At 37.5% G+C, this 144,179-nt stretch overlaps 6 protein-coding genes and 1 pseudogene across 10 annotated transcripts in view; 5 read left to right on the top strand and 2 right to left on the bottom strand.

The window, feature by feature from the left end:
- LOC306871566 (tyrosine-protein kinase Fer-like) overlaps positions 1–29,573 on the top strand; it is a 40,188-nt gene extending 10,615 nt beyond the window's left edge. Inside the window, exons 7-20 of one of the 2 annotated variants that reach the window (XM_079419610.1) lie at positions 556–693; positions 906–1,025; positions 1,259–1,381; positions 2,624–2,813; positions 6,541–6,636; positions 6,733–6,936; positions 8,106–8,228; positions 9,836–9,892; positions 10,712–10,827; positions 10,990–11,084; positions 11,228–11,351; positions 17,514–17,668; positions 22,387–22,509; positions 26,424–29,573. In XM_079419610.1, the coding sequence (XP_079275736.1) occupies positions 556–693; positions 906–1,025; positions 1,259–1,381; positions 2,624–2,813; positions 6,541–6,636; positions 6,733–6,936; positions 8,106–8,228; positions 9,836–9,892; positions 10,712–10,827; positions 10,990–11,084; positions 11,228–11,351; positions 17,514–17,668; positions 22,387–22,509; positions 26,424–26,560 (1,801 nt within the window). In that variant the 3' untranslated portion in view covers positions 26,561–29,573. The remainder of the gene's footprint in view (positions 1–555; positions 694–905; positions 1,026–1,258; positions 1,382–2,623; positions 2,814–6,540; positions 6,637–6,732; positions 6,937–8,105; positions 8,229–9,835; positions 9,893–10,711; positions 10,828–10,989; positions 11,085–11,227; positions 11,352–17,513; positions 17,669–22,386; positions 22,510–26,423) is intronic. The other variant, XM_079419611.1, reaches the window with a different exon arrangement.
- LOC306871568 (E3 ubiquitin-protein ligase Praja-2-like) lies at positions 14,986–47,745 on the bottom strand. Of its 3 annotated transcripts, XM_079419614.1 has the most exons (10): positions 47,684–47,745; positions 45,801–45,992; positions 42,423–43,425; positions 40,886–41,065; positions 39,679–39,864; positions 39,326–39,440; positions 37,527–37,641; positions 33,938–34,053; positions 32,249–32,370; positions 14,986–16,982 (listed from the first exon to the last, which is right to left on the bottom strand). In XM_079419614.1, the coding sequence occupies exons 2-9, from the start codon at positions 45,988–45,990 to the stop codon at positions 32,251–32,253; spliced, it is 2,025 nt and encodes a 674-aa protein (XP_079275740.1). In that variant the 5' UTR covers positions 45,991–45,992; positions 47,684–47,745; the 3' UTR covers positions 14,986–16,982; positions 32,249–32,250. The 3 variants fall into 3 exon arrangements, with proteins under 3 accessions (XP_079275740.1, XP_079275739.1, XP_079275741.1); XM_079419613.1 differs by lacking the exon at positions 14,986–16,982 and having other exon boundaries at positions 30,768–32,370; XM_079419615.1 differs by lacking the exon at positions 14,986–16,982 and having other exon boundaries at positions 30,768–32,370; positions 40,886–41,062.
- Positions 47,746–49,203: 1,458 nt separating this feature from the next.
- Positions 49,204–113,449, top strand: LOC306871455 (alpha-mannosidase 2-like). Its single transcript, XM_079419404.1, has 22 exons — positions 49,204–49,626; positions 51,220–51,477; positions 56,814–56,958; positions 65,288–65,459; positions 76,883–77,010; positions 80,996–81,169; positions 84,566–84,752; positions 84,973–85,150; positions 85,262–85,473; positions 88,679–88,864; positions 90,432–90,546; positions 90,641–90,708; positions 90,995–91,160; positions 91,287–91,517; positions 91,611–91,733; positions 92,580–92,694; positions 95,828–95,961; positions 98,508–98,649; positions 100,101–100,234; positions 101,772–101,969; positions 108,522–108,635; positions 111,549–113,449. Exons 1-22 carry the CDS (start codon positions 49,501–49,503, stop codon positions 111,699–111,701), a joined length of 3,459 nt encoding a protein of 1,152 aa, XP_079275530.1. The 5' UTR covers positions 49,204–49,500; the 3' UTR covers positions 111,702–113,449.
- Positions 113,446–121,354, bottom strand: tmem232 (transmembrane protein 232; the record flags this gene model as incomplete). Its single annotated transcript, XM_079418149.1, has 11 exons — positions 113,446–113,645; positions 113,858–113,957; positions 115,376–115,659; positions 116,939–117,108; positions 117,489–117,651; positions 118,473–118,584; positions 118,695–118,843; positions 120,239–120,396; positions 120,626–120,731; positions 120,954–121,065; positions 121,221–121,354. The coding sequence occupies 11 exons, from the start codon at positions 121,352–121,354 to the stop codon at positions 113,511–113,513; spliced, it is 1,623 nt and encodes a 540-aa protein (XP_079274275.1). The 3' UTR covers positions 113,446–113,510.
- Positions 121,355–121,944: 590 nt separating this feature from the next.
- Positions 121,945–130,582, top strand: LOC306870659 (cytotoxic granule associated RNA binding protein TIA1-like). Its single transcript, XM_079418055.1, has 12 exons — positions 121,945–122,195; positions 123,047–123,143; positions 123,478–123,576; positions 124,631–124,685; positions 124,832–124,919; positions 126,286–126,361; positions 126,495–126,603; positions 127,165–127,260; positions 127,380–127,464; positions 127,547–127,685; positions 127,852–128,000; positions 129,061–130,582. The coding sequence occupies exons 1-12, from the start codon at positions 122,167–122,169 to the stop codon at positions 129,197–129,199; spliced, it is 1,161 nt and encodes a 386-aa protein (XP_079274181.1). The 5' UTR covers positions 121,945–122,166; the 3' UTR covers positions 129,200–130,582.
- Positions 130,583–133,559: 2,977 nt separating this feature from the next.
- Positions 133,560–139,556, top strand: LOC306870720 (uncharacterized protein C2orf42-like; annotated as a pseudogene). Its single transcript has 5 exons — positions 133,560–133,565; positions 133,650–133,752; positions 133,872–133,972; positions 134,062–134,227; positions 139,309–139,556. The product of its transcript is annotated as an uncharacterized protein C2orf42-like (transcript).
- Positions 139,557–143,370: 3,814 nt separating this feature from the next.
- Positions 143,371–144,179, top strand: part of LOC306871302 (protein phosphatase 1D-like) — a 12,578-nt gene continuing 11,769 nt past the window's right edge. Inside the window, exon 1 of the mRNA XM_079419117.1 lies at positions 143,371–143,997. Coding sequence (XP_079275243.1) covers positions 143,535–143,997 — 463 coding nt within the window. The 5' untranslated portion in view covers positions 143,371–143,534. The remainder of the gene's footprint in view (positions 143,998–144,179) is intronic.

Below are 144,179 nucleotides of genomic sequence, written 5' to 3'. Positions count from 1 at the left end.
TGTGAATGCTTTGGACCGCTGCGTGTATTAAAACCTTTTCTTGTAGACCTTGCCCAACCAGTGCAGCTACACTGAAAACCTAACTGCATGATGTAGCCCCAATCCAATATCTCATAGCTGTCAGAGGATTAGCGGAGAACAGAAGTCTCTTTGGGGTTTTTCTTTTCTTAAGCTGTTTTTTAATCACAGAGTTTGCGGTAATCTGAAGTGGAGGTTAATCCACACAAAGGAAACATTTGCAAAAGCCTTCTGGGATTGATTTAGAAAGCACCACTGAATTATATATGACCATACATTGTGGGTCAAACAACCATGTAGAAGTCTCTTCAATGACGATGGCATAAAGTCAGGGAAAAGTTATGTATTCATAACCACTGATTAGCTGAACTGTCAGTTCATTTAAAATATTATCGATCATATATTTTTAGTTTACGTAATCAGAAAAATAATAGGTTTGTTCAAAACCATTCCATTAAGTAGATTAACTCATATCAATAGTACATTCATAAATGGATACAACAATGATTTTAATTTTTCTTTTTAATTTAATTCTAGTAAGGGGATTCTGGAGGAGTACAGTGAAATCACCAGCCTGTTAACAGATGAAATAGTGAAGGTCCACAAAGAAATACACACTTCCATCGACCAAATCGATCCACTGTCAGAGTATGACAACTTCATCGAAGTTCATAAGTAAGACACTTCTGAATAAAAAATGCTAATTGCTTATGTTATAGGTGTGATTAATACTATTAAAAATACATTTTTTATTTTTAAATAATCTAAATGGTATATTTTTATTATGAAAAAAATTAATTAAAAAAATATATTTTTAATTTTTTAAAAATTAAATTTTTCAGAAATGTTAAATATCTCTGAGATCTTTTCAATTTATTTTTCAACAGATCACCAGAAGCCAAAGAACCAAATGTAGAATTTGATGCAACGCTATTAGAAGAAACCGAGAATCTTCAAGTAAATGAGATTCTGTGGAATAATTTGACTGCAGACAGTTTACAAGCAATGTGAGTTGTTCATTTCTCAGTCAGTGTCACTTAAGAGCTGGATATTAGATGCAAGATTTGAAAGAATGCTTCAATCCTTATGTTTGGTAATGATGCTTGATAGCGTATTTAATTAGTTTTAGCCTTTAGTCTCCATATTCAGTAAGCAGAGTTAATTTTTATGCTACCAGTCATAAGTAGTAGACCTGATATGGTAGATAACGTAGTAAAGATGTGTGTTTGACTGATCTCAGGCTGAAGTCCACCTCAGAGGAGCTGCTCCTAACCCAGCAGAGTCTGCGCAGCAAAGAGGACCTCATGCTGGACCTGGAGAACAAAATAGAGGAATCTACCAAAACCTATGAGAAGAAATCAGAGTGAGAGAATGAACCTCCTTTAACCACTACACCGAATATATAAAATCAGGGTGTTGTCTCTAAACCAGTGGGTCTCAGCTAAGGAAGCCACAAGATAACAAATTAACAAATTAAAATTAAAATGCAGAAATGGATTAAAAAGCAGGAAAAAAACTTTAAAAATGAACTGAAATCATGTTTCTTTTTTTTCATGCAGTGACTTTTATTGCAAAAACATAGAGAATCAAAATCTTAAATTGTGTTTAGTGTTGATTACAGGAGAAATACCAGCCACTATGTCCGTAATGCTGGTTTACTAATGTTAGTTTACACTAGTTGTCTTTTTAATTCAGGAGTTCTACAATGTCAAGCAGCAAGGCCTTTTTTTCACTGAAACCATTATTTGACTGAATTCCCATTCATGGTCATTCCTGCTTCAGCGTTTCCTCTGTGTTAGCTATAACAATGAATGCAGTAGTGAAGTGAGGAGAACTCAAGTGTTTCCATAGAGATTCATTAGGTTGAGCAGACCGATCCGTGTTGACCTCAGCACCTCTGTGAAGATGAAAGGGTTCGGACTGATGGAGCTCAGTGAACTGTGCTGTTGTGCTGGCATGTTGAGGATTTGTCCAGCTTCAGCACATTCTTTAAGGTCTGCTGGATAATCCAGTACAAGAGATGCTCATATAATCATGGGCGGCAGTGATGCTCAGCTCCACATCTGAACTTCCCCATGCCAATTTAGCCAACTAAACTTTATGCTGATATATGTAGTAAATTATATTTCTCCATACTTTATGGATGTAATCTTTCATATGCCGTTTTTTATATTCACGTTTGTACAAATGTGTCTTGGTCGTGGATGATATTTCATATTTCTTCTAGGATACTTTTAGAAATCAGAATAAAATGGTTTATTACTGAGCCAATTTTCGCTATGCAAAGCAAATTGAAGTCAGGTTGAAAATGTAAATTCAAAGTCATGACATTCTGTTGTAATTCTCTGTGCAGTGTGAAAAGGGCTTTGTCAAAATAAATGGTTAAAAAATGAACTTTGCTAATTAATGCATGCATTTATAAAGACATTTTTGGTATATTTTGTAGTTTCATTGGTTGTTTTTCAGTTTAGAGTAAAATTGATTAAAGAAATAACCTTGCCAGTGCTTCTGCCTCTGACGTAATATTCAGAAAAAAATCCTTAAAAAGAGATTAAAAGGAAGCTTTCATTGTGGATTGAACTGCATGATCTCTCTCTCATTTCAGTATGGTGTTGTTACTCAGTCAGAAGCAGTCTCTGGAGGAGTTGAGACAGACGGTCCAGCTGCTGCGCTGTTCGGAGGCCAAACTAATGGCACAGAGAGAACTACTAGAACAGAAGATGCAAGAGAACGAGGGCAAAGAACCACCGCCTGTCGTCAATTATGAAGAGGATGCCCGCTCAGTCAACTCAATGGTAAGACACTTCTTGGAGCTGCATCCCAAATCGCAAACTATCATTTTTAAAGAGTACCGAGGATTAGAGATTGTGTGTCCCAGATCACAGAATGTTGAAAATAGTATAACCAAAGGTGACCAGATGGTATACCATTTCCGGCGGGTTTTTGACTTAAATGTATACAGTGGCATGCGAACGTTTGGGAACCCCTTGCAGAATCTGTGAAAATGTGGATAATTTTACCAAAATAAGAGAGATCATACAAAATGCATGTTATTTTTTATTTAGTACTGTCCTGAGTAAGATATTTTCCATAAAAGATGTTTACATATAGTCCACAAGACAAAAAAATTGCTGAAATGATTAAAATAACCACATTCAAAAGTTTGGGAACCCTTGGTTCTTAATACTGTGTGTGGTTACCTGGATGAACTACGGCTGTTTTTTTGTTTTGTGATGGTTGTTCATGAGTCCCTTGTTTGTTCTGAACAGTTCAACTGAGCACTGTTCTTCAGAAAAATCCTCCAGGTCCTGCAGAATCTTCAGTTTTCCAGCATCTTTTGCATATTTGAACCCTTTCCAGCAGTAACTGTATGATTTTGAGATCCACCTTTTCACACTGAGGATGATTGAGGGACTCAAACACAACAATTAAAAAAGGTTCAAACATTCACTGATGCTCCTGAAGGAAACACGATGCATTAAGAGCCGGGGGGTGAAAACTTTTGAACAGGATGAAGATGTCCAAATTTTTCTTATTTTGTTGAAATATCATATTTTTCCATTTAGTACTGCCCTTCTGACGCGACAGAAGATACTTGCATGTTTCCTGGAAGACAAATGAAGTACAATTTACCTTGATCTTCAAATTCAAAAAGTTTTCACCCCCGGCTCTTAATGCATCGTGTTTCCTTCAGGAACATCAGTGAATGTTTGAACCTTTTTTAATTGTTGTGTTTGAGTCCCTCAATCATCCTCAGTGTGAAAAGGTGGATCTCAAAATCATACAGTTACTGCTGGAAAGGGTTCAAATATGCAAATGATGCTGGAAAACTGAAGATTCTGCAGGACCTGGAGGATTTTTCTGAAGAACAGTGCTCAGTTTAACTGTTCAGAACAAACAAGTGAAGTGAAGTGAAGTGACATTCAGCCAAGTATGGTGACCCATACTCGGAATTCGTGCTCTGCATTTATCCCATCCAACGTGCACACACACAGCAGTGAACACACACACACCGTGAACATACACCTGGAGCAGTGGACAGCCATTTATGCTGCAGCGCCCGGGGAGCAGTTGGGGTTAGGTGCCTTGCTCAAGGGCACCTCAGTCGTGGTATTGAGGGTGGAGAGGGCGCTGGACATTCACTCCAGTATAAATAATAATAAATAATAAACAAGGGACTCATGAACAACCATCACAAAACAAAAAAACAGTCGTAGATCATCCAGGTAACCACACACAGTAGTAAGAACCAAGGGTTCCCAAACTTCTGAATGTGGTTATTTTAATAATTTCAGCTATTTTTTTGTCTTGTGGACTATATGTAAACATATTTTATGGAAAATATCTTACTCAGGACAGTACTAAATAAAAAATAACATGCATTTTGTATGATCTCTCTTATTTTGGTAAAATGATCCACATTTTCACAGATTCTGCAAGGGGTTCCCAAACTTTCGATCCCCACTGTAAATCTACAATTTAAAGGGGTCATATCATTAGTTGCAGTATAATGACTGGTAATCTTTTTGCTTCTGGCTTTCATAAAGTACTGAGGTCAAAAGTGGGTGTTGCAAAAATGAGAAATATCAGTTGTCAGGCCCGATACTGTGCTTGTGTCTTTGTAGTCATTAAAATGCCCTGGTAGTGAAAACTGCTACCACACACCATATGTACAGTGTTTATGTCCAGACAGAGAAATACTGACAACAGAACAAGCAGAGAACAGAATGAGATAAGTATGTATATGGAGTACATGTACGGAATTAAAAGAATATTTAATAGGGCTGCACAATTGATCACATGCAATTATCATGCGCATCTCATCAGTAAAGCCAGTTCTGTGATTAGTAGTTAATCTCCATCACATGCTTTCAGATGGAGCAGCACAGAGCTGTAGATCGCTGACAAGCTACGCGAAATCGCGTCCCAGAACCGGCTTTACTGATGAGATACGCATGACAATCACATATTTAACATAAATCCAATATTCTGTTGCATGCTCTTGATTTCTAATCGCTTACTCAGCACGTGTCATTTTGATTAAAACTAAATTACATAAAAACATTAGCTGTTATATGATTATGTATATGGTTGTGTGTAATGACTGGTTTCCTACATTATCACAGCAAAATGTCACTTGATTACTGTGCCAACAGAATTAACAGAAGCTTGTACATAATTGTGTAAAAAAACTGAAAGAAACATCTATTTGCTAAACGAATAATGCCAACTAATATTATTCTTTTTCTAATATTTGAATATTTTTCATATTCTACACTGTAGCAAATTTACTCGGAAAGGAAATGTATATAAATAATTACAATTAGAATTATTTATATCAACTGTTAGTAACTGTAGCAGAGTTAATATTATAAAGGGATCTACCACTTGTACTAAACCCCTGTTTCATTTAGTGAAATGAACGATACTTGCATTGCCTTGGCCGTTGAATCAGTCTCAGATGAAAGTCTTGATGGTTCAACGGTTCGGTTGGAGTTGCAAGGAGTTGTTCCAGGTTGAACAGCAGTTTTGAGGAAAAGTTTACGACTCTTTGTCTTCAAGCATGGTGTTTTGCATATGTAACTGGATTGGGTGTTGATCTAAAAACTAGTGAAGATTCTAATACTAGTATTAGATGTCAACATATAATACACAGTATCATTTAGATCATCAGAATATGAATTCATAGGTACCAACAATGGTATAGGTGAGTTACATTAACTTGTGGGTCTATTATAAAGCAGTATTCAATGCAAAAGACATATACAAAACCAGTAATAATACACACAATGTCCCAGAGATAAGCATGTTTATTCATAGAAAGGTTTGCTATGAATTAATGAAAGAAGTCATTTTATCTGGCTAAGGTGTCCTTGCTGCAATGCTGTGTGCATGTGGTTAGTAGTCTGTAAAAAACATAATACTTAATAATTGCCACTCGTACAAGTGAATAATATGCTCTTAAATGTATGTGAAACCAGTGCAGAGAAAATCATTTAGATAAAAGCAAAATGTTCTACTAACAGTAATTTTGATTTATTAAACTGCATCACAGCACAATATTAATATTTGTTGTGTAATATGAAGGTGTAGTTTTATTTGACATGCTGCTGGTGTTGAAGTTTGCTGAAGAGGGCAGTGTGTTCCCAGTTTTTTTGCTGCCTTTTTTGTTTTGTTTTACTAGTACATTGATGCACAGAATAATGCATTATGACTGTTTTAAATGAGTATTTTCACTGCAGGGATTTGTAAATGAGATTGATATTTTTTTGTCTTCTAAAATGTGTCTGCTAAATTCTATTCAAATGTATGCGTCCGAATATACTTGAACACTAAGTGTATGATTTTTCTCTTACAAAACAGTCCTTTGGCACTACCATATTGCACTGATAGAAAATCTGTCGTATTACAATGTCCAAAAATGTTTTGTCACTGTGATGTATGTCTAAAAGATAGGGTAGTATCATTGTACCATGTCCAAAAAACTTTTTCGGATATTTACATTTACCTATTTTATTTCAGGATAAAAGCAAAGACAAGGTATCGAAGTTTGACACCCTTAGACACTCCATCGCTGGAATCATCCGCTCGCCCAAGTCTGTCCTGGGCTCTTCATCAGTAAGTTTTTTCCTGCTTTTTCTATTATCACCTCCTCATTTCTGTCTGTCCTGTCATGTTCTCTGCCTTGACCTCCTTGTGTTTGTTGTTCTTCAGTTTTTTGATGTGATACCCACCAGTGAGAAACCGCTGGGCGAGCAAGAGTGGTATCACGGTGCCATTCCCAGGACAGAGGCCCAGGAGCTGCTAAAGCAGCAGGGAGACTTCCTGGTGCGTGAGAGCCACGGCAAACCTGGAGAATATGTGCTGTCTGTGTTCTCGGATGGACAGCGCAGACATTTCATCATTCAGTTTGCTGATGTGAGTACATGATCAGGAAAGCTGTGCAGCACACTAACTCAAAACAATGTCATTATTCATCCAAATAATATTTTTAGATTCAACAATGACTGAAGAAGGAATCATTAAAAATTATGGCTTATATATATTTGTGTAAAATATTTATACCATGGTCTGTCTAAACACTCGATTCTGATTGGCTGGCAGGTATACATTAAAACAGTTTAATACACAGGTAGTTTCAAGTCAGTTTAATCACTGTTGTGTATTAATGTGTTGATTTAATTGAGACACACACACATATCAGTTGCACACAGAGATCGGTGATTGTGCGGTGCACACAGAAACATTCAGGAGCACAGAAACTTCTTGTCAGTGCTGCCCATGACTTTTGTTAATAAAATAGCTTTGATGCTGAATCGCTACTTTATATATTTTTCAGCAGGGAGAGGGAAGTTACTAAACTCACAGCTTCATTGTTTGTAGAGACAGACGTGCAGACACATGGAATTAGTACACACAACTTTAATCTCTCTTACTCTCAATAATTAATTAAAATAAATGATATAATTAATTCAAATAAATGTGATATTAAGTGAAAGTGACATACGGGCAAGTATGGTGACCCATACTCGGAATTTGTGCTCTGCATTTATCCCATCCAAAGTGCACACACACAGCAGTGAACACACACACACCCGGAGCAGTGGGCAGCCATTGCCTTGCTCAAGGGCACCTCAGTCGTGGTATTGAGGGTGGAGAGAGCGTTGGACATTCACTCCCCCCACCTACAATCCCTGCCGGCCTGAGACTTGAACCCGCAACCTTTGGATATGAGTCTGAATCTCTAACCATTAGGCCACGACTTCCCCAGGTTTACCGCACTACTTCATCTCTGGGCCTGATTTGAATTGGGCAGAATGCTAGACTTAACGAGGCGTAACTGATGACATATAACCGTGCATTATCCCTTATGCACACACATGTATGTAATTTGTTTTATTGCCAAAAAACAATAGCAAAGTATAAATAAAAATGTATACAACAATCCCCAAAATACTGCAAAATTTCTATTTGAACTTTAGAGATTCTTTTTTATTTGTAAGTAATTACTAAGTGTATTTATTTTATTATTTTGTTTTATAAGCTCACTATACTGTCTGATTGAATTTGCCTCTTTTTGTTTGCAGAATCAGTACAGATTTGAAGGCACTGGCTTTCCCACGATCCCACAGCTCATAGAGCATCATTACACAACTAAGCAAGTCATCACCAAGAAATCTGGGGTCGTGCTCCTGAACCCTGTCATAAAGGTGAAGCATTGTCTCTCTTTTCATTTTAACAAGCTGTTCTGCTCTCAGTATAGTCATTTGATATGTCTTCACTTCTAAAGCTATAACTATATTTCCAATATGCGGCCATAAAATTTCTTATTGCAGAAATTTGGACAGTACATTGCTCATTTTCCCTAACGTGTGCAGCTACATTGAACATTAGATTGATGCTGTGCAGTGCAGTTCTAAAATCAACCTGTCTTGCTGATGTAAAGTCCTGTGATTTGATGTGTGTGTGTGTGTGTGTGTTTATTTCTGCTTGGCTACGGAAAACGATTGTAATGGTTTAGAAAATATCAGTTTGAACTCCTTTCTTGATGGTGGTCTACACTGGCTGGATTCCCCCGGGAAGTGTGTGTCTATGTGTGCATCCGTCAGGTCGGATGATTACCTGCCATGCTGTTCCTCTGATGGGTTTTTGATGACAGGGGTAAAGCACCTCATCCGAGCATGTTGACTGAAATCATAATAGTGGTGATGTTTCTGCTGCAGCATGCAGAAAACACTATCAGACAATACAATGTGAATCCGAAGAGAAGTGGGTTCATTTTTAAGACACTGAAAAGGTCTGACTTTGACTTGAAAAAAAAAGAAAACGAGTGTAAAGACCCTTAAAAGTGCAACTGGTAGCAGAGAATGGACAAAATATGATTTGGTTTGGAGCTATTTGTGTTTGGGGTTTTTTGCCTTTGTATCTTTGCAGCAGCATGATAAATGTTTATTTTATAGCCATTAATATGTTTGTTTTGGTCAATTTGGACTGCTTTAGTAGACAGACAAAGTCTGAAATGACAGCATTAGAACTAATGTAAGCTGTCTAAAACTCAGAAAATACAGCAGATACTGCTGCTTGTTTTGTTGTGTTCGGTTTTGGATTACATTGAGTGAAGTGCATTATTGTCCAGGTTAATGTTGACACTGCAGGTCACTCATCTTCAAGATGTTTAGAATAATGGCTCTTTAATTGATGCCATTATCAGTGTTGTAATAAATGTCTATATAGTGCTGCTGTAAATGCATTGAGATTTTCGAAAGGGATTTTTCATCTATATGTGTGTTTTTGTGTGTTTTAATTGTATAAACTTCTTTGAACCCTCAAACTTAGACTACAGTGACATTGATTCGCTATTTGTGCAAGTAAAAGCAGCTAGGGTCAATGTTCAATTTAAACACTATGAAAGAAAATCACTGAAAAGTGCATGCATTTAAAATCTTCCTGCTGCACCTTTAGAAATGAAATTGTGATGGTTTTATTTGCAAAACTGTGTACATATACCTCTTTGTGTATTGCTGTTATCATTATAGTGTACTTGTTTCCAAATACAATTGTGCATAACGTAAATAAAATACAAGAAGATTTTTCACACATACAAAAAAAATATTTTTAGAGCTATTCCAAAAGATCCCAGAATGGCTTTTGGAGAATGAGGTGATAATTGCATCATTATCATTCATCAGAGCAGTAGCACAGTGACTGACCCACAGGATGCTCAGCATCTCTCTTCTGTTTGTCTCTGCACGAGTCATTAGTTCATTAATGAACAAGTGTCAGAAAGATAATTTGCTATTTTTGTTTGTTTGCTCAGGATAAGAAATGGATTCTCAATCACGAGGACGTCATTCTTGGAGAACTCCTTGGGAAAGTAAGTCCATATCAATTGTGCTCGTGTTTAGGAATGTTTAGAATATCCCCTTGTTTTTTGTTGTTGCTGTATTTAAAAATAAAATAAAATAATACTTTTATTCAGCAAGGATGCTTAAAATTAATCAAAAATATCAAAAGTGACACTAAAGACATTTAAAATGTTACAAAAGTTTTCTATTTTAAATAAATGTTGTACTTTTGAACATTATATTCATCGAAAGAATCCTGAAAAAAAAGTATCATGTTTCAACACAAATATTAAAAAACACAACAGTTATCAGCATGGATTAAAACAAGAAATGTTTCTTCAGCAGCAAATCACAATATTAGCATAATTTCTGAATTTCAAAATGCATTTTTGTATTTAAATAGAAAACAGTTTTATTAGTTGTAATATTTCACTATATTACTGTTTTTGCTTTGATGAAATAAATGCAGCCTTAGTGAGTGTAAGAGACTTAATTTAAAAACATAAAACCAAACATTTCAGCACTATGTATACTCTGAATAAATAGCATATTAACTTATCATGGGTCATAATTTGCATGGTAAATGAAAAAAAACCCCTCTGTTGTAGGATCTTGTGCAAAACTACATATTTTCACAAGTGACTAGTGTTTAAATGAGACAACAAAGCACAACAAATAGTTGACTTCTAACTAGTTTTTTGAACAATTAGTTCCTGACCCATTCCCAGTACTACTACTATGGTGTATGTCCAGAAAGCCATGTTAAAGTGTTTCTTTTTGGTGTTTTTGTTATTTAAAATAATAATTAAATGTTGGACAAAAAACATTTTGGACAAATGTTGTTTTAGGGAAATTTTGGTGAGGTTTTTAGAGGAACACTGCGAGATAAAACCCTGGTGGCCGTGAAAACTTGTAAGGAAGATCTACCACAAGACCTCAAGATAAAGTTCCTCTCAGAAGCCAGGTGAACCCACATTCACCGTTTTCTGCTTTACGTCACACTTGCTCTTTATCTCGTTCCTCAAACATCAAGAAATAATGTTCGCCTCATTCATATTCTCCTTAAAATGAGTGATGAAATAATGTGGTCATGTCCATATTCATTTATGCTTAACTCCACCTCTAGGATCCTGAAGCAGTATGATCACCCCAACATTGTGAAGTTAATAGGCGTCTGTACCCAACGGCAGCCCATTTACATAGTAATGGAGCTCGTACCAGGTCAGTAAACTGGATCTTTGCTTCAGCCATTAGCCGCTGAAACCTTTCCTCGTTAAACGTGTCATAAATTTGTTGGGGTATGTTGGTGTCTCTTGTAATTTATTGCATATCTGTAGCTCATTTATTTTTCCATTTTTCAACAGGCGGGGACTTTTTATCATTCTTAAGAAAGAAAAAAGAGGACCTCAAGACAAAACAACTGGTAAAGTTTGCATTAGACGCTGCTGCCGGAATGGCATACCTGGAGCTAAAGAACTGTATACACAGGTGAGAAAAACTTAAATGTTTCAGACGTTGCTTATCATAGCAAAAACGTGTCAGATTAAAGTCAGAAGAAAAACTAAAGTAATATTATATATACAATATTTATCAAAAAAACAGCCTGTTATAGGACACTTTTGGGACATTATTGTTTGTGATATTATTTGTCATGACCATTAGCCACAATTTCCTCCTGTTTCTCTTTACCGTAATCTTGATGTAGTATTTTACATGTTTTTGTAGTCTAAATGTAAATAGACTACCCAATATATACTTTATTGTTTTACTTATATCCGCATAAATTAAATGCTGTACAACAATTGCTACCATGATGTATAAAAAATGTTAAATTGTATATCATTCTTTTTTTGGTCATATTTTATTTATCAGAATGCCCAGAATCTATTACATTAATCTTAAGAAAAGGTGAACGATGTGGAAAAAATGGACTTTAATTATTGATAAAAATAGTCAAAAATAGTAAAATCTAAATTTAAATGGACTATTTTACGCAATATTTGTGAACAATTCACTGCATTACAGTGAAAAATTACTATAATACAATTAGGGATCCACCAATGTATCGGCCAATAATCTGTATTGGCCGATAAAAGCAATTATCGGCCATCGACTGATCGGGGCTGTTCATATCCTGTCAATCAAAAGGCAGCGGAAAAGCATGTCAGACAGCAACTTGTGTGAAGAAAATGTATCTTGTGTTGAATTTAGGGCTGTCCAGGTTAAAGCAACAATAATGCATTACAGCACCATTAACACAGGTTCTATATGACCCTATGAAACACCCGTAGTTTAAGCCCGGGTTGCCAGATCCTCAATTTTCCTTTCACTAAACATTATTTGTAAAGCGCCTCTAATCGTATTATCACAACGAGCTTTGTGCTTTTTGTATGTTACTTCTTATAAGAAACAAAGTCTCAGCTTTCAAATCCTGTACATTTTATCACAAAAATGGCATTTTGCTGCTCTTAAATATGGCGTGACAGACCGCTGTAGCGCTCCTGTGGAGCGTGAGTCTCTTACACCAGGGGTTTTCAACCTTTTAGGACATGCGCCCCCCCTAAGTTTGTCTAATTTCACTCGCGCCCCCCCCCAACCATCATTTTATACCATCATTCACTCAAAAGTTGTTTTAAACCTGAATGAGTTTATTTCTTCTGCTGAACATAAATGCTATTTTGAAGAAGGTGGAAAACCAAACAGTTGCTGGTCCCCATTGACTTCCATAGGATTTTTCTTTCCTACTATCAAATTCAATGTGGACCAGCAATTGTTTGGTTACCCTCATTCTTCAAAATATCTTATTTTGGGTTCAGCACAAGAAATTAATAGAGGTTTGGGAGAACACGTGAGTGAGTAAATAATGACAGAAATTAAAATTTAGGGTGAATTATCCCTTTAATGACAGTCGACAGCACGTTTAGTGTCCTGTCCCTTTAAGAGCTGCACGCATCTAATATACAGGCACGCATCCATTTCTCTCTTAACTATTTACTTTCATTTTAGAGATAACCAACTGAGTCTGTATGTAAACCTTGTGTGTTTTGACAGTATTAGCGCAAAAGATAAGTTAGTTGAGTAATCTGGCGCTCGCGCTGTTAGACAGGCTTTTTAGTGCGCGCGCTTCAGGTGTATGCGCTCAGAAAAAGGGCACCTCAGACCAGCGTGCGAATTAAACATTTAACCAGCAAGGCTTGTGTGCAAATAATGTACTTTTGCGATCGCGAATAAGTGCAGTGTCCTGTCAGAGTAACTCTACTGCTGTATGTCGTGTTGTACAGTATATAGAGACGGAGGCGCCAGAACTGTATTTGACAGAATGTGTGCTGTAGCACGATACTACGATATTTCTTCAAAAGCAGATCGTGGAGACATTTTTATCGTCCACGATCAAAAATCGTCATATCGCACACCCCTATTTTACACCATTCTCACTGTCGCCGAACAGCGGGAGTCAGATTGCCCCCTAGCGGATGGCTGAAGAATTGAAAGCTCGTATTCATAAATCTTCAAGGCAATGGCCGTTTCTCAATATGCGTACTTGTCTGTACTTGTGTTCTTGTGGACTTGTGAAACGTCATCAGTCGCTGCCGAAGTACTGTTCCAATTCAAAGTTCACATCTAGCCAAGTCCAGTTCAAATCCCCGGATGTGTTCTTGATCCGCCCCTTTTACCGAGGATGCATCGAGAGGTGACTTGTGCGGACTTGATACGGGCCATAACCCAGAATTCAGTTCGTCCTCCCGTCCTCGAGAGTTCGTTCTTCCGAGTCGAACTTGGCAAGTCCAAACTCGAAAGGACGGAAGTCCAGACTCTGCGAACTTGGTATTGAGAAACGGCCAATGTCTCTGAATTAATTGATGCTCGCGCCCCCCTTGACAGGTGCTGGCGCCCCCCTGGGGGGGCGCGCCCCACAGGTTGAAAACCCCTGTCTTACACTATAATACAAGAGGATGAAATCAGATCATAGCGAGAAAGATACATCTGTGATAAAGCATTGAACATTTTAAACAACAAGATATCTAGACTTAAAAAAACAAAAAAACAATAACAAAATACAAAGATAGTGTCTCAAAATATATATCCAAATACAGCAGCTAAAAAACACATAATTATGTCTGAAAACACAGTTCTTAATAAGCAGGAATTGCACAACCTTTTTAAATATTTATTAATCAATGGTATTACATTTCATATTTATTCCTTTTCATCCAGTAGCATAATTGTCAACATGTTAGAATAGACAACATATTAGAAAAAGTAAATAAATCCTAAATATTGGGCTGCGGGTGTTTTGAGTTGGTTTGAGGTTATATGAGATTGTGCCGTCTGTATGATTTAGTTCTTCATAGAAACATTTGACAAAACATTATCCTAAAACACACACAAAATTGTGTTTTCATTTTCAGTGAACAGCAACAGATTTAATTATGTCTGGCAACTTGACAAATACGTTTTTAAAATTAATAGGCTATTTTAAACTTAAATTAACATTTAATGATATTTAAGAAGTTGTGAAATAATTATATTTCTATAACTGAAACAAGCTTAATTTTTCTTGCTTCTTTCTGGTGGTGATTTTTAAACTGTGAAATATGCTTTGGTGCATTGTGCTGTTTGAGGCCGGAGCCAGCCGGCTGAATACATGTCGCTCACAATCGAGTCTCAGCTTAGAAATAAGCTCTGGGCGCTTACACTGCCACGGCTCTATCAGCACCCTGCTAAAATCCATTTACTATCAGACGTGATCATGTTAGGGGGCGGCAGCGGTTTGAGCACCTTTCTGTCAGCTCTCCCCTCTCTTCTCCGTTCCCCCCTACTGTCTTTCCCTATCTCATGTCAGCAAAGCAATTTTTGGGATGTGAAAACCTAATATGGTTGTATGGCTGAGGATGTCTGCTCAACATAAATGCCAGCGAGAGGCACAGCGGTGGCTGTAGACTAGAATCTTAAATCACTGGTTGGGGATGGAAGAGGTTAGATAGAATCATCTTCCTTATATGAAAGAGACATTAAGAATATGACGATCGACTTTTGTAGACTTAAAAAAAAATAGTTATGGGACTACTCTTTTAAGATTTGAATTCTGAACCTTGTGATATGAAAACTTTTTTTTATTATTGATGTTCCCAGTCTGCTGCATTTATTTGATCTAATATATAGAAAAAACGGTTATTTTGAAATATTACAATTTAAAATGACTGTACTCCCAGCTAACAGTAACTAGTTACACTACTAGTTTAATTCCTTTTCCATTACACCCTAAAAACCTGGTAATTGCATCATTTTTGCAGCCTCTGAATGCGTGAATGTTAAAGATAAATAAAGAGTACATTTGGCTCAAACTGATTACAAGCCACAATATTTTAAACAACTTCTGTTATTTAATAAAGAGGCAACATTGCAAAATCTGCAACAGGGCTCAAGCAGGTAGAACCAACCAAACATGTTGGGATTCGCAGTAGACAAAGTCTTAGTACCACTACACAATTTACATGTGATATTGATGTTTTTGTCATCCTTTCTCTCTACAAATTTAAAATAATGGCTGTATTTCCAGCTGCTATATGATGTGGCTTTCTCCTCCTTCCAACCAAGCTTGCTTGCTGCATTGGTGATGTCACATGCATACGCGCACAACAACAATTATGAAAATTGATAGAGATGACTGAATTTTTATTTAAATTCAGTTTGCGATTGTGACAAAAAAAAAAGTAACTAGAAACTAGCCATTATTTTGTATGGTAACTAATAGTATTACTTAAAGCTGCAGTCCTTAAGTTTTGCCTCTTTGTCGCCATCTCTGTTTGAAAACCTGGAATTGCAGTTACTTGTGGAATTATCTTGCTTGTGTGGGGTTGTGAGTCCTCATGTTTTGAGGAGTATGTGTGGCAGTCACCGCACAGGTGTGGATGTTTACTGTACTTGGCAATCACAAATTCTAACCTACATCTTGGAATATATGACCCAAATAAGAATTTTCACCGTATTGTGCCATCTGAACAAGTAACGAGTCTGCCACGTTTGTTCTGACCAACTGAGGAAAAAAGCATTAGCATAAATCGCACTACCAATGGTGATTAAATCTAAAGATCGGTTAGCACATATCACATCAAACCGTGCAAATTATTATTCTAAAAATGATTAATGCTAACAACATCAGCATTGCGTGACAATGAGTAGTGTTTATTAGCGTGTAGATTTCAATTTCTGTATAGTCTAATATCTAATTGTCATACCATTTGAATTTCATATTAATAATTTTTTTTAACCCAAAAAGCAAACTATGCTCCCTTCAAACTGGTTTTCTTTAAAATACAAATCTAGTATAATCCCAGGCTATCTGTAATCAGAAGCACATTTAAAACTGGAATATAATTTAATTTCATTCACATGTGTTTCATAAACACATAATCCTTTCTGGATTACAATGCACCATCAAAATTATACATTTAATTATTCCAGCTGCTGTGAGAAAAGGCTAAACGATCTGCAGGATCCTCACATGCAATAGCCCAGTAGCCGGGACGACTTCTTTATGTTTACAGACGTGACGTAATGATGCAGTGCCATGCTCGAATTTCCTGCGAAAACCTACCCGTACCACTCAAATTAGAAAACATTATTATAAGATAACCACTGCGAATCGGGCTAAAGTTAGGTGAGAGTTTTGAACACTGGCTGGTTATGTACTTTCAAATATTGATTTCGGATCATTTTTAACCCAAAAAAGTTACGAACTGGTGCTTTAAATTTTATTAGTAATTAGTTACATTACTAGGTACCAGGGAAAGTAATATTATTACTGTAATGCGTTATAAGTAACTAGTTACTGCCCAACACTGCTTATAACATGCCAATAAATGAAACGAGCGTGAAACTATTGTGCGCTATAGATGTAGATTTTTAGGGGAAAAAAAATAATAATAAAAAAAGAGTCGATATAATGCATGTAGATTGTAACCCAAAAGTAAATCCACTGTGCTGTGGTTTATACTGAAAAAGACATTTTAAAATATTAGTGTTTTTCTTGCATGTACCCACATACCTATCGTTTTTCTTAAGGAAACATTCAGTCATCCATTCGGGTCATATGGAATGCAGTCATGAACTGTTCATCTGAAGAAAGAAGATCATATATTGGGATGACGTGAGAGAAGAATAAATGATTATAACAAATTCCGTTTGGGAGGCATAATTCTTTAAATGAGCTTTTACACTTGGCCAGAAACATCATGGCTTGTCCAAAATCTCATTTGTGATGTAACAATATGTCAACAGGTTCCAAACTGATCCAGTCCCAGAAAGCACATTTTATACTGAGGTTTTGTAGAACAGTTAGACAGGAGAATACTTGGATATTTTTGACAGCAGAAGACAGATGATCCTGTCTTGGCTGCTGCAGGTCTCATTGGGCACTTTTTCCAGAATGGGGGTGTTTATAAGTGTAATCATAGGATAATTGTGGGTCTAGACTGCTTGCTTCAGCCCCTCACAATCATTTTGTTGGCAGAAGTTCATTTTTCTCGCCTTCTGATTGGAAACCAGTTTAGATTTTGTTGGCAGGTGTGAATTGTCGAGATTGTGAGCTGAGAGTGCATGTGTTGCATTGTTTATAAAGTGGTATTATTGTTTCTCAAAATCTTGCAGAGATCTGGCTGCTCGCAACTGCCTTGTGGGAGAGAACAATGTGCTGAAGATCAGTGATTTTGGGATGTCCCGCCAGGAGGACAATGGCATCTACTCCTCATCAGGACTGAAACAGATCCCAATCAAGTGGACTGCACCGGAGGCACTGAACTATGGTAAGGCACTCATGGTGTCTGTGCTGCTCTTAGATCAGTGTTGCCCAGCCTTTTTTGATATTGAAAAAATCTGAATTAGAACGGCTGCTGATTAATCGCATTACATTTTCATCAATTTACAGGTTATAAAATTTGTTGTAGCTATATGGGCGCTCAATTTTTCTTGTTTAATACATTTGGCAAAAATATTATGACATAAAAGATCAACTGCTATGCACAGGATATTTAAAACGTAAACAACTACAATTTACCTAGCCTTATCTCCAAATGACTATGTAGGCAAAGAAAGAAAAGTGTGTTGGTTATTCAGTTGAATGTAGGACCTCTGAGTTGTATTTGTTTGGTTTATGATGGTCAAAGTAAGTAGGCGGTGAAGTAGTGGAATAGTTAGATGTTTTGGAAGGTTTTTTCACTTAGTGCGGAAGAGTTTTAACAAAGCTTGAGAATGTTTGTTTTTATTGTTGTGATTATTAAATTTTTTAATAACTATTTTACTTCCTTTTATGTAAAGCACTTTGAATTACCACTGTGTATGAAATGTGCTATATATATATATATATATATATATATATATATATATATATATATATATATATATATATATATATATATATATATATATATAAACTTGCCTTGCCTTGCTTTACAACTAGACGGCAAATGATAAGACTCTTCTCCACTATTCAAACACAAAAAATTAAGACTGTGTTTCTTGAGTAAAGAAAACGCTGTACTTATTCAAACCAATGGATCCAATGGCATCACAAGCTCTTTTGAATGCTTTTCATTGGTTAAATATTTGTAGAACCCACAAACAGACATAACGATGACCAATAACACTGATTTATAATAATAACAACGAAATATAATAGAGAGAGGAGGTTTTTGATCATTTAAAGCTACTTCAACCACTTAATTAAATGATCCTGTTTACAAATATAATAGGTGTGAACTGATTAAGTTTTTCTAAACCTGCAAAATTTTCTTTCTTGTAATGAACACAAAAGAAGATATTTTAAATAATGTTGGTAACCAAACAGTTTCTGGTCCCCATTCTACAGTATATATATGCACACACACACGGTGGGGGAAAAAATTATCCCCTGCTGATTTTGTACGTTTGCCCACTGACAAAGAAATTATCAGACTATAATTTTAATGGTAGGTTAATCTGAACAGTGAGAGACAGAATAACAACAAAAAAAATCCAGAAAAACGCATTTCAAAAAAGTTATAAATTGATTTGCATTTTAATGAGTCAAATAAGTAAAGATTTCTGGCTCCCAGGTGTCTTTTAATCAGGTAAGGAGCTGAGATTAGGAGCACTCTCTTAAAGGGAGTGCTCCTAATCTCAGTTTGTTACCTGTATAAAAGGCATCTGTCCACAGAAGCACTCAATCAATCAGATTCCAAACTCTCCACCATGGCCAAGACCAAAGAGCTGTCCAAGGATGTCAGGGACAAGATTGTAGACCTACACAAGGCTGGAATGGGCTACGAGACCATCGCCAAGCAGCTTGGTTAGAAGGTGACAACAGTTGGCTGGATTATTCGCAAATGGAAGAAGCACAAAATAACTGTCAATCTCCCTTGGACTGGGGCTCCATGCAAGATCTTGTTTCAGTGATTATGAGAACGGTGAGGAATCATCCCAGGATCTTGTCAATGATCTCAAGGCAGCTGGGACCATAGTCACCAAGAAAACAATTGGTAACACACTACGCCGTGAAGAACTGAAATCCTGCAGCTCCTGCAAGGTCCCCCTGCTCAAGAAAGCACATGTACTGGCCCGTCTGAAGTTTGCCAATGATTGAGAGGAGAACTGGGTGAAAGTGATCAGATGAGACCAAAATCAAGCTCTTTGGCATCAACTCAACTCGCCATGTTTGGAGGAGGAGGAATGCTGCCTATGACCCCCAAGAACACCATCCCCACCGTCAAACATGGAGGTGGAAACCTTATGCTTTGGGGGTGTTTTTCTGCTAAGGGGGACAGGACAACTGTGTATTAGCATTGAAAATGGGTTGTGGATGGGTAATCCAGCACGACAGTGACCCAAAACACATGGCCAAGGCAACAAAGGAGTGGCTCAAGAAGAAGCACATCAAGGTCATGAAGTGGCCTAGCCAGTCTCCAGACCTTAATCCCACAGAAAATCTGTGGAGGGAGCTGAAGGTTCGAGTTGCCAAACGTCAGCCGCGAAACCTTCATGATTTGGAGAGGATCTGCAAAGAGGAGTGGAACAAAATCCCTCCTGAGATGTGTGCTAACCTGGTGGCCAACTACAAGAAACGTCTGACCAAGGTTATTTTCCTAAACGAAAACTGAAACTAAGACTAAAACTATTGGTCAAAAATTTTTTCCGTAAACTGAAATAAAATAAAAATGTCTAAATAAATGAAAAACTAAAACTAAACAAAACTAACAACAGTAACTGAAAAACTAACTAAAATAAAATAATTAGCAAAAATAAATAATCGTGTTCGTGATTTAATAAGCTCTCATTCCGTGTCAGAAAATCGGACCTGTGTGGTTGTTTAGGGAAATAGAGCGCTTCATGCACGTGAGCTGCGTCCTAATTCACAGAGAATGCGTTTTTGTATTTAAAAAAAGAAGGAAAAAAAAAAAAAAAAGACACGGGCTATGAAATGGGAAATAACTATAAAATATGACATGAGAAATAATAATAATGCACATCTTACAGCGCACGAACGTTTAAAAGTGTGCTTGACGTGCGAGAACAACATGAGAGTGAGTTAACGGACACCGAATTAACATTTTTGGATGAGCTGACTTTAATGAATAGTTATTTTGTCCCGCTTTGCGATTGCAATGGTAACGTCTGCCTCGAGTCCATGACACGAGCACCGCCTTGACTGTATAAAACTCATCCAAAATGAGAGAAAGCGATAGCCGTGTTGTGTAAAAGGGGCTTTAGAACGGGGATTGATTGCGTTGCTCATCTGAAGCTCGTGCGCGCTGGAGCGGCTCGTCGAAGTAAAGTGCAAACATCATTTAAAAAAACATATTTTGAGTAGTATGAGGTTTCAACGCATTTTAGATTGTTTCTTCTTATTGTGTACGTTCATAGAGGGAGAGACGGGACATACAGTAGCGTGCACCGGTGGCGCTGTGCAAAAGATCCAACAAATGAATGCATTGAAAACACCGATGGACAAAAATAAAGTTTACATAGTTTCAATGACGATTGCAAAGAACATGCCTGCATCCCAGTGTGCACACTGTCCATGCTAAATTCTATGTGATACTAGTCATTTTTAATACTATTAAGGGCAGATAGGGTGGATAGTATGCACATTGGGATGCAGGGCATGCTTCCTCAAATCCTGCACTGGCCATTGTCCTGAAGAATTTAGCTCCAACCCCGATTAAAAAAAACTCAACTGCCTGATACTGTCTAGTAACTCTGAAAACCTTGATTAGCTTGTTGTTTGTAAAATATTGGCATATTAAACAAGATTACAATATGAATGAATATGAACATGAATATGAATTAATAAATTGTATACATATAAGTTGCATATTTTTGGTTTTTGTTGAATTGTAAAGAATGAATTTATTTTTTATTATTAAGAGGTTTGCACAAGAGTTAACTGTAAACTGCAAACATTCAACTTTACTAAAATTAAATGTCTTGGTTTGGTCTACACTGGAAGTGTGCCATTAACTCTGTTAAACTATAATTACTAAAACTGAAACTAAAATATATAAAAACTAAATAGAAATGTTCACAAAATAAAACTAAACTAACAAAACCATTAATGAAACTAAAACTAAACTAAAATTATAGGAAACTTGAAAACTATATTAAAATAAAAACTCTAATATCCTTGCGTCTGACCTTGCCGACAAGGGTTTTCCACCAAGTCCTAAGTCATATTTTTGTGAAGGGGTCAAATACTTATTTGACTCATTAAAATGCAAGTCAATTTATAACTTTTTTGAAATGCGTTTTTCTGTATTTTTTTGTTGTTATTCTGTCTCTCACTGTTCAGATTAACCTACCATTAAAATTATAGACTGATCATTTCTTTGTCAGTGGGCAAACGTACAAAATCAGCAGGGGATCAAATAATTTTTCCCCCCACTGTATATATACACACTATGGAAGTCAATGGGGACCAGAAACTGTCTTCAAAAACTCACTGAATCAATGATCCGGTCAGAACGAGATTTCATGTCTGACTCAAAATATGCTAAGAACCGGGAGATCCTGGGAGCTTGAGAGTATGTGAACGATGGCATTAAAAGTAGGCTACTAATTCTGACTATTTAATTTGATTGTTGTAACTGATTATCATATTTAGATCATTACTCTTATTGAATGTGGATAGCATTAAAATAACACCAATTAATGGTCATGTATCTTCCCCGTTTCAAATGATAGAAAACTAATAACACATTTTAGCCCATATGATGTCTCTTTTTATATTGTATGTTTATACTATTTGTCACCATACAATTTACACACATTTTCTTTTGTCTTAATTTTTGGTGGTGTATTTTATTTTTTTTTACACTTAAATGATCAGTGACCTAAAAGTTATTTTTACTTTTAACACATAAGTACATTCAAAATAAGTACTTTTGTACTTTTACTCAAGTACTTGATTTGTGCTCGTCATCCATATATTTTCGAGCAGTCAAGTTCTTAAGTTGGATCCAGGCTGATGTTTGACATGTTGTTTAAATCCCAGGGAGATACAGCTCAGAGAGTGATGTGTGGAGTTATGGGATCCTCCTGTGGGAAACCTTCAGTCTAGGAGTGTGTCCTTACCCAGGCATGACCAACCAGCAGGCTCGAGAACAGGTCGAAAAAGGTACAAAACTATGGAAGCAGAATAATGACAATAGTTTTTGAAACGTAAAAAAGATGCATTGCAATTAACAGTGCTTGCATTTTAATGCCTTGTATTTCCAGGACTTGCATTTTTAGGTCCTGCAATTTAACCTAGTTGTTTATTTAAGGTGTGAATATTTCAATTCAAAATATTTCACACACATTTTCATAATTAAAAATTAAATAATTCATATTCACCTTTCAGAATTCACTTCCAAAATATTAAATCTGTTTAAAAATACGATGTATCACATTCTACAGGCAAATTTCTGTAAATTTAATTTTCCAAATTCGCTGCCACAAATTCAGTGGTTAAAATTTAGCAGAAAATTCAGTGTTGAACATCCGGGAACGGTGCTGTAATACTGGGGTTCCCCTCATACGTCACACTCCAGGATTCCCCAACGACGTACCTCAGTGAACTAATACAGTGATATAAGACCTCAGATCTCAGAATACACTTTACTGATGATTATTCGAACTTTATCGACAGTTAAGCAGATGTAGAATATGAACGAACATGCAAGGTTTCACGCTGTTTCCCTCAGAAATCGGTTAAAGAAAACACATTACGCGGCTCAATAGTGCACTAACGCAATGAGAGCTATTAGGCTTGTTTGAGATGCTCCTCGCCTGAAGTGTAGGTGAGAGTAGGCGGCTGCAGTGAGGAGAGGAGTGAAATAAGCGCAGTCAAGACAGACGGCGGATATCGCGTTATTCTCACTCGTGCTGTGCTGCTGATAAGTGTGATAATTTCAGTTCTGTTGCTTTTATATGAATATAAATATGACGAACAAGACACTCAAAGTGCTTGCTATTTAATCCCAGACGAAATGCGTATTTATCATCCATTTCTACTTTAATACAAACATGTATTTTAGATTTTTATAGAAATATGACAACAATCACATATCTCACACAGAGATCACACTCACACACTGTCATAGTGTTTGGGAATATTCAAGCATAATTTAAACACACAATCACATGAAATCAAAAAAAAAAAAAAAAAAAAAAAAAACTTGAGCAGAGAACACAGTTGTCTGAACCAATGAGCATGAAGCTGTGTTTCCCATCATGCTTTTGATCAGCGCAGTCAGTGGAGAGCAACTGAGCGCGACTGCTGAATCCGACACAGCCACCTTGCCGTCGCGAGAGTTTTCTGGCACAGGTCAGCATGACATCAGAACAAGGCGGACATAACTCGGACACTTTTTATTTCTTTATTTCAAAAGATGTTTATGGTAACTATTTATTTGTTTTTCTCTTTATATTTCTTTCGTTATTACTATTATTGAGGTATTTACTGTTTTGTATTCTGGTTGTGTATGTATTTTATTGCTTTGACTGTATCCCCTGTGAATGTTATGTTTAATAAAAATTATAATAATAATAAAAAAAGAAAAATCTCGGACACTTTTCTAACCGGCATGCATCTCATGGTGATCACCAGTGATCGGTTCTGCACAGATTTTGCTCATCTCAAACAAGCCAATTAAAAGGCCAAACTCAGATCTTACTGATGATGCAAACAGATGATGATATGAACGCAACGTTACGGAACTGCTCAAAACTGCACGTTGAACATTTCCCACAAAGAAAACGCTTATCGTGGTTTGTTGCCTCAGTGATAATAAATGATTCAATACAGCATCTAATTAATAAAATATATTACTGTATGTTATGTACATTTTAAGCAGATGAGCCCACAACCAACAAGTTTCACCAAACCATTTTTGTTTCTCCCATGGAAAACCGAGCGCGGTAGTTTTAGGTTTGATATTCCCTGCATATTCGCCTAGGCTGCTTTAGGGACCGTTTGCAAATTTACCTCACAGTACAAAATGAAGTAATAATTTACTAAATTATTAAAATTTAATTAATAAATTCCAAAAAAAAATTCAAATGAATGCTTACAGTAAATGAATAATTTACTCAAACTGACTAAATATATATTGCCAATAACTCGCCCTGACAATAATTTCCCTAAGTATGTACACTACACAAACATTTTTGAGAAGAAAAATTCTTAAACGATTCAAAAAATCCAACCTGTAGTAAGTCAGTTTTGTATCTAGCAACGTACTACAACTGTTGGAACATGAAAAAAACCCTTTCCAGGGATCTCTTATATGTAAATAACTGTGTACCGTATATATATATATATATATATATATATATATATATAAAGGGAGGTATTGGCAAAATCTCATCTGTAGTAAATCACTATGAGCAATACAAATTTTACAATTTGACTCTGTTATATTAAATGTCAAAAGTCATTTTAATTTAAATACATTGGGTTTTAACCCAGTCGGTGGAATTGTCAGACGGTCCCTTGTGTGCGATAGCGCGTCAATGCTTTCTCTGATTTACATTTGCAGCAACAATACACCTAGGAGTTAACCTAGTTTTGAACTCCTTTTTTATGCCAGTATAAAGTAGTTGCTTATGGTTAAAACTAATCGTGGTATTGATATCTTTGTAGGACTGTCGACTCTATAGATCAGTGGTAAGGAAAAGCAATGTAAATGCAATGTAAATGCAGTGTGTTGCGTTCTTCTAACCTCATTTGCTTGCCTGTATATAGTTCGCATAATCATCAGTAAAGTGTATTCTGAGATCTGAGGTCTTCTATCACTGTATTAGTTCACTGAGGTACGTCGTTGGGGAATCCTGGAGTGTGACGTATGAGGGGAACCCCAGTATTACAGCACAGCGTCACACAAGCCATGATACAAAGTTACAGAAACTAAGCAACGAAAGCAATATATGTCTTCCTCAGATGTAATGTTAGTTCTGTACTTCAGAGTTGGGTAAAAGAGCATTATAATCTCCTTTGTGGTAGAGAAAGCTGCTTACATGCAGGCTACGGGAAACAGCAAAGATGTTGAATTAAACATACACACAATCAGCATTTCCATGTTTATACTGGCCCCGATAATCAAAACTTCTACTTAGCGCTTGCTCCATTTCTGCAAATCAGTTTTTGTGAATGAATGACTTGATCCACATATGGCCTTCATCAACAGCCGTTTGCGCCACCTACTGGTGAGCAGCTGACATCAGCTGGAGATCATGCATCGGTGCTCTACTGCTATTCCTGCCATTCCCAGATGTTCAACGCTGTAATTTCTGCCGAATTTTAACCACTGAATTTGTGGCAGCAAATTTGGAAAGTGAAATATAATTACCGAAATGTGCCTGTCGAATATGATACATCGTATTTTTAAACAGATTGAATATTTTGGAAGTGAATTCTGGAAGGTGAATATGAACGATTGAATTTTTAATCATGAAAATGTGTGTGAAATATTTTGAATTGAAATATTCACAGCTAAAATAAACAACTAGGTTAAATTGCAGGACCTAAAAATGCAAGTCCTGGAAATACAAGGCATTAAAATGCAAGCACTGTTAATTGCAATGCATCTTTTTTTCGATTTGTGGAATTCAGCATGCTTTACGTTTCAAAAACTATTGTCATTATTCTGCTTCCATACAAAACCACTCCATTTTTAGTAAATGATCCAGAGACAGATTGATGTGATATTTAATTGAATTAATTGATTTCATTTCATTTTTTATTAGTTATTACATTTATTTAATTAAATTATATTTTAATTAATGAATGGTATAATAAATACATAATTATTAATGAAATTAAATGATATAAAATGGACTGTTTTTATATCTGTAACTGGACATTATTTCACATGTTTTTTCCTTTAAAGTAGGTACTGCACAGTATGTACGACACAGTGTGCAGTGCCCTAGTACTATGTTCTGAACATAACCTGCAATCTCTGTTAGCCTTTTAATAATTCTGTCAACATATATCCACTTGATTTAAAATCAACCCTGACAGAAAGTTTTGTGTTGTGTGTAATGTAGGTTACAGAATGTCCTGCCCGCAGAAGTGTCCAGAGGAGGTGTACGGGATCATGCAGAGATGTTGGGAGTACAAGCCTGAGAATCGACCCACATTTGTCGACATTCAGAAAGAGCTGGCCTCTATCAAGAAAAAATAGCCTTTGAGGAAATGGCTGGAAGGCCAAACTCATACTTCACATTCAGGTGATCCCTAATCTGCAGAGAGAAACACAACGAATGTTTCGCCCTCGAAATTACGTGCTATTATTGTACTAAAGAGTACTCCGTCACATAATCACTGTGTGAACTGCCTATGCACCAGCTGTTTTGAGCCATTAGCATGGAGAGAGGTCTCAGCTTTGCTGATTTCAAAATTATGCAGATTTTCCCCTTTTTTTTTGGTAAGTGAGCAACAGTTAAGCTACGACAGACAGCATGTAAGATGTATTAGGTGTATTCAGAATGCCGTTGAGTACTCCTGTGTACTCACCAGTGATAAAGGGGGGGTTGTTAACCCAAAAATGAAATTCTGTCATCATTTGCTCACTCTTATGTTGTTCCAAATCTGCAGAACTTTTCTTTCTTCTTTGGAACACACAAAGGTTTTAAGTGTTTCTGGTCCAATCAGTTGGGTCTAATGTTGATTTATACTCGATTCACTTTCAGTATATAGACAAAACAGTTGAAACATTCTTCAAAAATATCTTTTGTGTTTTACAGAGGAAAGAAAAGTCATGCTGGTTTGGAAGGAAATGTGGGTGAATAAATGTTCATTTTTGGGGAACTATCCCTTTACAATAAGGAGATGAATGTGTGAAGATGGACTGTTTGTCCACCCAATAACAATATTGCTTTTTCTTTTTTAAGTCCTAAAACCTAATGGTTTGGGGAGTTTTATAGTCAAGCCATTTTATGCCATTGGAGTAATTGGACCTTTTGTGGGGTGTAAACAATTACAGATGTTTGTCAGTCACACAAAATAACGTCACATCCTTAAGACTTTGATTGAGTGACATTCCAGCGTTTCAGTACTCAAGCAATGAGACCAAAGTGCAATTTATAATAACAAAAATGGTATACTACAGTCAAGTGGCCTTAATGTAAAACCCAGCGATTCTGCCAGGCTGCTTGCATGGACACTGCATCAATCTACAGATTACAAGCCTTGAGATTTCTTCAGAAGTCTCCAAATACTTCAACCTCACACCTCTTCATGGTTCATGCCATTTGATGTTTAAAGTGATAGTTCAGAATTAAAAAAAAAAAGAAAAGTCAACTGTCATTATTTGCTCACCTCCATGCCTTTCCGATTGCATTATGATTTGACAGTCCTAGTAACTTTCAATGTATGGAAAAGAGCAGCTTGCCTTTGAAACAAAGAAAATCATACTAGTTTTGACAGATGAAAATGAGTAGATAATGACAGGATTTTCATTTCTTTAGGTTTACTGTGTTACCATGTAGCATATTAGCCGTCACCAAAAGCTCTGTCCAAAACTGTGTTTTGTTATGTTGGGGGATCTGTTTTATTTTCTCCGTAACCAGCAACCAAAGCCAGTCACAAGCATGTTTATTTGTATCTATGCCATTGTCTTGGATTGTGATGTTCTTATTCTTGTGCTATTTTACGATCAGGTTTTCTCAAGCAAACAACCCCTAATAGATGCATTTACCTGAATGAGTATTACAGGTTTGGTTAGACAATGATGTGTTTTGTATTAAGAATATCCCAGGTTGTTTCCTACCATTTTTGTCAAGTGCCATTTTCTTTCCATGCTTATGTACCCAAGCTCCACAGGAGCGTCTTGTGTGGGCCGCCCAGACCAGCAACTTCTTGTTCCCGAGTCACATAAATTTTTCATTCCATTTCCAAAAAAATGGAATAGTGGTTTCTTCAAGGTTTACTCTATCAAATCATTCCTTTTGTATTTTGTAAATACTTCTTTGTAGAATCAGTAATGTAATTTTGTAGGTGTTTGTTTTTTCTGCAAAACTAATGATGTTAGAATGTGGATGTCTGTCAGGAATATGCGTCAACTTTCAGCTATAATAATAGCGATGAAGACCCAGCATCAATACTGCTCTAATATTTGCACATTTGGAATATGTAAAGAGGGTCCCAGAGCATTGACTGTGCTTCTTTCTAGTCTGCAATTTTTTTTTTTCTTCATGTTGTTGCTATCACTATAATGCAGCCAAAAGTCAATGGAGTTTGATATGCAATAAAATGCATGTGCCAATCATGCAGAACTGGTGCCAATTTACACACAAAGCTACTGTATAATACAGTTTGGATTTGTATCCTTGCATGATTCGCCAGTGGGTTCAGATCAAAATGATTATTTGAATTTTTTTGGGTGAAGTTGAGCTTGCATCAATTAAACTACTGGTGAGTGAGCTCTTCTGGTTTTTTTAAACATCAAAGCAATTATCCCTATAGTGTGTTGTTTGAAATACTGTAATATTATTCTAGCATTTTAATCTTTTGCTTTTTTTTGTACCATTCACTATAATACCTACTGTCAGTGTATTAAAGCAAACGCCAGTATTGTGTCTCACATTATATTGAAATGTGTTACTCCGAGACGTTCGATTCTCTTTCCCATGTCTGACTTGCACAGAGTGTTCATCGGAAAAATGGCTTGTTTTATTAGAGCAGCGATTACTCTAATAAAACATTCAGAACTTAAGCTCATTTTCAAAGTACTTTAAGCAAAAGTTTCTGTTGTCATTCAGATCGGCAATTCTTCCTTCCCTGTGCTGGACTATTTATTTTGTGATGGAAACACTTATGTATTGATTGCACTTTTGGCCTTTTTATGCTTTAAAATGATCTCCTATTATAAAACGGCATAAGATTGCTGTTTCAGGAAATGATCAACTCAAAACTGTCTTGAATTGATCCATGAACAAAAGTAGAAAAGCAACACTGGACGTTTAATTTTCAAACTAATGCTTTTAGAGATTTTCACCCCTGCCACCTGAAAGAGGAAATATGAAAAGTGAAATGGTTGACATTTAGGCGGCTTGATTCCTTGTTTTCCATGTAGTTTTCTTTTGTCTGTTTGTCTGTTCTGTTTGCTCATAACACCTCTCTGATGGACATTCAACTATAACAATGTCTGCTCATTGTTTATATTGTACACTTGCAATAAAGTTAGGAGTCTTTGAATTTGCCGCTTGAAATGAATTAAAAGTGAGGGTTTTCGTATGCGTTTTTTCGTATTCATCCTCATTTCCTATCAAAATGCTTGCTACAGATGAGAAAATCGAATCTGATCCAAATTGTTTTTTAGTTTCGGAGGCAGTGTGTAAATGTGATTGACACAACGTGAGGTCGTATTTATTTTGCGAAATAACGTGCGAAAATTGCGGACACTGTGTGCAATGACCTTCACAGTTTAAGTTCAATTCTCGCCATCAACAAACCATTAACTACAACTTTTGCCTCAAACTCCTAATTTGTTGCTTAAGGTAGTTGTTAGGTTTAGGTATTGGGTAGGATTAGGGATGTAGAATATGTTCATGTTCAACAGCTAATATGTTAATAATAGACATGCTAATAAGCAACTAGTTACCGGTGAGAATTGGTCCCAAGCATCGAAAAGCTCAACTGAATGAAGAGGTGTATACAACAGGGGCTTTCAATCAAAAGAATACTGTGTTTAAAGGGAAGCGCTTCACCTTCAGGAGGTCAAACTAAATATTACATAACCTGTCTGTTTAATATAGTTCGCACTTTTTTTTTTAAACCGGTTACTGATATTTGGGGAAATATCTGGAAAATGTTTCTTAAGAAATGTCTTATTTTCTAGCGATAACAACAAACAAAAATATTAAAAGAAATACAAACTTGAAGCTAGTTTGGTTGTATGCTAGAGAGTTGGTTTATAGATGAATTCAAATTAAATGAAAGAAAATACTTTTTCTAGATAAATCCCACAAATTAAAGAAAATTGTACAATTCTTTTTCTTGTGATAAATTTGAGAGAGTTGAATGGTTGAGCTTGGTGAATGCAGACGAAAAAAAGAAAAAATTAAATTAGCTTACTGACATCACCTTAAATGTGACTTAACTATCAAATTCGGCATTATTTATACATACATTTGTGTGTAAAATTGAGTGTTTATGGTGGTAAATATAAATAACTATACAGATTAATGGTCAAACGATTTATCGCTAATCGCATCCCAAAATAAAAGTTGTTCGTTCACATAATGTGTACTGTGTATATTTATTATGTATATATACAGTATATATTTTGAAAATATTTACATTTATATAAACCATAACATTTAATATATAAACGTAACATTTTCTATACATACATATTTATATATACACACAATAAATATACACACATTATGTAAACAAAAACTTTTATTTTGGATGCGATTAATCGCGATGAATCGTTTGCCAGCACTGATACAGATAATATAGATATAGCTTATCCAGTAGTTTCCTCTCTGTAGTACACTGGGTCTCATTCACACAATTTTGAGCATAAAATTTGCGTAAGAATGTTCTCAAATTCACCGATAACTTTTGCATTTACATCTCTTCTAAATGTCTGAAAAATCATTTGAATCTACACATAAACAAACACACACCAAAAATCCCTGAAGCAGACAAATATAAAGCTGTAAAGGAAAGGTTGTTGTGCAGGAAACCCTTATATGGAGAAGGGTTGGCCATGCTTTATACAAATTACTGCACATTACTGTTCATTTCAAATACTCACAAATTGTGAATTATAAAATACATGAATTGGGCAGAATTTTTTCATGAGAAGTTCTCCTGTGCATATAGATATGAATAATCCACATAATTATTTGTGAATAAGACCAATTGTGTTTTGTTAAACTGGGACACCAATTTACACCCTATTTGTGGAAAGTGCCTACAGCTGTTCATCTCACTGATCATTTAGCCAGTGAAATCTATATATAATAAGAGTTAGTCATGTTAACAGTGTCTTTCAAAAATACATAAATAATATGTCTGGTTTCCAAGATTCCAGTAAATAGAGTCCACAATAATGTGTGATTTGGGTGGCCGCACACCTGCGCCTTTCATTGAGTATTATTCTGCGGCGATGCTTTTCTCCACAGATACGAGCTGCCGTCTCTAAATAACACGACGTTGAATACATGCCAATTGCCTTAGCAATAAACAGCACAAATCCATTTCATATTTATAGTCCCCCCACAATCAGATTTTTCAGTTCAGACTGTCAGCCTCTCGCACACAGACGTCTGGAAATGATATTGCTCCCAAAAGTGCTTTTGTGAAAACGACCTATTCGGCGGCCATCATTTGGATGATTTATACAAATGTTTATGAACCAGAGTGAAATATATCGCACAGCTATTATCATTCATATCCAGTTACACGCACTTAAATCTGGAATTACAATGCAACTGAATTAACTCAATGGATATCTGGGGAGAGTTCAGGCTGGAATGCACCTGGAAGCCACTCTGAATTGAGCAAAGAAATGATCACTTGAACCAAATGTGAGCTTTTATTGAGGGATTGCATTGGAGTTTTACTTGACATGACGTGGAAAGTTATAGACATGTAATTACTTTTAGCCTGGATGTACAAAAACATTTTAATTGAAACATGAATAAATATGCTTCCTATGAATATATACGCATTCATATTTTCTTAGAAAATAAGGTTTAGATTGCCACGTTTGGACCATGAATTGCAGCACAAGTCACTAGGTTAAATGGAATCTGAATGCTAGTTCTGTTCGCTGCTTGCCATTTCTTTGCGAGACTGATTATTTATTATTGAAGTGTTTCTTTGTGGGATGTGAGATGAAGGGTGTATGACTGACGTTCAACACGTTCCCCCAGACGCGCTGTGACCGGATGGCGGCGTTTCTTGTTCAGTATTTGAAGATGCAGGTTCGCTCACCGCCGGAGTCAGAACGTGGCGACACACTGGACATGTGCCAGACTGAAAATCATGAAAAAACAGTATTCGGTACATATAATTCTGTCATTATAAAATTCTGGTCTTAAAGGAACAGTTCGCAAAAAAATGCTGTCATTTACTGACACTCCAATGGGTTGTTCCAAAGACTGTCAAAAACACAAATTAAGATTATTGAAATTGTAAAATACACTGAACAAAATTATAAAGGCAATACTTTTGTTTTTGCCCTTATTTTTCATGAGCTGAACTCAAAGATCTAAGACTTTTTCTATGTACACAAAAGGCCTATTTCTCTCAAATATTGTTCACAAATCTGTCTAAAGCCCGATTCGGACAGTAATTGTTTCTCAGGGGGATGCAAGTGATTTTCACCATTACAGGGGGTAGTTGCTGATTTAATTCCCGTCTGAATCCAGGACATCTGTGTTTTTCTCTCACCATCCCAGTGAAAATCCTTGGCCAAATTACCTACTGTTTTTTGAAAAATGGCAGACAGCGTGTATGGCATCGTGTGGGTAAGCTGTTTGCTGATGTCAACGTTGTAGATCGAGTGGCCCATGGTGGCGGTGGGGCTATGGTATGGGCAGGCGTATGTTATGGACAACAAACACAGGTGCATTTTATTGATGGCATTTTGAATGCACAGAGATACCGTGACGAGATCCTGAAGGCCCATTGTTGTGCCATTCATCCACGACCATCACCTCATGTTGCAGCATGATAATGCACGGCTCCATGTTGCAAGGATCTGTACACAATTCCTGGAAGCTGAAAACATCCCAGTTCTTGCATGGCCAGCATACTCACCGGACATGTCACCCATTGAGCATGTTTGGTATGCTCTGGATCGGCATGTACGACAACGTGTTCCAGTTCCTGCCAACTTCGCACAGCCATTGAAGAGGAGTGGAAAACCTGATCAGCTCTATGCAAAGGAGATGTGTTGCACTGCGTGAGGCAAATGGTGGTCACACCAGATACTGACTGGTTTTCAGACCCCGCCCACCTTTTGTGTACATAGAAAAGTCTTTGATCTTTGAGTTCAGCTCATGAAAAATGGGAGCAAAACCAAAAGGGTTGCATTTATAATTTTGTTCAGTGTAGATATATTGAAACCTCAAAGACTACGGTCCATCCATTAAAGTCCATGGGCCAGATTTACTAAAAGCAAATTATCATGAGTGAACAATGCCATAAAAGTGCCAATGGGAGTGAAACGTTTTTTTGGGCGTTAAATTATGGTGCAAACACCAGTTAACACTGACTACCGCAAATCTTAGTAAATCAGCTTACGTGATTAATTTAAATATTCGCCTCCTGACAGGGAAAATCCCACAAAAGCATATGTAATAAGGTCAATCGAAAAAATAACTATGTTCGCCTTTTTATTGCTAATTTTCCCTGCATGTCTTTGATAAATCCTGACAGTAGTTTTTTTTTTTTTTTTAACCCAAAAGAGGGTTAAAAAAGCTTCCAAGCTTACCATATTTAATGAGCTCAATTTATATGTAGATATAAAAATAAGATAGATTTTAATTGTCCATTAAATTGTCTCTTTCACAAGCTCCAAGAAAAAAAACAGCATTACCTTTCTGAGCCAGAGAGTGACACAGAGTTTATGGAACATGTGGCGGCACGGCAGCAGGGTTGCAATCTCATCTTTGACGTATTCACAACAGCAGATGGCACAGCACTGTTCCTGCTCTGCAGAACCAAAGAGAGTGTGCATGTGAAAGCATGCAAAAGACTCAACTCGTGAACCTACAACACCAAACCAAATATTTAAACATGTCTCGATCCAGTCACGCACACATCAAATGATTCATTTCAGTCATTGGGGCTGAAAATGAAGTCATTTTATGCTTTCCAAAGCAGATTTATCACCCCAAATGCACTCAGGCAATAAAGCTGAAGTGGGACATTAGTGTGAGAGTATGATTTTCCCAGCATTCATCCCGTGTGTTGAGTTTTGTGAAAAACATTTCTCATCTGGGGTTCGTATTGCACTAAAAAGGAGTACACAAAGTATTTCAAGATGATGAGCTTGGGTTTCGGTGTCTGTCAGTGTATCTCATACACACTACAATTTCCATCTGCATAACCCTTTGCATGGGCAGCAGTGAGAAACAGGAAGGCAAATTATAAATACAGTACAGTCACGTAAACACACACCCGGTTTGTAACACTCCTATAAAGTTTGTAATATTACACAAGTTAACGTTTGACCATTAAGTTTGTAATATTGTGTGTTACACAGTGTACAACTGCTGTATTCCGAACTGCATCAGCATTCAGATTGAAGCGTCAGCGCTGCGTATCATTTCATAAAGTAATGCTGTTGTTATAGCTGTTAAAAGACTTTTAAAATAATTTGAGATTAAAAGTCACTTTCAAACAGCAGCGAGTGTTTGAAATAACTGTTTGAGATCTGATGTGGATTATGATCACATTATACAAGGCAGAAATAAGTGATGCAAAAGACTATGCACGCTAGCCATTATCATGATAAACATGGTTAAAAACGACTGCTTGAAGAGATAAGAGCTTCTCAGTCAACTTCTCCATCAGGCTATCACAATCGTATATTTATTTAGTAACAGTTTATCTGTCATAGGTGTCAGAGACTTTAGCTCCGCGTATGTCATAAAAATTGTATAATGGTTTTTGTTCGGGAGCTCCCTCTTCTACAGGTCGTATTTTTGATGAAAAAAAAAAAAATATATATATATATATAGAAATGATTCTAAATGTGATGTATTCTGTGACTACAAATAAACAGAAACAGACTCGACTGAAAATAGGGTATGTGTCCTCTTTCTTTTGTGAAATAACGGTTCATACCGCTTTATTTCTATGTGACTAATTTTCAATCCTGATTAATTCATTATGATCAATGTATCACTTATTATTGTATAACATCGACGCTTTTGGATTAAAATCTTTAACAAAATATGCAAACAAACGGCCGCTTTTATCATGTTCGTTTTGTGATTGTGCTAATTCCAGTGACTTATTTCTTATTAGTCTTCTGATAACTTCTCTTTGTTGGTGAAATGAGGGGTTGTGACGCCGTTCCATAGAGGCATGAAAAGGGCTGATTTTAGTGAAGCGCTGTGGAGCTTCTGGCCCGACAGTGGAAACGCATCGTGATTTTGGGCTCAGTGCTACAGGTCCGAGGCTATTAGCCCCGCCCAGCACCTTTAAAGCACTGGCTCGATGGTGGAAAAGCGGCTAATGTGCTTCTTCCTGAGCCACTCCTTTGTTGCCTTGGCCGTGTGTTTTGGGTCACTGTCGTGCTGGAATACCCATCCACGACCCATTTTCAATGCCCTGGTTGGCTTCAATGCCCTGCCCCTGCCGGTACATGGCCCCGTCCATCGTCCCTTTGATGCGGTGCAGTTGTCCTGTCCCCTTAGCAGAAAAACACCCCCAAAGCAAAATGTTTCCACCTCCATGTTTGACGGTGGGGATGGTGTTCTTGGGGGTCATAGGCAGCATTCCTCCTCCTCCAAACACAGCGAGTTGAGTTGATGCCAAAGAGCTTAATTTTGTTCTCCCCGTCTAAATACTGTAAAGCTGATATAAAGCCACCCAGCTTTATATCAAGCTGATGTAAAGCTGCTTTGACACAATTTGCATTGTTAAAAGCGCTATAAAAATAATAGTGACTTGACTTGTTCTCATCTGTGAAAGTGTCATCTGGCCACAACACTTTCACCGAGTTCTGCTCTGAATCATTGGCAAACTTCAGACGGGCCAGTACATGTGCTTTCTTGAGCAGGGGGACCTTGCAGGCGCTGCAGGATTAGTCCTTCACGGCGTAATGTGTTACCAATTGTTTTCTTGGTGACTATGGTCCCAGCTGCCTTGAGATCACTGACAAGATCCTCCCGTGTACGTAGTTCTGGGCTGATTCCTCACCGTTCTCATGATCATTGAAACTCCACGAGGTGAGATATTGCATGGAGCCCCAGTCCGAGGGAGATTGACAGTTATTTTGTGTTTCTGTTGTCACCTTCTAACCAAGCTGCTTGGCGATGGTCTTGTAGGCCATTCCAGCCTTGTGTAGGTCTACAATCTTGTCCCTGACATCCTTGGACAGCTCTTTTAGAGAGTGCTCCTAATCTCAGCCCTTTAAGAGAGTGCTCCTAATCTCAGCTCCTTACCTGCATAAAAGACACCTGGGAGCCAGAAATCTTGCTGATTGATGGGGGATCAAATACTTATTTGACTCATTAAAATTCAAATCAATTTATAACTTTTTTGAAATGCATTTTTTTGTTATTCTGTCTCTCACTGTTCAGATTAACCTACCATTAAAATTATAGGCTGATCATTTCTTTGTCAGTGGATCAAAACAGTATTTATTGTTTGAATTTCTAAAAAAAAAAAGAAGAAAATTTGAAAGCTGAGACTTTGTTTCATACTACAAGTAACCTGTCTTGTCTGTCGGCGTGTTGTCAGTTTCCTGTTTGCTCTGCGATATATTTTTCACTGTGTGAGAACACGATGTGGACATAGCAAAGATAACTAAAGGCTGCCCCCTTAGTTATCTTTGCCATGTCTGTACATCACTTTGCGAAGGGTCAATTAAGAGCCACTCATGTCCTCAAACAAGATTGACCATTTGACAATGCTCATAACGCCAAAATGGATCATGCAATATTTTTGACAATCACTACATAAAGATGCTTTTGAATATGCTTTTTTTACTGTAACATATCAAACATATTGTAACAAATCAATTTGTCAGTTTTCAATTTGTGAATTTATAAATTTTTTCTTTTTACAAATTTGACAATTTGAACCGTTTGTTTGAAATAAAAATTCTATCTACTTTACAAATGCATGTTTATTGTTATTATAGTAATCAATATATCTATGCATTTTTAAAGCTTGATTTCTTTTAAATGCAATTTCTTTTAAAAATGTCAATCACAACCAACATCTCTCTGGTGACGCATGCCAGACTTATCCAATAATGCTTTAACCCCATAAATAATGCTTCATAAAATAACATTTGTTTTTACTGAATTTCTACTAAACACTGAGTCCGTCCAAATTCGCATATTGTTTAAACAGACTGATTAAAAACCTTACACTAGACTAAGACACTTGCTGACTGCAGCATTGTATTTTGTGCATGTTATTGTAGCTACAAGTAAAGGAAGTAGTACCAATGTTTTCGGCATTGATGGTGATCTGCGGTAGGCAGTCGATAATTTGTTCAGTGGCGGGGGGATGAGCCTGCTCCACATCTATAGCCAAAGACTCCAGATGAGCCAGTGCTGCCTGCAACACAACACAAGACATTAGCATATTTCATTTCCTCTGGATAAAGATAGAAGCAAGTTAATTATACATTAATCGTTACATTGCTAGTGTGCTCTCTCATTGGCTGAAATCAATGAAGTTTGCTGGGGTTTAACCACATCAGCCCAATTTCTTAACGTTTTTTGATTGAATTAAGATGGATCATTTATTTGTATAACTTAGCTGCTCATACAAACACAATATTTATACGTTAATGAAGCAGCAGCATACATTATGCAAGACTACTCTGCTTTCATCTCATTAAGACATGAACAATAATCAAACTAAATGCATCTTGAGATTCCATTTAAATTTGACCATTAATTAAAATGGGTCCAGTTGATGTATAAAAGAAGCTACTCTTTATTAAAAAAAAAAACTCATCTGACTTTTAAAGACCCTTGGTTATATCAAAACCTAATATAGTTAGACTGCACAGTGATTCAAACAGCAATATGGTATATAATACTAGGGAAGCAATACAGACTCCCTTCAGTTTGGTAAACATTTTAATATGCGCTTAATGCTAGAGCTGCACAACCTATCAAAATAAAAATAAATCGTAATATGGTTTAGCATAATTATCAAATGCCAAAGGCTGCATTTCACTTAAATAAATATATATGCACTGCGTGTTTCAGAGTAAAGTGTGGCACTGTGTTCTCCATCACTGCATCTGCTTTGAGTTTAGATCACTTATAACATGCATTCAGGAACGCAACATGCACCATCCATCTTCCCACATTTGTAATGAGAAGCACTTACAAGCAAAAGACAAGGTTTAAGGGCTCCTTAAAATTGAAAATAAAGATGTAATGTCATTTTAAATATAAATATTTTTTAACGCTACAGTGAAATACTACAATTTTAATATTTCTTGATTGTTTAGGATTTTTATATTTTATTTAGTAATAATAATTATAATAGCAATAATAATATATTTTTTTAATTAGTAAAATATTACACCATCTTGGTGTGTGTGTGTGTATATATACACACACTATATTGCCAAAAGTATTGGTTCAACCAAACACCAATGACTTGTATAGACACTATAAGGACAAAAGTGTTGGGACACCCCCTTCTTTAGAACAGAAAAAGGCACTAACAAGACTGTTGCAACACAGATGGGTAATACAATTTTTAAATACATGAATTATGTTTCCATCTTTGTTGCCACAGTTTTGTTAGTGCCTTTTTCTGTTCTAAAGAAGGGGGTGTCCCAACACTTTTGTCCTTATAGTGTCTATACAAGTCATTGGTGTTTGGTGATGAGTTTTTGGCTCAAGGTCTGCATTTAAAGTCACACCAGAGGTGTTCAGCTGGGATCAGGACTTGGCTTTCTGCAGACCAGTCAAGTTCTTCCACACCGACTGAATCAATCATGTCTTTTTGAACCGTGTCTTATTCACAGAGGCACTGTCATGTTAGAATAGAAAAGGGTTCTGTCCAAACTGTTGCTATAAAATTAGAAGCACACAATTCTCTAGAATATCATTATATGCTTAAACATTAAGATTTGTACTCATAGAAATTACTAAAGTAGTCAAACATGTTCATTAGAAGGGGGTGACCCAATACTTTTGGCAATAGTGTACATAAGATAGATTCCTAAACTCAATTTAAATTGTGATCAAAAAAGAAAACCATACAATTCCCTCACCTCCATAGCCTGAGCAAGACGCTCCTCTAACGCCATGTAAGTAAGGAGCTGGGAATGATCCACGTAAGAGATTGCTTGAGCCATCCCAAAACCATCGCCAAATTCATCCAGAAACCTGAAAAACAAGGGACTTTTAAACACAACTTTTCTCTCATTTTGGTATTTCAGCATGTTGCAACGGACACAATCAATAGTTCTTTTTGTAATATATTATAGTATACTCCCTTCAGTTTGGTAAACAATTTAATGTTTTAATGTTCTTGACATGTTTCATGAGATTTCCCCTGTAAGAGTTAAAGGAAGACACGACATTACATTGTTGTTGTTTTTTTTTATCTATAAGGTTTATTGACCTCCATTCTGTGTCCAGGTCTTCACTCATGCTGGAATCATCCTCCAGGTTATTGTTGCCATCCAGGATAAAGAGTCCAGGGTGCACAAACTGACTGACACCATCAGGGTCTTCATCACTGCTGCTGCCCGAGTCCTCGTTATACATGACCCAGGGGATCTCGCCCTCCTCCAGAGGGGTCTGCTCCCTGAAGAACACCACACACACACACAAACACGACAGCGGAAAAAACTTTAACATTATTAAAATGCTTAACAAATTTTAATTAATTTGACATTGCATTTCATTCTGTCCCTAGTGACCAAAGATGTTGGAAAATTAGCAGTAGTGGGTGTCTGTGTACCTCGCTGCTGTAGAAAGACTCATTTATCAGTAAATGATGGGAAAAACCATCCTAATGGCCAATTTATTAATCAATTCCAAATAAGTGGCCTACCCAGACAACTTTCTTATCCGTGCCATATGTGAGTGTAATTAACTCAATACTAACCAAATATGTGATCAGCAAGGCAGCTCACTGATCTTTCATATCTACTGCTTTAAAATGAGTATGATTTAAAATGAGTATGATTAGATTGATTTTTGCAGATGAATAAAGGGAAAAAGCCAAAAAATAGACAGTTGTGGAGAAACAAGTAGTGATAAGGAGAGGGAATGCAGTGTGGTTTGTTTTTAACTGGAAAAAAAGATTATTTTTGGAATTTGTTAATAATTTGGCATGGCGAAATGTGTCAAATAAAATCAATTACCAAAACAAAAGAAAATCATTAGAAATACCAGTCTTTGTTAATAGGGTAGCAGCTGAGTAATGATGTTGTTACACAGTATCACTGGGGAAGTCGTGGCCTAATGGTTAGAGGGTCGGACTCGTAATCGAAAGGTTGCGGGTTCGAGTCCCCGGCCGGCAGGGATTGTAGGTGGGGGGAGTGAATGTCCAGCGCTCTCTCCACCCTCAATACCACGACTGAGGTGCCCTTGAGCAAGGCACCGAACCCCCAACTGCTCCTCGGGCGCTGCAGCATGGCTGCCCACTGCTCCGGGTGTGTGTTCACGGTGTGTGTGTGTGTGTGCATTTGTTCACTACTCACTGCTGTGTGTGTGCACTTGGATGGGTTAAACGCAGAGCACCAATTTCGAGTATGGGTCACCATACTTGACAATACGTCACGAGTAAAGTGTTTCGAGTTTGTTAGAGGATGTGTGCTTACTCTAAGGCGAGGTTGAGAGAAGGCACTTCCTCCAGACTGCTGCTGCTACTGCTGTCAGGTGGCTCATCCATGCCAGGCAGAGTCTCCCAACTTTCCTCACTTGTGCACCTCTCTTTCTCCAGCCCAGAGTCAGACGTCCATGAGGCCGACCACTCACCCTCACTGAATTCCGAGCTGCTGCTGAGTACACAGAGCATGATACACACACACACACACACACACGCGTGAGCCCACCTCGTAAAAGTCAATCTAATCCTCTTAGCTGAAGAGCCTTAGCATGCAGAATGAGCACCCACTGAGCGCACCTTTGGCATCTCACTCATTTCCTGCTGTTTCCTGAGTGTATACCTTATCAACCATTCACAGTAAATGCCCAAGCTCATCCTTCACTTCAATTAAGAGGATTTTTTAAATGAGGCTCATCCACCTGACTTTGCGATTTCTGTAACTCTGTTAGCAAAATTTGGAACAAATTTAAAAGCCTGTTTTGGGCAATTTTGTAATTTTCTATAAATAAATACGCATGTATAAAATAGTATAAAAATGTACATGTAAATATATATCTTAACATCTTTTGTATCAGGGTTGAATTGTTGAGCTTGATGAATAAATTCAACAGTACTAGTGATGCAAACATTTTGAAAACTGAATAAAGAGTATTTGCTTCCCACAATGCTATAGAAATATATCTAAAATATCACAAAATAGGTAACAGGCTCGCACATAGAATGTGGGACCTAAATATTATGCTTTTGTTTATTAGAAATGAATGAAAAAATACAATTCTATAACTGAGCTAAACTCAACCAAAGTTTTAAGTTTGGGAACACGTTAAATTAATAAAAACTGGCAATAGAGACTTAATGTGTGTCTATAATATTGCAAAATATTTCTATTTCAAGCGGATGCTGTTCTTTTGAACTTTCTATTCAAAGAATCCTGAAAAACAAACGCAAAAAAATAATCTGAACTACATTGATAAACACCAAATCAGCATATTAGAATGATTTCTGAAGAATCATGCGACACTGAAGACTAATGTAATGGCTGCTGAAAATCTAGCTCTGTATCTTAGGAATAAATTGCATTTTAAAATATGTGCAAATAGAACATGGATATTACAAATTACAATAATATTTCACAACATTACTGTTTTTGCTATCATACTTGATTTCAGAAATGCAGCCTTGGTTTGCATAAAATACCTTTTTCAAAATAATTAAACATGTTATGTTTTTTAACAATAGTGTGACAGTTTATAACATCTAAAGATTGTCTCTTTAAAGATTTTCTTCCATTACTACATACATAACACGATGGTAAAAAAGGTAATGTCACATCAATTATGTCTCATCTCATGGTGTTGTACAGACCACTAGCATTGATGCAGAGAATCCTCTTTATATATATTAATGCACATACAGGATTTTTATATACTCTCTATCTTTATATACATACTTATTGTGCACAAAGCTGTACAATTCATTAATCACATTTTAGTGCAATAAATGAAATGGAAATACATGCAGTACTGCACCTTTCATCACCCTTTGTAGATGGGTCAAATGTCTCTCCAAAATTCTCCAGATCTTCCCAGATCTCATCATCATCATCATCATCATCCTCATCTACATTGGTGTTATCATCACACTCATTTTTCCTGTCCTCAGAGTTAAGGTCACTCAAGTCCATGGGTGGAAAGTCAAAGAGCAACTCATTTTCAGGGTTTGTTTGTGCGAGGAAACTCGGAGGTGCTGAGCCACACTTGTTTCTGACTGCTGCGTCTGACAAATGGCTTACTTCCTCTTTTTCTGAACGTTTCCTCCTTTCAAGGTGAGTCTCGCTCGTCTGTTTGCGGATCTTTGGCCTCACGACCATTTCGGACTGAAATGTTTCTTCAGGGTTGGTTTTTCCTGTGCTTTTAGAGGAAACGGGTGCAGAGCTGGCTGTAACCCCATGACATTTTGGAACTTGGTCTTCACCAACCAACAACGGACTAACTTTCCTATTTGCTTTTACAGTTCTTTCAAAATCTGGCTGCTCACAGCAAAGGTCTGTTGCGCTTTTAGAAGGTGCCATTTGCACTGAATGTTTACTTCTTTTTGAAAATACATTAGGATGTGAATCATCAAGTGAATTTCCACCCAATTCACAAATACCATCAAGTCTCTTCTGAGCAGCCGGAGATGGATTTAAACTGGAGTCCTCCTCCTCAGCCCCGCTGCTGTCAGGCTCATAGGCGTCAATGTTGATGTAACTCAGAGCTTCTGGGTTGGGCTTAGGGTCTTCATTAATGGGCCACACTCTAGCCTGTTCACTTTTTTCTATGCCAGAATAATATTTTCTGTCATATGGCACAACCTGGTCACTCTTTGGTCTCTTGAAATGGTTTGAGGGCGCTTTTGTGACTCTACACAATGAAGGCTGCCTCCTGCTGTGCCCCTCCTGATTAGATGCGGTGTTTAACTCAGGGCGCACTGCATTTGTGCTTGCTGTCGGCAGGATATTCTGAAGCACTGAAGAAATGTTGCCCTTTGATGCTAGAAGAAAAATGTTTCAGTTATTATTCGTTCTCCTTCACAGGATATAATTTCATTGTTTTATATAGGAAGTAAGTGTACATGCACTATAGACAAAGAAATGTTTTGGTTACATTTCCCATAAATTTACAAGAATATATTAAGAAATTATTCTTTGCATTACATTAAAAACTATTTTTGGAAACATTTTGATTCCTTGTATTATGTCTCTTTCATGACAATTATGTTTACCCCAAAATTATCATTACTGTAATAAAACAAAACCTCATTAATTCATTATTGTAATAAAATAATGATAATCACCTTGTCCTGAAAATTACCTTAAAATTTATTTAAAAAATGACAAACTAAAGGCAGTGCAATAAATACTACTGCGCCACGTGATTTTTTCTTCATAAAAATTAATTGTTTACATTGTGAAGTATAATTATTTAATAATTACATATTTTAATGCATCAAAGAATGAAACTAGAATGAAATGATCAATTCAGGGACATTAAAGGATTAGTTCACTTTAAAAAAAAACTTTTGCTGATAATTTACTCACCCCCATGTCATCCAAGATGTCCATGTTTTCATCAAGGTTTTTGATGAAAACATTTCTCCATAAAATGGATTTCATTGGGACCCAAACGGTTCAAGGTCCAAATGACAGCGTTCATGACGTCACGTAATACGCAATTACGTGAAAAGGTCACGGTTGACTTAGGCGGAAGTACCGAGTCAGTGTTTACAAATGTGCGGAAGGAGGACCATATACACATTCAAATGTCTTTGTGTCAGTTTATCGTTTAAAATGCCCATTTCGTGTGCGTATCCTGGGTGTTTTAATATTAAAAAGCCTACTGACTCGGTACTTCCGCCTACCTCAACCGTGACCTTTTCACGTAATTGCGTATTACGTGACGTCACGAACGCGCATCACAGAACAGAGCAAGGCGAGCATCTGTGCTTATAAAACTTAAACTTTTTTATTTATTTTTGAAATGACCGATCGTTTCGCTAGATAAGACCCTTATTCATCGTCTGGTATCGTTTAAAGCTGCACTGAAACTCATTTGGACCTTGAACCGTTTGGGTCCCATTGAAGTTCATTATATGGAGAAATGTTTTCATCAAGTCGTGAAAAAAAAAAAGTCGTGACGTATTGTCAAGTATGGTGACCCATACTCGAAATTGGTGCTCTGCGTTTAACCCATCCAAGTGCACACACACAGCAGTGAGTAGTGAACAAATCCACACACACACACACACACACACCGTGAACACACACCCGGAGCAGTGGGCAGCCATGCTGCAGCGCCCGGGGAGCAATTGGGGGTTCGGTGCCTTGCTCAAGGGCACCTCAGTCGTGGTATTGAGGGTGGAGAGAGCGCTGGACATTCCCTCCCCCCACCTACAATTCCTGCCGGCCGGGGGCTCGAACTCGCAACCTTTCGATTACGAGTCCGACTCTCTAACCATTAGGCCACGACTTTCCCCGACTATCAAAAACCTTAATTTATTTTCGACTGAAGAAAGAAAGACATGGACATCTTGGATGACATGGGGGTGAGTAAATTATCAGCAAAAGTTTTTTTTAAAAGTGAACTAATCCTTTAAGAGACTGTTTAGAGTAAGACAATGAGAACATGCTTTACATGTGCTTAATTGCCATAAAAAAAATTGTGTTGCAATAAAAGTCTTACTGGTCCTGACAACAGGCTTCATTTTCTTAATGAAAATTTTTTTGTTGTTGTTTTCATTTGGTTTTAGGGGTAAAATATGACCTGGGCATTTCCTGAGAGTCACCCTATAAAGAGAGAAGAAACCGAAACCCATTTCAAACTACTTTCTACCCACCCTCACCATTCTCGTATATATTTGCATAATATATACGTCAAATGGTCTCCTACAGGGTTTCGGTCTACACCTTTTAAAAGGTGATGAATGCTTCACTCTAAAGCAACCCCCCCACACACACACATATTTCAGCTCTTCAAAATCCCTGATACATTCCCAATATTACAAAGCTGTTTATTCACCATGAGAACCTCAATCTCAAAATCCATTCCTCCACTTTTACTGCTCCAGTTACTCAGCATTTGTTTGCTGAAGTTTGTAATTTTAACATATTATAATATTATTTCAATATAATATTTAGTGACAACTATAAGTAAGCCATATTTAAGTTGATTGCCAGAATAATCTTTAAAAAAAAATTATGTTTTTTTTGGTTTGAGTTTGGGGTGGGATCAGTTTTTCAACCAATAGCAATCATTAATTTTGCAAATCTTCTCATTTGTGGTGAGACAATTACACACTTGGGCTTAAATGTTGAGTAACTCTTTAGTTTCATTATCCACTAAGGGTTTCCTTCACCAACTGGTACGTACCCACTGCCGGATCCTTTTGACTACTCGTCCTCTCCATGTTTTGACAGTCCACAGTGGATGCGACTCTTTGTTTATCTGTAATTGGCCGGAAACTGATATACGCGTGTCTCCGGCCGTACCTCCTGCCTGAGATGGTTTGGTATCCTCCTGTTGGTTTGGGCCATGCAGACTTGCCTGCTTCTTGACCCATTCCTACGAGAAACAGAAGTATAAATTCACACCAAGTACAATAACTATAAAAATAACCATAACTATACTGCTGTCCACACCAATGCAAGATAACGTTCTGTTCATTATAAGTGTGCATTGCAGTTATATCATCTGCCACTTTAAATGCTCAAGCTCTTTGAAGCCAGACAGACTCAGATTGCCAGTTTATGTTTTTATCGGCCATCAGTCGAAAGAAAAAAAACATAAAAATCTTCATTAGATCTTTATAGTTAGAACTATATATATATATAGTTATCACCCTTGGTGTGAACAGGCGTTGAAAGGGTAATTCACTGCTTACAAGTTAGGCTGTTCATAAATCTTGACTGTCTGAACACTAGAAAGATTTGCTTTCCTGAAATCAGTGATCCGTGACTAGAGAAAACTGAAAAAAATAGCTGTTGTATTCTCTTTTGACAAAAAACTTCAACCCCCATAATTCACTTTTGACTTTGGCCCTGCTCCTCGGTTGATCTGACTGTCCATGGGCGGGAATACAAAAATCCAGAAGTTTGATTATTAGTTTTAATAAAAAGCCCTGGAGTTGTCAAAATCCACCAGATGACACAAAATAAAACATTCGGAGTCATCCATTGGATCTTTCATGACAAATAAATAGGATATCTGGGTGCAGGTAACACTGAGAAAAAAGTACACACTGTTCATTTACATATACTACAGACAGTCTAACAATACAAAGCTTGTTAAAAATCATCAAACGTAACTTTTAAGCATCTACATACTTTTTGAGGTCATTGTAAAAAAGGCACTTAAATGATTGAATTACAAAGGCACTTAGTCTTGCAACTCGACCTTGTGGTACTGTAAATTTTATTGACTCATGTACGATGAATTGCTTGTTTTGTTCCCCAATTGTTGCTTTGGAAAAAAGCATCGGCTAAATGATTCAATGTAACAACGTAACAGAAAACATACTGTGTGACAGCTAACGCATCAAATAACAGCGTTTTATGTTACAAAGCCTAAAACAAAGAGGATTCAGTTCTAACCAGTTCTAACCAAGATTCTCCATATTTGATGCAGAAAATGCAGCAATCTTTTAAATATTGGTTCAGTCCCTTATAAAACACACCCAGTTCAGGTGTTGGAGCCTTTACTAATAAGTCAATGGTGTTAAACATAGGGAATATCCCAAGTGTGCAATGCAGTGCTACTCCATGACCAGGATTAGAGAGAATTAAAGCTTTCTAACCTATGACAGCTCACACTGAGTAACATCACGACAGTGCTTCATCACAGCCTGATTATAAACCATCACTGTCTTGTTATTGTTGTCAATGTAGTTTGCAGCAAACACATCACATCCGTCAACAACACGCACTAAAGTTGCTTAACATATGCTATCGCTTGTCACGTTACATTGGAGATAAATCATTGCACTAAATGCAATATACAGCCCTCAAAATAGATGTTTGTCCAAAGAAACAAACAAATCCCGTGATTCGCATAATCAGTGGGATCAATTCAGTCGAATACGGGCCCTGATATAAGTTGAGCGCAGCTAGCAAGCTAACTAATGTTTGTCGACAGGCGCTGCTGCTTCTAGGACGTGGATTATAATGTCTGCCGACGCCTTCATTCCTGCAATTTCACACAGAAAGCTCACACGATGTTTTGGGTTAGGAAATGTGTCGTCTGTAAACGGACAGTACCTGTGTTCCTGGATGCCTCCTGTGTACAACTAACTCTTGCGAACGTCACCACAAAACTTAAGGGTCACGTGACACGTGTCCGCCAATCAGCTGCGAGTATCATTGGCAGTATTATAATCGGGTGCAGCTAGGCAGCTGTAAACCAACTGCAACACCACGTGTGCAATTTAAAGCCCACCTGGAAACAGAAAACAGGCGGGGATAGGATGTGGTGGAATGCTACAGGACGGGACAGGGCAGGGTAGGATGGAATAAAATAGGGTTGGAATTGGAATAATGCAAGTTCAGGTTGGATTAATTGTGTGAAACTGAAAAATAATTGATTTCCAATTATGCATTTGCTAGGTGATTCATAAAATATTAAGTGAATGTGTGTAGAGAATTATTAATTCGGAACTCAGCACTGCCAAACACACACATTATAAACCTAACATACTGCATAAAAAATTATTTCACTTATTTAATCAATTCATTAATTAGCTAATAAATTAAGGCAAGACACTACAAGCAGGCTGAACAGCATTAAAAAAGATCACAGCACAGTACATTAAGACCATTTTTTAATAAGTTTCCTGATATGCTGAAATATAGCCTACAAATGAGGCATATCTAATTAAATATGCACTAAATATTGCATAAATGTCCAGAACAGAAATCTATGGGATAAAGCAAGCGTTTTGTTGACATTGAGTTAATGGTTTTTAAGGAAGGGGATTTTGGATATTTTGCATTATCTCTTCATGAATCATAAAATACCATCAGACGGCTAGAAAAAAATTACCATATTTTATATAAGATGTTATACAATTCAGGTGGATGTTATAGCCCATGAATAAACCGTTCTGTATAAATGTTCAGAGTATAGAAAATAATAAAAAGGAATAGAAAGTTTGGTGTATGTAAGTACTACTGAAATGCAGATTTCTGGTTCAGTGCATTAGAAAAACTCATTTGGAGAAAATGGGCTTTAAAGATATGTATTGTAATTGAAATTTACACAAGCAAACAGATCAAATGTAAGAAAATAAACTCTTAAATGTGTATTTTGGGTGTTTTCTTCCCACTAGTTTGAAAGACTACAAGTTGCAAAGTAACTCCAAATCTCAAAATTGACCAGTGCCTGAAAAAAAGGGTTTTGCTTGTAGTGTTTTGCATTAATTCAGATTTGAAATCTCAATATATATATATATATATGTATTTATAAGCTATATATAACACGTTTAGGCTATATAAAATATAGTCCTAACACAGTAACACTGAACAAACATGATCATAAAATCCTTATTTAGATTTCTACAGATACAGTTTTCTATAGATATTACAGTGCAAGCTATTAATCATCAGTGTCTCTCAAATGGGGGGTTTTTTTTTTGGGGGGGGGGTTAGATCTCTGGGACCCCACCGATAAAGACAGCCTCAACAGTAAATTGACTAAAATGTATGGGCTCACCTGATTGTGTGTGTGTGTGTGTGTGTGTGTGTGTGATGTGTTCACTCGTTAGGCGGCGCAACTCCACGCTCATTTCTCCTCTGTCTGTAGCCCAGTAAGCACAGGAAGGGGGCAGGGTTGGCGCTTTTCCTTTGCCTGTTTGACCATCACAATTTGCTGAATCACACAAACTCTTCCGCATCGTCAAAACTTTGAAGACAGGTCGCAGTGGATACACAGCGCGACATTTCCCCTCCGTCAGCTAGAGAAGGTGTCCCCTTCATGGCGAGAAGACCTTTCTTTTTCACTTCTGCCTTCTGTCACCTACGGGACCACCGCTCGCGAGCCACACGCTTTTAAAAGTGAATGTACAGGACTCATCTGAGAAATGAAGCTCAGCAGACAGTTCACGGTTTTTGGCAGTGCCATATTCTGTGTTGTGATATTTTCCTTGTACCTGATGTTGGATCACATCGATCATAGCAAAAACCCAAATGGAGAGAGGATTCAAAACGTAAGTAACTTACTAGTGTCTGAAATTGTGTTGTATGAACAGTGTGTTTTCTGTGTTCAGACTGCTGCACGTATAGGATAATATTAACGATGCTGATGGGGTTGATAAAAGACAGTAGTTTGAATTGATAGTTTACTTCCTTCTAAGTGACATTATGCTGTTAAAATAATACACAGACGCAAAGATGGCTGTTAACTGTCATTTCCTGTTTCTCAAATACTTTCTCGTGTGTTTGTATTGAATATCTTATTGTGGTACTGTTCTAAGCAAATTAAAAGAATGATTGTGTTTAGCTTCGGACAGTGAACTGATCTCAAAGGTCATTAACCCAGTGTCTTGGGTTGTGTTTCAAATCCCAGCGAGCTGCCTATATAGACAGCACAGATTCCAATAAATAGCCCTAACTATATTAACAATTTGCCTAATATTGTATTTCTATGGTTAAAATTACGGTAGCCTATCATTACAAAAGGCGCAAAAATAAGCATAGGCTATCTTAAATTAGCAACAATATTTAATGCACCTTAAGTAGCTATACACAGAACAGTTGTTAAATGCGAGTCTGATATGACTGAAAGAATCATATTGGACTACATTGTTCGCGCTGTAGCTACGTTTGCTTTTGCATGCAGCTTGAGGTCAGCTCAACAGGAAACAAATGTAGGCTACCTTTGGCATTATTTCATAGTCCTTTTATTCCATCTCATTCTATTCAGAGTGTATGCTAATAAAATATCATTTGTTTTGCCGCGACAGAGAGTCAGTAAATGCGCAAACAGCTTTGACACATCTTCACTCGGTTTGAAGACAGACATAATGCTTGCTATTTTCCCTTACTTTTTCCACTTAATACTGTTCAAATGTGCGATTAAAAACAGATTCAGATTCAATGTCATTACTCAAGTGTGCTCTAAGTGATTTGTTTTCCATTACAGCTTGTGTGGCCAGTTCAGATGAACCCATGAATCGAAAGGGAGCCAGTTCTTAAATTATGAATTTTAAAACTCTGTCCCTTACGACCAATTGTCTATTTGGATTTTTATTTTTTTCAAATGTATGATTTGTATTTTTCAGAAACAAAACTGTTATATTGGAAAACTGTCACATTTCTGATATGTACAGAGAACCAGTGATGTTTAGTGAATTTAGGCTTAGCTTACCCTAAATTCAGTTGCAAGTCCTACAGGATTCACATGTGTCTTACATACACTGTTTATTTGAAATCCAGTAGACTAAACCTAAGCTTAAAACAAGCAATATGAATCTCCTGAGAGTTTTACACACTGATGTTCTTTGACATTGATGTAGTATAATCTGCCATTAGTGACAGGGGGAGAATTCAAATTGAATGTTGTACATTTTAGTCTCTACCATTTTCATAGACACGGTGCTTGTGCCTGATCTGGAAAGGTTGCTAGCCAGATGCTGCATTAAATTACTTTGGATGTTAAAATATATTTTCTAAATCCATAAGTCTTGTAAACAAAGTCTGACAGTTGCGCTTAGTTATGTAGTAATGCATTTAGTTACGTCAATGTCTGAGTTTTGTGCTGAAGGAGTATGTGATTTTCTCTGTTTTTCTGTATTCTAAAGGGTCAGCTTGGTGTTCTCCAGGACAAAATAGACCACTTAGAAAGACTACTTGCAGAGAACAATGAGATCATTGCCAATATCAGGGACTCTGTAATTAACCTGAGGGAAACTGTGAAAGATGGGAAAATGTTTCCTGAAGGGAACATGAGTCAGGGGGACTTGGAATTGATGCCTCCTGCTCCTGCGCTGCTCCCCATCCACTCACAGGACTGCCAGTTTGCAGCACGGACCTACTCCAAGGCAGCGGATGGAGTACAGGTAAAAAAAAAAAAAAAAAAGAAGTGTTAAGATTAGTTGGATTAATTGATTGTCAAGGCTCAATGATAATATTTCTATTGCTTGCCCAGACAGCCCAGTGATACAGATTTCTACTGTACGTGCCCTGTCAGTATTTGATATAAAAATATATGTATATGTATGTGTGTGTAAATATATATGTATACAGTGCTGCTGGAAAGTAAAGTTTGTGAACCCTTTAGAATTTTCTATATTTCTGCATAAATATGACCCAAAACATAATCAGATTTTCGCACAAGACCTGAAAGTAGACAAAGAGAACCCAATCAAACAAATGAGACAAAAATATTTTCTTTGTCAATTATTTATTCAGGAAAATGATCCAATATTGCATACCTGTGAGTGGCAAAAGTATGTGAATCTCTTGGATTAGCAGTTAATTAGAGTGAAAATTAGAGTCCATCTGTGCAGAGGTGTTTTCAGTCAGTGCAATGACTATCAAATGTCAGTATGTGACCTGTTTTATTCAAAGAACATAGATCTTTCAACGTCTGATCATGTTTGTGGAAGTGAATCATGTCATGAACAAAGGAGATTACTGAGTACCTCGGAAAAAGAGTTGATGTTGCTTATCAGGCTAGAAAAGGTTACAAAACCCTCTCTAAAGAGTTTGGACTCCACAAATCCACAGTCAGACAGATTGTGTACAAATGGAGGAAATTCAAGACCACTGTTACCTTCCCGAGAAGTGGTCGACCAACAAAGATCACTCCAAAGCAGAACGTGTAATAGTCTGCAAGGTTGCAAAAGTTCCCAGGATAACTTCTAAGCAACTAAAGGCCTTTCTCACATTGGCTAATGTTAATGTTCATGAGCCCACCATCAGGAGAAACCTGAGCAGCCATGGTGTGCATGGCAGAGTTGCAAGAAGAAAGCCACTGTTCTCCAAAAAGAAAATTGCTTGCAAAAGATCATGTGGACAAGCCAGAGGACTATTGGAGAAAGGTTTAATGGATGGATGAAACCACAATAGAACTTACTGGTTTAAATGAGAAGCTATTATGTTTGGAGAAAAGAACACACTGCATTCCAGCTTAAGAATCTTATCCCATCTGTGAAACATGGTGGTGGTAGTGTCATGGCTTGGGCCTGTTTTGCTGCAACTTGTCCAGGACAGCCTGCCATCATTGATGGAGCAATGAATTCTGAATTATAGAAGCAAATTCTAAAGGAAACCGTCAGGACATCTGTTTAAGAACAGAGTCTCAAGAGAATGTGGGTCATGCAGCAAGACAACAACCCCAAGCACACAAGTCATTCTACCAAAGAATGTTTAAAGAAGAACAAAGTTAATGTTTTGGAGTCAAAGTCCAGACCTTAATCCAATTAAAATGTTGTTGAAGGACCTAAGCAAGCAGTTGATAGGAGGAAACCCATCAACAACAGAGTTGAAGTGGTTCTGCACTAAGGAATGGGCTAAAACTCCTACATGCTATTGTGCAGGACTGATCAGCATTTACAAGAAACTTTACCTTCTTTACTGCAGCAAAAGGGAGTCACACCAGATACTGAAACTCATGCAACTCATAAATATGTAAATGTCAAAGAAAATATTTTTCTCTCACTTGTTTGATTCAGTTCTTTTTGTCTACTTTCAGGACTTATATGAAAATCTGATGATGTTTTGGGTCATATTTATGCAGAAATATAGATAACTGATGGGCAACAAATAAAAAAATATATTTTTATTTTAAAAGTAGGCTACTGCTATATGAAAAAAGGGCAATAACATTTGTTTGGAAACACTTTAAACAAATAAGCTTTTTTACAGCGGTATTCCCCAGTATTATATACCAGTAAATATTTCTTGTAAATCTCAACTTCAACATTAATGTAATCAAATTAAATATAAAACCAAAGCAAAGGCATTTACGTTTTGTCTAGTTTGTTATAGAAAAACAAGTTATGCTCAGAGTCCAGAGCCTCGATCATAACATTATAACAGGAACCTTCCGACAACAGACCTGCACTCAGGGACCCAAAGCAACAGAGTGTGTCGAGAGACAACACTTGATGGGCGAGTGCGGGCGGGTAAAGACTCGTGTGTGGGATGCGGGAGAATAAAATGATCCGTGGGACTCGTGCAAAATATACATTTCTAAACATAAAATATCTAAAAACATATAAATTGTTATTCATTTATTGCACAAAAGCAACAAGAACAACTAAATATAGCATTAAAATGATTAACGTGTGCAAGCATAGGCAGTTTCTATTTATACATGTGTTTGCAGTGTTGAGCAATGTAGACAATCACTGACATATCTGTTGATATAAGGAACGCAATGGTCAGTCAAAGATGTTTAAATTAGAATCCGCTCACCGCTCAAAAATTATTGTGAAGTGCTGAAAATTGCGTGCTTACGTTCTCTCATTATAACACACGAAGTGTAGACATTATGGTAGATTCATTGTTCAGATATTCATTGTGTTATAACAGAGCTTTATGAGATTGCGATGAACTGAGATGTCAGCTTTTTAATGATAATAAAGGGAGTGCTGGTCATATTCTGCCATGCCAGATCATGCACGCAGCAGCACATGTTTGCTTTTCTGTTAAAAATAACAGTGAACAGTGGTTTGTGAATGTTGACGCTTAGCCTAAATAATTGTAGTTTTATCAGGAGCGCTCATGTGAGTGCTGCTGCAGGCTTAAGCCTACCCCAGATGCTCTCATTGGTTGAGACGCTTAAAAAAACTTTATAATTTTTTTTTTTTCAACAATAGCTGGAAATAAGCCACTTTTAAATAACAGTCTGAATATAACATTTGCATGGATCAACTGTGATAGAAAACATGCATTCAGAGTGCAATTAATTCATGGTGGAAATCCATTCCATTGATATCCATTCTTCCTCCAAATGAAAACCTCAATATCATCTAGGGGTGGGCGATATGGGAAAAATATCATATCACGATTTTTTATAGAAATATCACGATTCACGATTTTTATCCCGATTCTTTGTTAGTTTTACTATTTTGGTTTTACAAGTTGTCTGAGCATTACAGCCAAACTAGAAAGACAAAGATGCATGGCAGATATTTAGGCCAAAGTGGGTGAAGATAAAAAATCTTTGTCATTATTTTATTTTTCTTATTAAAAAATAAGAACAAAGATACACATTACAAATACACATAATATACAAATAAAACAAACAGTGCTTTATTTCCAGGTACAATAGGTGTATTTAGCAGAGCATTCAATGAAATTGAATGAACAAATATAAAAATAAAACACTACATAGACTGATTCCTAAAGCAACTGTATTAAAGTTTTTCAGTCAAGAATAGTGAGTGATTTTTCTCTGTGTTTTGTTGTTTTGTTAACGTTAAATGAATAGTTCCCCCACAAATTAATATTCTGTCATCTGTCTGTCAATTCTGTCATAATGTTGTATTTTTATATCATCATTTACTCAAAAGTTGTTTTAAACCGGAATGAGTTTCTTTCTTCTGCTGAACATTTATAAATGCCATTTTGAAGAAGGTGGAAAACCAATCAGTTGCTGGTCCTCAGTGACTTCCATAGGATTTTTCTTTCCTACTATCAAAGTCAATGTAGACCAGCAACTGTTTGGTTTTCCACTGAGTAAATAATGACAGAAATTAAATTTTAGGGTGAACTATCCCTTTAATGACAGTCGACAGCATGTTTAGTGTCCTGTCCCTTTAAGAGCTGCACGCATCTAATATACAGTACAGGCACGCATCCGCTTCTCTCTTAACTATTTACTTTCATTTTAGAGATAACCAACTGAGTCTGTATGTAAACCTTGTGTGTTTTGACAGTATTAGCGCAAAATATAACTTAGTTGAGTAATCAGGCGCTGTTAGACAGGCGTTTTAGTGCGCGTGCTTCAGGTGTATGTGCTCAGAACAAGCGCACGTCAGACCAGCGCGCGAATTAAACATTTAACCAGCAAGGCTTGTATGCAAATAATGTACTTTTGCGATCGCGAATAAGTGCAGTGTCCTGTCTGAGTAACTCTACTGCTGTATGTCGTGTTGTACAGTACATAGAGACGGCGGCGCCAGAACTGTATTTGACAATGTGCGCTGCAGCACGATACTACGATATTTCTTCAAAAGCAGATCGTGGAGACATTTTTATCGTCCACGATCAAAAATCGTCATATCGCACACCCCTAATATCATCATATTTTTGTAAGACGTACACAAGTAAAACCACACTAGCACACTGGTCAGCTATATGATAAAGGCAGACTTTAACTGAAGGGTTAAACTATGTTATCAGGATGTTTACAGCTGTCACATGTATTTTGTATGTCGTGATACTGTAATGAATCAGAAAGATATTTATCATTCCATAAGCATTTGGTTGGCATGACAGAGAAAGTAAGAGGAAAATAATTCATACAGTCACCTTGAAACAATGTTTTGGTATTTTATAATGCACAATATACTTTTTTGAAAATATTTTTTTCCCCTGAACAATGTTACTGTAAACACGGATAGATCAATGCCAGCGAGACTTGTTTTCTGGAGACCCACTGGCTGTTCTGTGGAGGTTGAGAAATATCTCAACGCCTGAATTGTGCCACACTAGCAGACTCATTTTTGCATATATTTGCATGTGCGTTTGTCTATGGCTTGCCTTTTTCCGTAGCCCTTTTCAACCTTTATTTCACACAGGGACGTGATGTAATATCAGCATTTACAGGTGCAAGTCTATGTTATTTATTACTATTCAACCTGGAAGTATTGGTGTTTTTCCATCCTTCACTTGAGAAAAAAAATCCCTGCTGAATTACCTGGTGTTTATTGACAAACACCAGGGTTGTGTTGTGTTTGTCAATAATTCAATTTTGATTCCTGTCCAAATAAACATCTTCGAGTTTACATGCAGGAATTGCTTAAGAGAATATCATTTTTTGTTGGCTTGTTTCAGAAAACCGACAGCTGAAATTAGCTAGAACCACATGTTTTAGGAGTACCATCTGGATTTAAATAAATTTAGCCAATACAAATAAAATTATGTTTCTGTCCTCTTTTGATTTTTGAATGAGTTTTATTACAGAGAAGCCATGAGGATGCTTTTGTTATCATTAAACTCATTGTCAGTGACTTTTCATCAAGACTTCCTCCTGCCCAGCCATTAAGTAACTCCATAAATTGGTTTTCACTTTCATAACCAATAGATATTGATGTACAAATGATTGTACAAATGTAGTATTATGAACTGATTCTGCCCTTAGTCTTTGTCAAACATATAGGAATTGAATGGAAGTATGTCAGTTATAGTCCAGTAAATGATGTTCTTTCCTCCTTTCTTCCAGATGCTGGATGTTTATGATTTACTCAGCTTTGATAACCCTGATGGTGGAGTATGGAAACAAGGCTTTGATATCTCTTATCAGGACAATGAATGGGACAATGAGCCACTCCAAGTCTTTGTTGTGCCCCATTCACATAATGACCCTGGTGAGTGTTAATGTTTGTTGGCCATTGTCTTGTGTTTGTAGTCAATGAGAATCATCGTTTATCAAGTAAACAGACGTGTGTTTGTTTGATGCATGTACATAATGAATATTACAAACATTTGTGATTAATGGCTGAAATTTGATAACTTGCAGACCTAGATTAAATCCAGGGATGTAAGTGAGTAATTGACTAGTGGAGTAGCCATGCACAAATTAGTCACAGTTTGAGGCAACAATGAAATATAATTTCTCAATGAATATTCACCTAAATCTAACCACTATGACAGTGTTTGGGTGGTACTTACAGCTGGGTGATAAATCTATAACAATATCTATTGAAAGTTTGATGAAGAATTTATATTAAATCATAAAACTTAGAACCCAACCCAACAACATATATTATTAAGGTCTAACAAATGTGGAATGCATTTCCTTTCCCATTATTGGTATGAAATCAATAGCATGATGAATATTTATATCAAATGATACAGAAAACATGTGATAACACTTTTGGCCATTTTGCCCAGCCCTAGTGGGTCACAGGATGTGAGATGGAGTGTGCTTTCACACAGAGACACATGTTGATTATTGTTAGTGTATTCAGTTTCTGTTAGAGTCATGCAAATAAAGCGGGACAGTATTTCTAATGGTTTAAAAAACAGAAATGGGACTCTTGAATTTTTGTTAAAGGACTTGCATTAATTATTCATTATAACCTTTTTATAGTTTCAGCTATAGTTGGAATAGTTTTCCAGGTGACCTCCCAGGTTGTGTTACTGACAAAATTCCTATGGGAGGAATTTGTTCTGTGTAACTGATTTACATTTGGAAGGACGTTAAGGAAGTTGAATTAAGATCTGTCTGTGATCTGATCACAACTGGACGAGACACATCGCTATTTACACCTGGTAGTCTCTCAGCTCTTAAATCTCTTTTGACCACTTGGAAGAGATTTTGAGTGAAGGGTCTCTGGTTTCATGACTATATACATCACTCATGATCACCACTAAACTGTTACTGTGTGTTGATTTTGGATAACATTCCACATGTCCTTTCCTTTCCTTTTCTCCAAAAAGAAAGCACAGAAATAATCATGTGGCCACTTGCACTTCTGACTCTCTCCAGGAAACATTTTGCACCCTGTTTGACCACTTGTGGTCGGATCACCTGAGTGCGATATTAATACCAGGTGTGAACATAGTTACATCAGGTCCTTTTCTGATATCCTTGTGCTTATTGTGAGAAAGTAGCCATGACAACGAAGTTCAAAGATACAATATAATTTTACACACAAAAGGTCTATTTACATGGTTATACTTTAAGAATTGTCTGTATTTTGTCCATTATAAAGTGCTGACCTAAAACTGTGAGTTTTAGCTTAAAAAGAGTTAGGGATAGTAGAGATTATTTCCTGTGGTGATGGACAAGTGCTGTTGATAGCTGAACTTGTATTGAACCCTGAATAGACTTGCCGTTTAGTGTTTTTTTCCCAAGGTATTTCAACAGCTGTGATAGATGAGAATTGATGTACCTTTACACAGTCATCTCACTCAGGGCAAAAGAGCTAATAATAAAACAGCATTCTACAAAAACAGGAAGTTTATTACTTGGCCCTTTCCGTGGGAATTAACCAAGTGTGCACTTCATATTTTACATTACATTTGAGAAAGGACAAAAAGAATATTATTGTTAGATACACAGCAGTTAGCATTAATATAACAGATCTGATACCTGATGTTCTCTTATTTTGATGGAAGGATTTTGTTTTTACTTCTAGATTTATCCCCTTTTAATCTATGATTAATGAGTTTTAAATAAATCTGAAGTCATTTCTATGCTGTCCGCGTTTACAAGGTCAGTCCTGTGTTGCATCAGGAAAGATATGCCTCTTCTATGACAAACATTTTGTCCATTTGTAATTTCAATTAAAAACAAATATCTGGTTGGTTTATCTATACTCAAAAGGAAAAGGTTGATGACTTAATTTGTCATAATATTTGTTTATTATTTCTTAAATTAGCAGAGAAGCTGACGTTTTGTGTAAAATATTAACATTGAAAGCGTTGTAAATGTTCAAAACAACCCCATGGCAGGTTCACTTGTTCCCGATCACGTGATTTTTAGCAGGTTTGTACTAAGTGTTCAACTTGATGCAGCACAAAAAAAATGAGGGGGGGTCTCACAAGACCCTTTAAGCATGCAATACGCATGGCACAAGATGCAATAAAAATAACAAAAATGTAAATAAATAAAGGCTATACAATTCAAATTATTCGCTCAAGTGTGACTAGACTGTTGATGGATAACTAGTGTTCGTTCCAACATGATCCCATTTCAGTTATTTTAAGCAAAGCAAACATTACCAGGTGAATTAACATGCACTGTTCTCACACACACAGGACAACCGACTCACTACAACGTTTGTTGTTTGACTTCATAATTTGTGTGTGTGGTAACTTGATCTGTCCTGTTTTTGTTCTGTGTCAACATTTCTTTCACGTGTCACATTTCGTTCATTGTTGTTTTTGTCAAAATGTTGATTTAAACAGGAAAACGAAAAGTGTGCATGAACAGACCTACATTTAATTCATAATTAACTTGAATTCACATTTATCATCTAATGTAATTTACTGTGTTTATTAGTGTTTAGTTAGCGAGCAGCAAGTTAGTCTCCTCAGGATAAACCACCACGGGCGTTTAGTTTGAAAACTGGTTCTTTGAAGGTCATGTTGTTGTTTTTTCATAATGTGATGTTTTATGGGAAGCGATGTGTAGCAACTGTCAGTTATGTTCTGTTGCTTATGTTGTCACCTTAAATTTTTTTCTGATGTTAGAATACAGCTGTGTTTAGACAGCTGTCAGTACATCTTTATACTTATTAGGATTAGTTTTCTGAATGTTTGAGTTGCAATTATTAATATATGCAAACTGTCATTTCATGTTTATGAACATTTCATCTGGGATTCAAGCGTCTGTTTGCGGGGTGTAAGTTTGTAGACTGCTTATGTTATGTGTATAAATAGTAGAAGACTGTGGGAGTGTTTGCGAAACCTCTTTTTGTTTGCAATTTCATTTGGTGCTGATTGAGGTGCAGAAATTACACACCTGACTTCTAATATTTGCCAAGTTCATTTAAACCGTTAAACTTGTACTGCTAGTCAACCTGAGTTTCGAAATTTGAGAAACAATAAGGTGACACTACTGTAAAAATGTACTCTTGCAATAGTTATACTATATATTGTGTCTATAGATTTGCACAGTATAATTTTACATTTATACCAGCGGTGATATACAATATCAATCATCATCACACCTGAAGAACTGGTGTGTTAGATGAATGTAAACGCTTCATGTATGCCAATAGTTGACGCATAACACAGTTCTTCTTGCCTCCTGTAAAACCAGACATGCAACATTTTCTTTTTCTACTAAAAGGCGGTACTATGGTACTGGAATGTGATAATGCTAGTTTACTTTGATTTACAGGTTTTTTTACATATTTTTTTATAGGTTTTTGGTAACAGAAGAGAAATTTACAGAAAAAATCAAAATATGTAACAAAAATAACAATAAAAGTTGCCATAAATTATGTATATTGGATCAGTTGGCTCAGCAGTACATTAAATCATTATACACTCACATAAGCTCTCAAACAGATTCATCTATTCAGCTTTCTCCATTTGTTCTCAAATATTTGTTTTTGCAGTCATAGTACAAATATGAGTCTTTCCATTTCTTTGACATTTGTTAGTATTTGAAACCATTCTTTTTTTCTCATACAGTATATGTATCCTCTTTTTGCCACTTGATATCTGTAATATCTTAAACAAGCATCTGTCAGTCTTTTCAACTTCATCTGGAAAAGCCCCCAAAATTGAACACAGAATGGTTTAGGAATACAGAGAGAAAAAAATACTATTAATAGTAGACCATATGACCTCAATCCGAGCAGCTGAGTCCTTATCCATCTTCAAGAAACAGCTAAAAACACATCTCTTCCATCTTTATTTGACCCTCTAACTCTACCACTCTATTCTAAGTCTATTCTTAAAAAAAAAAAAAACTTGCCCCCTTTTAGACTTACACTCTATTCATTTAAAGGGGTCATATGATGCTATTTTAAAGATTAGGTGTAACAAAATATGTTGACATGCTTTAATGTTCAAAAAACACATTATTTTTCAAATACGGTACACTATTGTAGTTCCTCTATGCCCCGCCTCTCTCAAACTTGTCGTTTTCCACAAAGCCCCTCCTTCCAACAAGCACAGTCTGCTCTGATTGGCCAACTGACCCAGTGCATTGTGATTGGCCGAACACCACAAGCACTAGCGGAAATGTAACGCCCCTTACCATAATCATGAGCTTCAGCTTTCAGTTAGTTTTACCATCAGTTCAAGCCTGAAAGTGGAACAGAGTTGCGTGACAGGCACAGTGATGATGCTCAAATATATTTGCAGTACACAAGCCGCGGTTAAGACGATTTCTGTCGGGCTGTACACTCCGCTGTGATGTGGCCCTGTTCCCCTCACACACACACACACACACACACACACACGATGCGTCACGCGCAAAACTCCGCATTTGAACAGTCAACAGCAAATACTTGAACTAATAACAAAACAAACTTCACTGATTCAGAAGCGCCAGATTTTCATAGCAATGTCGGAATTGACCCTTTTTTTTTTTTTTTTAGAAATAGCCTTCGTGCACAGCCAGCCTTGTACTCTTGTAGTTTTATTTCCAAATATTTCCACAGCGTGACATAGACATGTGGGGACGTGTTTTAATGAGGCGTTTTGGCCCGGTCTGGATCAGCCTTCTCTTCTCTTTTAGATCTTTTAGAGCTTTGTAACTCTGCAGATCTTATACATGCACAAACACATAACACACTAAAGAAAAGAAAAACAAGAAATCACCTCATATGACCCCTTTAATAACTGCTTGTTTTCTTAAAAAAAAACGAACACTAGCTTCTCTATTCTTTTTGTATTCTAACCGTTTTTTATTTTTATTATTAAACAATTAACAAAAGCAAAAAAGTGCTCTAACACTAGCTTGCTCTATTCTTTTTCTATTCTGTTCTATCTGTTTTCTTTTTATTTATTATATAATTAGTGGGTTAAGATAAAAATGGATCTGCTTTTTGAAGTTAGATTTCTTTTTTTTTCTTTTTTTTACCTATTAAAACCCAAACTGGCATCCCTTGACTTTCGCCATAAAATGTTCTTTCATTTTGTTTCTTTGTTGAAATCACACCAATACATTAGCGAGCTTAACTGTGCGGCATTCTTTCAGATTGGTGACTTACATTGTTACTTGTATCCTGTTAAGAACTGCTAATAATGTTTGGCTTTCTTCCGTTTCAAATGAATCTAGAAATGGATTTATCCCATTCATGAAACTGCTTAAGGGGTATATCTATGGGGAGTGATTGGGAAAAGTGTAACAGTCTCGAAAGTTGATTTATTTTTATGCTTTCAGCTACTTAGCTAAAATCCAATCTGCAGGGATCAGTGTTCAAGATCTTTAATTTTTTGTGACTGATTAAATTATAGTTCAACTTGTTCAACTTATGCTTAAGTTCTTTTGTTAGGTTGAAACCAAATGACAAAATTATATATAATAATATATCCATATAATATAAATGATCAGCATATAATGCAAGTTTATATTGTGCCTTATTAATAGTAATTCCCCAATTGTCTTGTCCTCTCTGATTGCCTGAGCAAGAGGTCAATATAAATTGCAAACAATACGGGTAAGAGGGGATACCCATGCCATGTTCCTCTTTATAATTTTATATTTTCTGTTAAGGAAAGCATTTATTTTAATGCTAGTCTCGCTTCAAATACTGCAAGTTTCTGAGATTCCGAACCTCCTTAAAACCTGAAATAACTATTCCTAATGCACACAATCGAATGGCTTTTCTTTTTCCAGGCTTTAGCGTGATCTCTATTTATTTTGTTGAATTACGTGAAGCATTTGTCTAATCCTGAGTCAGTTGCTCTCTAATAAATTCAGTTTGATCTAACTTAAATAAATCTGTAGAAAGGACTCAAGCCTTTTTGCTACAATAAAGGCTAACAATTTGTAGTTTACATTACAGGTCTAAATGAACTACATAGGGCTTTATCCTTCTCCTCTAGAGGTATAACTGAGATGTTTGCTTTTCTCCAAGAGGAAGAATAGTCCAATTGAATGATGAGATAAAAATGGGTGAAATCTCTTTTCTAAATGTTTTGAACCACTCTGATGGTAAACCATCATTACCAGGCATTTTTTTGTATCTGTCCAGTAGAAGGAATGTCAAAAGAATCTAAAAACGTTTAAATCAATGCACATGTTGTCTTTTGAGAATATAGACATTTATAATACAATTCAAATGCCTCTTTAATCTTCTCCTCCTTATATATCTCATCCATCCTATGTTTAATAACGTTTTATGTTGTTTTGTTAGATGTTTTAATTTGTCTTCAAGATTTTTAAAATTAAGTTCTTTTGAACAGTAGTGTTTGGTTATACCATGAGATATTCCAATGAATGAGACCATATTCATATATGATGGCATTTTATGTTACCTCAAAGAATAAACTACAGTTGCAGTCAAAATTATTCACACCCCCTTGACCTGCAAAACATTCTGTTGCCTTGAACAGCATTTGATAAAAACAATTACACCAAGGCATCAGTAAACAAATTAGCTCTAAACATTCATGTACAAATGTATCTCCCAAAAGTTAAATTTTGTAGATGATCTTTTATTCTTTATTACCTCCAATAATTGTTGTCTCTTCGTGCCGACATGTTTCCACTGCTTTCTTCAAATCTCAACAAATATCTTGGTAACACTTTAGGGTAACACTTTAGAATAGGGAACACTTATTCACTATTAACTACGCTTTTTCCCTCGATAAATTTACTACTAATAAATGGCTAATATTCTAGTAATATGCATGCTAATAATTTAAGAAACCCTAAAATAAAGTGTCATTGGCATACCTATTAGTAACATATTCTGCGACCATATTCTACATCCCTAATCCTACCTAATACCTAAACTTAACAGCTACCTTACTAACTATTAGTGAGCAGCAAATTAGGAGTTTTTTAGGCAAAAGTCGTAGTTAATGGTTTGTTAATAGCGAGAATTGGACCTTAAAATAAAGTTTGGCCAATATTTTTGAAAGTGAAGTGATGTGGCCAAATATGGTGACCCATACTCGGAATTTGTGGCCTGCATTTAACCCATCCAAGTGTATACACACAGTGGTGAACACACACACACCGTGAACACACACCCGGAGAAGTGGGCACCCAATGCGGCGGTGCCCGGGGAACAGTTGGGGGTTCGGTGCCTTGCTCAAGGGTCTCACCTCAGTCAGGGTATTGAGGGTGGAGAGATTTAATTAGATTTTTAATGAGATTTAAATTTCTTTTAATGAGATTTAAATCTGAAAACTGAACAAGCCACTCAAAAACATTTTTTGACCGATTCCTGAACCAAGCTTGGATGTATACTTTGGGATGGTTGCCCTGCTGGAAAGCCCAATGGTCATCAGCTTCAGTCTATGCACCAAAGGCAACACAAGCTTTGCCAAAATGGACTGATACTTCAAAGAATCCATGATGTCCTTTATACAATCAAGATTTCCCCTTCCTGGAGTAGCAAAACACCCCCAATGACAAGACTGGTCCAACTAAAAAATTCTCTATAACTTTTGTGAGATTTCTTTTGACTTGCCCATATTGTATTTGTAACAGCAACAAGTCAAGATTTGTTGTAGAGTTTCCGAAAGGCTTAATTGGGTTTTAACACAATGTTGTACCTAACCTTACAAACTCAAAAATGTTTATATTATATATTGACAATGTTGCTTGCAATATGCCACTAAACTCTTGTAGATGTTTTTTTTGGGGGGGGGTGAATAATTTTGATTGCATTAGTATAGCATAAACATGCTGATACCATATTGCTTTTTTGTTTCACACCCCTTACCAATAATACTACTAGTACAAGTATATTACAAGTATACTTGTAATATACTACTACCTACTATACTACTACTTTTGTGCATTGAGCACAAAATGAGATATTTAGCAGAATATTCAAGCTGCTCTTTTCCATACATTGAAAGTAACGCTATTTCTGATCCCTATTTAATAGCTTGCCTTGAACATTCTGTTAAACATCTCCTTTTGGTGTTCCGCAGAAGAAAGAATGGTTTGGAATAACATGAGAGTAAATAAATTATGACAGAATTTTCATTTTTGAAACCATTTCAAATATCAAGTCAAAGTTTAACAAGTTTGTGTGTTGTTCTGCTCAGGCTGGCTGAAGACATTCGATGACTACTATAGAGACCAGACGCAACACATTCTCAACAACATGGTGGTGAAATTACATGAAGACAGTCGGCGAAAAATGATCTGGTCTGAGATCTCGTATCTTTCCAAATGGTGGGACAACATCGATGAGCAGAAACGAGATGCTGTCAGGAGGTGAGGCTTTTCTCTGCTGTTGATATCCATATATTCTCATGTGTCGGTATAATTTATGGATTCATTAATTGCAGTGTTCACGCACAGGTCTGGTGTAAGCAAGAGTGGGAGATGTTGAGGAGTGGAGGAGGACTCCATTGTACTTTTGGTCCCATTTTAATTAAGCTCAAAGTTTGTACTTTATTACCTCGCTCTCAGGTGATGGTTTATGCACAAAAATAAAACAACAACAAAATTAAGTTGAGATATTGGTATGATTCAAACATACCATTTTAAAAGTAATAATGAGACGAAATGTAGTTTCTAGTATGTATTTATTTTCATAACCATTCACTTCTCTTCTCACATTTCCTAAACGGTGTTAATGTATTCCATTTAAACTATAGTTAATCAATGTTATTCGTTTACATATGATTACAAGGTCAACCCTGCCACAAGAGAGGATGGGCTATAAATGCATGTCAAATATACAGAATTGGCTGTGTTCACTGTTGAGCTAGCCTTGGGAAAGGACACAAATGCCATGTTGAAATGTAATAAACATTTCTGCTGTGGGTTTGAATTACAATTAGAGCATCTTTCAAAACTGCCTGAGGTGAAGGCTGAAGCCAAATGAAAAATCCAATGCCAATATTTATTCACTATTGATTTGATGCACAGAAAGAGTTTGAAGCAAACAAGCTCTATTCTTTTTGAATATTTACAACCCCCCAACAAGATGGCCTTGGCTGACTCCAAATCAAGATTTTGGGCAGGCATGAGCAGGTTTTATTTCATTTTATATCAGCCGAATCAAGGTCTAGCATAATGATTCAATTTCTTTTAGTGCCACATACATGGAGGTGTATCTTCAGAATAAATCAAGATGTCTGAGTTCTGGAGTCTGCTTAGTGCGTTATGGAAAATGGGAACTGCAGATAAGTCCATAAATTCCAATCTATGCTGGCATATATATATATATATATATTTAATTTTCAGCACTGGGAATGAGACTTTTCAAATATTTCATGCATTAATCAAAGAGCATGTCAACATATTTTCAGATTGGTCTAACCTCACCTAACCTCAATTTCATGCCCTCTCAACATTTAACTCGATATAGGAAGTATTTAGTCTCAAATTTCTCTTTCTTAAAGGGCTAAACTTTTATTTCATGGTCTAAATTGCTGCTGTAGTGTAAAATGAACCAAGTATGTCTTAGATGATGGAGAAAAGTTCACAGTAGGGTCAAAGTCAACATAAAACAATTTTTGTAATCCATTTTACTTGGTTTGTCTGAGTAAAGTTATTACTTTTTTTTTTTTTTTAATTTTCGAAAAACATACATTGATAAATCGTGCACAGTAAGCCCAGGAACAAAGAAAGTGAATAGGGTGGTTTTTGATTTCATATTGACTTTAATGATGGGTGTAATCACTGTTGCCCAGTGGCTCATTTTCAGTAGCCAGTGATTGATTCCAGAATAACAGACCATTTTTCTAAGTAATTTTGTCAGTTATGTGCTGAGCTAGTGCTCTTGGTTTTGCTACCACCGCTCTTATTTCTGGCCTCCAGAGGGCCACGTTATACGATTCGCAGCTGAAATATTCAGCATTACAGAGAAAAGCTGCTGACTGGCAATCAGGCCTGGAGAACTCTACTTCTAATAAGGGATGCCATTACCCAAGGTGTCTGCTGTCTGTTCAAGAAAATAATTAGTTTGCAGTGGCAAAACTCAATAAATCTGAAGATTAAAAAAAAATGTTAGTGCATATGTGGAGAAAGTGCTTTGTAGTAAAAACCCTGAAGAAAAGCTGTTGATGATGTTACTGCGGTGAAACATTAGCAAATCCTCTGTCCTCGACAAAGCTTTGCTTATCTTAGTTTAAAGACATAAAATTGACTTTATATGTTTTATATATTTTATTCCTGGTTTTACTGTGCACGTATTTCTAAACAAAAAATGTTTCATAAACCGATATTAATGTTCCAGATGTGATGTGTTCTTTCAAACAGACAACGCAGTCTGAGTCATCCACTCGTGAATAAGTGGTTCTCATCTGGTTTTGCTTTAGGACCTAGAATTTTACATTGTACAACAACTGAGGACCCATAAATTGCCTTAAATTCAAACATTAAAATACATATATATATAAATTGTATAGATGAATGCATTTCATGCAACCTAGATTTTACAATATGGCAGACATCACCAGTTTGTTTGAACAAGCATTTGGCATCAGCAACCAAAGATATCTTGTGTTCCCTTCCAGGAACTTCGAGCTGCGTCGAAAACGCATATGGGAACGCCTTCAGCGTGACCAGGCTCTGAATATGATGTGTAATCAGTCAAACAAGGGCGAGGCGTCACGGGCGGGGTGACGTCACGACCAGGAAGCATATAAGCACGTGCGGCGGAGCCGGCTTCAGCTTTTTGTCATTCAGCGAAGCGCTCTGTGTGTGTCAGTCTTATTTACTGTTGTTTGTCCTAGTTTTAAGTGGAAAGCATTCAGTATCATGCCAAAGCCAAGGGCAAGCTCAGGGGTGAAGCTTTCAGACCATGTTTTGAGTCGTGTGTGCATCCTTGCCCTCGCTATATCATGAGCGAGGACACACACGATTTGCGCGTGGTCTGCCTGGGTGCGGAGCACGCAAAATCGGTCTCCGCACCCGGAGGGCTCTCTTCGAGAAGGGAGCCTTCGCGAGCTCCCCACGCGGTGCCGGTCCCGCTGCTGCCGAGGCAGAGCGGCGGCTGCACTCGTGGGGCTCGCAGGCTGATCTGGCTGGCGAGTGTGAGACGGGCATGTCCCTATCTCCTCCCGTATCAGCCAGATCTGGCGCCCCGTCTCTCGGTGTGGAAGCTGTCTCTTCCCCGAGACGAGGGCTCAATGCTTCGTCTCTCTTCCTCAGAGGAGGTTGATGTGACAAGCGTTCACGAGGTTTCGCCGCCTCTGTCACCCCAATATGATATAACTATGAAAGCTTTGTAAGCTGCAGTGTTTGCACAAGCATAAAATGAATAAAGCCTGTCCCGCTTCTGCCTTTAAATCAGAAAAAAAAGGCAGAGCGGCGGCTGCGCTCGCGGGGCTTGCGGAGAGAAAAAAAAAAAAAAAAGAGAAAAAGGCTGATCTGGCTGGCGAGAGTCAGACGGGCATGTCCCTATCTCCTCCCGCGCCTGATCTGGCGCCCCGTCTCTCGGTTCGGAAGCGGTCTCTTCCCCCGAGACGAGGGCTTGACGCTGCGTCCTCCGAGGAGGTTGATGTGACGAGCGTTGACGAGGTTTCGCCGCCTCTCTCGCCCCAGAGAGCTACTTCTACACAGGAGCCTTCCGTTTTCCCCGATCTCCTCACCGAGGTGTCGAGATCGCGGGTGAAATTTTTTCGTCCCGGCCAGTCGTTCCCGCGGGAACTGAATGAGCGCGGGTATGCGGCGATGATGCCGCGGGTTGAACAGACGATTGCGAGCTATCTGTCTCCCTCCACGGCATCGCCTTTGAAGGCTCCTGCTCTGCTTACAACATCTTTGGTGGGCAGAGGGTATGCACGCTCTCTAAACTCAGGTGGCTGCTGGGTGGGCGCAGCCTCCTCCGCATACCAGCTCCTCGCGCAAAAGGTCCTGACGGGCGAGCCCCAGGACCGCGGAGGGCGACCCCTACTGGGGTGGAGTGGCTTGCACCGCCGCACTCGGTGACCACTTCACCTCGGTGCCCTCCAGGGACTTGTCTGCTGACCCTGCCGCTGTTCCAGGGCACGGCCGGTCCCAGCGAGTATATTTCTCAGGTTTGTCCGCCCGGCAGCGCGGAGCCGAGAAACTCGCCTCAGCCGCCAGATTACGCGTCTCATTCCGGTGCGCTGCATCGAGACAGCGGTCTGGCCGCTTCTCTGAACCCAGAGGTCAGTCTCGAGAGACTGATTCCCTTAGAAGATCATTGGGCAGCGAGCTGCCGAATGTGTCTCTTTGGGTCCTGCCTTGCAGGGTCTGGTTCGTTCAGAGGTCCTGACGGGTGAGCCCCAGGACTACGGAGGACGACCCCTACCGGGGTGGAGCGGCTTACACCGCGGTACACGGTGACCGTCTCCCCTCGGTGCCCTCCAGGGACTTGTCTGCTGACCCTGCCGCTGTTCCAGGGCACAGCCGGTCCCAGCGAGTATATTTCTCAGGTTTGTCCGCCCGGCAGCGCGGAGCCGAGAAACTCGCCTCAGCCGCCAGATTACGTGTCTCCTGCCGGTGCGCCGCTTCAAGACAGCGGTCTGGCTGCACCAGAGGTCAGTCTCGAGAGACTGATTCCCTTAGTAGAGCATTTGACAGCCTGGCAGCGGCTGCCGAATGTGTCTCCTTGGGTCCTGCAGACCGTAGCGAAAGGCTATCGTATTCAGTTCGGCGGGCCACCCCCGCCGTTCTGCGGGGTTGTTATGACTGCGGTCCGCCCCGGGCAGGCTCTGGTTGTGGAACAGGAAGTTGGTACTCTGCTGAGGAAGGAAGCCATCGAGTTGGTTCCTCCTCACGAGACCCAGTCCGGTTTCTACAGCCGGTACTTCATTGTTCCGAAGAAGGATGGAGGGCTGAGGCCCATACTGGATCTGCGTCTACTGAACCGCTCAGTCAGAAAGCTGAAGTTCAGGATGCTTACTATCAAGCAGGTCGTGACTCAAATCAGGTCCGAGGACTGGTTTGTCACGATAGATCTCAAAGACGCATATTTCCATGTTTCCATCCTTCCTTCTCACAGGAAGTTCCTGAGGTTCGCCTTTGGGGGGAAAGCGTACCAATATCGGGTTCTTCCCTTCGGCCTAGCACTTTCACCCCGCACTTTCACCAAGTGTGTGGATGCGGCACTGGCCCCGTTGCGGCTTCAGGGCATCCGCATACTCAATTATATCGACGATTGGTTGATCCTCGCTCAATCAGAGCGGTTGGCGGTTCGGCATCGAGATGTCGTTCTCGCCCACATGAAAGAACTGGGGTTGAGACTGAACGCCAAGAAAAGTGTGCTTTCTCCGGTTCTGAGAATCACTTATCTAGGCGTGGTGTGGGATTCGACCACGATGCAGGCACGATTGTCCCCTGCTCGGATCGAGTCGATCCTTACTACAGTCAGGAGAGTGCGAGAAGGCCGGTCACTCACTGTCAAGCAGTTTCAGAGACTGCTGGGGCTCATGGCAGCTGCGTCCAGCGTGATACCTTCTGGCCTGCTGTACATGAGACCCCTACAGTGGTGGCTCAAGACCAAGGGGGTCTCCCTGAGGGGAAACTCACTCCGCGCTGTCAAAGTGTCACGCCGTTGTGTCCGTGCCTTCGACATGTGGAGGAATCCTTGGTTCTTGTCCCAGGGCCCGGTGTTGGGAGCTCCTTGTCACCGCGTCTCGCTAGCGACGGACGCTTCCCTCACCGGTTGGGGTGCGGTCATGAGTGGCCACCCTGCCCGCGGTCTGTGGAGAGGTTGCCACCTGACGTGGCATATCAATCGGCTAGAGATGTTAGCGGTGTTCCGTGCACTCAAGCACTTCCTCCCAGACCTGAGAGATCACCACGTGCTGGTGCGCACCGACAGCACGGCAGTGGTCTCTTACATCAACCACCAAGGAGGTCTGCGGTCGCGCCCCTTGTACAAGCTGGCACACCAGATCCTTGTGTGGTCCCAGGGCAAGCTCTTATCTCTGAGAGCTATGCACATACCTGGGCATCTCAATGTGGGAGCAGACATCCTGTCGAGGCAGGGGCTGAGGCCCGGGGAATGGAGGCTTCACCCCGAGGTGGTGAAGCAGATTTGGGGTATTTTCGGCCAGGCCCAGGTGGACCTCTTTGCGACTCAAGAGTCAGCACAATGTCCTCTCTGGTTCTCGCTGACCCCTCCAGCTCCTCTGGGACTGGACGCTATGGTACAGATGTGGCCGAGGCTCCGTCTGTACGCCTTCCCCCCGATCGCTCTGCTCCCTGGAGTTCTGGCGAGAGTGCGCCGGGACGAGGTCAGTCTACTGTTAGTAGCACCGTTCTGGCCGGGCCGAGTATGGTTCCCGGACCTGATATCTCTCCTCGACGGCACTCCGTGGGAAGTGCCCGTCAGGAGGGACCTCCTCTCACAGGCCGGGGGCACCGAGGTGCACCCTCGCCCGGAGTGATGGAAGCTGTTGGTGTGACGCCCTGAGGGGGCACAGCTCATAGCTTCCGGTCTGTCAACCGAGGTTGTCGAGACCATCCTCCAATCCAGAGCTCCCTCTACGAGGAAACTGTACGCCTTGAAGTGGAGGCTCTTCACTTCTTGGTGCGGGGACCGCCAGCTCGACCCAGTCAACTGCCCCGTTGGTGCAGTACTGGAGTTCCTGCAGGCCCGTTTCTCCGCAGGGGTAACCCATTACACTGTTAAGGTGTACGTGGCAGCTATTTCGTCATACCACGCCCTTACCGGTGGCCAGTCAGTGGGTAGACACCCCCTGGTTACACGTTTCCTCCGCGGTGCGCTGAGGCTGAGGCCTCCGGTACGATCTCGTCCCTACGTGGGATCTGGCTGTGGTTCTGGAGGCTCTGTGCAATGCACCTTTCGAGCCCATTCAGGAGATAACTGAGAGACTCCTCACTATCAAGACCGTTTTCTTATTGGCTATCACCTCTCTGAGGAGGGTGAGTGACCTTCAGGCCCTGACTACGGCCTCTATTCACTTTGCGCCCGGTTCGGCGAAAGTATTCCTCTACCCCCGCGTGGGGTATGTTCCGAAGGTCCCATCGGTCGTTCCACAGCCGGTCGTACTGCAGGCCTTCTGTCCTCCTCCCTTCGGGGAGCCAGACCAGGAGAAGCACAACCGTATGTGTCCAGTGCGAGCACTAGACGCATACATCCACAGGTCCTCCCTGTGGAGAAAGTCGGACCAGCTGCCTGTGTGCTATGGTCCGCCTAGGAGGGGTCTTCCTGCTACGAAGCCCTCCGCTTAATAGGTGGATTGTGGGTGCCATGGCTTTGGCATACGAGGCCTCTGAGCTCCCCCCGCCGGTGGGAGTCAGAGCGCACTCAACCCGAGGTGTGGCGGCCTCCGAGGCCTTCTGGGCAGGTGTTCCATGCAGGACATCTGCAACGCAGCTGGGTGGTCCACGCCCCTGACTTTCGTTAGGTTCTATGACCTCGACATCCGAGCCACTCCCGGCTCCTCTGTCCTTTCGTCCTGACACCAGGCAGGGACTTGTCAGTCTGGCGGCGTTGGTATCTCGTTCCCATATGCGTTTTCGACGCAGCTCGAAGTTCCTGGAAGGGAACGTCTCAGGTTACGTATGTAACCATGGTTCCCTGAAGGGAACGAGACGCTGCGTCGCGTTGCCACACTTCCGGCATCCCTGCCAGCGCTTGCTTCATGACTTGAAGCTGAAGCCGGCTCCGCCGCACGTGCTTATATGCTTCCTGGTCGTGACGTCACCCCGCCCGTGACGCCTCGCCCTTGTTTGACTGATTACACATCATATTCAGAGCCTGGTCACGCTGAAGGCGTTCCCATATGCGTTTTCGACGCAGCGTCTCGTTCCCTTCAGGGAACCATGGTTACATATGTAACCTGAGACGTTTTCTCCTACTATTTAAAAGTTGATAAGCCTGTTTTGCTATCATAACCATGCACATTAATATGGTTAATTGTGTTATCTTTAGTATAGTTCCTTGACACAATCAGTAATGACTTAATTGTAATTTGGTAATATTTTTATTCAAAACAGTGAGTTCTCGGTTTAAAAATATAATTGTGGGAAAACTTCAAAAAAAAACTTCATTTCGGTTGTTTATAATATTATTTTAAACACTGTTTTGGTTTTGCTTTGTTTTCTTCATTTTTTGTGCTGTTTTGTTTGAGGGTTTTTTTTAGTACATTTTTAAAAATATGTTTTAATGTTCCCCTGCACATGACATGCGGGGAGAAAAAACGAGATATTGTGAACTAGTACAACATGAACATGATTGAACTAAGACAATGGAGGGAATTAGTATGAAGTGGCCTCGCTTGAATTAAAACTAGGGAACAAATTAGTACAAACAAAATTGGACGATATGCCACAATTATACTAAAACTTGAGAACAAATTTGTAGAACAAGCCCTTGATTTAACTAAAAACGGGGGGTGAATTAGTACAAATGAATTAGTACAACCTGGCCACGATTTAACTAAAACTTGGGAGGGATTCATTACAAAGTAGCCTTGATTGAACTAAAACTTGGGTACAGATTAGTACAACATGGTAGGGATGCAAGGATTCACTTAACTCACGATGCAATACGATTAACAATACTGATTTCACAATACATTTTTGTCAACAAAATGAGATTTAAGACAAATTAGAAATGAAAAGGTGTCCTTTCATTATTGCTTGGACAAAATGCTGCACATTGCTTTGTGAAATTGAAATGTGTCAAATAACAACACTAAACTGAAATTTAATCCCAACAAAACAAATCCCAAATCAAATCAAATAATACAAATAAAAGAAATCTCTTCATATAAACAAAGCTTTGCCTGTGCTTTTTCCATTTAAAATTGGAGGCAACCATGGCATTTTCATCACAATCCAAACAAAGATGCTACAGACATGCAGCATGAGCAGTTTTTGATTTAAATGAGATTGTTTCAAAGTTGAAGCAAAAACAGAATGAACTAAAACAAGTCTGATTTTAGCTTTGTGAAACTATACTACATAAAACATCTACATGAAACATTTATCCCCCCTGATGGACGTTAAAACTAGATGTAAAGAAAGAAGATAGAAAGAAGGCTATCCTACGCATAATATGGAGATTTACTTGTAAATATTAATATGCATTTCTATAGCCCTAACTGATTTTAAAATACAATTTTATCAGCTTCTGAAATGGGTCGTATTGGCATTACCTGAGTGGTTGAAGAATACGCTACAGCGCTCATTCAAAGACGTGCATTTATTGCTTGGATGGAGCAAGAGCACCTAAAATGCATGTGTAGATTCAGTTAAATGATAAAGTTTACCCTCTTCAATTTAATGCTGTTGAACTGAATTTATGGAGCAAACTATTTGCAATAACATTAACAGCACCGCTGGCTGAAATGCAGTTACTATAACTGCGTGTAATTCGCACCCTGAATACAAACCCCTGCAGCTCAGTGCCCCACCTCTATGCTTTCTTTAAAGGTGGAGTAAACGATTTTTGGAAGCCAATGTTGATATTTGAAATCACCAAAACAAACACGTCCCTACCCCAAAAGGGTCTCGCCCCTATTTTGATAGCTTTTCCCCAAACATATGTAATCTATGCAATCCAGGCAACGATTAGTTCTGTGAAACAAAGCAAAATGATGTGTTTAAAGAGAATAAAAAATAATATTAAAAAGATCGGTCCTGTCTGTTGTTTATTAATTCAAGCGGTGATGTTCTACAATGTTGTCCGTTGATGCTGTATGTAATCATGTCACTGGAATTCGAGTGATCACTGTCCCAATATGCAGTGAGTCAGGGAACTTATCAGTGACTGAATTCGTGTACACGATCAACTAATTCACGAGCTCGGGAGCTGATTGAGACGCACCCCATGTCTACACTTGATGCTGCGCGTCACGACAAATCTCCGACAGAGAACTGCTGCCGCGTTCTATTTATGACGTACTGACACAAATTTCAAATGATTTTCAACGGTCGCTTTATCGCATCCAGTGTTGGCAGACTTTAGCTGTTGTGGTGCGCTGCGTCCGGTGTAGACACGGTGTTACTCACCTATCGAGAAGAACCAAAGCAACCTCGGCATCCGATCGCAGGCCTTCCGGTCTCCAGCGCTGGAAAGCTGATCCGATATTTACACGGGTCCTACTTCTTGCCTTATCGTTCCACAGACGTTTTCCTCTTTTGTTTTTTATATGCTATCTCTATCTTTCTGTCATTCAGCTCGGCTGTTCACTGAACGCTCTCTCTCCTTCATATCATGAGTAGACACGCCCCTTACTGCTGATTGGCTACAAGTTTGTTTTGGTACTCAGCCCCAACTCAAGCGTTTTTGAAAAATTACATACCCCACCTTTAAAGCACTTTTGCTTCAGTTATTTTTAAAATAACCCAAAAATAATTTATAGAGAACGTTCCCTAATGGTTAGTTTTAGGTTATCTGTAAATAAACGTCATATTTTATAAACCATACATTGTGTGATGTCATTTTTATTTGGTGCTGAAGAAATAAAATCTGGGTAGCTAGCCCGTAATGGACGGATTTAATCTTATTTAATCTTACATGATAGTTGATGTGCTCAGATTATTTTTATTAAACAATAGATAAAAACAAGATATGGTTTTTATAATACTGATTAGGCGTCCATACAGATCATTTCCATGCCACTTATACTATACTGGGTTGTGTGTGCTGGATGATTACTGACGTTATGTGAACATTCTACAAACCAAAAACTAACATTCTATTTCTGTTAAGAAAACTTTCCTGGCTAACCAAAAATAAACCATAAAAAATTACGTTCTGGGAACCAAAAACTAACATTACCAGAACGTTCTGGGAACCAAGAATTGTTAGTAGGGATAAACCATAGATTTTGTGCAATCGTATGTTTATTGTCTTCAAGTTTCATCAGTTAAAATGTATCTATCTCCGTTGTGTGTTTTATTCAGCGATAACTGGATACCTTTCCTGGAGCGTCGTCAGTAGTATTACTTATGCTATGATTATGTGGAGTTTCTGCGCGAGGGTGCCCTCTAGCTTCCAGCATGAATTAAACACTCATTGCATTACGTGTGTACTCCGTAATGCTCACAACAACCTAGTTTGAGTAAAAATAGGAAAAATAATACTTTTTGCAAAAAAAAAACAAAAAAACAACAGGATTCCCTGAATTATCGTCATGATATCGTTATCACAATAAATACCAGAAATATCATGATATATTTTTAAGCCCATATCGCCCTTCCGTATTCCCTACGTGATTTTTCCATAGTTTTTTGTAAATGCGCTTGACGGACATGTTTGACCAGGTGCGATGTCATGCGATTAGATCATTTTTTCTTAAATGTTAACATTGGTGTATTGTCAGCATGTCAAATTTTAATGTTTGCTAATATTTTAATTTAACACCGTGATTCCTTAATTAAAAAAAAAAAAAATCATGGCAAAACTAACAAATTCTAATGAATTGATAAAATCGCGAAAAAATCGACCTCACCATACCACAAACTAAAAAGTTGAGGATGCAAATTCTTCAGTCATGGCCACAATACCTACATTTCTTATGGCCTGTCAATGAAAAGGCTCTGTAGGAATATCGGTTGTTTTTAACTAACAACTTTCCTTGATATAATCAAGTTCCAACTTATTTATTATCTTGTAAAATATATATATTTTTTTGTATTAAAAAAAAAAACACATCACAGAAGTACAATGGGTTGTAGTTTCATGTTGACTTTAGGTAGGCTCTCTTTCATTCACTGTCACTCTTTCTCTAACGCAGGTTGATAGAGAGCGGCCAGCTCGAAGTGGCTACAGGAGGCTGGGTTATGCCTGACGAAGCCAACACTCACTACTTTGCATTGATAGATCAATTAGTTGAAGGTCACCAGTGGTTGGACCGAAATTTGGGTATGTAAATCTATTGCATCTCGCCTGATTATTTCCCCTTTATCATTCATTCAGTTACTTAAAAGTTAACAACTAAGTGGTCAGTATCTCCATTTCAAATCTAAAAGTCACAGAAATAGCAAAAATGCATCAAGTATGCTTCATAACTGCATAATATATATATATATATATATATATATATATATATATATATATATATATATATATATATATAAACTGTGGTGTGGAAAAATAGATGACTGCAACTTTGTTTCCAGGCGGACTGATACAGAAGTTATATAAATCCAGTCAATTAGATTAGAACTTGCTAGATCGAGAAAGAACTTTCTAGTTGGAAGGGACTGTGGGCGGTCCTAGGTTAAACTGGGTAATAATATCTTGTTTGAGAACCATTTAAATTCTGAATCAGACTCCGCTCAAGATGTGGGTTGTGAAATCCAGAATGTTAAACTTCTTAACTGCAATACTATAAGGAATTTTATCTCTTCTGCATATTTATGCTTCCTATATTGGCTCAAAGACCTCTGGGAGAATTTTTTTCTGTGTTCATTATTAGTGTATTAAAACATGGAGCAAAGCCCTGGCTCTCATTACTACACATCCACTCTACCATCTGCTCTCCTGATATCTCCGCTGTCTGTGGACCGCTTCTCAAATATAGATTGATTGGAGAGACTGATACTACAGTGAGTCTCTGGCTTTCAAACAACACTTGTTTTGGTGATGATGCCATGCACCCAGTATATTACATCGAGGAAAACTATGTGCAGCTGTGTTCAGGTTTGCTGATGCTCGTGTGCTCATGAATATAGACACGGGTGTCTTCAGAGAACATGTGATCTTCAAGATTACCTGCGTCCCCTGTGGTTCACTCTGTTCCAAGAGTTCCTTCTGAGAATCGCCTCCCTTTACATTCGGAGCTGCTGTAAATGCTGTGCTGAATACATTCCCAGTTTTTCTTTATCCACACTAAAAATAGGACCTTGCTGTTTCTAAAAATGTGAATAGGGATGGGTGTTATAGTATAGGTAAAGAATTCTATACATACATTGCCGTTCAGAAGGTTTGAGTGTTTGAATGATGTCTCACCAAGAGTACATTTATCTGATAAAAAAATACATGTGATAATATTGTGAAATAGTATTAGTTTAAAATACATTACTGGTCAAAAATTAAAAATAATTATGATTTTTTTTAAATGTTTTTGAGAGAAGTCTTTTATGCTCACCAAGGCTGCATTTGAAAAATACAGTGAAAACAGAAATATTATTAAAATTAAAAAGAAATACAAAAAGTGATACATTTTTGTTCATATTTTTTTGATAAATAGAAAATTCAAAACAACAATTAAGTTTAAATATAATTTTTTTTAACATTATAAATGTCTTCCATGTCACTGTTTGATAATATTAATGCATCTTTGCTGATATAAAAGTATTAATTTCTTTAAAAAAAAAAAGAATCTTTGAATGGTAGTCTATCTTAATATATCTATAACTGTTCTGATGGCTTTCAATTAATACAGTAAAGTTAAACAATTTAAATCTTAAATAATCAGTTAAATAAATCATGGCATGTTTTACCCTGTTTTCAGTAAATGAACACAAGGAAGAATAGCATTGAATCGTTTTTATTTATATGCATCAGTAATGCATTACATTAAGTAGAAATAATAATCAACAATATGTCACGAGTCCGGGTCCTGCACTCCTCCCTGGCGCCACAGGAGGCCGCCATCTCCCGTTCTCTCGGACTCATCTCCCATATCACTTACACCTGCCACATAACACACACCTGCCGCATCATCATGACACTCAGGACACCCACAGCTGTTTCCCATTTGTCTCTGACTATTTAGTATCCCCTCTCCCACTACTCTGCCTGGGTTCATTATTTGTCTTGCCATGTCGTCTACCATTGTTTTGAAGTGTTTGTTGTGCCGTGTTGGCCTTTATTTATATTAATAAATACCTTACCTGCATTTGGACCCTGTCTACGTCTGTTCACGCCTTTACCCGGGGCGTACCGTGACAGAATGAACCCAGCTGTCATGGGTCCAGCAGGAAGGTTGCTTGGCATCCGCCAGGGAGACCGAAGCATTGAGGATTACGTCAGGGACTTCAGAGGATTGGCTCGGCAGACGGCGTTGGAGAAGACCTGCCTCATGGTCTTCTTTCACGGAGGCCTGGCCGAGCCCTTCAAGACCCTGATGCCCTACTGGGACCCCGAGGAGTCGCTGGAGAGTTACATTAACTTGGCTCTGTGGATGAGCGGCTCGGGCCTCAGGGTAGAGTTAGCGGCGGCGCCCGCGGATGTTGTCCCCGAGGCAGCGGAGCTCACTTCAGGCCTCTTCAAAGCGGCGACGCCCGCTGATGTTGTCCCCGAGGCAGCGGAGCTCACTTCAGGCTTCTTCAAAGCGGTGGCGCCCGCTGATGTTGTCTCCGAGGCAGCGGAGCTCACTTCAGGCTTCTTCAAAGCGGCGGCGCCCGCTGATGTTGTCCCCGAGGCAGCGGAGCTCACTTCAGGCTTCTTCAAAGCGGCGGCGCCCGCTGATGTTGTCTCCGAGGCAGCGGAGCTCACTTCAGGCTTCTTCAAAGCGGCGGCGCCCGCTGATGTTGTCCCCGAGGCAGCGGAGCTCACTTCAGGCTTCTTCAAAGCGGCGGCGCCCGCTGATGTTATCCCCGAGGCAGCGGAGCTCACTTCAGACCCTCCCGAGAGCGCGGCGTTTGCTCACGAAGCTCCCGAGACAGCTGTGCTCGCTCCCGTTCCTCCCGAGAGCGCGGCGTTCGCTTACGAAGCTCCCGAGACAGCTGTGCTCGTTCACGTTCCTCCCGAGACAGCTGTGCTCGCTCACGTTCCTCCCGAGACAGCTGTGCTCGCTCACGTTCCTCCCGAGACAGCTGTGCTCGCTTCCGTACCTCCCGAGAGTGCGGCGTTCGCTTACGAAGCTCCCGAGACAGCTGTGCTCGTTCACGTTCCTCCCGAGACAGCTGTGCTCGCTCACGTTCCTCCCGAGACAGCTGTGCTCGCTCACGTTCCTCCCGAGACAGCTGTGCTCGCTTCCGTACCTCCCGAGAGTGCGGCGTTCGCTCACGAAACTCCCGAGACCGCTGTGATCGCTCCCGTTCCTCCCGAGAGCGTGGCGTTCGCTCACGAAGCTCCCGAGACAGCTGGTCTCGCTCTCAGCGCTCCCGAGGCGGCGGTGCCTGCCTGGTTTGTTCCTCCGGTCCTACCCTGGCCGTTCGCTGGAGTTCCTGTCTGGCTGGAGTCTCCCTGGTCCAACCCTCCGAATCCGCCCCGGTCTCCTGCTCGGCCTCTGTCTCCAGGCCCTCTACCTCTACACGGACCTGGCCCGCCATCCCTCCCCCTGTTTCACCATCCCCCTGTTCCACCTCCCTCCAGACTTTTGCGGTTGATGGAACGTCTGGAAGCCGTTCCTTTAGGGAGGGGTAGTGTCACGAGTCCGGGTCCTGCACTCCTCCCTGGCGCCACAGGAGGCCGCCATCTCCCGTTCTCTCGGACTCATCTCCCATATCACTTACACCTGCCACATAACACACACCTGCCGCATCATCATGACACTCAGGACACCCACAGCTGTTTCCCATTTGTCTCTGACTATTTAGTATCCCCTCTCCCACTACTCTGCCTGGGTTCATTATTTGTCTTGCCATGTCGTCTACCATTGTTTTGAAGTGTTTGTTGTGCCGTGTTGGCCTTTATTTATATTAATAAATACCTTACCTGCATTTGGACCCTGTCTACGTCTGTTCACGCCTTTACCCGGGGCGTACCGTGACACAATACTGATATGTATATAACTTATATTTTTATATACTAAAACTTCTGTGAACATTTTTGAGAGATGACACAAGTCCAATATGTTCATTTTTAACTACATGTAATGGTGGAAAGCACTTCTAGTACTACACTCTTTTAGTGTGTTTAGTACGTAATACTGTCTTATTCCTCCCCTTTTTGTTAGGAGTGAAACCCAAGACTGGCTGGGCTGTGGATCCGTTCGGTCACACTTCTACCCAGGCTTACCTTCTGAGACAAGCCGGTCTATCTAACATGCTGATTCAGAGAGTACACTACTCAGTGAAGAAACAATTTGCCTCTCAGAAGACCCTGGAGTTCTTCTGGAGGCAGAACTGGGGTGAGCAACTGATCTTGATGTAGGAAACTGAGGATAAAGTTATAGAAAATGACTTTATGTTTCTATGGAAAATAACTATGATTTTATGTGGTGCTTTAATATTTATAATAATTTACTGTGGAACTTTAAACTAGTAAATATGATGCATTTGAATATAGGTCACTTACTATAAAATACTTGACATTTCAGTTCGACTCAAGTGGCAAAATCAGTGTTAAGGGGAAAGCACATCTTAAAAAAAAAAAACTTCACCACCATGTCACTCCAACCCCATACAGCTATTTTCTACCATAGAACACGAATGAAGATGTTTTGCAGAATCATTTTGCAGTTCATTTTTGGGTGAACTGTCCCTTTAAGTCTCAAAACTGACTGTGTGTCAGAGTGGCCTCACACGTTTGATTGGAGATCTCTGTAGGAGCCTGTTCTAATCACATGAGCTGCTCGGTGGTGCCATTCACACTTCCCATTGATTGAATCCATCTTTTATTTAGCGATTACATTGATTTAAACCTGGGTAGGTGGGGGTGCTCGCTACATTTAGCTTCATGATTTAGAAATAGAGGTTGACGTGAGATAAATCCAGTTTTCCATGAAGCATCTGCAGCTGCTGGTCCTGGAGCAGTTGGTAACAGACCTTACAAAGCCTGTGCCTAGAAAAAGCTTGTCTCCTGTTGCAGATACATCTTCATCACTGGAGGTCATTCAGACCCTCACCCTGAAAGATAATCACACAAACACATTTTGAGAGATTTTAATCTCTGTTAATGATCAACCTCAACCAAATGTGCTTGAAGTTATGTTGTGGGTCTGCGATGGGTTGATATTGCTTGTCCAGCATGTTTTTTATGCATGAAAACTTTCTGCTCGGGATTAAACCCAGCATTTAGATTGCTTGAGTTCCTCAGACTCCTCTGGAGCTCAGAAACCACAGGAAGCTTGGTTAAATGAATGATAATAATGGTGCAGTGACAGTGCATCACACACCCTAGGCTCTTTCCTCTGCATTTCATCATTTATGGCTGGATTATTATTGTTTGGTAACATCTTGCATGTAGCTACATGTCAATAGTGTTCAGTTGAACACCTTATGCCAAATGTTGTATCATGAAAAAGAAAAAAACTCTTATTTTGTGAGCTGTTACAAGGAATAAACCATGCAGAGTGTCAAATTTAGACACATTTGTGCCACACTTAAAAATGCACGGATGTTGTTGCATTAGAAAACAAAGTACAAACTAAGTACAAAGTTCAAACCAAGAATTCTTCAAGCAAAATAAATGCACAGAAAGATTATTAATAGATTTTAATTAATAAAACTATACATAGTGTTCAGATTGATGCATTTGGACACTTTTTGGTTAAGAAGCATTATCAATGCGTTCCAAACAGCATACATTAATAATAAGTTAATTAATAGAAATTAAAATGCAAAAAAGAAAATAATTCATTAATAAACAGAAGGAGAACAACAGCAGCTATGTGTTAGAGTTGTTTCAAACCAGAACTGCTTATAAGCAGTTCTGCCGCAAAACCTTTTAGTCCAGACCAAACTGTAAGTCTGTAAATGGCATTTATCTGTGGTTTCATAAAAATAATATAAATTATGAACTTTTTAAAAATCTAAAAATAGCCAGTTACAAATACAAAGGATTTAAAGGTTAGAACTTTAAAGCATTTGTTTTTGTAACTGCTATTTTTGGTCTTATTATAATGTAAATTAGTTTGCTTTGTTATTCTAATGAAGGAGATGAAAGAAACAAAGGTGTATTACAGAAGCTCACCTAATAACTTTTCATTTATTTTTTAACTGAACTCACTGAGTACATTTGTTCATTGCTACACTGCTGAACTACCAACCTTTTCTCTTTCAATTTTATGAATTCAGCTAGTAGGCTATATGTTAAAATGATTATTAAAATAAATAAATCAATAAAAAAAGATTTAAAACATGAAGCATTTGAAATGTCTTCAAAAAGTCCAATCATTTTCAAGCATTTATTTTAGTTAGTCTTGCATTATGAAAGTGTTGATTAGTGAGGCAAAATCTTGTGTAAATATTTCATGTTAAGTATAACCTAATTAGCATCAGGCTTTGTGACTCTAAGCCCTACAACCTGTATCTGTCCAAATCTCTTACTATAGGGCAAAGTTTCTAAATCCATAAATGCCTATATTTGATGTGATGAACTACACCAGTGGTTACTCTATCTGTGAATTTGAGGAGAACTGACCTCACTGAAAGTCTGTTTGCAGATGCCACATGATTTGAGATCTCATGCAATGACATTCATACATTTAAAGTACGATTTAAGTCTTTTTTGGAGCTGGTATATGTTGCTTCATTGGTGCTTATTCTCTAATGATTTGAATGAAAAATAAGAGCTGAGGGAGATGAGTAAAACGTTACAAGAGCTGAATTAGAGCCAGCTTTTCTCAGAACGACAAACAAAAGAGAAGTCAGAGGAAACATCCTCCCACATCCCATCTATTGTTTTCCGTTGTCTGCCTCTTCAGTGTCGTGCATCTGTTTGGGATATGCTGTTTTTCCCAGACGTAGTGTTAAAAAACCCTGGAAAAATGGACTCCGAACTTAGATCTCTGACTGTAACTGGTGCTGAACAAATATGATTACAGTTCATTTGGCTGCAACAGCGTGCACTCTATGCCAGGCTGAATTAGCTTTCTACTCAATGTAATTCCATATATCACCATTTAACAGACAGCCAGACTACTCTGTGCTTCACATCTGGTCCCTTGTTTAAAGGAAAATCTTGCATTATTTATTCGCACAGCTTTTATGAAGGTCACTCTGGAGCACATGCTGTGCTGAATGGGTAATTGAATATTTTTAATTGCAAATAAAATATGATTTATTTTGACATTATTGGATCATTTCATGATTGGAAGCCCAGAAACTGAATGGACTCGTAGTTGTTTGTCAAAATCACACTCTAAATGATGTGCAAACTGAACGTTTTCAGCGAGTAACAGGCAAAAATAGGCATTGTTTCATCTTTAAGCAATTGGTTGTATCATGAAAAGTGGATGTTGAGTACTTCTTTTCAAGAAAGGCACAAAAATGAAAGGGCTTGGTGACATCAGCAGAAAAGGAATTTATTGTATGATGTTATTTTATTTTACTTACATAATAATACTAAATTTAAAACTGAAATGTATTAGTCTTTAGGTGCAAAACTGAAATTGTAAATTTGCGACGTTGACCGACTGACAGCTGCTTGATTTGAAAGTGATTTCTGCCCAATCTGTGCCTCATCTATCGCTACACTATTAACAGTAGACTGTGTACCTTTTCTGTTCGTGAAATTTAGTTGAAATTTCACCAGTGTGGCCACACAAGACTATTGACGTAGCATTTGTTTTTTATTTCAACAGCTCAGGACTCAAGTTCAGATATTTTGTGTCACATGATGCCATTCTACAGCTACGATGTTCCCCATACATGTGGTCCTGACCCAAAAATCTGCTGCCAGTTTGACTTTAAAAGGCTCCCGGGAGGAAGAATCAGCTGTCCATGGAGAATTCCTCCTCAGGCTATCACAGATAACAACATACAGGAGAGGTACAGCCATACACACCAGTCACAGACATTAGGAACTACCATATTTACTCATAGTGACCTAGAAATAACAATGATTGTTTCTAACTGTGTCTTGAAAAAGTCTGTTCCAATAAGTTACCGTTTTTAATCCCTTTTTGTGTCATTGTTTGTGGATTTGTGTTCCCTCAATTCTGATTAGTTTTAGATTTCCCTCCACTTAGTTTATTCTCTCCATGTGTAGAGCTCAGACGCTACTGGACCAGTACAGGAAGAAATCCAAACTTTTTCGGACCAATGTGCTGCTGGCACCACTTGGAGATGATTTCCGTTACACTGAAGCTGTTGAATGGGACCAACAGTTTGAAAACTACCAGAAACTCTTTGACTATATGAATTCTCACCCTGAGCTTCATGTCCAGGTCTAGCATCCTTAGACAGACTCTAATGTTTCCTTCAATTGCCACACTTGGTAGATTTTCAGCCGTAATTGTATATTTTTTCTTACGTATCTCTGTTGTTTCTCTTCGCAGGCCCAATTTGGAACTATTTCAGATTATTTCGAGGCTTTGCGTAAAAGCACTGGCATGGATCCTGTTGGCATGAATGTCGGCCAGTTGGCTTTGCCTGTGCTAAGTGGAGACTTTTTTACCTACGCCGATCGAGACGATCACTACTGGAGTGGATACTTCACCTCACGGCCGTTCTACAAACGCCTGGACAGACTGCTGGAATCACACCTCAGGTAAGCCATTAACAAATCCAAATGCACTGCGTGAATCTCTACGGTGACATTGCTTTAGCACTTGCCAAGTGCCAAATGGAGGTAAAAATTGGCTTCAGCAAATACATAAAACTGAGTTATTAAATTTTAATGTGTGCAACTGAACAAAAGTTTGATACTCATTGCTGAATCAGTTTATGAAAGAGAAGATTAGTGACAAGTTTTACCACATTGGAAAATGATCAGCAAACGTTTATAGGAAGCAAAGAGGAATTCTTTTATGGCTTTCTGTAGCATTACACCATTGCACCAACGAGATAATGTGAAGAACAAAATTTGAAATGCACTGCATTAATCTGCATAAATGCACTGCATACATTTTTTGGTCTGGGTCTCAATGTCCAAAAGTTGAAACAATAACAAATACCATTTCCATATGCCTGGGCTTTATTTGCCTTTGAGACCATGAGTTCAAAATTAACATAAAGTTGATTGTGAACCAGAATGCCATGCTAATATGTGCAATAAAATTTGCAATTCATATTGTATAAACTGATGACATTTTCTGGAAATTCAGCCTTTTCAAAGTCTGATCACTTTTTTTGAGAGACCCAAATATTTTTGATCTGTTTAGGCATCAGAAAAGACTGTAAATTTGAAATGGTTTTATTTGCCAAGTTTTTTTTTTCTTTCAACTTTTATAAGTACACTAACATACAGATGACCTAACACACATATACAAGCAGTCATGAAAATGGCATTTTTCAAATTTTCAAGTTTTATGTAACTGATTAAAAAAAAATTAAAAATAGATGACTAACTTTTAAGACTATTCAAGAGACTTTAAGACTTTAGACTTTAAGCAGTTTACGCAACTGGCCCCTGAACTGAGTCTGTGTATAGGAAATGGGGCTCTGTGGTAACAGACGTTACTATCTTTTCTTGCAGTGCTGTATGCTGCTAACTTACTCACAAAGCTGAAGGTCACATGTCTGTGTTGTCACGATACGACTGAAGCCCTGTGACAAGGTCAAAGCCAATTAAAGCAGTCGCTTTTCAGCCACCAAATCAATGGCTTTAGTATTTATTCAGTATTTGACCATGGCCATTGACTGTGCCACCTTCTCATCTGTGGGTGCTTTACAAATTTTACTCCTTGCCTTCTTTCTAACCTGATATTGGCCCTAGAAAGATAAAAACTGATCTTATTAAGAAATAAGGAATATTATCGCTAATTTGTGGAATGTGAAAGAAACAACTCGTTGTTATTTATTCTTTACAGCATGTTGAAATGTCTTCGCAGCTCTTGTTAATTGGCTTGGTTCTAGATAATGAGACGTTACAGTGATACGTATTGATTTTATACATTGATTTTTATGCATGCTCCTCTACAGACATTTTTTACATGTATTTGTAGAGCTGTGTTGTCATTGTTAACTAAAACTAGTTTTTTGATATTGTGTATTCTATACATCCTGTATGTATGTGTGTGTGTGTGTGTGTGTGTGTATGTCAGTGGCTGCCCTGCATTTCATTGTTTAGGGCAAAACGTGATAAGGTTATGAATTTCCCTCGTTTAGTGCCTGCATTGTATGTCTGTATCCTGTCCTCTCAAAGATGACCGTACATGATCACACGAGTGAATAGATTGGGTACACCTTCAGCTCGAGGATGCGGAGAACTCTATTTAACACAGTATTTGCATTTTGATGGGTGTCTAAATGTAGGTTGGAGACAGTTTTTATCAGTATGCAGTTAAACTATTCCTCGTTCTACACGATGGCTACTTTCACAGCAAATAGGACTTTGTTCAGCTCTGCTCAATTTCTCTCTCACACACGCACACAGTAGATTGATTAGAGATATTCAGTCCAAGGTCATTTCATGATGAATTAATTATTAAAGTCAGTGTTTGGCTGTTCTTGCGGGAGCAGAAAGCAGATGTAGGTTTGATGTGAAAAATATGTAGGTCACATGTACTGTTTTTATCTTTTAACGACTGTCTGTGAACCATACAGTAGAAATGTTTGATCTGCAGAAACTACTTAGTCTTGCTTTATCATCTCACTTCAAAGATCTAATTGGATAAAAAAAAAAAAGATTTAAACTATGGGTAATTGTGTCATTCTAGTTTACTGATGTACTCTGTTGATAAAATGTAACTCACTGAAACATTATCTGGGGGTCAAACTCAAGAAAACACGTCACATTTCATCCCAACATTTAAAAAAAAGAAAGAAAGAAATTCTATTTTTTATTTTAAAAAACCTGCATTTCACTGGAAATTAATTATTCTCATTAGATTCTCTTTACAGTAATACAATTATTTTATTTAAATCAGCATAAAGAAAACTAGTAAAACAACTGCTAACATCATGTTTGAATTCTGTACTTTTAAATGTATTTATTTAAAAATAATTGACATATTTTCACATGCAGGTTTCATTTCTTTAAATCAGATGTTTTTAACATTTCGAAGACCCCCACTGTTTAACATTATAATCAAAACCCCACTCCAGTGTAGGCTAAACATTTTCCTGTATTTCTGCTGTAATTATGACAAAGATGCTTCTTTTCAGACTTTTTAAATAAACTGAGAGTATTCATGTCTTTTCAAAAAAGAATTAATTTTGTGATTCCAGATGTTTCAAGAACCATATCCCAACAGTTATTGATTTTTAGGTATTAGTTACTGATTTAGTCATTATTGATAGTTAATGTATATGTAGCATTTTAATTTAGTTAGATTAATTTAATATATTACCCCTGTTGTCTTCCTGCACACCAATTGGAAATTTGCTGAGGCCCCGGGCCCCAGGTTGGGAACCACTGCCTTAAAGAAAAAATATAATTTATTTCATTTTTTTTAAAGATGTGAAATATGACTCATGCTCAACAGGTTTTGTGAGGTTCGCCCAGCTATAGATCTTCATCTCCTGTAGAAAATTTGAGAAGGTCATTATTTGGAGAGACGACACCTATATTGTTACTATAATGTGGAGAGATTCTGGTATTGTTGTTCTCACTCGGACACTCCCAACACAACACTGATCATACCAGACTATTATCTTTCTTTTACTGGAATGTGAACATAAGCCGGATTCAGGAGGTATTTTGATGCCAGATGGATTCTTGTAACACTGTGGATTTATTCAGTGTGGATTTGAGGGGACTTTTGATCTTGCGCAGGAGGGAGTTTCATATGTCACTTCATGTTTGTCCGCAGGGCAGCTGAGGTCCTCTACTCTCTGACCTTGGCCAACATTCAGAAGTACGGCCAGCCCAGTGAATACCCTGCAGTGGATAATTACAAGTTACTGACAGAAGCCAGACGCAATCTAGGTCTCTTCCAGCATCATGATGCCATCACGGGCACGGGCAAAGACTGGGTGGTTGTGGACTATGGAACCAGGTAGTGCATCTTTCTTGAAATATCTTAAAACGAGATGTGTAAAAGACATACGCCACCTTTTCACTACCACCAGTATTTGAATATGTTTGTTGCATTTCGCCCCAAAGTGTCAGTCGGGTAGAACTTTCAAACTGCTCGTAAAGCAGTCGCCATCTGATTAATAACCATTGCAAGATGACAAAATAATGAATGTATGAATATATCCACAAAACAAAAGAACGCCAATATGTTTAAAATAAATCATGGTAAATTTTGTAGGGATAATCAACCTAAATGATTATTTAAAAAATTTGTAAAACAACTATCAGACAAAAAAAATCCTATTATACATTATACAGAAAGTGTTAAAGAATTACATTGAAAAAATATGGGCTTTTGGGCTTTTGCATACTGTCTAGCTGCAAAAGTTCTAATATTTCAAAGAAAAGCTGTATTTACTGTATGATCAAAGCTTCAAAAATACAGCAAAACAGTAATATTGTGAAATATATACAATTTATTACAATTTAATATATATTTAATATATTTTCCTTTGACAGCAAATCTGAATTTTTAGCAGTTTATGAACTCAATTTTCAGTGTCATACGAACCTTCAGATATCATTCTAATATTCTAATTTGGTCAAAAAACATTTATTATTTTTTATCAATGTTGAAAACTGTTGTGCAGCTTAATATTTGTTTCAGGGTTCTTTGATGAATGCAAATTCAAAAGAACTGAATTATTTGAAATAGAAATCTTAAAGTTTTACTCTCACTCTTGAACGATGTAATGTATCCCTACTAGGGGTATAACGGTACACAAAAAAGATGGTTCGGTACCTCGGTTTTGACGTCGCGGTTCGGTATGGGTTCGTTACAACGTAGGGAAAACTAAACATAATTATTATTTTTTTATATTAAACTGTGGTTTACTAAATAAATTCAATTATAGCCTAATTAGAATTTTAAGCTTATGCTCTAAACTTTATTACTATAAGGTTGCAATTACCAACAGAACCCAAACTTAAATTTAAAATTGACTTTTAAAAAAAAATATATAATAATCAACACTCAGCTTAAAGAAAAATAGAATGGAAAATTGCACATAATGCAGTTTTTAAATTAACTTCTAAATTATAACCATTTGTTGTTGAAATATTTACACAGTGGCTGTCATAACAGATTTATTTAAACATACATTCGTTAATTAAGACATCACTAACAGGTAAAGTAAAATATGATGAGTATATAGTCGAATATTTTGCAAAATGCTCTTCTATAGACTTAATTTCTCTAGCAAACTAACGACTTGTGGACACTGATGACTTGTCTGAGGTAAATGAAATGCTACGTGGCATTTTGTTTACAAATTGTTTTATTGACGTCTTTCTGTGGTTGAAATACTGATTGAGCAAGTACATGAGATGTTCATTCATGTTTATTTCACATTAAAACTAGTAGTAATGAGGAAGGGAAGATCGCGCTGAGCCGTTCAAACGTTTTTCACAAAAATCTGATTCTTATTATCTGATATTATCAGGTAAAAGAGACATGGTAAAACATCATGATCTTTGTTATTTCTAAGGTTGTTTCACTCTATTCTGAATGTGAAGCGAGTGATTGTGAGCTCAGCTCACTGGTTGGTGCTCAAGGACAAACAAACATACCACCATGATCCTTCAAATCCCTTTCTTCAGATGGTGAGCATTCATATTGTACATTCATAGCATGGCATGACTCCGAAATTTGGTAATTACTATGTGCACATTACATTTTTGTTGGTTCTTATTACAGGACGATGTTCAGCCATCTCAAGATGCCTTACCTCGCAAAATAACTTTTGAAGTTCGTGAAAAACCAAGGTAAATCAACAATTCCTTCGATTTTTTTATCAAATTATTTAAAGATACTGAAACTAATAGGATTTTTACTTTGGAAACAAACATATTACCATGATCCTTCAAATCCTGTGCTGTTGTGCTTTATGGCATAATAATTAGCACAATATAGAATAATGTTGAGTTGAAAATGGACTCGTGGTACATTTGTTGGAGTAGATGACCTAGATGAAGTGGATGACAAAAGGCAGCAGAATCTGTGTGACATATAATGCTTCATAAATGTGCTTAATATTTTTGCTGTTCCCAGGTTGTTGGTGGTTTACAACCCCACAGAGCAAGCCAGGACGTCCATGGTTACAGTATATGTGATGACTCCTAAAGTGCGCGTGCTGAATGCTCTGGGTCATGTGGTCCGTGCTCAAGTCAGCGCAGTGTGGAATGATGCCAGTCATGCTGCTGCTGACGTCTTCCAGGTGAGTGATCTGCTACATCAGTGCATCATATCACAGCATTATGGGTGTATTGTTTATGGAAAAGAGCAACTAGCATGTTCAAGCCAGTTTGTGGTGTTTGTAATGTGTTTGTTTATTCCACGACAGTTGTCGTTTGTGGCTCAAGCTGCTCCTCTGGGACTGAGCGTGTACCAGCTGATGGAAGGAATGGAGCCAAGGACAGAAGCTGCTAAGTACATGTTTCTTCAGGATGGCAGGCAGATTTCAGTCAGTGAACTGGAGCATTTCCGACAGTTCTTCCAACAAGACGCGGCTCCTGTGCACATTGAAAATCCTCACCTGAAACTCTCCATTTCTACAGCTACAGGTCTTTTAGAGGTAAGATCATAGACTGCACCTCTCTGAGTTTGTTGTAAGTTCATGCATCTAGAAATGACTCTGAAATGTTCAGAAAACGTCTCTTGTTTGCAGAAAATGAAGTTGAAGGAGGATGACTCGGAGCACCTGGTCAAGGTGGAATTTGTTTGGTACGGCACCACCAGCAACAAAGACAAGAGCGGCGCCTACCTGTTCCTGCCTGACAAAGAAGCAACAGTAAAAACTATTTTGATAATCTATTCATTTTTTGTTTTTCTTTAAATTATCAGATATTCCATATCTTGCCCAATTGGATTGATGTTGGGGGTTTTTTTGTTTTTTTTTTGAGAAATTTTATTTTAATTATTTTTTGCATTTTATTTGTAGACATTGTAGATAAAGTAAGAAGAAAGAGGAAATCAAGAGCAAGTGAATTCTAGACTCAAACCCAGGTTTTTTACGAAATACCAGTTTAAATTGTCATTCAAATTGTAAAGTAAATCATTTCAAGATTTTCATGTAATAACAACTAATATTATTGTTATTATTAAAGGAATATTAACATTAATAATAATTATAATTACTATTATTAAAATGCTGATTATAATATCTCAACTTTATTTGGATTGCACCTTTCTTACGTAAACAAATGTAGTTTATTTAGCCGTGGCACCGCTGCTGAATAACGGTGCATGGAAAACTGGGTTATATATCGCCCACTCCTCTAAAAACTGTTTTTTAATTTTTTTTTTGTAGCAGGCTTGTGGTAAATTTGTGGCAAACAAATGATTACTGTGAGAATTTGCTGGAACGTTGCATTTTTTTTGTAAAGTTTCATTTAAACTTATAACATCAAAGTGTGTCATCCCGCTGATTGGAGTTCTAAGCGTAACGGCAGTTTAGTCACTGCTCACAGCTTTATCTGCAATCCACCCAAACACTGGGAAACCTCATAAGAGCTAAACTCTGTCTTTCATCAGGACATTAGGCAGTTTTGTCATGCAGTGTCTTTGGTAGCTATGCTCTGAGGGGATTTTATGAGTTTGATTTGATTCACATTGATTTTCTTTCTCCCTCGCACAGATTTACTCTCCCTCTCAACCGCCGGTGGTTCGAGTCACTAAAGGGCCGCTGTTTTCTGAAGTCACCACTACCTTCACGCACATCACACACACTCTCCGGCTCTACAACATCCAGGGTAAGAGAGGACAGCAAACACTCAACACCTGCACTCCTCAGTTACGCTTGCAGTCACCACTATTTACAGTATGCAAATCAAATATTTAATACCTGGGATTTGCAAAATGACATTTTCAAGTTCCAATAGTTGTCTGAAGGAAGTTCTGTATAATTAGCAATGTAACCTCAGAAAACCTCCAGTTGATTGACCCCTGGAATAAAACCCCCCAGAACGTCCACATCCTTGAAGTGTTGCTAGACGACGTCCTTTTCTTTTCCAAGTATTCTTTCTTAAAAAAGCCTTTTATTCACATTACTATTGCAGTAAGAGTTTTTTGTATTGGACGTTGTCCAAAGCATTTTCCTAGCTCAGATATTAAGTGCATGAAGCTATGGCTTTATAGCTTTATTAAGCTATAAATCGGCATCAGACAAGCACGTTTGATACCTGACAAAAGACAATCCAACAAAAGTTTAATGGTGTGCTAAAAAGTGTGTTCATTTTGTGAAAGAATGAAATGCATTCAGAAAGAGTTCATGGCTTTCTTATCAAGAGCACCAGGGAGTTGGACGATCTGTTTGTGACCTCTGGGTGGGTGAGATAATGTACATGAGTGTTTTTGAAAGAGCAGAGCAGTCACATGAGCCATCGCCCCATAGCCTTAGGGACCTTTCTCCCAGTGATGTTTGTTTTTGTCCAAAAAAGAAAAGTATGAGGCAAAACCTCTGGTGGGTTATTCCCTTGAATTGAAATTTGAATTTAGTATGCAAAGTTTAAGGATAAGGACCTTCATCTCACACACAAAATAGTTGTCTCTGTCATTATGTACTCACCTCATCTCATTTTAAAAGACAAAACAAAAGGAGACATTTTTAAGCATGTACTGGTCGCTCTTTTCCATGTAATTACAACAAATGGCAGCTGAAGCTTTCAAGCTTAAAAAATGACACAAAAGAAAAGTATCAAAAATGTTGTGCATTCATATAATATATGTTTATATCCGTTATTCACTAATAACCTCCCCCTCTTTACTAGATCAATTTGTGAATGAATGGATTTTTTAAACCAAGTGAACGGATTTATTGAATAGATCCAAAACAGTTGTGTGGATACTTAAATGCTGCTTTTTGTGACTATGTATGATTCAAAAGTTTGAGGTTGGTAAGATTTGTATTTTTTTTGGTTTGTTTTTGAAAGTCACCCCTAGTGAAAAATAAATATACTCAAATATATTTGAGATACATTTATTTCATGCTACATATACTACAAATACATTTACATATACATGTACTCAATAAAATATCCTGTACTTTTAGTATACTAAACTGTAAATTCTGCTAACAACTAATTTTGTACTTAATGCAATTCTATTGTGCAGAAGTAGGACTGAAGTCCAACTAAAGATATACCGAAGTATATTTGAGTGTGCTTAAGTGGAACTAGTATACCTCATGTACACTTTAAATATCTTGCATTTAAAGACCAATAATATTCAAAGATTATACAATCCTCATAAATAGTGACATTAAAATACATTTAGGCTTAATATTAAGAAATGTGCATTATGCAAAAGTAGTACTCCAAATACTGTTTAATTATAATTTTTATATCAATACGTCTCGAGTGATATTGAGTGTCAGTAAATATCTTAATAGATTTGTACTATACTTGGTATGAAATAAATGTATTTTAAAAATATTACTTTTTTTTACTAGGGAATTATGCACGCCAATGCTTCATTTATTTGATCAGAAATACAGTAAAAATTGTAATACTGTGAAATAACCATTTTCCATTTTAATATTTTTAATTATGGCAAAACTGAATTTGTTCATGATCCTTTAGAAATCATTCTAATATGCTAATTTGGTGCTCAAGAAATATTTCTTATTATCAATGTTGGAAACAGTTACACTGCTTAATACATTTGGTAAAATTGGAAATGATAAAAACTGCATTTATTGCTACTTTTGATTAGTGTGTCCATGCTTAAAGTATTACTATAATATAAATCTTACTGATCCCAAGCTTTTGAACAGTAATATAAATAATAACAGAACTTCATTTTTGCGAGAACTATTCCTTCAGGTGGTTTCAATAGTGTTTTACCTAATTGCTGAGGTGTTTTGAGTGTTTTTTTTCTGTGTGGTTGCTAGGGATTGTTATGTTGTCGTTCAAGTGAAAAGAGCCCAAGTCTCTAATCATATTTTAGTCTCTAGAGATGTTTCAGGTCCTTCTTTAGTGTAAATCTAGAACTTTTCCACCCAAATCAGCAAAGTAATATCAAGACACACAGTTTGAGGTATCATTTATGACTGTAGGACAAACCAAATTGAATATGTATGCTTAGGTGTTAGTTCTATTCAGGATCTTCGGTTATGAGCAGCAGTAGTATCAGTGAGGGTTGCTCACTAAAAGTGTCACTGTGAGCTAATGAGGACACGCTCATGTTGAATAGTTTCCAAGCTATCGTACTCCATAAAAACATAACCTTGTTTTTGTGGTTGTGCTGCTATATAGAGCATGTTCTTCCACCTTTTAAGGGGGTTTATTTTAATTAAAATTTGTTTCTTGCACTGTTTTATTCCCAAAGGCTCAGTTAGTCCAATTCAAAATGTACATTTAGCACGAAGGAGTGTTCACTTATTTTCACCGTACTCAGGAAATCTAATTGCTCAAATTCAGCTCAAGCGTGCAGGCAAACAGGTTATTAAAGTTAAAAAAGGAAAGCAGTCATTTGCTGTTGGCAAATGTACAATTTGCGGTATTTTGGCAGTTTGTATGTGATTATGCGCCCAACAGTAAATGAGATGTTGTTTTGTGCATTATCAGCCTAATGATACTTATTGGTCTAAAAGGAAGTGGTCTTTAGTGGTTCTTGCTAAATTACTCCAAGTATTCAGGACACAAACAATCACTTCCCAGAATTCCTAAAAATCAGTGTTCCACAGAAACAATAACAGTATACGGGTTTAAAACAACATGAGAATGATATTTTTGTGAACTGTTCCTTTAAATATTCAAATACGGTTGATGCTTTGACAGAAATTGTTGTAGGAAAGTGAAGGAAAAAAGATATCCAGTCCTTCTTCTGTTACCTGTGCTCATTCAGCTATTTTGACCCCTGTCTCTCTTTCCTTTTTTCTCATAGGTGTAGAGGGTCAGTCTGTTGAGATCTGTAACACTGTAGATATAAGAGGCGAAGTCAACCGTGAAATTGCAATGAGGATAACCTCAGATCTGAACAGCAAAGATCGATTCTTTACTGACCTCAATGGCTACCAGGTAGGACATCAGTATATTCTTTTTATTCTCTCCTTGACACACACATACACAAAGTTTACACTGTTTATATGCAAGTGTTCGTTATAAAGCAATGCAGTATCTTGTGCTGAGTTGGCAGTCGGTCGGGGCTTGGCAGGGGGATCTGTGGATCTCTAACTTTACACTAAGCCAGAATATGTTACTAAATCTGCCCAAAATTTCAGCCTCTTCATCACATCAAAACATGGTTTTGAGGATATAGTCAGAATAAAAAAAAAAAAAAAAAAAAAAAAAGAGCAGTCAGTCTAACAAAATAATGATAATTAATAATAAAATGTAATTTAAGTATTTAATTTAAATTTAAATAAATGCAGTTTTTCTAGTTCCTTTTTGAGGAAAGAAAGCTAAATAATTTGTACATTTTATCCATTTGATAGCCTATGAACGCGATCAGAGTTCCACACATAAAAACGTAGCGGGATCCGCAATGTTGACTTTTGTGATTGGCCATAATACCTGCAGACTGCAGCCAATAGAAGTGCTTCTCTATCAGTGTGTGTCCTGCTCACAGAACAGCCACAGCAAGCAGACTGCCTCAAGTAAATTATCTTGGATGAATCGTGATTTTTGTTGAAAATATTAACATCTTACTTTAACAGATGCAATGAAAGAAAAATTTAGTATGGATAAAGCTGTATTCATTTAATTAATTAACACTGGAGTTTTTGTTCAGTGCTGAGTTATCCTCTCATTATAACATAATGTAGACACGATGTAAATAAGAGGAATGGTGCAGTGCAGAGTTTCATTGATTATAACAGAGGTTTGTGAGATTGTGATAAACTGAGATGAGTGACAGCTTTTTAATTATTATAAATAGTGTTTGCAAATGTGACACTGTTTTTATAAAACAGTTCAATAAACAATTTTAGGAACACTGTTTTTGCTGTATTTCGTTAATGCAAATAATTCCTAACAAAGTCACAGCTGAGCCGCTGGCATCTCCAAGCAAGCTGTTTCGTTTGTGAATGAATTTTTGAAGGATTCTAGCAATGATTCAATGACCCATTCATAAAGTCACTTGCTTCGTTCCTGAACGAATCAGCCATTTGAACGAACCGACTGAATCAGTCACAATGACTTGCCCCCTCCTACTGGTGGTTTTAGTTTCATTTTTAAGTAATACTTTCTGTTATTTAAATCATTTAGTATTTCTATATTCAAAACTTTATTCTCTTCCTCAAGCATTCTATAAATATACCTAAATGCCAATTTTGTGCGCCTCTGTAGTGCAGAGATTCATTTTGATTCTTCCCAATTGTATCTTATTCTAATTCAGTTTATTTTCTTCATTACAGTTTTTAAAAAGATTTATAATAAAAATGTGTGGATTTGACATAAAAGTTGACATTTTAATAATAAGGTTAGAAAAAAAATGCTATTACGAAAGTGCCCCTGTGAGTCAAATATCAACTCATGGGAAGGTTTATTTTTGTCATTGATCAGAAGGTGCTCTTAAATGTATTAAATTAGGAGCACAAGTGCTCATTCTTCCTTGTTTATTGAACATAAGGGGTCATTAATGATGCTTACATTATCCATGTGCAGATTCCTACACAATGCATCTTTAATTTGGCCAGAATTATACAGATAACTATCTCCAAGCAAAGATTCTGTTGAATGAATATGTTTATACCTCACAAAATTACCCCGTCTTGATACCCAAGAAAACATGGTTCATAGGAAACATGAAATAAGTTAAATGCTATTATAGATTATAAAGGTTTTTATAATTAAATACATCTGAAAAGTCATCTAAAATGACCCCCAACTCTGCAAGCTAGAGTCCCCCCTGTGAAGTTTGGCCATCTCCACCACTGCTGATGAAACCAAAGTGTGATGAAACCAAATTTTCATCAGTTTTTGAATAAAGATGAAAGTGAAATGGGTTGATGCCAGAGTTGAAATTAAATATATGATCTCAAGGTGTGGATATAGATGGCTAGCTGGATTAAATTCTGTTTACTGACAAGTAACACTAATCAACAGAGTCATCAGAGGTTAGTTCATTTATTTGAAGTGATTGTTTTGACAGTCTTATTTGATTTGGGTTGATAGTGTCAAAATGCCTAGTTGTTTTTAGATGGCATAATGAAAATGTCAGTTTGTTTTTCATTTCTTTTGACAAATAATTAATCAAAAAAGAGTTGAGAGTATGCTGTAGGGCTGACCAAAACAAACAAGTGTCAGTTTAAATCACTCTGTCATGTTTTTTTGACATGTTGGAGTATTGGCATGGCATTTAATTAGCTGATGTCTTTCTGGCCTTGGCCAGGATTAAGTGCTTTTCTTCGGTCCAAACTAATTAACTGACTTCACAAAACAAATGCCTCATGAATAAAATATCCAGTGATGCACACACACACACACATCGAAGCTCATCAATTTACAGAGTTTTTTTCCTACAGATAAGTGCCTCCACATGCCCACACTCATTGTTTGAATGGGGGTGGATTTGGATTTTTTCCTCCCTGCAGTGCTAAAAATGCCTTGGGCTGTTTTTACAGGTGCAGCCCAGGAAAACCATGGCTAAGCTCCCCCTGCAGGCAAACTTCTACCCCATGACCAGCATGGTCTACCTGCAGGACTCCACTGCCAGACTCTCTCTGCTCACCGCACAGTCACTCGGAGCGGCCAGCCTCAAGAGCGGTCAGTTTTAACTCACTTCTGAGTGCTTTAGGTTTTGGATCTGGGATGGAAAATCTAGATTAAACTCGGAAATAAAAAAGGTTTTTAAGAATTGAAAGTTATCATCTAGAATTAACAAGAAACATCCCAGATTCTGCATTCGGTTGAATTAATAATACATGGATACTGCTTTGGATACTGATCAAATAAACAAATTTTTGTCCCATTGACCATTTTATCATCTTAACCATTCAACTGTTTCTCAGTATTAACATACGTCCACATTTTGAGGTTTACACTACCGTACAAATGTTTGGGGTTGGATTTTTTTATTTTTTATTAATACTTCTATTGAGCAAGGACACATTAAATTGCTCAAAAGTGACAGTAAAGACTTTTATATTGTTATAAAAGATTTCGGTTTCAACAAATGCTGTTCTTTTGAACTTTTTGAATCCTGAAAAAAATATAATGATTTTATACAAAAATAGTAAGCTGTTTTTAACATTGATAATGAGTAGAAATGTGCAGAAATGAGCAGCAAATCAGCATATTAGAATGATTTCTGAAGGATCATGTGACACCTGGAGTAATGATGCTGAAAATTCAGCTTTAACATCACATTAATAAATTCCATTTTAAAACATTAAGATAGAATGGTTATATTTAAAAAAAAAAAAAACATTTAACAATATTACTGTTTCACTGTTTTTTTTGTTTTTTTTGACCAACCAAATGAGCATATTTTTTCAAAAACAAATCTTTTACCTATCCCAAACTTTTGAACGTTAGTTTACAATATAATATTTTAATGCCTAAATTCACTTAAGCATTAATGCTTAAGTGAATTTAGGCAATATTATATACAAAATAATTATTTTGTATTTTATGCATTATGTTTTATTTTTATTTCTTTTAGACAAAATTGTATAGATTTTTTATATGATCTGAGATGCTCTTTGGATCATTCTCAAATCATACTGGAGAACACGATCAATAGATTTTACAGCTTAAAGCTACGTTCACACTAGCGGCAGCTTTGTCGCTGCATGTCGCCAGACAAAAATGAATGAGAAACAGAGCCTACTTTTTTTCCATTGAGTATGTTTATCTACGTCTGAGAGGAGAACGATCACACATCACATCAATGACCATCAGAACTGTTATTCTTGGATTTTTGTTTGAATAGATGTGACCTTCACTCTGGCAGGTCTACAGGCGTAGGTGAATTTGTGGTGAAAAACACTCCACAATTGAATGTAAAGTGCTTTTGTCCATAATACAATCAAGTGTGGTTTTGTTCAGGTTGTTTTATAAAAAAAGATTTATTTGTTTGGTGCTCAAACACCAGGCTCTATGGTCTCGTGGTCTGTGGAGCACATGATTTATGCATGTCCATTGGAGGCATCAGTGAGTGTTGTGGTGAAGTATGTGTGACATCCTAATGAAGCTCATTGGTGTGGATTCCACAGGTCAGCTGGAGGTGATTATGGACCGCAGGCTCAATCAAGATGATAATCGAGGTTTAGGTCAGGGAGTGCTGGACAATAAGATCACTGCCAACTCCTTCCGCCTACTGCTGGAGAAGAGGAGCTCTGCTGAGGAGGTAATCAGGATGGAGAAATAATTGAGCTAAAGAAGAAAAAACGTACACCCATTAATGACCACTTGCTCTCAGTGTCTGGATCCTGCTGAAACTCAGTCAGGACCTTTATTATGTGATATTAGATCAAATGTACACTTATGCATTTAGCACTTATATCCAAAGCAACTTGCATTCCATTGAAGGAACCCATTTTTTTATCAGTTCCTGCTTTCCCATGACCATGGTGTTGCTAGTGCTGTGCTGTTCAAGCTACAGGAAGACTTGTTGTTATAAATGATCACCAGCCAATGATATTGCATATTTAATTGCACGTTAATTTACCTGTTGATATATTTAATTACTTTCGCCATCATCTAAAGCTCCCTTAAAGGTAATCTTTAAAAACACTATTTAACGTAATTTCTAGCAAATCTCAGAAACAATATCCATTTTTCATACTGTATATTATAATGTTGTGATGTCTAAATGTACATGTAGATTTAGTTTTTAATTTTTTTTAACAATGTATTTAGACTAGTTTTTGGTCGGTAAGAAGTCATTTATGCTGACCAATGCTGCATTTATTTAGTCAAAAAAGATAACTGTAAAAACAGTAAAATTGTGAAGTATTATTACAAGTATTTAAAAAAATATAATAATATATTAAAAAAATTATTTATTCATGTTATTGCAAAGCTGAATTTTCAGCAGTTATTACTACAGTCTTCAGTGTCAAGAAACATTTTTTATTATTATTAATGAAAACAGTTGTGCTGCTTAATACTTTTGTGGAAACAGTAATACATTTTTGTTTCATGATTTTCATGAAGTTCATTTATTTATTTTTTGAAACATTAAGTGTCTTTACTGCCACCTTTGATCAATTCAGTGCATCCTTGCTGAATAAAAGTATTAATTTCTTTAAAAAAATCTTACTAATCCTAAACATTTTAACAGGAGTGTATGTATATAGATAAATAGTATAACTGTTATGGCTTTAACATGAAAATGAGTATTGGAGTCCCTGAAGATGAGCTTAAGTTGGTAGCTGGTATTACATGACTTAAAGTGTGTCATTTATGGGTATTAGGTGGTCTAGATGATTAAACAGATGGACTGCCGGCTTATGGGCCAATAACAAACCATCTCCCAGTTTCTAATGTTATAATAACCGGCTTGACCACCTTAACCTGTTTTTTTCCCCCAGTAGGGTTGACAGAATGACTTGTTGGTTACTGTCTAGTTTGGCCAGAAACTTATTCAATGCAAAGTATGCAAATGTTGGTCAATGCAGTTCCATTGATAGTACATTCTTGCTTTAATGTTCTTTCTTATGTTACTGTGACTATGACAAACTTCAGTACTTAATGGGACTATAAGTATTTTATGATGATAGTTTAAATAACTTAATTATCTCGATTTTCTTGGAAATGCTGCTAAACCATAATAGTCATTGTAGAAGACTTATTCAGGAGTGTTCGCATTCACATACTTGTGTAGTTTCAAATACATTACAACTATGTTAATGCAATGCTGATGTATCACTGTTCTGTCTTAGGCCCAGAATGAGGAGACTGCACCATATAGCTATCCGTCTATATTGAGTCACATGTCGTACATGTACCTGAACCATCGCCTCATCTCAATGGCAGTCAGTAAGCTCTCGGACAACCCTTTCTTGACTCCCTACAGCCCCCTGAGCGCCTCCTTCCCCTGCGACATGCATCTGGTCAACCTGCGTACTATCCAGTCAAAGGTATGTCTCAGTTGTGTTTGTGTGTTCTAGAGAAGTGGTTTTCAAAGCCCAAGTTTTTGTTCAGTCATGAGTCCTGCAAGCTAATTCTAGTGATAGTCGTAACAATGGACAAAATAGATGTGTATGGACTATATGGGTTGTGTCAATTTAAAAAGAAAAAATAGGGTCTGTTCTAGAGGATTTGAAAGAGGAAGCTGAAAGCTGTTTTGGCTGTAATTGGGGAGCACAGGACTGCTGGCTCAGGTCCTAAGAGGGCCATAAAGTATATTGACCTTCAAATTGATATTTTAGAGTCCTATACTATTTCCCAGGGCTGAAATGTAATATTTTAAAGCATGACAGGATAAAGGTAAAAGTGCTCAGAACAGGGCTTATGGGACCATTTGAGGATGAGAGGATGCGATTCAATCTGGCTTATGCTTAATGGGGTCTTATCATAAGGAATCTCAATTTTATTGATCTTATGAGATAAAAGACTTCATTGTACTGTCAAAACATACTGTAACATTACAGACTAAAATCCTCCCATGTGACTATATTGAAATAGCATATAATCATTTGACTGCCCACATTAACATGTCAACATTGCCTGTTTGGTATTCATAAATGGATACGGATACTTATTCTTAACTCCAGAACAAATACTGTTATTCTGCAGTATCCCTCTGAAGAATCCAGTGTTAGAAACACCAGTTGAAATTTATTTTTAACAGTATCCTTGATCGTGTCAGCCTGAATGCCATTGCTATGCTATCTGCTCAAACAAAATAATGTCAAAATAATGAGTTTTGCAGAGGTGGAAAGAGTACGGAAATATTTTACTCAAGTAAAAGTGAAGTGAAGTGTGAAGTGAAGTGACATTCAGCCAAGTATGGTGACCCATACTCGGAATTCGTGCTCTGCATTTAACCCATCCAACGTGCACACACACAGCAGTGAACACACACACACACACACACACAGCAGTGAACACACACACACTCTAACCATTAGGCCACGACTTCCCCAAAAAGTACCATTACCTTAATAAAAATTTACTTAAGTACAAGTAAAAGTACCAGTCTAAAAATCTACTCAAGTAAAAGTAAAAAGTAGCTCATTTAAAATTTACTCAGAGTAAAATTACTTAGTTACTTTTTAACAGTGGGAGGGACGAAACAATGGGATAGACCAAGGGTGTCAAACTCAGTTCTTGGACGGCCACAGCCCTACAACAGTATAGATATAACCCTAATTAAATAGCTATAAAAAGCTATAGCTGGATCAGATCCTAATCATTTAGGCTTATTTGAAAACTACATGGTATGTGTGTTGGAACTAAAATCTGCAGGGCTGCAGCTCTCCAGGAACTTAGTTGACACCACTGGGATAGGCCTATAAATCTCAAATTAGTTCTTTTTAATTAAAGGAATCAGTTATTTAGAATAATGAGACATTTGGGCTGTTACCAGGCAAATTAAATCAGTAACAACAAAATCTATCTTTGAAATGTAGAGGAAACACAGAAGCTTCATCTGAAGTGGCATTTAGATGCATTTACATACTGTTTAATGCAGGACATAAATGCATTTAACCTGCAGTTACAAATGCAGAAATAATGTTTTGATATATAAGACATAAAATGTTGAATACTCATTTGAAATTATATTTAAAAAAAAAAAAAAATCAAAAGATACTTTAAATGCGAAATTCAAACCACCAGTAGGTGTCACCAAGTCACAGTTAATAAGTGAGTCATTGACTGAACCGAATCATTTAAACAGTTGATTCATTCAGGAACAAAACACTGTCATGTTGCTCAGAGACGCAAAACAGTGCTGTGGCTGTGTTTGGGATTATTTGTGTTGTCGAAATAGAGCAAAAACAGGCAATATGGTGTCTAAAACGCAAGTCTCTTAATTAATTTCTTGTTTATTGAGTTGTAAAAAAAAATCTATTTGTAATCATGCTGATTTTTGGAGAAAAACGGCACTCTTCGTGTGATATTGATTTACTATATGAAATTATATGAATATACATTTTCTACATCTCTTCAATTTTGTGATAATTTTAAATGCATTTGAACAATCACGCAGTGAAAGAATGCACTATAAATGCGCGTGCACTAGTCTAATCTACTAGACTTCACACACAGTAGGAGTGTTTTGTTTGGTTTTTGGCTAAATACTGATAATGTCAAATCGCACATCGTTAAAACAACAATTACTGCACCACTGTCTTTTTGGCTAATTTGTGCAAAACCTTTTGCTAAACTGCCAAAGCTTAATTTTAACCACCAATGCAATGATGCAAGTATTTACCTTACCTCTACATGCTTGCGAAGGGGTGATGTCGAGATTTGCTGCTAGTTTGGTCTCCCTAGGCAAACACAGCTTACATTGCATAATAGAGCATAAACATGGCCAGGAGTTCACTTCATTTACTTCAAGTTCAACTTCAGCAGAAAACGATTCAGCTGTTTCTGCACCATTAACGCCTGTCTGTCCATCTGCATCTTTCTTGTGATTTTAGCGCTAGTTTGTTCTCCTGCCCATTATATACTGCAGTAGTTTCCAGGGAACGATTTGTTTTTGTTTTTTTTACTCAGTAATGAATGTGTTTTAAAATGTAGCGAAGTACAATACTTCAAACAAAATATACTTAAGTAAAAGTAAAATTACAGATATTAAAAATTACTTAGAAGTACACAAAAAAGTAGAAGTACACAAAAAAGCTACTCAATTACAGTAACGCGAGTAAATGTAATTCGTTACTTTCCACCTCTGGAGTTTTGATACATAAACTTTAGTAACATTGTAATACGTTTTAATAATCTTTTGTTGTACTTTTCAATTTATTTTGACGTGTTGGCTAAATAATACTAAAGTATATGTAAAGTAATTAATTATAATTTTAACTGCAGTATTATTCGATATTAAATGTAAAATGAATATATTTTAAATGTACTAAACAGTTAACTTCATCATTGCAAAGGTATAATAACAAATGTATTTAAATACAAGACTTACAAGTTTCAATAGAATTATATTATACAGCATATGATAAAAATACTTTAGTTTACCTGCTTGTCAGTATATATAGAAGTACATTTTAACCATATTTAAAATTTTGTGAAATTACATATAAAGATGTACCTAAATGGGTCAAAAACCAATATAAAATTAATTTAAATGTATTTATTAGCAAATTAAATATTACTTGTTCATTTAATTGCAGTTAATATGGTCAAGTGTCTGAAAACAATACATTCAGTCCTCTTTTTAAAAGTATGCTTAAATGTACCACTTTTTCTCAAGGGCACACCATAGTAGTACACGAATCGCATGGAGTGCACATTTCATTCCAAAAGGATTTGATGTTAACATGTTGCTAAGCTAATATGCTTAAATAATATGCTTACATTACATTAAACACCTTTGATTGCCTTTTACATGTAAATTGCTGTTTTAGAATTTGGCCAACATAATATTATGTAAAAAAGAAAAGTGTAATTTTGTAGTTTTTTTTAGAAGAACCTTTTATGTTTGGAATGCTTAAAAATGCTGTCTAGGTAGGAGTGTGGAACAGAGCTGTTAAGACATTAAAACGCTTTGATTCTCTCACACTTATTGACTACATTCATGAAAACTCATTTTAACTGCTGAATTGGGAGGCTGAATTCACTCCCCATATATGTAATTATTAATTAAAATGATTGACAGGATAGTTGGCTGAAGTGTAGAAGAGCTTTTGGTGCAGTGAAATAGAAAAAAATCATTTAACATTGCCTGAAAGTTCCTTTGTTGCTTGCCGTGGAAATATCCACTCAAGGACACCCTTTATGCAAATGGTAAGTGTTTTTCAAGCATGGAAGACATTGATTACATTTTTTTGCACGACCAAAAATTGATCTCAGTTGTGAGCGCTTTATGGACTGTGCAGAGTGATTTACTCTTTCTGTTGTGCTCCAGGTTTACAGTGATGAGAGATTTGGCTGGGCAGAGAGGTGTGTGTGTAAATATTTTCCTGTTTCACTGTCCATGAAGTGCCAAGTACAGATTCAAGTGCAAATTTTATTATGAATAATGACAAAAAATAGTTTATGGAATTGAAGTGATACCACAGAAAATAATTTCCTCACGCTCCAGTTTGGGGGAAAATGCACTTGCAATGAATGGACATGTATGGGAAAAGATACTGTATTGGGAAAACATAAAATTCACACTTTCTTAACAATATAGCCACAGGATTTAAAGTTGCGCCCTATTTTTTGTAATGCATTTGTGTCATACACCCAGTTACTAACTAACAATAGCAACAGCAATAATACAAAGTGGCTACAGTTAGTAAAAACAATACATCCAGGCCAATAGGTGTCAGTATAATGTGCAAAACAGCTGGATGGAAAAGATCCAGTGTAGTGCACATTTAAACGTTTTGTTTCTTTTTTGATATGAAACAGCATGAGCTTTCAAATTCTGTCAATTTTATATCTAAACAATAGCTGTTGTTTTGACGCTTTATAATGTAACTATAATTTAAGATGTAAGTAGAACAGGTTGTAAACAATATCAATTTAACATTACATTTACCTCAACATTTTGCTTATTATATGCACTCATTATATTTTAAATTTAAAGGGGTCATAAGATGCATTTCTCTTTGGAGTGTTACAAGCTGTTTGTGCATAGATAAGATCCCTGAAGTTGCAAAGGCTAAAGTCTCAAAACCAAAGAGATATTCTTTATAAAGTTAAGACTTGACCACGCCCCCTTAAAACGGCTCATTTAAACATGCCCCCACATGTCTACGTCGCGGTGTAGGGAGATTTGCAAAACACCGCCCATACGTATACGCAATGAAAGAAGGCGGAACTATTATCCTTGCTGTAGTATTGTTGCTGCCGCTGGTGCCATGTCGTGGAGACGCTGTGACGTCATGAAAGCGAAACTAATTTGTTTGAGTTTCCAAAAGAGGACACAACTAGAAATCAGTGGTTAAGTTGTATTTACAACACTGTTTCAGAACAGTTCAACCCAAATATTAGAGTGTGTGCAGCGCATTTTCCGGAGGACTATTTCCTGATCCTGGGAGAGAACCCAAAATTCGGCTTGCACAAACACTGTTTCTATAAAGTGGGGCAATTCCAGCTTTGCAAGGACAGTCTGGCGCTTCTGACTCACAGCCTGTAAGTACGTTTTCTTATTTAAAGAATTTGCCACTGACGATTCAAACACAAGTTTTGAGCTGGGTAGAGTAGTGCTTGTTGTTTGTCGTTTCTCCGGTCACAAACATGGTAATGTTTACGCGGCGCGATGCAACGTGACGCGTAAAAAGATGTCCCCACTGGATTCAACAAATGCCTTGTTTATAATGGGTTTTATTGTTTTTGTGTTGCCGTGCCGGGACACAGCATCACAATACGGTAAGAGGCGTAACATTTCCGTCTCACGCTTGAGGTATTCGGCCAATCACAACCCACTGGATAGCTGGCCAATCAGAGCACGCCTCGCTTCTCAGAACGATGAGCTTTGTAAAAATCTGCGCGTTTCAGGAAGGCAGAGCATAGAGGAGCAACAATAATGTACAGTATGTGGAAAATAATCTGTTTTTTTAACCTTAAACCGCATAAACACATTGCATTTCACCAAATACACAAAATAATGTTCTTTTTAGCAACGTCATGTGACCCTTTTAATATAAATCTTTCATGAAAACAAGCTTCTATTAGATTATTTTAGTTAATCACCATATAAATGTTTATATTTCAACAGCAAATTAGAGTAAAAACATAATTGATATATCATTAAAAAGTTTATATATAAACCACCTTATGTGTAATTGAAAATAAAAACATTTTTATATACAACTAAATTTGATTTATTATTTTATTAACAAGTATATATATATTTTTTTCTGTTTTCTTCTAATTGAAAAATTTAATTTTGGTGCGGTGGATTGGTAAAGAATTAATCACTAATTTTAATCCAGTATTTCAACTGTATGTTTATGAGCAAGTTTGTAAAAACTATAACGGTGATGCGATACGTGCAAGGATACCAGAAATTCCAGCCAAATTACATCATTAACGCACAATTCTCTACACAACTTTAGAGAAATCCAGCTTTGCACAACTACAGCTCATTTCTGTACAGAAGATAGTAGTGTGCTTCTTTAGAAATAAGTGAAATTAATTTCTTCTTTTAACCAAAAGAATGCCTTGCCTCATCAATCCATTGTAAGCGCATCACTGTAAATGCAAACTTTGTTTGATTTTACAAACCTATAGATACGTCAAAATTATTTTCAGCGCAAAATCGGCAGCCTGTCACATGCTATCAATAAAGCTCAAGTTATTTTGAACCAGCAGGATTGCTTTAAGTTCCTTTGTTTTCTGAAGTCTTGAGGAGAAGCTCTTTCCATGGTGTTGTGATGGGAGAGACTCTCACTGTAGTGCTGAGCTGCAGCTGATGAGTGAAAGGCAGCGCTCCATAATTGGCCCAGTGTGTGCGTGTGGAAAAGGAACAGTGTTGTGTTTATGCGTCCTGAGGCTCTGTCTCGCTTCTCTCGCAGGAGGAAGGGGGAGGTCCATCCGAGCAAGCTGCTTTGATACTGCACAGAAAAGGCTTTGACTGTGGCTTCTCCAATCGGAACACTGGCCTACTGTGTATCACCACACGTGGCAAGGTAAAGCAGATCACGCGGCTTCCCACACACAGACACACATCACTAATTTAGAGAGGGTCTTATCACTGCTACTAAGTTTTGGAAGACCTTGAGGCTTATATATATAAAAAAAGATTGTACATTTGCTCCCAAAAGGATAGTTCATGCAAAAATTAAAATCTCTTTTTAACACAAAACTCATATTCCATAGAACACAATAGGGAGAACTTTCTGGTCAATTTTTTTCTATCCAATTACAATGATAAGGCACTGGAGCGTTCAAGCTTCAAAAAGGACACAAAAGTACCATAAAAGTAATATAAATGCATTAGTCTTCTGAAGTCATGCAGTAGTTTTGGGTAAGAAACCAAATATGTTCCCCTCCAGTGAACCTAAAAATGTAAAATTTGCTGTTAATTTACTCATCCTCAGGCCATCCAAGATGTAGGTGACTTTTTCTCTTCATTAAAGAAGATTTTTGGCTGAAACCGTGGTCTTTGGTGATTCATAAAATGCAAGTCAATGGCTACCGTCACTTTGAAAGGCAAAAAAAGCAAATCAGGCAACATAAAATTAATATGAAATGATCTGTGGGTGCAAGAAACTTAACCTTACCCCTAATAAGAACCACCTCTATTGAAATATTAATTCACTGAACTTGAGGACTTATCATTTAGACCAGTTTTGTGTTTTTGTGTTAGCTGATTTATGGAAAAACTGAACTTAAAAGACAAATTAGATATCGCTACTTTATTAATAAATTTTCACGAGCTCACCAAGGAGAGCTATAGGGTGGATGTAAAAACATTATTTCAATAATTAACAAGCTATCATATGGGTTCAGAAGCACCAATGGGCTACTTTTTTGATGCTTGTTTGAAAGTTTTTATATCTATTATTTTAAAATGGGTTTTAAATCAGTTTATACTGGTTATTTTACAAAACCTTGCAACGCAGTTCATCTAATCAGATTTCAGAATCAGAACTATCGGTTTTATAATATAATGATTTTAAAGTGAAATGAAAATTGTAAAGATAACCAGCAAACTCAAAGTAGGAAAATTCAATGTGACGGAATCAATGTCTTGAGCCAAGGATTCAGAGAGAGAGTTTCTAGCGCTTAAAGTTCCAAAATTTAGACGGTTGGTGGCGCTAGAGGAAGAGTTAGAGTTAGAGACTCCAAAATTGCTGTGGTTAATGTTCAGACTAGCCTTTGTGCCACATTTCATTACTTTCCCACAAGTGGTTCTATGAGGTAAACTTGAACTAAAATAAAATAAAAGCAAATTCAAAATTATTAATAAACACTACAATAGTATATTTAAAAAAACTAAAATAAACATTTCAGGAAAAAAGTTGTGATTTGCTGGTTAATGCAGTGCACTGAACTATGGTGGTTAAGCAGCAAATTACGCTGTCATATCACCCCTGGTCAGATGCTCAAAACAAACTTGAGCCCGATTCGGATGGTAATTGTTTCTCATATGGACGTCTGTAAAAATTAATTTACATATCACCTCAGTGATAAAACTCATGCATTCGGACAGTGATTTATTCACAGTGGAGGAGTGAGTTCTGTGATCCTGCGAACCAGAGAACCCGACTGGTTCCCCAGTCACGTGATTGTGTGCTGTAAATAAAATGAATTTTATTTACAGATTTATTCTTATTATTGTGTAAAATGTATTTTAAAATACTTGTGTAAAATATATTCTTATTATTCAAGCATATTTTATAATGTATAATCCTATTTATTATTTGATTATTTAAATCTCCTGTTTAAAAATAGGAAAATATGCGCTATAGTTGTATATAATTATACGCTATATATATCTGTTTATAATACACGTTTTAAAATTGTATTGCATACTTTATTTTGAATGTTTAAGTGCTTTCTTCTCTTTCTGCTCTCATTGGTTGTGGTGGAGCAGTTATGAAGTATTGTTCTTTTAAATACTTTCCAGCATTTCAGAAATAAATATGTATGCAAATTACACCGAAGTACAACAATTACCATACGGTGTTCGGGAGTGTTCAAAAAGGGTTTAAACGTTGAATTTTGAATCGATTTCTTCTTGTAAACTCAGAGATGTGGATTCGGACGGCAATTAAATTACCACACGACCTTGGTGTTTGTCAAAAAACAGTAGGTAATTTGGCCGAGGATTTTCACAGGGATGGTGAGAGAAAAACACAGACGTGCACAGACGTCAGACGGCAATTAAATCAGCAACTACCCCCTGTAATGGTGAAAATCACTTACATCCCCCTGAGAAACAATTACCGTCCGAATCGGGCTTAAGTCTTAATGCCATAGAGCAGGGATGGGCAAATTTGGTCCTGGGCTGCGTTCCACTCCACTTCTAAGTGATCAAGGGCTTAGGACGTTCCAGTTCAGCCCATTCCAAGGGTTCCGCCAGAAGTGGGCACACATGCAATGTAACCAATGACGTACATCTGAGTAAAAAGGGCATAAAAAACGGACTGGAATGCAGCTCTGGAGGCCACTGTCCTGCAGAGTTTAGTCCTAACCCTAATCAAACACACCTGAACAAGCTAATTAATGTCTTCAGGATTACTAGAAGGCTCTGCTGCACGCTACTCTTGGAAATCAACCAACTTGATAGTTGCTCTCCATATTAACATGAGATAGAAGAAACATTTTTAAAAATGATACGTTATCTTAAGATGCTTATGTGAATGAGCTATTTACAGAAAGAGTCTCATAAGAAAATTAAAGTTGTTTACTTTCCACTGAGTTCACAGGCTTAGCTTCAACCTGTCAGACTGTCAGATATGCTAAACATCTCACTTCTTACAAGTGAAAAGTCAAAACTAAGGCCGTGACTCAATGCATACTTGAACATGTTGCGTTGGAAATGCTCTAATCACCATACTGTGTGTGTGTGTGTGTGTGTGTGTGTGTGTGTGTAGATTCATTTAGAGAAGCTCCTGACAGATTTGAAGGTGAAAAGCATCACTCCTGTATCGCTGTCTCTGATGCACACACACAATAGTGATGCCGACCCCCAGGAGATCAGCCTTAAACCCATGGAAATCAGGACTTACCGCCTGCAGCTGAGCTGAGCTGCAGTCACACCGGCTCACATCCTCCGTGTTTTACACTCGAGAGCCGTGAGGTTGTTGCCTTCAGCCAAGGACTCGGTAAACGATTGTGGACAGAAACCTTAAGCTTCATTGCAAAACGCAATATGAAATCTCCAAGATTTCCCAACCAGCTCTCTCAGGTTATTTAACATAACGTAACGCTTCTTATGTGTGATTCACTGTGCTGAGGGTTGACATTTTACACTGGGAACGTACAAGTTGTTATACGCTGGTAAAGTGTTGTTACAGTGGGCATGTTCCAAGAAACGCTCTTCTTACTTCTCTTACATAATCAAGAGAAAAGCTCCTGTTTTATCCTCACAATTCCCAGATGAAAGTTAATATATACCGATTGTAAAATTGATTGGAGTCTTATCAGAAATTTTATTGTATTATTTTATTGCAATCCCAAAGTTTTTACTCAAAACTGTGCCTTAATCTCACTGGTGGTGGATGTGAGAAAATAGTGTAAAGAAATGTTAGTCATCTTTAAACAACCACATATCTTCATAATCATACATAGTTTTTTTTTGTATTTTCGAATGCAGATCAGCTAAATTGCTATTGTGTTGTTTGTTTGCTTTTAAATGTCCCTTGCAAATGACTGCAAGTTGAAATTTAAACGATGAAGCCTCAGATTGTCTTTATCTTTTTTTTTACATATAGATACTGTATACATGTCACCTTTTTCTTGTTAATTTGTGTATTGAAGGATTGTAAATAGGTTCAGTAGCAACTTAAATTCACCAAAGGTGGGTGGGCGTCTTAATTTCCTAAAGAATGTATATTGAAAATTTAATTCCATTGTTCCCAGAGCTGATAATTATCAAAGAAGAATTATTATTATTTAATATATTAGGCTATATGATTATAAATATGCATCAGTATAAATATAAATTCACGCAGTGGTTTAGTTGAAAGGGCTGACGAATCATAAAATGGTGTCGTGGTTCTTATGGATTATAAACTTCATGTAATTGTGTTGAGGTTTATGAATGGAAATGATCTTAGAAGTTAGATTGATTGCACTATCAAACTATGCAAATGTACATTTTTGTCTTATGCAACGATGATCTATTTTTTTAACACGGGACTTACGAGGTTTATCTCAAATCAAGTCAGAAATTCCCCCTAGTTTACCTGACAAAAGTTCTTGAGAATTTTTTCTGGTATGTTGAATGTTTTGCAAAATGCATTTTCCTTCATTCTGTGATGCTTATTCTTGAAGGGAGACCATTTCCTGTCTTACACTATGGGTGTCTTTTTGAGGTGTTTTCTTGTTTAAATCTGCTTTCAGACTGTCGATAAAAGAGTTGGTTGCTTGTCTTGAGCGTGATGAAGGATGAAAATTTGTTAACTTGCTACTGTGATTGTTTTTTTTTATGTTAATTGAGCATGTTTTTCTTTTTCCTTTTATGAAAATATCCACTGGCTTGCTGTTCTGTTGGTCAGTCAGAAGTGCTGTGATCACTGTATTCCAACTAGCTGCTTAATTCACACTTTTATGACCAAATTGGTCTGTGATTGTAGTGAATCAGGATAATGAAAGCAGGCTGATGCTTTCTAACCTTGTGAAAACATTCCTCTTTTTTTTAATCTTGAAAATTGTGGTGACTATCTGAAGAGTATGCATCTTTTTACCCGTGTTGCCGATTACAATTGTAGCCATTGAATGTCTGTGTCATTTGAAAGGAATGTTACAAAAAAAATAAAAAATGTTCAGACTTTTTTGTTTGGATTTTAAGGACTATTTCTCATTGCTTTCAAGACTCATAGTATGTTGACATGTCATGGTAACTCATAAGGTTTTGTGTTCTTTTTGACCTTTTCCATGCGTTTCTTCATGATCTTCTCCTCTTCCTCTTGCATTCTTTTTTCCAGCTCTTCTTCTCTTTCCATCATTATTTTCAGTTCCTTTTGCCACTAAAAGATTTAGAAAGAAGAATAATAATAGGTTTTTAGCAATTCTCTGCACATATTTCTCTAGCCTCAAGCTCCTTGGCTCCCATTAACAACCAGCTACTGTACCTCTATCTAAATACTAATCTAAACTTCGTTAGTACCGCTTAGCGAATCGGCCATCTCTGACTGGCTGATGGATTACTGCACTGAATCAAAGAGAATGCAATACTCACTTGATCTTTCACAACTTTAATCAGATCAATATCAGTCCTGGTTCTCAGGTCCAGATGAGAAGCTTCATGTTTGCCCAGTCTGATCAAATATGGCACATATCTGAAATGAAAGAGATCAAATAAGGCACATGTGATACAGTGATGGTATTAGATGGCAATTCTGTGCTATTTTGATATATTCCAAAGGTACTGGATTAACGGTCATATGAGTTTTTCAATTGACAGTGTAATATTAATAATATCTAACAACCACAAAAGTTCAAGAGATTGAGGTCGGTGAGACTTCTGATCAATTTATTGCAGCTTTGCTAAATAAAAGCATTAATTTATTTTTAAAAAGAGCAATCTAAGTTGTTGCCAATGGCCTTATATAGCATATAGCGCCTTGCGCTGCGATCAAGTTTGAATCCCGACTCGAGAACCTTTCCTGAATAGATTAGTTCAGTAAACAACCGAATTAAAACTGAAAGTAAACAATGCTGATTACGAAAAAAGTATTCTCGTAGCTTCGTAAAATTACGGATGAAACACTGACGTCACATGGACTATTTTACCGATGTCCTTGCTACATTTCTGGACCGGGGAACATTACAGTTGCATTGCTGTCTACTGAGGGTCAGAGAGCTCTCGGATTTAATCAAAAATATCTTAATTTGTGTTCTGAAGATGAACAAAGGTCAAGGGTGAGTAATTAATGACAGAATTTTCATTTTGGGGTGAACTAACCCTTTAAAAGGTTATCACTGTTTCCACAAAAATATTCCACAATAAAATTAGTTCATTATCAACATAGATAATGAGAAGAGTTTCTTGGGCACCAAATCTGCATAATATTACAATGATTTCTGTAGGATCATGTGACACTGATGGGTGCTGAAGATTCAGATTAGTCATCACAGGAATAAATTACATTTTAAATGACAACAAAAAAAGAACAAAGTTTGTGATACTATTTCTGTCACAGTGCACACACGAGGGAGGAACAAGGAACACGCAGACGAGGATATAACTCAAATTAACAGTCTTTACTGATGACATCAAGGCAGGGCAAGACAAGGCAGGGCTGACACAGACAGGAACACCAGGGAGTAACGAGTAGACCAGACCAAATCTAACTGAACAGACAGGACTAATATACACAGGTAAATCATAGATAATGAGACAAACACTGCTGGACAAGAATTAACTAATAATCACATCAGACAAGGACGGGAAACAAACCAAATATGGAAACATGAGGTGGGAACACATGACAGAGGACTGACAATTTCACAATATTACTGCTTTTACTGTATTTTTGATCAGATTAATGCAGCTTGGTGAGCATAAGAAACTTCCAGTGATGCCACTTCACAAAACTACAGTATTTTTTCTGTTAGTGTATAGCATATGCAATTTACATTTAGTTATTTAGCATATGCTTTTATCCAAAGCGACATACAAATGAAGACAATGGAAGCAATCAAAATCAACAAATGAGCAATGATATGCACATTTTTTAGAAGAGAAGCCAATAACCTTGGTGTCTTGTGATGGTCTTTCGAAATGGAGTGGGGTGTGATCGGTTCAGGGAGTCCTTTTCCGGCCCTGGCTGTGGAAACTGCCTCTTTCCTGGGTTTGGTGGTTTTTATTCTGTGCCGGTGGTCTGCAGAATGAGTAGTGAGCTGAACTGGAGAGCAGATCTGGGAAAGAGAGTGTGCTAGCCGACCAGTGATCCGCTCGCTCTGTGCACATACACACACTTCAACTGTGTGTGAACTTCTCATCCTCTCTCTGTGCTTCTCCAGAAGCCTTTTATCACCCTGGAAAGGAGATAATAACAGGTTGAAACTGCAGGTCCTATTGATCATGTAGAGGCTCGAATTGAGATTCTGTTCTTGCCTCGTCTGATTCAGATGTACTTTCCTTTCTGATGCCCCATGAGCTCTCTATTATCATGTCACCTCAGTGTTAGGCACAATATAACTTCTTGAAATTTGGGCTGAATCTACATAAGCCTCATGCATTATTCAGCTGGATAAGGGTGAAATATCAAAACATTTGCTTTTTCTTTCTTTCTTTCTTTCTTTCTTTCTTTCTTTCTTTCTTTCTTTCTTTCTTTCTTTCTTTCTTTCTTTCTTTCTTTCTTTCTCTTTCTTTCTTTCTCTCGCCCTCTCTCTTTCTTTGTTTGTTTGTAAATAACACTGTCCTGTCCACTGCTAAGGATAACATACTAACTTTTACCATTTCTACAGTATATAGTTTTTGGGTTTGGGGTCAGTAAGGTTTGGTTTTTTTAAAGAAATCCATGCTTTTTTCATTGAAAAAAACAACAGTGACATTAAAGACATTGATAATGTTACAACAGATTTCTATTTCAAATAAGTGCTATTCTTTTCAACTTTCTATTCATCAAAGAATCCTGAAAATATATCATATTAATATCATAGTGTCCACAAAAATATTAGGCAGCACAACTGATAATAATAAGAAATGTTTCTTGAGCAGCAAATCAGCATATTAGAATGATTTCTGATCATGTGACACTGAAGACTGAGGTAATGATGCTGAAAATTCAGCTTTGCATCAAAGGAATAAATTATAATTCAAAATATATTAAAACAGAAACTGTTATTTGAAATTGTATTAGTATTTCATAATATTACTGTTTTTGCTGTATTTTTATTCAAATAAATGCAGCCTCTGTGAGAAATTTTCAGTATGCATAAAATACCTGTACGACCTGCTACATTTGCCAAAATGTACAGTTTACAACAAAGCACATTGTGCACAATATGCCGCAATGCACATACAGATGACCCTAAAACTACCAAATAAGGACATGTTGACTTCAAATCAATGTCTCTTAACTAATTTTTATGGACTTCAGGAACACAAATCTCTCTTAGTTGAAGGAAATGATTCTAAACAAGTTTTAAGTCAAAAGATTTCACCTGAAACATTACCTAGTGAAAAGTTCAAAAGAGTAATTGACAAGCCAGTTTAAGCAAATGAGGGCTTTTGATTTTTCTTCAGTTTGTTGTGAGAAGTGTTGTAATATTTAGGCTACGTTTCCTCTGTAGCAGCAGGAGGCTGGAGTACCTCAGTGATCCTCACGGCATTCATAACACGGGGGTCTGTCTCCTGCTTCAGGTGCTTCTGCAGCGTTAACCAGGCTGTGTTCCTCAAACCATCCTGAAGCGTGATCCTGCGGCTGATCTGTGCCAAACCCTGAATCACACTGTACCGCAGTCTCCATGTGTCTTCTTGCACTACACACACACACACACACAGTTATGTGCTTACTTTCAATACTGTATATGTGTAAGGGCCCCAAAAAGTATTTGGACACACTATTTGCAAATACTTTTAGCAGATGTATGAAGTCAGTTCTCCTCAATTTCTCACTGGTGTCCTGCTCAACACATGAATTACGAACATGATCCCCCATTTTGACAATCAGAAAATTGTCCCAATACTATTATCTGTTGTTTTATCAGTTAAAATCGAACAAACTTTCTTTTATGTGACCTAATACTTTTTGGAAGCCACTGTACATAAACTGTGTCAAAGAGAATAGACAGAATTGTCCACAACCCCTTCAAGTCTCATGTAGACGTTGTATACAGATCTTTCTGTTTAAAGCACTTACATTGTTTTAGCAAGGTTATAAGTCCTCCAGAACGTCTGCGCTGAGTAGAGTTTGACTGTCCACTGAGGGCTGTTTTCTTGATGTCAGCACAGAAGCTGTTTTGGCAAATGTTGATCAAAATAGAGCAGTAAATGTGCTCCAACTGCCACGGCCAGGATGCTTTCTGCAATGTCATTTCCTTGTTAACAAAATACACACACAAAAAAAAAATTATTCACACAATGAGTATTAATGAATCAAATTATTAGAGGTTTATTTAGAACCATTCTGGGTGTGAATTTTGAGTCGGAATAATTCTCTGTTCTGAAAATGTTCTGTTCAGTCATTCTCATTCACATAATTCTGTCATTTATCTCTTTTGTCAAAAACTATATTAACGTGTAATTCTTGAATACATTTACATGTATAACGTCTTCTCTGATGAAGTTTTTGACTGAATGTCAGTCTTTTGATTTCTAAATAGAATAATTTCCTTTATTTATGATCCTGAAGTCCGCAAACATTAAGAAGAGACACTGACTTAAAGTCAACTTGTCCATTTGTGGTAGTTTTAAGGTCATCTGTATGCTGAACTTCAAGGGCAAGTGCAAATGTAGTAGGTTGTACAGGTATTTCATGTATAACGAAAATTGTTGTTTTATTTCTCAATTAATATTCATTTTGATATTCTTTTGGGGTGCGTAAAGTCAAAAATACCATGGAGATAAAACATAAAAACATAAATCATAATAAAGAATTTATTAATTAAGCTTATCTTGTTTAGTTTAGCATAATATTTTATTATTTCTCAGGAAAATATTTTCACAAACCTATTTCACTGCATATTAATATTTGAAAAACTAGACTAAAGTCATACAACTTTGAAATTTTGTCATTATCTGTATCTGAACCCAACTGATTTCCATTTATTCATTTGTCTGAACCATTCCTTTCAATCAGTGTTTCAATGTGTCTTTTTTTTCATCCGTCTACTTTCTTATGCACCTGAGAACTTTCTTGTCTTTGGGTCATGTGAAGGTTCATAAGGGTCTGAAGGCAGAGCATGCTAGATTTGGCAGCCTCTCCCAGAATCATCAGTCCTAACCCACAGTGGGCCCTGAGAAAAGAGAAAGTGAAAAGCACTGATGTTACTGTGGGACTTAACCTAAAGTTCCACCTATAAGCTGCTTACATAACGTAAAAACCTGTGGAAAGCATCTCACGTACCAGTCGTCATGTTGAAGTTTATCTCTCAGCAACATAAGCTGTTTGATCACTTGAGAGAGCTGAGTGCCATTGTTTTGCACACAGTGATAGCTGAGAAGGCAGTGCCATAGTATCTGGTTAACACCATGCTCCTGTGCTTCCGCAGAGCCCTGTCAATCAAGTAGAGTTTTCACTTCAGTGAATCATTCAGCACTCCCTTTCTGATACAGCTGACCCAGCCTTCAAACCTGCACTGAAGTCTCGTTGGGAAGTTTGAGAGAACACAGAAACTCCCCGGCGCGCTGCATGAAGTGAACGGCAAATAACATGTTGGGGAACTCATGGTAACGTGTCTCACATTTGAACAGCCCTGTCAACAGATGAAGACAGCTGTTCACTTTATATGCATTCCACTGATTCTTGAGGCATGTCCCACAATTTTACTAGCCATTAGTTTTGACAGAAGCAACATTTATGCTTTGAAATCACCTGTCATTAGATCATAACTCAATAATTATTTTTGACAAAATATTAAAAATAATTTCAAACAACATATTTAAGAAAGCCCATTTATGCCGTCTATGAAACACAAATAATTGTGAATCATTTTTTATGACACAATTTCAAATTACAAATTTTGGTTCCACTTTATATTATGTCTCTGTGGACTAGATGTGTACGTAGTATGTAACCGCAGTGTAAGTACACATTGGTACATAGTATCTACAGCTCTAATGTTTGTGTAACTACGCATGTAACGACCCACTCAATGGTATCTGTAAGTACAAATGTGTAACAGGACATTGGTAACAACACTTTTTGGTAATGAAAGTACAAATGTGTAACAGGATTAACAGCACTTTTTGGTAAAGAAAGTGTTACACTTTATATTAAGTAGACAATTCCTATGGATTTACCATGTAATTACTTTGATGTTACACAGCAGCGGCCAGTAAGTTAGTGAGTAAGTACTTAGTGAAGTGAAAAAAAAGCGTTGTTACCAATGTCCTGTTACACATTTGTACTTATACATATTTTGAGGGTTGTTGCATGTGTGTAGTTATAGAAATATTACAGCTATAGACACTATGTACCAATGTGTACTTACACTGTGATTTAGTTATTATGTAAGTACACAGGTATTAGGGACACAATATAAAGTGGGACCAAGTAGTGTTTGACCTAAGACTGTCTCAGACCTTTTAAGCTGTGAAGATAGATGCTGCTTGGCTGATGTCCTTTCAATTTACCAGTCAGTTTAAAGATGAACAGCCTCAGAGAAACTAAATAACCAAGCTGTAAAAAATAAATAAATAAATAAATAATAAGAGTTAAACAGTCAGCAGACCTTATATATAAAAAGGAAAATATATTGGCTAAATAAGGACTGATATATAGATGATTCTGTAATTACATAGAGAAATATTTTATTACATAGAAAATGCATTGCTTGAGTTTAGTTAGAAAATATCTGAATAAATATATAATAATAATGAATAAATTAAAAGTGTCTGCAAGTACAGAATGAGCCATGTTTCGAGATTTTATAGTGTGTTGGCATGTACCTGCAGCATCTTCATCTCGTAAGGACATGGCTGGTCCAAAAGAGTTGTTTCGGAGCACAGGAAATACTGGGCTGACTCTGCCAGGTGGAACAGCACAGGGATCTGATCTGTATCAACAGGTGCATGGTCCAATGACACGACCAGGACATCCAAAGAATCTAAGAAATTCATGAGCATCATCTGGCATTTTTCCACTAACCAAAAAGTACAATGGTAATAAGTTTGTGGAAATAAATGTACCATAATATTCTTACAAGTACCTTGTGTGAATACTGCAATTTTTCAGTCTTATGGCATATAAAAGTACTAATATGTTCTGAGTACTAGAGTCAACACATGACTCGTAACAGATCATTCATTAGTAAAAATAGAAGCTGTCAGTCTCACCATTTCTAACTTTTCCATTGCACAAGCTCAGCAGGAGAAGCTGTGTCCAGGCCCCGGGGAGATCCACATGTTTGCCTTCACCACCAGATGTGAATCCTGCTCGACGCTGAGGACAAAAAGCGAACCACTGCGGTTGAGTCGAGTGTTTTCATCAATGGAGATTTGTCTCTACCTTGTGGCTGGAGAGAGTAATGTCTGTTTTTTTACAACTTATCAGAAGCTCTTTTCGAGGGGTTTTCTTAAATTGAATACACCTCCATAATGAAGCCTTATTTCTAAAACAATTCAAACCGAGTGAACAATTAAGTGAGCATGTTTAGCCTAATACCTTGCATCGACTAAGAAACTGCTTTGCAAGATTTTCATACTGTTCCTGCTCTTTGCAGCCTTGTGCTTGATTGTATTTTTCAATGAAGCCTTCTGTTGTTTCAAATGGGTTTCTATAAAATAAGACAAATGTCATAGTTAGTATCAGTTTAATAATAATAATTTTAATAACAATGATATACATTGTAATGGATGAATATACCATTTTTCGTTGTTTCGGTTTGCCTTTCGCAGCAAAAAAATGTTTTTTTAGGTAACGTAACGTTACCTTTTGACATCGGTGGTATTTCTAGCAGTATCCGTTTCTTCGGCCCTTTTTCTAAAACGTTTTTTGAAATCCTCTTGTTGAGACTGAGACACTATTCCTAAATAATGTTTGATAGGAATTTTGAGTATAGGCATATTAATAAGTTCAGCGGTCTCTCACAATACAAAAGTCCACTGTCAGGGAGGCGAAGTGTTGCTATGGTTACATTGTCAACAATATCTTAAAATTGCTTCATGATTTATACATTTTAATACATGCATATCTGAATACAAACTTTTAAAGAGCAGCATTAATTGCGGTTCACAACTTTATAAAGCTATTCGCAATGATAATTGACTTTTTATCTCATAGTTTAGCCGTTTTATTCAATTCAATTTATTTATGTGTTAATATGTCATAATATCAACTCAATGTCACAACTTCACTTTCAAAGGCATGATAAGCCACATGTGCGGGGAGTTTCTGAATAGCGCCGCTGGTGTAGTGGTATCATGCAAGATTCCCATTCTTGCGACCCGGGTTCGATTCCCGGGCGGCGCACGTGCTTTTATACCTGTCAATCAGTATATTTCTGCATTTTCAAACTGTTATTCCCTTATAAACACTGCAAATACTTTGCATAAATTACTGTTTAATATAATATAATATTAATATTTAGGCGCATTTTCAAGGCTTGTTTTCTGTGCGCGTTGTAGTTCGTACGCGCATGCGCGGTTGCATTTCCGGTCCGGTTCCTCCGCCATCTTATGTCGCCTTTCCATTGTTCATAACTGGAGTCAGCCGAGGCGGCATTTCACATTTACTCTCATTATAACAGGTTTAGCGGAGAACATAGAGGGTAACTACACTGGAAAGAGCGAGACACAGGCGGAACTCGAGATCATCTCAGCATCTACACAAGAGGATTTTCTCTCAGGGTTCGGTGTCTTAATTCAATCGGAAAAATATGATGGACGACGAGCAGCCCAAGACCCTGTACGTATTTATTAATTTCAGACAGCCAACGTCATATCAGATAAAGTCATTCCTGTCGTATCTCGTTAAAACACTTTCTGATTGGTCATTTCGCATATTTGTTGTTGCTAACAGTCTTGAGTGTGAACCACAAAGCAGACGTGTACATTGTGTGCCTTAAACAAAACCTGCGATTGCTGGAATTAAAGAAGTATGTTATGTTTGTCGCCGAAGACCGTTAGACAAAGGACAGCGTTTCGTACCCCATGTGCTAGTTGAGTTAATTTGGAGAATTGCAGCAGGCCTGTGGAGGCCAGAGCAGGGCCGCTCTCACTGCTGTCTGTGTGTGAAGTTGCCCTGTACTTCACGTTACTGAAAGCTCATTGTCGTTACAGCATTGCTAGACAAAGAGCCAGTCTAGTGTATTCACTCACGTATGTACTACACTTCGCTTCTGTAAATGCTGCATGCTTGTACAATTGACTCGCAGACATGTGTAAATACATATGGTGAAAATTGCGAATATTTTGGTCCTAGCAGACTTCTCAGTGGAGAGCTTTTGTTGCAGGTCGTTCACGCTGGCTGTGCTCAGTTTTCTCATCTCTTTGTTTCAAACCTGTATTCACGACAATAAGCGGCTCATTGCCGGATGACTAATGAGGTTTTTAAGGTTAAGTAACGGCCCGTGTGTCCTCATGCCTACCTAATTCCTTTATAATGTAAATTAGTTGGATCATTGTAACTCAGGTACTTGAAGATGGCACAGATTGTGCGCATGGACGCCTATAATTAGTCTATCAAATTATAGATTCAAATACATGTTTCTTCTATTTAGTCACTCATTGTTATTTGCTTATCCATTTTTTGTCCAGGTATGTAGGAAACCTGTCACGGGATGTGACCGAGGCCCTTATAATGCAGCTCTTTGGTCAAATTGGCCCCTGCAAGAGCTGTAAAATGATTGTGGATGTGAGTATATGATTTTCTTCATACATACACACATACATACATGCATGCGCATATATGTATTTGTTTGCAAGATGCTTCCCATGAAGTGCATATACAATGTACACCTTTTGCCTCAGTAATTTTTTATTAGTATCTTAAAAGATCTGTGTATTTTTAGCTTGTAGCATTATTTTTTTTTCTTGCACCAGTAACTTTTTCATTAATATCTTCCACCCAGTCTGAAAAGGCTTTTATCTGCTACTTAACCTTAAACTCTAAATTTGCAATAAGAATTGTGAAGATATACACCATATGACAGAAGTTGCTTATGTTTAATCGACTCATTTGCCTTCAGACGGCAGGTAACGATCCATACTGCTTTGTGGAGTTCTTTGAGCATAGGCACGCAGCGGCCTCACTCGCAGCTATGAATGGGCGTAAAATAATGGGTAAGGTAAGCTATCGTATCTACAGGGTGAGTGGGGCTGGGACGGGGGGTGGGACAGTTTAGGTGTTCTGCAGACTTTTAGCGAAGTAGACTTGACCACTTGAGTCTGAGGTCAACGTTAGCCTGTATACTGGATGTGCAATGTGAACTGAGAGGGAGATTTTGACATTTTTCACGTTCAGGCCATACAAATCTCATTATTTTGTACTCAAATTGAATAAAATGATGATTAGTGCGAACAGTACATAATTCACCTGACTGATGCTTTTGTATTTCCATTGTTGGATGTAGTGCTTCCCTGAAATGTGAATTTTTGCTAAAGTACAGACAGGAAATGTAAAACTGATTTATTACAACCATTACCACTTTTTTTATTGTACAGAAGATAGCATTTTTGAAAAAAAAGAAGCTTAACTTCACCCACATTCACTTATAGCCATGTCACCTCTATAACTTTTTTTTTTTTTTTGCTTCGTTTTGTCATACTTTACCATTTAAACGTTTGAGGTTTGTAAGATTTTTTAAAATATTTTTGTAAGAAATCTCTTATGCTTGCTTAAGCAGCATTTATTAGTTAAAACAATAAATAAATAAAAACTTACTGACCCCAAACTTCAAAAGAGAAGTGTATATTATAAATTACCCCTTCATATAGCTAGAATTTGACTCTAGAACAAGATTATACATTAGTCAAATTATTAAGCCTTATGCCTATTCAGTGCAAAATATTTTATCCTCAACAGGTAATGAAGGACCATTTGAGGAGTAATACAAGTTGGTAAATTCACTTTTTTTGTAAGTCCCTTGTTATTTGGACCTTTTTGCTACGAATATATATATATATATTTTTGCCTGTTCAAATGAGTTTTCACTTGGACAGTGAAGTGTAAGTTTAGCATCGTCAGGTCTCCCTCCTCTCTGCTGTACATTCAGACCTCTATAGTGTTAAGGAAAGCTGTTTATTAATAGATAAGTAGAGAGCAGCAGCTTGACCATGTCTCTATCATTTCTGATCTTTCTCTCAATTTTTTTTTTTTCCCTCCCTATACCCCTGTCATAGGAGGTAAAGGTCAACTGGGCTACATCACCAAGCAGCCAGAAAAAAGACACAAGCAGTGAGTTTCATCTTCAGTTAATGCCTATAATCTTAAATGTGCCAAATATTCTCTGATTAATAGAGCTGGCGCATACATTATACTCACTGAATGTCTGAGGTTACATGAGGTATCAATCCAATTAACTCTTGTCTGGCATGCTTTAGATCACTTCCATGTCTTTGTTGGAGACCTCAGTCCAGAAATCACCACTGATGATATCAGAGCTGCCTTTGCACCCTTTGGGAGGATATCGTAAGTGAAATGACATGATGCATTTTGAATAAAGAAAATCCTTATATTTTTCAGCGAGTTACATTCAAATACTTCATTAGGCCTGTTTTAAAGACTAATAAAGCCAGTAACGTGTAAGGTCATGTAAAAGCCCTTTCACTTTTTTTTATCGAGGAGAGGTCATGCATTGATAATGCAGAAACACATCAACACACCTAAGTTTTTGCCTATCACCCCACCTTTGAGTTTGCATGTATAGAATAGTTGTCATTTTATTAAATATGCATGTGATTGTTTGTTTCGCTAAATAGTCTAGGATTATTTAAAATCTCATGTAAACTGTTTCTGGTCCTTTTTATGTCCCTATTATGGGTTATGAAAGGTTCATATTTTGGTTTTGGGAGTCCCCAACAACAGCTTGACATGCATGCAAGTTCAAAAAACACTTTCATTGTCTTGTAAGCTAGTGATCAAACTCCATCGCACACCTGCAAGTAATAGGTGCGTAGGACAAAGGACCAACCAGGTGGATCGCCTCAACAGACAAGCAATTCCCGCACACTATCGTAACTTGCAAAAAAGTAATATTTATTAATTAACACAACGTTTCGGTCACACGACCTTCATCAGGAGTCTCCTGATGAAGGTCGTGTGACCGAAACGTTGTGTTAATTAATAAATATTACTTTTTTGCAAGTTACGATAGTGTGCGGGAATTGCTTGTCTATTGTCTTGTAAGCTAAAAATAAATGCATATTTGATCAACGACTCCCAAACGATTAGATTTTTCAAACCCCTCCTTTGCTTGACGCTAATCGGCGGTGATTGGTCTCATTTTCATTTCATCATGCTTGTAATGCCTGATAAAGCAGCGTTTAAGAGGGCAGTGCTGCTTTGTGTACAGCCATTACCGGGGAAACCGCTATTTTTACCACTCCTTTAGCATTTTCATTCAGACCAACGCGAAAGACCAAGTATGCAAGTTGATATCAACATGAAACGGCTTGGGATTCATTTGAAAAACAACTCGTTTCAATGATTCCGAGTCGAGACTTTCTTTTGAGAGACAGTAACTTTATACATGGTGCACTTTCAGATTTAAAACTTTGCGGGATGTTTTCATTCAGTTAGAGCTGTTACACACTGCATGAAAGGTAATGTTCAAAAATTCATAATAGGGGCACTTTAAAATGGTTTTTGCAATTAGTTTTTCAGTGTGTATCAGTGTTAACAGTTGTTGACTTTACCCTCAGTAATAGGTTTACAAGTCTCAAAGGATTTTGGATTATTTTTTATTTTATTTATTTTTTTGTTAAAATAGCACATTGGAGTTTAAGTTGTCTGTCTATTCTCAACACACCCAACTTTTTTCTCTTTATTTTCTTAGAGATGCACGTGTAGTCAAAGACATGGCAACGGGGAAGTCAAAAGGCTATGGTTTTGTTTCGTTCTTCAATAAATGGGTGAGTCACGATCCCAACATCAGGAAATGCTGGTTTTTAACTAAGGGTGGGGAACATCTGCATTTGAATGCTTATCCCAGAAGCTTCTGTTGTGGCCATGTGCTGATGTTCCTGTTGTGCTGGTTATTGGCAGGATGCAGAGAATGCCATTCAGCAAATGGGAGGTCAGTGGTTGGGCGGCAGGCAGATCAGGACTAACTGGGCTACAAGAAAACCCCCAGCGCCTAAAGCAACCTATGAAAGTGAGTATTCGTATGCGTTTAGAGACTTCTCCACTACTTTTAATTTGAGAGAAAACCCTGTTCTGCTTGTAGCTGCCATCATGAAATCGTAATCTAACCCATGCAAAAAGTGTTAGTTCTGTCAAACAAGAAAATAATACCTTTTACTCTCACCTTTATTTAAAACCTTTATGAACTTTGTAGACACAATATTTTTTGCAAAAGTTTTGCAGTACATCTATTTATCATAGTATCTCAGACTGTTGAGCTCTGCTTAATATAAGTCATTATTTACTAAAAGTCACATTTCATTTGATTCAAATATGGCACGTCAAGTCTTGCTGCACTGGTTTAACCTTAATGATAGGACTTGCAAGAACATGTTTGGCATCGTCAATCCTGGTTCAGTGTGTCTGGATACAAGTGACAACCAACACAAAGTACAGCAAAATGGACCTTGACTTTGAATAACTTCTAAAAAAATTAATAAATCAAGGATGACAACTTTGAAATAGTGTATGAACCTTAACATGAATACATAAGCCCATCAGTTAATCAGCATTTCATTAATCAATTTCACAGCAAATGCCAAGCACTTGTCGTTTGATGAGGTGGTGAACCAGTCCAGCCCCAGCAACTGCACCGTGTATTGTGGCGGAGTCACTACAGGCCTTACAGGTTAGTGTTTGATGCCTTTTGAAAATCTTGTTTTGTGCTGTGTGTAACAGTTTTGAATTCAAAGTTATGCTAATGGAAAGTCATTTTTGTAATGTGCTCCACTTCTGTTTTCTCTGAAGAACAACTCATGAGACAGACTTTTTCCCCATTTGGTCAAATCATGGAAATTCGAGTGTTTCCAGACAAAGGCTACTCGTTTGTGAGGTATGTTAATGTTATTCAAGTAAAATGTGGTGGTTACAGGTCCTGATGGTGGAGGCTGATGTAACACTGTTTTTCTCTGCAGGTTCAACTCTCACGAAAGTGCAGCTCATGCGATAGTGTCTGTTAATGGCACGTCCGTAGAAGGTCACATGGTGAAATGTTACTGGGGTAAAGAGACTACAGACATGGTGAGCCCCATGCAGCAGGTGCAGGTACCTCAGGTGAGCAGCAGTATGTTTCCATCCCCTGTTTTATTCTTAAAAAATTTGAGAAATGTTCCAGCAAAACATAAAGGGGTATTTCTTCTTGTGTAGTAATGTTGCATATATAATGAGAATTTTAACGGTTTCTTGAAGATAAATGTATAAATGACTCTTGATTTTATAGCAGAACAAAGTTGGTTTTGCTGCACAACCATATGGCCAGTGGGGACAGTGGTACGGCAACGCACAACAAATTAGTCAGTACGTCCCTAACGGCTGGCAGGTACCCACTTACGGCGTGTACGGACAGGCCTGGAACCAGCAGGGCTTCAAGTAAGTCTACAACTCAACATGCCTCCATTTAGCTGAACTTCAAAAGGCTTCTTTATTATAGTCCAATTTACTGGTTTAATTAATAGTACTAATATTAATAATCTGTTACTGTTGGGTAAAATGGTGTAAGGATGTACTTTTTGCTTCAGAAAAACCTGAAAATAAAATCCTTTTAAATGATCAGATGTAGACACTTCGACAGTGAATACAATTAGTGGCTGATCAAAATGCTGCAATGAGATCATATCTCTAATCTCGTATGTGTATGTATATATATATATATGTGTGTGTGTGTGTGTGTGTAGTATGTATGTATGTATGTATATATACTCACACGTATACATGCACTCACTCACTCTCTCACACACACACACACACGTGTATGTGTATACATGTATGTGTAGGTATATATATTTTTTTTTTCTAAATTCTGTACGAAAAAATTATTTGACTCTTAAAAATAACAGAATATTTTATACTTTAGCAACTTGCTGATTTTTATTTATTTTTTTATTCTGATATAGTTTTTTCACAAATAAAGGGAAATTGAGAGAGACATAACATGAATTTAATTTAAATAATTTTGCGGCTTTCAAAATAAGTCGTGTCAATATAAAAGTCCCACTTCTGACACTTATTAGCCAAACAGAAGAACTCATCAGCCAATACCTATAATTTGCCAACCACTAACAATAATTGTTGTGTGTAGCTCATACTTATTTGACCAGAAATTCTTTTGTGTGCGCACTGCAGTGTTTATAAAAAAAAAAAGATAAAATTCTTATCCAAACACAAACTACTGGGAAAGTCATTGTCCAAAATGTGTGGGAACCTTTTCCTTTGCTCTCAAACCGTGTGGTTTAATCATTTATGCAGTAGTAAATAGTTCAAATGAGGTATTTCATAGACCCCACCAAACAAATTAGTGGAAAATGTGTGTAGACTCAACATTTTCACTCATACATTTAGGTAAATGGGAGACTGTTGTCAGTTATTATGATCAAATAAAAGTATCTGCTAAAAATCTCTTCCAGCCTCTAACAGCCACTTTGTCTTGTAGTCACATACAGGCTGGTGCTGGATGGCCCGGTGTGAGCGCCGTGAGTAATGGAGGCGTGGTGGAGTCTGCGCAGGGAGTCAACGGGACCGTGCTAGCCAACCAGTCCAGCATGGGCACTGCAGGATACCACACACACTGATGGAGCGATGGACAACTCTAGTACTCCACTGCGGCCGCAGCAGGGATCTACACACGACCCTCACCCCATTCTTAAACACACATCAAGATGCCTGGTCTGGGGAGGGGTGTGCCATTTTTTTTTTTTTTTTAAATTTTTTTTTTTTTCCTGACCCTCCCCATCCTCCACCTGTTATTTTCTTTGAGTTTGAGACTTTGAGGCAGATCTTGCTCATCATCGTGGGGTCTCGAGTTGCCCTACACTGGGATTAAACAACACACCCCGATACACAAATGTATTCAGACACATTAACACACACCCACATAAATCCACAAGTCTTCGGCCTGGTGTCCGACAGACTTACTCGAAGAGGACTATGCCATTTTTAACTCAAAGTACTATAAATAAAATAAACAATAACTGCATCTTTTTTCATTTTGTTTTTTTGGTTTGTTTAGAGCAGTTTCAGCTGCTGATTTTGTAATATATGAAGCTTTGCCTTTTTCTGTTTTGGACTTGCCATTTTAAAAGCAAAATAGTTTTTGTTGAGAGGAGTGATGACACCAACGAATCGTGTAAAATGTCCATTTCTTTTCTTTTTTTTTTTTTGGTTTATAAAATGAATAAAATGGATGTCAACTGTTGTATTTTTTTAATTAGACATTCAATTTCTCAAACTGAACCAATTGCAGGGATGACTGCCACATTTTTTTCCTTCAAGGCAGATGAATATTGCACAATATTAATACGTTTTCACAAGAATTTGATGTTACGCAAATTTGAGGTATTTTAAATTGTTTCGCATTCCACTTTTTTTGAGGGCTTATCAGTACAGTATGCCATTCTGTATGTAAATAACCAAACAACTGTGTTCAGCTGTTGGGACGCTATATAAAGATAATTCAGATGTTGATTATGGATGCTTGCTTGCTTTTGTTTTGTAGGTAGGTGGGATGGACCGTGGGTGGGGAAGGGCTTTTGGGCTTCATCACAACTATCTTTCAGCATTAGCAGCTCTGTTAAATGCTGGTCCATATGGTTTTAAGGATTCTACCAGAGAACTCTTGGGGAAGACTTTGCTGTCTTGCGCTGCAATGAACATTTTGTTAGAATTACGGTAATTCTGTGTATAAAATCGAAATGTTGACTTTTTTTTTAATGAAGTATTTAGTATCAAGACGAGAAACCTGAATGGATCAGAATTTTGCACTGTTGCCCATTGGAGTTTTAAAAGACGAGACCAATTGTGTTGCCTTATTTGAGTTGATTTCATTTGAAGAAACTGATAATTAAACAGGCAGTGCCTACGAATAAATTGAGACCTTGTGTTTTGAGGGATTTTTAAAATAATCATCCTATTATTACGTGTTTTTGCTTTGTCCCATTAAAATACAGATGCGAATCAATATTTGTCTGCCCTGTCTTTGAGCTAGATTGTCTTGACATATTGGACTTGCTAAAAAGAAAATTAATAGTAATAATAATATTAAAAGCTTTATTAGGGGGGAAATGGGAAGTGACAGGTGGCTGTAATTTACAGAACTAACAAAATTGTCACTTTTTTTAGGTGTTTAGGTTATGATCGGTTTAAAAATTAAATGTGCCCATATGTATATTTTCATATGGACGGACCTGGAACAAAGGTAGATCAAACTCTACATGAAATTTTAAGTAACAAAAATAATTTAAGGTATGTTAAGAAGTTTCATATTTTTAAGAAACTATCATATAAGGGTTATATTATTGTGTAATTGTTATACATAAGTACTTTAAATGATCTAGAGTAAGTTCCCAAAGTCCAGAAATGACAACAAAGAACAAGCCAACGAAATTAGGGAGAAATAATTATTTTCCAAAATGTTAATGAGCTAATATTCAGTTCCCAGTATGCCTTTGATTGGTCGCCCTGTGGCCAATCGCGAAGCTCGTTACAGCCGCAGCGAGAATCTGAGGCTCTGAAGTAAAATCTGCTTAGAGAGAGCGCCGCTGTAGAGGTTGGCCTGTCTCTCATCATCATTTCTCTCTGTTCATTCACTGTCGCACAGCTAATCAGTCTCGATGCATCTGTGTCATTTGAATGCTTTGTTAATCTCATACTGTAGTACAGTATGATTGCATGTCAATGACATTTTCATCCAAACCAAGGTTTCAGAAGTGACAGAAAGCTCTACATAGAAAGCTATTTGTGCAGCACAAATTATTGCTCCTGAAGTGTACAGGAAACTTGACTGAATTGTTTCCAACAGATTTTGATGTTACCATGATGCCAGGCTAATCATTATCTAATAAACTTCAAAATGCTTAGTACACATATATTTTCAGATTTTACATTTTGAATTGGATGTAGTTCATGAATTAGAAGATGAAAATTTTATTGATACTTTTTGATATTGAATGAAATATATTAGTAACGTCCTCAACATTTTTTTTCTCCTCAGCACTGCAGGTGATTATCACAGTACATTCTATAATTGCTTTCACCATTAAAGATACAAGCTATGCTTCTTTAGATCTTGACCGGAATTAGCTGTATTAGAGAGTATACAATTCCTACCTTTAGGAAACAGCAATTGTGCTGACAGCACACCTGTGATGGTTTACTAAAGGTTTGGAACAGATCTATATACTGTATAGTGTGAGTGTTGAGTGTTTTTCTATGTATCAGAGATGACTGTGAGAATTATTATGCATGTCCAGGACTGCAGGAGAGGGCAGATGCCACAACGCTCGTCGTTCCAAGAGATTCAAATTTGTGGAGTCCTCTACTGGTAATTTAAAGCTCATGGATAGTCCTCACTGAATGTGTGGGTGTATTTACATTGTATTTACATTTTATATGTAAATACACTGACTGTATTTACATATAAAATTATCACTCATAGAGAAAGTTAGAAGTGACAAAATGTCTTATTTTTCTTGCTCACAGTTGTGAGCGTTACAATCCACTAGAACCATGTTCCATTTTCAGTTAGTGATGTTCAGGCCTATGCATTTCTATGAAAAGGGGTCTGAAAAGTCACCTAATTGGCTGCAGTTCTCTGGGCCTGCTCATAATGCAGTTTTTAATCTTGGGATAATCACATGAAAATGCATGTATGTGGTAAAATCTGTCAAGCTAAACTGAGAGTGTTACATCAACTACAAAAAAATGACACAAGATTCACCAAATTTTTAATAAACAGATGCAGAAGCAGGGATGATGGATGGTTAAATTTTGAGGAAATCTGAGCTTTCTGTTGGCACAGATTCTGTGTGGGCCTCAAAATGAATCTTTTCTGAGTCTCTTCTTTTCCACCCACTGAAATCAGTTGTTGATATCTAAATACTGCTGTTATGTTCTGTATTTACTGACCATCTCCTCTGTAATCTGTTTTCCTCTTTTATTCTTTGGCTCTGTGGACCTGTCACTGTTTCACACAGCTTCCTTTGTGTCCTCCACGTTTCTTCTGGCTGTCAAAGATACTTCTGCTCCCACCCTAATCCAGCGCAAGCCCACTCACAGAAAACACTCCAGCTCTACTGGGCTTAGGAACCCAGGTGCTGCCAGACACTTCCTCTTCCCTTACACACTTGCTTTTCTTCTTCTTTGACTTCATTTCTGTATCCTTCCCATGCTCTCATTGTTCTTTACAGATGTTGATTTGAGAGATTTATAATCACATTACCCTTTTAAGTCTGAAAATATAAATGATGTACACATGGCTGTCATTATCGTAGTTTGTTGATTTTGATGTGTGTTGTGTGGTTGGGTGAATTAAACAGGAAGTAGCCAGCCGGTGGATGAGACACATGCCACTGGGTTTCCAGCAGTGGTTGGATAAAAAATCAATAAGTGACTGACTCTGTTAGAAATCTTATAATGGGCCTTGTTTGGATCTTCCAACCAGACAATAATCCAAACACAAACCTCAAAAACAACACAAAAATGGGTCACTGGGCACAAAACCAAGCTTCTGCTATGGCCATTCCAGTCCTTTGACCTGAACCCTGTAGAAAATGAGTGAGGTGAACTGAAGAGATGAGGCACCGTCATGGAGCTGTGAATCTGAAGGATCTGGAGAGATTCTGGATGAAGGAATGGTCTCTGATCTTTTGTCAGGTGTTCTCTAACCTCACCATGCATTATAGGAGAAAATTTAGAGCTGTTAAACTGGCAAATGGAGGTTTCAAAATGGAATATTAATTGTGACCAATGTTTATTACAGAAAAACATTTATTTCATAATGATACCCCTCCCCCCCCATTTTAAATTCTTATTATACAATGAAAGGTTAGATTTTTGTGAATTTTGTGAATAAAATATCAAAAGGAATAAACAATGCAGATTAATTTTCACAGCCTTCTTTGCTAATATTTACCAAGGGTGCCAATAATTATGACCATGACTGTATATTAATAAAGTACTTTTCAAGCATTTCTACCTTTGCACAGATGAGATTTGATACTGAAGGTTATTTTGTGAACTGGAAAGCCCGAGCCGCTGGTTTTCCACATCCCTCAGGCTTTCTTCAATGTCTTACAGCAGCGTTTATCACTGGGCTCAAAGAAGAGATGACTACCCAACTACACCACCAGTGAGTAGAATATTAGTTAGTCATCTAACCTTACATTTATCACATGCTAAATATCTCATCGGATGATTATAAAGATTGTTACACCTTGTTTTAAAATTTTGTAATGTGTGTGTTTTTAGCATTTGTGTGTAATGACGCTTTGCCTCTGGGCTCTTTTTCTAAATACACCTGGCACATTACCAACTTGATGCATGTGAAACGCATCTTTGATACCCCAGAGGTGTGTACTCGTTTGCTGCCTGATGTGTCAGATCTTCACTAATGGCCATAGCATCTGTGTCTCTAAAGGATGGCACTCTGTTTGAACAGTTACCTCTAGAACTCACTCAAAGTTTTGTGAAGAACAGTGACGGCTCCTATTCACCCTACCACTGTCGGGAAACTCCTCCTGATCCTGGATCAGACACCTGCCACCATTCACGCACCAATAAGATCACCATCAGACCACTGGAGCTACGTACCTTCCTCAGAGTGGGTAAGTGCATCTATTTACTTAGAGTGAAGTCAGATTTATCGGTCCTAGTTTCAGATTTATTGGCCAAATCATATTCCCCTATCAATTCTCATCCCCAACTGGACCCGAAGTGATTCCACTGGCTGGAAGAACTGTTCTTTTAGATAGAAAGAATGAAAGAGTGTTCTTTTAGATCCCTGATTTACCATTCTGCAATATTGCTTGTTGTTGAATGTAGTTTTAACCATAAATATGTATAGGCAGATTCCACATTCGATTACTCCAACACGTCAATGCATCCACAGTGTTGGGAAGGTTACTTTGGAAATGTAATAGGTTACAGATTACAAGTTGCCCTATTTAAAATGTAATAAGTAGTGTAACTATTTCAATTACTTTATTAATGTAACTGATTACATTTGATTACTTTTCTAAATTTCTAATGAATGTATTCAACTGTTAATCATTTTGAAACTTTTAAAGCAGGCACTGTTAACCTTACAGTAGTACTCAACAATGATTACTTACTTGAATTAAGATTTGAATAATTTAATTTTAAAGCACAGCCACCACAGAATTTGACTTTAGCACTTTGAGATCATTCTGAGGTTAAATACAGATTGATTTAAAATCATAACAAGAAACTGTTTAATAGCTATGATACTGTTTTTGAAATCAAATCTTTGCATAATTATGACAGGAAACACTGGCATCTAACAATGCCTTGGAAAAAAACTAAAATAAAGCATATACATAAACCCAAATTGGAAATAAAACAGTTAAGCATGTGTCTCATTCTGTGTCCTAAACTCCTGAAATATTGGTGTCTCATATTTTAAAGCAGTCAATGAAATTAGGGAAATCAATCATATCTATATGTGTGAAAATATTCAGATGTAACCCCCTTTGTAATCGCTAACATTTTCATAAGTAACTCATTTAATTACATGTTTTTTTTTCTCAGTAAATGTAACAGATTACAGTTACATTTATTTTGTAATTAAATTACGTAATTCAGTCATTCTTGAGAATTGGGACAAAACCGGGTGCAAAATTAAAAAAATAAAACCTTGTACTCAGACAAATTAAACAATATTTATGTATCTTATATGCACTAAGCTACTGAGCTATGCTTTGATTCAACTTCCCAACTTCTCTCTGTTTTTACCTTGGACTGTGTAATATAATTTCAACTTTATCTTTAACGGCATTCAAGATGTTTTGAACATTTCAAAACACATTCTCATGTTAGCAGACAGATTACACTTTCACATGTGACCAACAATTCCTCAACAAATATACAAATTGATAATGAAATATTATCAAAACATTCCTCTGATAGTCTTTTTAACTATCAAATACATTAAATCAATCAATTACTGTATTATAACAAACAGTGAGTATGTTATTGTTTATAAAGCTTTTATTCAAGAGTCATATGGAAGTATTTTGATATACAGTGGGGCAAATAAGTATTTGATATACTGCCGATTTTTCAAGTTTTACCACTTACAAAGAATGGAGAGATCTGTCATTTTCATCGTAGGTACACCTCAACTGTGAGAGACAGAATATAAAAATTAAAATCCAGAAAATCACATTGTATGATTTTTGAATAATCAATTTCCTTTTTATTGCATGAAATAAGTATTTGATACAATAGAAAAATAGAACTTAATATTTGGTAGAGAAACCTTTGTTTACAATTACAGAGGTCAGCTGTTTCCTGTAGTTCTTGACCAGGTTTGCACACACTGCAGCAGGGATTTTGGCCCACTCCTCCATACAGGTCTTCTCCAGATCTTTCAGGTTTTGGGGCTGTCGCTGGGCAACACGGAGTTTCAGCTCCCTCCATACATTGTCTATTGGGTTCAGGTCTGGAGACTGGCTAGGCCACTCCAGGACCTTGAAATGCTTCTTACGGAGCCACTCCTTAGTTGCCCTTGCTGTGTGTTTGGGGTCATTGTCATGCTGGAAGACCCAGCCACGACCCATCTTCAATGCTCTTACTGAGGGAAGGAGGTTGTTGCCCAAAATCTTGTGATATATGGCCCCATCCATCCTCCCCTCAATACGGTGCAGTCGTCCTGTCCCCTTTGCAGAAAAGCACCCCCAAAGCATGATGTTTCCACCCCCATGCTTCACGGTTGAGATGGTGTTCTTGGGATTGTACTCATCCTTCTTCCTCCAAACACGGCGAGTGGAGTTTATACCTAAAAGTTCTATTTTAACCACATGACCTTCTCCCATGCCTCCTCTGGATCATGCAGATGGTCTTCGGTAAACTTCAGATGGGCCTGGACATGTGCTGGCTTGAGCAGGGGGACCTTGCGCGCGCTGCAGGATTTTAATCCATGACGGTGTAGTGTGTTAATAATGGTAACCGTTGAGACTGTGGTCCCAGCTCTCTTCAGGTCATTGACCAGGTCCTCCCGTGTAGTTCTAGGCTGATCCCTCACCTTTCTCAGGATCACTGATACTCCACGAGGCGAGATCTTGCATGGAGCCCCAGTCCGAGGGAGATTGACAGTGATCTTGAATTTCTTCCGTTTTCTAATAATTGCGCCAACAGTTGTTGCCTTCTCACCAAGCTGTTTGCCTATTGTCCTGCAGCCCATCCCAGCCTTGTGCAGGTCTACAATTTTGTCCCTAGTGTCCTTAGACTCTCTTTGGTCTTGCCCATAGTGGAGAGGGTTGAGTTTGATTGATTGAGTGTGATTGATTGAGTGTGTGAACAGGTGTCTTTTATACAGGTAACAAGTTCAAACAGGTGCAATTAATACAGGTAATGAGTGGAGGATAGGAGGGCTTCTTAAAGACAAACTAACAGGTCTGTGACAGACAGAAATCTTGCTGGTTGGTAGGTGATCAAATACTTATTTCATACAATAAAATGGAAGTTAATTATTTAAAAATCATACAATGTGATTTTCTGGATTTGTTTTTATATTCTGTCTCTTACAGTTGAGGTGTACCTACGATGAAAATTACAGATCTCTCCATTCTTTGTAAGTGGGAAAACTTGAAAAATCGGCAGTGTATCAAATACTTATTTGCCCCACTGTATTATTGGAACACAAAATCTTCCGGTGGTGACATCTGACGGTGTTGACAAATTTGGCATTTCTTTCACAAAACAAATGGAGTTCATGTAGTAGCCATTTTGTTTTTTTCTGTTGATGCTAGATGCTAATGGAACCTGCTTCAGGAAAATAAAATGATGTAAATATTTCAAATAATTTCCTCAGAAATTGGAAGATGGTGTTGACATATCATGGTTGTGACCAGGAAATATTAACATTAGGATTTAAAATATTTTAAAACTATAAAACTGTCCATAGTCTGTCTGACAGTGATGTACTCTGCAGAGGAGGATTGTGGCAAGGGGTTTGTTTAGAGTGACAGCTGCCCGATATTCCCTGATTTTATTACATTTTAATGAATGTCTGACAGTGTTGATAAAAAGTGGGGACACAACTATGAAACCTTATGAAACATGCATGTGTCACTGAAAAACAACCTTGCTTTGATATGAGATATTAAGTGTTGCTTTTGATAAAACAAGCTTTTTTTATCATTAAAAAACATTTTTATCCATTGATTTTATTTTGATTTTATCCATTTAATTTATATGAATGATTGAACCCTTCTCTGTGGACACACTGTTTTAGATGTAGTGAGAAGACAAGAAGTGTCATAGATTTCACATAATAAGGATAAAATGAAATTGAAGGGGATAATTGTGTTAAATACATTCTATTATTAATCCCCATAACATTTACAACTGTAAATAATTACAATAAAATGATTACAATTGTAAATAAAAAAAATATTTTCATTTAAACATGTTTTGTCCCATGTCTCAAGAATGACTGAATTCCGTTTCATGTAACTAGTTACTCCCCAACTGCAGCTTCCGCCATCTTGGAATGGTCAATATGTCGTCGCTCATAGTAAAAGTCAATGGGTTTTCCAAGATGCCACAATATTGCGCAGCCTCTGGCCAAATTTTTTCGCAGCCTCTGGCCAAAAAACTACACATTTAAATTCTGGAAAAAAAATGGGATAAACTTTCACAGGCGAGAACTACAGTCAACTTGCTCTTGAGTGTTCATGGGCCGGCTTTGACCGTTCCAATATGGTGGATCTATGGTCCAAAATAAGGCATCTGCATGCACATATCTATGGGTTTAACCATGAAAATACATCATATATCTTTTCAGTTAGCCATCACATGACATAACCAAAGCAACAAATGGACAGATTAAACATGTTCCATTTTCAAACATTTTTCATAATTCATAACATGGCAAGTTATATGCTCGGTGTGGTATATACATCATAATACCCTATTTTCTGTTCAAATATGAGACATTCAGTTGTCAAAACTGTTGCCATAACAGAAATATTCTACAATGTATTTAGTACAGTATCGAGGTAATTCCAGAAATGTATAATACACCACTTTCTGGAATACTTAATACTGGAATACATAACATGTGACAGGACTGTAACAGGGATGTAGCCTGTTTACAAGAGGATGCAATTAACTTTTGACAAATCATTCAATGAATAGAACATATTAGTAAATCGTGCACACGATGTACTTAAAACAAGATAACGAATTAGTAAACCGTGCTCACGATGTACTTAAACAAGGAGATGAATTAGTAAATCGTGGGAATGTATTCTTAACTTGTGGCTTCGATAAATAAACTTGTGAATGTTATCATAGCACACTGGCTCTTTTTCCCAGAATTCTGCACTGCTACTGCTACACACCAAAGGGGTTGTGCACCGGTTTCCAAATGATGATAGATATCATAAAGGCTAGCTAGTCTATCTAAAATTGAATCTAACAATGGCATGACCTAGTCAATGCCAATGGCTTTGTAACTCATAATTTTGACTTCCTATGTCAAACTTGTTTTTTATGTTGCTATTATTATTTTTTACTTTATCTCATAATTTCGATAATTATGACTTTTTATCCAGTCATTTTGACTTTGTGTCACTTGGAGGAGGTTTGTACAAGTGGATTATCATTATCATTCAATGTATTGTGCTTTATGACTAAAACACTGTGGTATCGTTTCTCTCAGGGACATGTGCAGCTGAGCAGACAGAGCCTGTGACCTTCGTGATTGAATGGATCCCAGACATCCTTCCACACTCACAGGTGGGAGAACTGAGGATCGGGTGTGAGTACGGCCATCAGCTGGGCAGTAAACGGAGCACTGCAATAGCACTGCTGGGACAGAGAGAACTGAACAAACATCCCACACCAGTGAAGACCTACTGTAGTAACACGTCATGCAATTCAACAATTACAGTTCTTCATTGGGCATAATGTTCCCTTATAAGGAAAATCAAAAACAATCCCACATTCTATTGCACTTTAGATGAGAATGAGAAACTTACAAGGTGCTACTCAGGAAAATTTTCATTTTCAGAAACAGGTTTAAAGGAAGCATGACAGCACCGGACAAACATATGTAAAATATTTATAATACAAGTGTACAAAAAAAAAAAAAAAAACATTGTTATATGCTTTGTGCTGTACAATAATATCCCATAGTCATTATTTCACCATTTCTTGTTTTCAGAAATCATGTGCATTGAAACATTTCTGTGTTTACATTTAAAATATGGGGAGAACGCTGTATTCAGACTGATTAACTATAAAAATATTGAAAGCCTATATTTGCTGGTAATAGGCTACATCATTTTGTGAGTGTTTCACACACTCACACACTTTTTTAAAACGGAGTGACCATGCTGTTCTCTGATGTTCACCTCAACATTTCCATAGTCAGTTTTCTTTTTCTATGCAAAGCAATAGCAGCAACTATGAAAACTGCAGAGTGTTCGTGAGTTTAATGAAAAGCGAATAATTAATTAAATTATAAAAATGTAAAATAAATCATTTTAAAATGGACACTATCAAAATAAAACACTTACTAAAAAATGAAAGATTTTATTTGTTTACCTGCATGTCATGTGACCATTAACCAACATCAGAGAACCGTGAACATGCAAATATGGTAATGATTAAAATATTTATTTTAAAATCTTAAATATATTAGGTGAAAGAGGTTCAGATGACAGACGAGCTTGGGAATGCCTGCATTACATGAAATAACATGAATGTGCATTTTAATGTGTTTGAAAGACAAAAGCCTTCCAAAGACATTGTAATATATGGTTAACCTACCGAGTGTTAATTCAAATAAAAATGAATCTGTTCATAATAGTTGATGCCATGTTAAAATGCTTCTTATAACTGAAATGATTTTTGAAAATCCAGATGCTGTGTAGATATATATTATAGGGAGAATCAATAAATTCTGAATAATTTATTGCTGCTGTGGGAATAACAACTAATCAATAAAAAAGTAACTGTAGTCTGATTACGAGTATTTTAAAATGTAATTTAATCAATTACAAGTACTTAATTTTTGGAATCTGATTACGTAATCCAGATGTAATCAGTACCCAGCTCTGGCCATGTACCAACTGCTTTGACGTGAGGATCAGGTTAATTGACTTGTGCAGGGGGTCACAACCTCCCAATTGCCCAAACTTACACAGTGCATGTCTACCTTTAGGGACTGATATTTGAATGTTTTCAACAAGAACACCCTGTTAACTACCACCAACCGTACTCTATTGATGGCCAATTCTATACAGTTAGGCTTTACCAATGTTTGTCTGCACTGAGACTTGGCAAAATGGTCACCACCAATATCACTAAAAAGAGAAAACAAGTGAATTGGTATAAACTAATTTCTTTGCATAGTTGCAAGGGACTCTACAACAGATGTTCTTAATAAAGATGATGTACAATGGAATTATGCCAGGGTAAAAATATCAAATGAGATATTAGAATGTAAGCAGTGTCTACATCCCCTCCAGGAACGTGCGATCAGTATAAGTGAGCGATACCTTGTGGTATAATTACAGAGAAGCAAAAAATCACTTTCCAGAATATTTTTGTTTACTGTTCCTTGCTGGTGGAATGATCTTTCCACCCCCATCTGGAATGCCGAATCACTGAAAATATTCAAGAGAGCTAAAAACTCATCAATGCTGCAGCAACATGACAAAAATAGCATCATAAAAAACAGTTTAAACCTTACAAATTTTGGCCTCTTAAACATTTAATTGGCTTAAACAGTCAAATAAGGATGCAAACTAGTGGATGAGACTTGAAGACACTATACTTTCATACTGAGGATGAGAAAAACCAATCAACTTTGTTTTATTACTAAATAAGTCTCTCCAATGTATTAGAGGCACACTTTTGTTGCTGTCAGCAGTTGGTGAAAAAATGTGAATCAAAGCAGCAGCGTGACCAAACCACTGTTCCAGGCTGTGGGAGGAGCATGAAAAACAATGAACACAATCTCTACATTGAGTAGATAAAACTACAAGTGTGAGTTTGATTTGACGTAGTATTAAAGGAATGGTTCTCCCCAAAAGAAGATTTGCTTTAAAATGTCCTCATCATCCAGCCATTCAAAATGTACATGAGTTTGTTTCTTAATCAGATTTAGAAAAATTTTGCAGTACATCACTCACTCACCATTGGATCATCTGCAGCGAATGGGTGCCTTCAGAATGGAGTGTTTTGTAGACGAGGCACAGTGTCATGGAGAGTACACAAAAAAACATTTGTTGAAGGGTGAAGCGGTAATCTGACTGCAGCTGTATCACAAACTGTAAGTAAATGATTTAATAATGCTTTGTCTGGAAGTGACTGTTATATTTAGATTATGTTGTCAAAACACATGCAATAGCGAGTGGATCTTGATACGGTTTCCTATGCAATATCATAACAGCGGCCGAATACTGAGAAGCCTTAGGACACGCCCCTTAAAACCAGGTCATTTTAGAGAGAGGTTCAGAATGAGGGCTGAAAATAATCATTTTCCCCACATTTTTGTTTTTTTTTTGTGTGCGCAAAAAACTTTATTTACATTAGAAGTAAACTTCAATTATTATTATTAACATTAAAATAATAGAAAATCCTTTAAATGCTTTCTTGGAACTGAATCAGATTATTCAATCATGCACCCAAATGGCTGTCTTTCCCAAATTTTTCATTAGAAGAGTTCCTCTCAAGAATATATAATTGTATTGTTTTCCTCATAGCTGAATTATGTGTTCATCATAACTTCATTATATGGCAGTGAGGATGAAAAAGACTAAGCACATGTACTTTCTCAAAAGTAAACCAAAGCCAACTTTATCTACAAAACACAATCTGCACTCAGAATTCACCTCAAAAAAAATGTACATAAACAAAGGCTGAAGCCTCAAGCAAACATTTCCATAAATATTAGGCTACTTAATTTGTAATTCAATATCTTTTCTTTTTTGTCAAACGAGTATGGTAGTATAAATGAGAATCACAGTAGTTACTATCTGATACCATTATAAGATCTCAATAGCTCTTGTGTAAAACTGCAGTATCAGCAGGTCTACTCAGCACAATTATGCCTAATTACCTGGGATTCTGTTTACTCCCTAAAACAATTCGTTTGATGGTTTCTACAACTGTTATTTACTTGGTTATGCGGATGTTACCTGATTTGACCATCTTCAGAATGAGCTGGTGTGGCATAGTGGCTGAAACTCACAGAAGAATTTCTCTTCTTGAGCATTTCATATTTTAAAGAGCCTCCAAACAAGAACGGTGCACTGGTAAACATACTACAGTAATTAAATTCATAAGCTGATTGCAAATGTTTACTTAGAATATTTCTGAATGGCTTGACCCCTTTGGGTGATGCTATAACCAGCCAATTCCTGACCCCCTGAAACAATGTCATGTGACAAACCTGAAATGTGTAGATCAGGGCTCACCAGACTCGGTCCTGGAGGGCCACTGTCCTGCAGAGTTTAGCTCCAACTTGCCTTAACACACCTGCCTGGAAGTTTCAAGTATACCTAGCAAGACCTTGATTAGCTAGTTCAAGTGTGTTTGATTAGGGTTGGATGACACCGGCCTTCCAGGAACAAGTTTGGTGACCCCTGGTGTAGACCATTTTTAGGAATAATAGGTAGTATAGTTTACTGCATAGTATAGTATACTAGTAAACAAACCACCACCGCATCGTACATAATCCTCCTGTCCAACAGATGGCGCTACTGACCGTTCTGCCTGCATTACTATGTGTCTGCGAAAGAAGGAAGGACTGGCAGCTTAGAAAATAAACAAAAGACGAGCTCGGATTAATAAATGTTTTTGACATTATCTAAAATCTTTTAATCACGCGTTTGCAGTCTTTAGGTTGACCTATCAGCAAGGGCTCTCCGACTGGCCATGAATCCCGACCTATCGCTGCGAGTGAGCGTCTTCTCCGAACAAGGAGGAAGGAAATACATGGAGGATTTAACCGAGGTGATCGTGGAGCTGGAGCCCAGCGACGATGAGCTGCGAGCGGCCGGGCACACCGATCCAAAGCCGGACCAGGAGCCGGTTTCTGAAAGCGACCCGCCGGACTGCACAAACAAGCCTTTACCCGTCACGGTAACGTGGAGAAACACACTGTCCACCGAGGAGAGCGCCGGTACGGAGCCGGCGGCGGGGGACAGCAGGAGATCGGTCGCGTTCTTCGCCGTGTTTGACGGCCACGGAGGAAGAGAAGCTGCGCTGTTCGCTCGAGATCATCTCTGGGATTTTCTCAAGAAGCAGCGGGGCTTTTGGTCGAAGGATTACCGGAAAGTTTGTGCCGCGATTCGCAAGGGTTTCATCGCATGTCATCATGCAATGTGGAAAAAGCTTCGTAAGTTAATTCAAGACTGTTTTCTCACGTGAATGGTGTGACCTTTCCTCACATTAATGTTTTGTCTATGCAATTGTTTAACTACGTTGTGAAAAGCTCCGAGGATATGTTATGATGATGGGCAGTGTAATTTAAGCCATTTAAAACGTCTAAAATAGCATGCTTGTTGGGATTATTAGTAA

The sequence above is a fragment of the Barbus barbus genome, assembly GCF_936440315.1.
Source record: "Barbus barbus genome assembly, chromosome: 6".
NCBI lineage: Eukaryota > Metazoa > Chordata > Actinopteri > Cypriniformes > Cyprinidae > Barbus > Barbus barbus.
The sequence above is the reverse complement of the archived record's forward strand: the minus strand, read 5'-3'. Positions and strand labels throughout refer to the sequence as shown.

Excerpts from the sequence above, each read along its gene's own strand:
- LOC306871455 (XM_079419404.1), top strand. The coding sequence starts at position 49,501 with ATGAAGCTCAGCAGACAGTTCACGGTTTTTGGCAGTGCCATATTCTGT. Across the intron at positions 95,962-98,507 it reads CTGACCTCAATGGCTACCAG|GTGCAGCCCAGGAAAACCAT; the intron begins GTAGGACATCAG and ends CTGTTTTTACAG. Across the intron at positions 100,235-101,771 it reads AGAGGAGCTCTGCTGAGGAG|GCCCAGAATGAGGAGACTGC; the intron begins GTAATCAGGATG and ends GTTCTGTCTTAG.
- LOC306870659 (XM_079418055.1), top strand. The coding sequence starts at position 122,167 with ATGATGGACGACGAGCAGCCCAAGACCCT. Across the intron at positions 123,577-124,630 it reads GGCGTAAAATAATGGGTAAG|GAGGTAAAGGTCAACTGGGC; the intron begins GTAAGCTATCGT and ends CCCCTGTCATAG. Across the intron at positions 128,001-129,060 it reads TGGAACCAGCAGGGCTTCAA|TCACATACAGGCTGGTGCTG; the intron begins GTAAGTCTACAA and ends TTTGTCTTGTAG.
- LOC306871568 (XM_079419614.1), bottom strand. The coding sequence starts at position 45,990 with ATGGGTCAAGAAGCAGGCAAGTCTGCATGGCCCAAACCAACAGGAGGA. Across the intron at positions 39,865-40,885 it reads TCTCTCAACCTCGCCTTAGA|GGAGCAGACCCCTCTGGAGG; the intron begins GTAAGCACACAT and ends GGTGTTCTTCAG. Across the intron at positions 37,642-39,325 it reads GTCTTGCTCAGGCTATGGAG|GCAGCACTGGCTCATCTGGA; the intron begins GTGAGGGAATTG and ends GTTGTGTTGCAG.